This window comes from Tetrao urogallus, assembly GCF_951394365.1.
Source record: "Tetrao urogallus genome assembly, chromosome: 11".
In the NCBI taxonomy this organism is placed as follows: domain Eukaryota; kingdom Metazoa; phylum Chordata; class Aves; order Galliformes; family Phasianidae; genus Tetrao; species Tetrao urogallus.
The window spans coordinates 14787136-14931314 of NC_136824.1; the positions used below are offsets into that span (position 1 = coordinate 14787136).

At 38.7% G+C, this 144179-nt stretch overlaps 2 protein-coding genes across 2 annotated transcripts; both read right to left on the minus strand.

Annotated features, from left to right (window-relative positions):
• Positions 1-322: 322 nt before the first annotated feature.
• On the minus strand, positions 323-33933 carry MTMR10 (myotubularin related protein 10; the record flags this gene model as incomplete). Its single annotated transcript, XM_079541195.1, has 16 exons — positions 323-922; positions 1443-1625; positions 2484-2654; positions 2863-3032; positions 3942-4012; positions 4197-4266; positions 4374-4504; positions 5392-5480; positions 5629-5716; positions 6138-6321; positions 8709-8799; positions 16912-17054; positions 19320-19392; positions 20933-21069; positions 32615-32675; positions 33874-33933. The coding sequence occupies 16 exons, from the start codon at positions 33931-33933 to the stop codon at positions 323-325; spliced, it is 2322 nt and encodes a 773-aa protein (XP_079397321.1).
• A 9959-nt stretch (positions 33934-43892) lies between these two features.
• TRPM1 (transient receptor potential cation channel subfamily M member 1) lies at positions 43893-99989 on the minus strand (the record flags this gene model as incomplete). The annotated part of the gene is made up of 29 exons (XM_079541124.1): positions 43893-45171; positions 47040-47172; positions 48315-48514; positions 50647-50791; positions 52189-52209; positions 53857-54049; positions 54410-54661; positions 55260-55388; positions 56448-56579; positions 56902-57024; positions 58277-58505; positions 59060-59349; positions 61870-61899; positions 63055-63195; positions 64651-64701; positions 65174-65308; positions 66330-66503; positions 68510-68610; positions 69453-69525; positions 73967-74090; positions 76169-76343; positions 78889-79060; positions 79412-79536; positions 80186-80399; positions 81573-81768; positions 82555-82634; positions 98074-98151; positions 98619-98671; positions 99866-99989. 29 exons carry the CDS (start codon positions 99987-99989, stop codon positions 43893-43895), a joined length of 5172 nt encoding a protein of 1723 aa, XP_079397250.1.
• Between the last annotated feature and the right edge of the window lie 44190 nt (positions 99990-144179).

Sequence of the window (144179 nt, forward strand, 5' to 3'; positions counted from 1 at the left end):
CCCTCATTAACAACCACACCAAACCAGCAGTTAGCATCGGCGTTCATTAGAAATGCTCCATCTCATATAAAGAGTCGAACCCCCCAAACACAGAAAGAAGTAGGGACCAGAAGCCAGACAAGACATGGATGAGAACTACTGAGGACAAAATTGTGCGATTTGAAGCCTGACTCGCTTTGCTTTTAAATATTTGTGCAAAACTTACGTAATGTTTGTATATAAAAATTATTACAGCTTTCAAGGCTGCCTTTAGCAGTGTTAAATTAGAAAAGACAAAACAATATGCTATAGCCTCCCTGGATCTATAGGCCATCACATCATCTTAGTCTTCATTCGCAAGCGTCTCAGTGGATAGCCAGATTTTGGCACCACTCAAGAATTTGCTTAAAGGCGTTCCCAGAATGCTCCGTCTGCATAGGTTCCCTACAGGTGAAAATGGGAAAGAGGAGGAGAGAAAGTCTGGGGCCCCAGAGGTGTCGTTCAAACCATTTGCTCGGAAGTACATCCTGCCTTGATCCAGTTCTGAGCAGTTACCTTGCAAAGGAGAATTGCTTTTGCACTGTCGAAGGCTCCGGTTTAACATGTCTATTTCATCTGCCAGCAAAGAGACTTTATGGAAAGCAGCAATGAAGCCACCGTGATTAATCTGGGCCTCGGGAACCCAGCGGAAGTAGCACAGTTTCCAGAGTTTTATTTGTGTTCCAGAGATATGGGGCAGAATTACGCCGTGCAAATCAACAGGCTTTGCAAACCAGTCTCTGAAGTACTGTTCCATACTGTTACTCTGACTCTCTGTTTGCTGTAAGAAGTCTGGTTTCAGTTTCAGTATCAGAGAGTTTCTTCTTGGAAGGAACTCCTGCTCACTGATGATTCCATTTTTCAATGCTGGGGGGACACCTCGCAGTGTCGAGCTGTAGTTTTTCTGCAGAGAATAAATACTGGTCATTTTCCAGCTTTACCCTCACTGCAACAGCAGATTTCCCTGAGCAATTGCAGGTATTAAGCAGCTAAACCATGTGACCTTCAAACAGTTCTGCACTTCGGAGCCACTGCACGGCTCACAGACCAAATGGAGCCACTTGAGGCCTTCAGAAAGAAATACTTAGGTTTTCTAGGCTTAGCAAGACAACAAATGATTGTAGTAATCAGCACTCACAAATGACAACTCTGGGGAAAAGAAAGTGTGTCGCTGCTTTTCCACAGCTGGAATAATGCAGCTGCTGGCAGAGAGCTGAGGTGCATCAGGGAATGTCCTGGAACACAGGCACAGTCTTTACTTGTATTGAAAGCCCTGTGTGTACCTTTTCTTTAGGCCGTGGAGGTAAGAGAAGCCTTAGCACTCCTAGTGCTAAGTGACAGTGTAAAACATCACGTAACTGTACGTTTTTGACTTACAGTTAAGCACAAACAGTCCATTCACAAACAGAAGTCACCAGAGTTACCTTTGAGCGCTTGAAAGTTTTCACTGCTCCGTTCTGCACACATGGTGAGCTTTTCCCAATGTACAAAGGGTTGTGAAAGAGCAGGCGATCCCTGCTTGTAAACTGAAGAGACCAGTCCCAAACACAAGGAAATCTGAGGCCCTTCTCATCACCCAGCTGAATATTTTTGCTTATAGCAAATTCCTGCAAGAAGAAACATTTGGGCATATTACAAATCAAACATCTTCCACAAATCTGGACCATAGGAGTGTGTAATAACCAGGTAAGGAGGCATAGCTGAGAGGTGGCTGCAGATCAAACCAGTGCAGCAAGACAGCCTGCCGCTGGAACAAACAGCCATGCCCTGCTTTTCACTTACGCAGCAGAGATGCAGGACTAATGCTTACTTAGCAAAAAGCACTCCTCATAGTATGAAATCGTTCAATATTAAAACAATTCATATTCTGAGAATACACAAATGGTTTTTCAACGTTCTACTTCTTTGTGAGGTTGTTCCCTACAGCTTTAATGGGAAGCTGCCTAACAAAACTCACTCGTGCTTAATTTTTATCAGCCATCAAATATCATCTACAGAGTTCTCATAAAATCTAGTTTTCAAAAATAAATTCAAGTGCTCAGTTTCCTAAATATCTTGAAATAAGCATTCACTGTGCATTAATATTTTGCACTCGCACATCCTTTTCCAACTTTTTCTATTGTTTAAACAATTATGTCAGTGGACTTCAAAGTTTGCCTGAAATGTGAAATTCTATAATCGCCTGTCATTCTGCAATTCCAGACATAAATACACATTTCTTAGTGGAGCAGAAATAATCACGTACAATAGGAAAAAAAAAACTATGTAAAAAAGAAGAAATTCAGTAGACTTTCTTCCAGAACACTCTTACTGCCTTTGCAAAGCTCACCTGAAAGGACATTTGACCGTATTCACCCGGGGAGTATTTTGCACCAAACAAGAGTGCAACATTTTGGAAACATGAAGGAGCACCATTTGCTTTAGATGATGCAGCTGAAAATGGGCTGGAACACTTTAATACTCACAGTGCTTTCCTTTACTCGTTGATGAGGACAGTTGAAAAGGAAAGTGCCAAACAAGGAGATACGTGCACTGTCATACAGTATCGTCAAGTACATTTCAGAGAACTCAAAGGCTGCTGGGTACTGTTCTAGCAGCTGCCAAACACAGTCGAGAAACATCAAGAACAAAGGGGACTGGGAAGAGAAATGGAATTTAATTAGATCTCACATGGCAACTATTGATAAACAGCATTTCTCTACCCTGGATAGCAACTCATTTTCTCTGAAGTAAGTTTCATGAAATTGCATGAAAAGTATGGATGATATTTTTACTTTCAGACTTTTTTTGTGAGTAAATGTTTAAGGCAGTACAGTTATCAGATACAAATAAAGTCACTTTTACCTCTTTGTCAGATCTCTTTAAGTGGTTACACCTATCTAAAAACTGATATCCTGCCATGACCCATTCCTTCTGTATCAAGCTTTGAAATCCAACAATCGTTCGAAAGTAGGGATCCAGCATGACTTGAACGAGAGAAGCAACAAGACAGCTCAGGTCCCGTCCCTCTTCCTCTGTGAATCACACAGAATGTATGAAATACATGAGGTGCACATTCACACACACACATACAAAGTAATATCACAAAGGCAACTGGGCTTAGTTTTGAATTTCTTTTAAATTTAACATAATTTATAATTATAAAAATATATATCTTTACATTTATTTCGTGTTGTGGGTTTGTGCAGTTATTTCAGTTTCAAAAATAAGAGCTACCTTTTTTATTTTTAATTTGTTTTAACCAAGACTCATCCCATATTGATGGTTCCTGCTGCATATGCAGCTAGCAATGCATTCACAAAGAACCAAAGCATCCCAGGGAAAGCCTGGTACTTACAAAACATGCTGTGCAGGAGGGTAATCCTGTTGAGGGAAAGCTTTAACATGTATTCTACCCTGAAGCAGTTCTTACAAAGCTAATAAACCAAGGTTGACAAGCATGATACACGAGCCAAACATGTCTTGTAAAAATGACAGAAATTACAATGTTTCTGATCTAGAAAGCAGAAAGTTTTTCAGAGAGTTTTCTTCTAGAACGTCTGTTTGCACTGACATTGGTTGCTCTTGTGTAACTGAAGTGCCACGAGCTGGTAAATGAGCCCTCTGAATTACAGTGGTATTGCTTACACAAGGAATATTAGCCCAGCTTACACAGTACAAAAGTCCACCCTGCAGTTCTGATGCTACCGTATCGTTATCAGAGCAAAAACAAGAAGGCTCAAAGTGAAATTCCCCTTTGATTCTATGGACTACACTACAGTCCAGAAACATAATAAAATTATCTTCCATTCCAGGTCCTCAAATGCTTAAAATATTTAGAACTGATGTGTTTATCACTTATAAAGATTATAGTTTATTTTAAGAAATTGTGTTTGTGTACATTACACCATTCATGCTAAGAATTACAGGCGTGGCTGTATTACCTTGTAGAACTACAGAAACGTGCTTACACTCCATCATGTATACGAGCTCAGCAGAATGCTTAAGAAATGATCTAGACAGGGAAAGAAAGTGATATCGCAATTAACATTATAGTTTCACACTCTTAAAAAATATCAGTCCTACCTATATTTCCCTAATTTGTTAATTAAAATAGCAAATCCTTCAACCAATTCACTTCTTTCTTATACTGTGCAAGTCTTCCACATCTCAGGAGCCATGTTATTAATGATACAAACCTGATATACTCTAACCAGCGAGTATTTTCCAGTGAGGACAGCCACTTCTCTTCTGTTTCTTCAAAGGGCTCTGCAATAAGGAAAGCAGTAATGCTGCAGAACAACCATCTATTCTCTTATGTCTATTAGAATTGTAGTTCAAGGAAACGACCACCTCAGAAGGACAGCTCAGCTTACCATTAACACACAGCTGTTTGAGTTTGATGTGCGCAGCCTGGATTTCCTGGATGTTGGGAAGACACTTGTCCAGATCAGATTTGTAGACGTCACTTCTCAGGGGATGGCTTCGAGTTATTGCATTACAAATCCTTAAAGAAGTAAAAATAAAAAAAATTATTTAATTACTGGAGAGAGAGAGAGAGAGAGAGAGAGAGAGAGAGAGAGAGAGACAACTTATGAAACATGCCAAACTGCAAAACAGCAAAAACATGTAAAACACATGCTTTGTTAAAAAAGAAAGAACAAGTTCCAGTTTATCTTTAGGAGATACTTTGCTCCTGCTACAAAGCTGCTGGCTCAAATATTTTCGATACCTGAAGCTACAAAGCAAAAATGGAAGGGTTGAACTTTAAAACACTTTGGGTAAGTGAAAATCTGAGGCAGAGTTGCAGGTTAAACAAGCAGCTCTACGCAATGTTTCATTTTCCACCATTTTTAGTAAGACTTACCTGTGCCAAACAAACACAACATGCATCAAGTACATAAAGCCAGGAAATCTGACAGGATTTCAAAATGGAACTCAAAGCCCCAGCATAACACACGCAGTGCAACACCTAAAACAAGCGGCTGTGTGTATTGTGGCATTGCATCTAGAAAACAGTAAATGCTATAAAACAAATCACTTTTGCTGTGGTTCTCTGAAGCAGGTAAGAAATTCTACATAAACTAAGTTTTACTGCAGTATCACCAATACTGATCCAATCCTTCTAACAGTGAATTCTATTGGTTGGAAGACTGGCAATTAAAAAATACACAGCCATTAAACTCAATAAATTATTCGGTTTTCCAGCTGAACCGGACCTTGAACAGAACATGTGCCTGGACTATACTCAGAAGACCATTTCTCAAAAGATTTTGCACTGTAACATTAAGAAAAAATATGCTCTGCACTACAGAACGCTGCTGTACATTACACACCATTGCCACACACTTTATGCTGTATCTGGTTAAAGAATAACATCAACTAATTGTTTACCTTTGATCAATTCTTCTTTGTTGCAGCACATCCTTGATGTTGGCCATTCTTACAAGGGCACTCCCGTTGGGATGATTCCAGGACCATAACTAATAGACGAAAAACACAAAACAACAACAAAGCATGTTTGTGTTATTCTGTGTGCATTTTTTTTCTTAATGCTCTCTAAGCTATGTTAACTGGCATACATATCTTCTATTTAATGTTGCATAAATAAAGAATGAAGACTTTACTTACTGGCATTCGTCTCCCAATAAAAGAGTGGGAGTAGAGCTTAAGGTCTTGATCTGCTAAGGAAGAAGGGACCACAAAATATTCTGGAAGGCTTGGGAAACAAACACGATACAAAAAGTTACTTTTCCCTAAGTATTTTATCAGCTTTTCTTTTGTTGCAGTGCTGTCTTATCAGCTCTGTTCAACTTCTAAAGCATCAGACATTAATATCACAGGGCTAACTAGTTGTCATGTGCATCTCCTACATCTATGGCTCAGGTGCATTTGCTTACAAACATGCAAATTTCAGAGGCACAAGAGCATGAAAGAAATAGATGCCAGATTCAATACGTTCTGAAAATACAGCATTCCTACAAAGACAGCATCTGCAGGATCTTCCAGCTAAGGGCTCTCTGCAGGGAGCACACTGAAGGGTTAAATTAGAGTTGGGTGGGATTGAGACTTAGAGGAGAAAAGACAGCATAATTGCCTCATTTGCTTCTATGCTTACTTGCATTATAAGAAAAACTTACCAAGTAGATATCATATAACCTTCATTGACTGAACAAACTCTCCACTCTGATGCACCCGTCCTTTTGATTTCTCTATCCCAATCAGAGTAAGTTTCAAACAAAGGTGTCTGCTGACCACTGGCACTGCTGATGCCACCACCACTGCCTCCACCGCCTCCTGGGTCTACTCCATTCACCTTCTTTGCTAGGAAAAGAAAATTCATCAATGCACATTAAAAAAAAAAACATTTATCTTCCTAATTACAAGACAAATACCAGTACCAGCTTTACCTATCTTTGCATGAACACAGATCTGTGGCTCAATGACGGCTAAGATGCAAATGCATTTTTTTCCTGTGATGTCAACAGAGAAGTGACATAAAGCTGGTGTGTTGTGCTGCTTGCTAGAAAGCAGAACATGCTAATGGTCAGGAGCAGAGCTTATCTTCAGTGACAAGATGTCTCTCTTCAACATGCCGAAGTCACAGATGTTTTAGAAGCATCTAACCTTTACATGCTACCCTTTAATTAACTGTCTTCTGTATGAAGTAAAATACTTGGTACACAATTTCAACAGTTTTTCCTTACAAGTTACCATCTGTATTAATAAAAAGAAAAAAAACAAGTGAAGGCTAGGCTAAAAACTGTTTGATAATGTTTTTTAATTTTTAATTTTAATTTTTAAATATGTTACATATGTACATACACATATATATGCACACCTGACCCATCACTTTGTGGGTAGGGACCAAAATGATATGCCCTGCTACTATTACAGAAAATTCTCTTTGCTGGTCATTCTTTAGGTGCCAAGGATGCAGTCAGCTGTGTCAAAGGAGACTGCACTCTGTTCCTCAGTACTTGGTAAAGTTATTAAATGAAGGTGAAAGAAGTTGAGACTTTTCCACCAGGAAAACTCCTTGTAAGCATCGTAAAGATGGAAGGAACGATGTGAACTCTGCCCAAGCGAAGCAGAAGTCACTCTATTGCGATTTCAGTGACTGTATCTTCTACCTTCTGCTATCTATCAACTTGAGCACTCAGACTACTTTTTATAATTTCATTCTTTCAGAAGAAAACTACACAGAACTCAGGATGAAGGAGTTGTCCAAACGTACGCAGAGGAATGTTGTAATTACCAGGCGGTTCATGTTAGAATTTCACTGTTTAACAACTGTTAATTATCAAACATATTCTAGGATAAGACAACGTTCAGGTACACCAGGGCAACGCAGGCTCTTTATGTTCCCCTAGCAGCACAATGACAGCATTTCAAATCCCGCTGTACCAGGATTGCTGAGAGCAGTCACAGAACACAGCGCTGTAACGGTAGGAGCACAGCCACAGATCCATGCCACAAACCAACCAGGGGACACTTTAACATGTGGAGATCTTTCAGTTCATAACAGTAACAATCACCGCCAAGTATTTCAAGCTTTTTCCTCCAGCAACTACAACCAGTTTCTGCCATTCTGATCTGCTGCTTCATAGGAATAACGTATTTTACCCACCTCTTGTAATTGTTCCCCTATTTGTTTTTTCCCTATACTGCAAATCGAACTTTAAGAACAAAATTAAAGCAACTTTGTGGCAGACCACTATTTTGTTCATGCTCTGCTTTAACAGTTCATTGTCCCCTTTTCTGCACAATGACTTCCTCCCTAGTACCTCATTACACAACCTTAACAACCACCCAAGATTTACCAGGTAAGAAAATATGTCATTATGCGTGCAATATAATCACATGCACATTCATTCTTGTGCATGCACACGGCGGTCATGTAGGCACCTGCATGGAAAATGTCCATTTTTGTACAAATTTGAATGTCTGAGCCTACGATTCCACAGCATTCAAATTTTGTGACAGGCAGATCAGCGGTTTCTAATCTCAGCTGCTGAGCAAATGTTTCAGTACCACAGAACTACGCTGACGGTACTTCTGCTATTTGGAGGCTTGTAGTGCTAGAACTGATCGTTTTCAGCTGTGTATTGGCTGGGGAACACTAAGCAGTGACCGCACAGCATTACACTAGAAACCAAGTTCCAAAGGCATCTTTTTCAGGCTTACCTAACTGACAGGGTTCAGTTGGAGATTGGCCTTGAGCAGAGAGGGTGTGCTCCAACTCAGCAGGGGTGGTGGAGGTTTTGGGTGGGAAGAACTGCCTAGTAAGCCTCTAGGAAAGAAGGTATGGAGTCCCAAGCTGCACAAATCCTCCTGCAATACCACCAGAAGAGAAACTTATTCCCAAAAGAAGGGCAGCTGAATGAGCCTGCCTGATGGGAGATTAGCTAGGCACCTAGAGTACCAGTAAAGTCCCATATGCTGATAGGAGGACCAAAGTGTGAACTGGAAATATGAGTATTCATGCTGACATCGGTAGCTTTGTTTCACACAAGAAATATATTTCTTTTGATTTTGGTACTTAAAATCAATCATGGCAACTGACTTGCATCTGAGAGTAAGAGGTTGGCTGCAGGACAGGCCACTTTAATTACCCCGAGGAAGCCTCAAATGCTTTTTGCTGTTGTTTCTGGATAGAAGCCTTACTAAACTTACACATTGTAGAATAATGAAAATATTTTCATACATACCTGGGTTATGATATATTTCCCCAACATACTCGAATGCAAAGAGAAGCTGAAGATCCGTTGGCTGAGAATAATGAGCTATTGCAAGGCACACCTAGGATAGAAACAGTTATTAGTAATACTTATCTACATAGAATTTATTGCCCATGATTATGATAGCACTAACTTTGCAGAGCAAAAGCTAAAACCAGGCCTCAGGCCTACTTCCATACCGATTTGAAGGGAAAACAAGAGGTTGCTTGAAGACTTCTAGGACCTATGCTAATTTCACACTTTATTGTGTTTCAAAATTGTGAAAAGTACTGATGAATGTAAGTAAAAAGCAAATTATTTGGTAATAAAGAACAGCTTTTCTCCCTATGCCACCTGCAAATGAATAATTCACAGTGGGAGATGCTTTCTTGGTGTTTGTAGTTTACCAGTTGAATGAGTGGCTGAAGTTTCTCCACCAATCTCCAAACTCAGTAAAAACAGAATTTTCATGTTAGTCCTGTTTGTCAAGGGTGGGGGAACTGCAATTCTTCCCACTCCTCAGCTGTGAGAACTGAAGCAGGAGCCAACTGAAACATATCAACATGTCAGCCTCGCTAAATCTGGCCCAGCCCATATAACTTCAGACTCAGATGGCTCATTTTCATTCAAAAAGGAACCCGCCCAGCACTTCTAGCTGCCTGCAGGCTTCACAAGCTCCAACTCCATCTCTGACAATCCGATGCAGCAATCAGGTTTGACCAGGCTGAGTCACAGCCCCTGTTCTGGGAAGAGAAATTCATCAGAGATTTCAAATAAGAGGTGCATCCTCACAACTGCAGAGATCAACCTGAGGCACGAGGAGACTTGTCTAAGCTTTCACGTTCTTCCTAATAGCTCAGGACCGGCATATAAGCAATTTGGTTTCTCTCCAAACACATGGTCCTTTTTAGTAGAACTCGTCCTGTTAAAACTAAGAATGCAACAGACTGTTTAACATTAGATACTGGGTATCAAGCAGCCAAATTTTGCTATCTGTTGTTGCTTTACAGGTGGTAAAATCACCAATAAATAAAAGGACTTGAAAAAAAGTAATGCAAAAATTGAACTCAGGAAGAAAAAAAAACCTTTCAAGTACAGTTTTGTGCTGTTATTCTTTATATTTCAGGATTTGATTTTGAGCCTTTAGCTTTGCCTCCTTCCCTCAGGATTTGTTCATTCTACTAGAACGTACCTGCCTCACCTCTAAAGATAACAGGTTATAAAATACAAACTCTACAAATCTCTATGTTCAGATACAGAAACTCAATATGCTCAAATTTTTACTTAGGACAAAGATGCCGTGCAGTCTAAGTTCATACTATCACCACCTAAAACCTCGTGTCTCCTTTTGCTTCCTTCCTTTCAACTCTGTGACTTTTATACCTGGCACCACGGGCACCATTTATTCGCTGCTAAGCCGTCTCAGACATTAATTTTGAACAAGTTTCTGTGCTTCCAAGAAATTTTGTTCTGTTAGTGAAGAAAAGTTGTCTTATTCTGAAGCATATAAAAGAAAAATATTTATTATACCAACTGAAGGAATACTACTATTGGCAGCACTGTGCAATGGGAAAAGCATCCAGGCTCATTTGTGCAAAGTTCTGCATGGAAAAAGCTTCTGTACGTCTACTAGTTGGCATGCAACATGTAAGCAGCATTATGGAACCTTTGCTATGTTTTTGTATTGATGTTGGCTTTTGATGGGTACATTGCCTACAATTTATAAGGCCAGTAATGACTGCAGACTAACTACAGCTGAATTTTTTTCCCCACAGATTCGCCAACAAAAAAACTCCTATCAAGCTTTACAAGAACAGTTGTTTTGCCTTTTCTCCCCACCACTTTCAGTTTTATGACAGAGCTGCAGTACAAAACAGAGGACAGAACATTCCTGAGAAAGGAACAGTGGAAGTGTTACAGGGAAATGGACTAGCACAGCCACTTATTAGCCAATTTCCAGCATTTGGTAAAGCCATTAATAACTATCAAGAAGTAATCAGAAGCCTTGCACGTTTTAATACACCTTGTAAATTTAAAAAGCTGAAGAACTCTAATAAGGCAACAGCAATTCTGTAACATTGGCATTTTCTAACAGACTGCTTTTGCCCATCAGTAACAATGAAGCAAAATGGAAATCCGCATACATCTACATTCTAACTTCCATTGTTTTCATTAACTTTTCATTAGAGCAACTGCTGTTAGAGTCACTCACAATCTTCATTTACGGGCATGAAGGATGAAAGCCTTTTGCTACGCTGATCAGGTTTCAAAGGCTTGAAGATGAACTGAAAGGCATAAAAGGATTCCACTGTGCTGCCAAATAATACAACAGAAATACAGTAAAAACTATTTTTAAAGGCAGAATCTAAGAACTCTGTCTTTGAAAAAGAAAGCATGTGTGGTGTGTTAAGAGGGCTCAGCTGAGGGGAGATGAGCACCAAGATCTGCTGCACAGCAAACATGAGGCCATAGCTGTGCTCTTGAGCCCAGCTGCTAAAAAACTTTCCTTAGGTGTCCAGACAGTGCTCCAGATAGTGCGTGAGTGAAACAGCCCACCTGTGCATTACAGCTGAGGTTCAAAACCCCATTTCGGCTGCTTTAAATAAATAAAATTACTCAGCTCTCACTTTACATCTTAGAAAAAAAATGAGTAATATACACTAAGCAACATTAAAGACATGCTCATTTTCTTTCCCTTCCTAAGCTTGCATAGTAGTTTTATTGTCTGCAAGTTTCAAAGGACAAGTAAATTCCACAGATCTCAACAGATTATTACCATAAGCAGAAAGTTCTTAAATGGGAAGACAAACATGTTTTACAGGAAATGTTCTCATATCAAACTGAAAAATGTTTGGTATTTTTGCCAATTTAAAATTGTGTAAAGCTGAAGATATTTAGGCTCAGTCAAACAAGAGAATAGGCTGCCTGCTGGAAAGTTCATTTATTAAGAACAGTAAACACAATGGGTTTAATTATTTCACTGCACAAAGGCCATTTCCCCATGTCAGCGCCCTCTGCACAACCCCTTGCTGCACAAAATAAGCGATGCTTGCAGGGCAAGGCTTTCCTTCCTTAACAGAAGTTTTACCAGTAAGAGGAGCTTCAAAGCATCATCAATACTCTTTGGAAAAAAATTCTGAGCACTCACACTGAAGATGTGTTCTGGTAGCACAGTGCTGCATTTCACCTCTTTCCTTACAACAGACCGACCGATGAACCCATTGAAAGCACATTATTTCTCCTTACTACAGCAGTTCCCATTCCCAATAGACATCTGTAATGGAAACTCAAGCAACCAGGACTAGATCAAGTCCCACAGAAACACTTTCTGATTTTCCAGGCAGCAAGTCTTCTTGGAACAAGCAGCTTTCAGCTCAAAGACCCTCCAGCCCCAGCCGTCACGCACGTTCTCCTAGCTGCTAAATTACCCACTGCCTAACCCCAAGCACTGCTTTCTTCCCCTTCTGTAGGAGTTCCAGTAGCAGCAGTGCATTAATTTGGTTTGTATACAAGTACTCTACGTAAGAGGAAATAGTAAAACAACTTCAGAAGCTGAAATAATACATATCAGAACCCTCATTTGCACAAACACGTTTGAAGTCTCAGCACAGGTTAACCAAGCCTTCAGACATTAAATATTGTCAAATACTAAAATGCACTGCTGCTATGTTTAAACCACCAATAGATGAACTTACTTTGGGGGAAGAAAAAAAAAAAAAGCTTTCTTCATCTCTCCAAAAACCATAAGAACATAAAAGTTTTCTCATGTATTCCCAGTTTTCTCATGTATTCCCAGATTCAAGATATTACATTCCAGAATTAGTACAATTGGAAGATAATAGAGAAGTTTGGGGGGTGAAGGAGGAGGAAGACCTTAGGAAGGGTCAGGATGATTTGTTCAAAACTCTCGTCAGTTTCACATTATTCCTTGCAATCATTAGGAAAAAATGGCACCACTTCATCCCACATGTTATGGCATGTATGAAGGACAGCTGCCACTGCACGGGAAACAAGACTTGGGACAGTTTGCATTCTGTTTTGATCAAGCTTGTGTTTCTGAAACTCATCTCCTACATGTTTTGAAAAGTTTCCTAAAGGAAAAGAGTTGAGGGAGCTCTAGAAGAGAAAGGGAGTCCAAAAATGGATACGTACTTAGGAAACAGGAGATTACAGGGTGTGTGCCACTCTGGTACATGGCCAAGACTCATTTGTGTGGTAAGGCAGCACACTTTCTATCACAAAACAGACATAAAGCTTCAACTTCTTAAATATTTTTATATCTTAGTCTAGTGTCAGGTATTGCAGAGACTGGAAATCAGCAGGTCTTTCCAATTTGACCTGCTGTGATTTCTAAAATAAAATTATTCCTTTTCCTTTAAAGAAGGTGAAATGCTGCTGCTTCCACATTGCCTAACTTCAGACTTCCCCAACTTGCTTCCCCATCCTCCGCTTCCTCCCACACCCAGCTGGCTTTCCTTCCTGTGGAGATCCTACAGTTATTTTAGAGACAAAATGGAAACCAACTGCTACATGGTGAGGAATGCAAGGTTCCACCCCTCAGTCACTTCTTAACTCCTATTTCCCAAACATCCATGGATAAAAATAAGAAAGGAAATATTTACCTGACTGGTTAACGCTGCGGCAGTATTCCATTAGCACGAGTTGGCTGCAGCTAATGCTGGGCGTGTGTTTATTAAGGTACATCGAAGGAATGAGTTTTCATACTCCTCCATAATATCTAGCACCTTAATAAGTTAATTCATCTAAATCTGATGCGTTCTCCCACTTTATTTCTGCTTCAATTTGAGAAAGAAGAACTTGGGAAGATCTCCCAGCACTACCCTCATGCTTATTTACATGTATTTATGTCATTAAATAGATTGTCCATATCTGCTCTGACTGCTTTCAAATTTGGATCATTTCTTCCCCCATTTACTACCCCAATCAGAATACTCTTTATTCCAGTAAGCAGCCTAATTAGCAGGGGTTATTCTCCCTTATGTCCTGTTCTGCAGAGCTAGCTACTTCCTTAGAAACAGATTACAGTCTTTGTCAACACCGATTTATGTAACTGAATGCTGATGAGCATTTCCATTGCATTCCAGAAACTCTGCTTGAAGCAACTTAACCGTGAAAGTTACGGCCGATTCTCCTTGCAACCATTCCACACGTTTAAAGTTCACCTTTGAAGTAATAATTACCAAGTGTTTTACTTTCAAGCCATTACTGTACCCAATTAAGTTGAATGCACAAATACTCCCACAGTTTGAAGTGTATACTGCAGTAAGGAGGGTTTCATTTTGAACTTGTTTCATTTACACAACGATGCAGTCCTGTACTATAGGGATTTCACTTGGGTAGAAAGAAATCTCCCTGCCCTGATCCGGGTACCTGACAGCATTTCTGCCAAGTCTGCCAGAGGAAGCTATTTATGATTTATAGAGGCCTGGCATGCAGGTCTCCTGCTTTACAGAACAGAGATTGCAATACCAACTGTAACATCATCTTCTCTTCTGCTTATTTTAAAGCTATGAAATAGAAAAAGCTTTATAAAAAAACCAAAAACCTGCAAGTCAGAAATACTTCTGACATGATTATAATTAAATTGTAGCCTCCGCAACTGTGATTCTAACAGAAAAGCTGAGTTCTGCAGCTTCTTAATACCAGAAACCATAGGAAACATTCATATATCCCATATACAAAATTCTACATTCTTGGTTGGTTGTGGGGTTTTTTGTTTGCTTTTTTACACTCAGGATGTTTTCATATCTAGTTCCAAAATGAGCATGATCACATTTCAGAGAAAAAACAGTTGTGTCTAGCTCACAACTGCCAGTAGAGGGGAGAGCAGCTAATGGTCACCTAATGGAGACAGCCCTGTAGAGGAAGGGGTTCCAGAAGCCCATTTACAATGGTTCCAGGTTTTGGTGCTCCTTACAAAATTTAGGCACATACCACTATTTCCATGCACACAGCTATCAAATTTCCATGCACAAATAGCAGGATGTAAACATATATTAAGAGGTACTTCAGTCACACGGGGGGGTCTGACCACCTGTCCCTGACTGTTTTCAATCTTTAGGACAGCTTTGGTAACGTGTGCTGATCGAAAGGCAGGAACAGAAACCAGATAAAAATCTTTCAAGAACGTGGAGCTAGCATGCCATTTAAATGCCACAGAGAACAAAACAATTCCATCCCATATGCTACATAAGACCATTCTACTTGAGTTCACTGGAACATCTGAAGCAAAATCTTGATAGAGAAACCAGATCTAAGGACAACTTGCCTTCAGGCAATTATATTTGACTGTTAACAGAATAACATCGTTATGAAAATACTAGATTATGTTAACAGAAGTTTACCTCCCTTCAAGTAAAAGCGTGCTCCTGTACTGCACCCAAACATGAAAGCTGCAGTCACCTTCTGCAGGAGTCACAGCTGTAAGTTACATCTGTACACATTTCCTTCCACTCCTCTTTGTGATCACGGCCTGATACTTGTAAATGGGAACTGCCATGTTTTTAGTCACCACCACTACTATTCTTATAAACAGATTCAGATCCTTCTGCATCCCCAAAACTATTCTTCTTATCAGTAATCACACTGACCATGTAATTACAAACACATACAACAAATGTTTTTATAAAAAGGTTTTGCATTTTGCTCTTGCATAAGGAAATGCAGCACAAGAAGTGTTAATGAGATTCTGAGTTTGTGCTCTCCTTCCCCTCCTCCAGGCTAATTACTCCTCTTAACTGTGACAACCAATCAGAAAGAGTTGCTATAAAGATATTCCAGATAGACTGCTCCTGGGTGACTTCAGAGAAGCTGTAAAAGGGGAACTGACTGCTGAAAGACTGCCAGACATGAAAGGTTATGAACAGCAGACAGGCAGGAATGAAGAACACTAACGAGGAAGAACAGCATGGTTCACAACTAGGTTTCTGCTAATGGATCTCTGTAAGAGTAGAACATGGAGAAGTAACCGTATTGGGCATCATTCTGTCGATAAATGCAAACACACTTATGTCTGGGCAGATGGTACTGAGGATTTACAGGGTTAAGCTCAAACTTTATCCCACTGAGAAGGAGAACTCAACCTCTGAGCAAATTGGGTCATTCCTTACAAAAAGGCTGGCATGCCATGCCTGGCCACAAAGCAATGCAACAGAGGTGAAAAGAGCTGTAACTGCAACAGCTACGCCAGCATTCCACAGCAAGAAAGCTGGTGAGCCAGCATTATGTAGACTGCTCAGCTCTGAGTAGGAGAGACTTATCTGAGCCTTAACAGGTTAAACAATGTTGCAGGATGTTACCGAGACTAATGACAAGTGTTTAAATTGGGGAATACAATTTCTAGTAGTGTACAGAAAGATAATTCCACACCAGAAGGCATGCAGCTCTTAGCCAGGACAGCACTAACAAAGAACACACTTTTTCAAGAGCTCACAGAACTTGTTGTGTTAAACATACAAGAATTACATATAACATAACATTCTATGTTAACTGTTGAGTCCTGGTCTGACCCACTGATTGAGCACCTGTGGAAAGAACCTGGGAGCACAGGTGAAGGCAATTCAGCTTTGTGACTGGAAGGGGGGGGCCTGGCTGTACATCTCCTAGACCCCATTTAAGGGCTGACTGCCAGAGAGAAGAATCTCTGGTTGGAGATCCATCCCTCATGGAGTTTTTGCTGTGAGTTGATATCTACAGGCATGGGTGAGCACCTTTCTTTGTAACACCATTCCATCACACTTGTCCCTTTGTCACTACAGCTCCTGCATCACCATTTCACCACCATGATCTTCCTGACTGTTACAACAGTACACTCCACACACTAAAGTTTTTACTTTTGGAAAACCTAAGTATCAAACCCATACTGAAATGTAAACATCTGTTGCACAACTGCAACATGAAGGTTGTAAAATGTTCCTTCACCTGGTGAATTTAAGAAGTACAATATCAGATAAGAAATGCAGATTTATCTTACATGAAAAGAAAAACAGCAGATATGTCACATTACATTTCTTATCTAATCATTTTTACACTAAATCCAGATACTTTCCTGCAATATAATTAGGCTAATTTTCAAATTCTCCCTCTGTGCACTTCTATTAAAACAAAACATTACATGTAACACACACATGCTAGTTCTATCTACACAGCAAGGCTTCATAAAATGACATATTACCTTTTTTGCACTTTCAGGACCTGCTTCATCAAAACGAAATCTGACAATTCGAAAATCTTTGCAATAAATGATTAATTCAGTTGGATTAAATTTAAGTTTCTGGTTGGGACCAAGGACTTTCTGCTTCCTCTTGGTATCATTCACTGTAAAATAAAAGACAAAGTTATTGCACTGTGTTTTTTAAGCACACAAGAAAAGACTGGCTCAAGCAGATACAATAGCATTGCTACCAGAACTGCATTTCAAATACTCAGTTTAGGTAAAGCTTGTATATATGCTCTTGTTGAGGAATGTCCTTTCAAATAAGTGGCCGAATTACTGTTTCCCACACACCCATATTATTTTTATGGATCAACAACTTCACAAACATGGAATTAACATGCAGTACTTCAAAGAGCAATTTTGGTTCCCTGGCAGTTGATCACATATTCTGCAAGGACCTTCTGATGTACACTAATTAGCAGAGATGCTTTTTCCCTCTCCTTCCATTTGGATGTATAAAAAGAAGTGTCTGAGTTAAGACATAGATTAACTGCTTATTTCTGACATAAAACTAAATAATGTAAGCACAGTAATTTGGCAGGCTGCGTAGACATGCATAGACAGGATGTCTCTTAGACTGTGCAACTCACCTTCAAATGGAGGAACTAAAGTTTTTTAAAATAATAATCACTAAAGCCAAAGGGATTTTATTAGTGTTAACTGGGAAAACAGCAGCACACAGCTGCTGAATGATTAATTGCCACGGCTGGCTGTCACAGGTGTCTTCTGGATTAGGCTTCACTAATTCCAGGAAACAAAAAGCAGGATGGATCTACGCACCATGCTCTTTACTATCCTGAGAAAAGCATGAAGAGTTTATGGCTACACAAGGAGCTAACAACTACTAATAATACTAAACAGTGTTATCAGTAGCTTACTCTTACTATAATTGCAGTTACTTAGAGCGTATCAGGTGGACTAGCAGCTCTTTTCAAGAAAGTCTCTCGCATCTCACATGCTCTGCTTCTTTTCAGCTGCATCTTCCACTTCCCAACCCCTACGTGAAAATCTCAACCAGAAACTCAAAAGCCAAGGGATGTAACTGAAAAGAACAACTCCTACTGGCCACTGTATGTGTGTATATACACATACGCATATTTAGATATAAGTCAATCAAACAATATACCCTCAGCTATTCAAGCAACCTCTTCTGCAACTTCAGTCAAAGCTCTCTCAATTCTTGTTAAGAAAAGCTTATGCTTTACTGAATTTAGGTAAATCTGCACAATAGAAGAACAAAGACTCATTCCTTTAAATGTGCAACAAGAAATACTATTATTCCCCTCTAAAGAACTTCAAATTTTCATGGAAAAGCCAAACGAAGGGGTACAAGATAATTTCTATCATTCTTGTAATGAAACTGCCAATGTTAGGCTATTTGAAAGTTTACCCTGGGGAAAGATGAAGAAAAGAGTAATCTACAGCCTGTCAGACCTCAAGTTTCAAAATAAAATCTATCAGTAGTCTCCATCTGGGAGCCAAACACGCCATAGAATAGAGGACATAATTATTAGATCATTCAAAGATACTGGCTCTTTCCCCCTATTTAGCAGAACATATTACGTGAGTGTCTGCAACAGATGCTAAACAATAAGGCTGCAGCACTACTGTAACATAAGCATCTCTCCATAGAATGCAGTCATTAACAGATGTCTTCAGTTTTGAAACTGCTGCCTATTGAAAAAGGGCAGTAAGTGTGGCCAGCCCAAGACCATACAGAAGGCCAGCAGCATCTCTTCATTCAAAAACAGCATTTCTTCACAATGTTCCTTCTCAGGCACAAATTCATCTTTTCTTTGCAATTAAAAACTCCTTCTAGAGTGGAAATGGATTACTGAATGACTTCAGGCAACAAAAGCTTATCTACAAGCAATTATTTAAACTGCATACAGTCAAAAACAAGTATTTAGCAGCCCTAGCTGTAACAGCAATACAACAATTGATTACTTATGAAATTCTTCAGTTAAAAGATGGAAAATGTTCTTTTTAGCTTAGCCTATTGGATCCACGTGATCAAAAACTGCTTCTTCAAAATGAAGCATAGTTTTTTCTTCAGATTAAGATGACTACTGTCATTCGTAGATTTTGAGGACTGCTGGCTACTAACCTGGCTAAAAGTTAGACTATATTTACACAGAAGAAATTCACATGCTCAAAAACAAACAAAAAAAAACATCAAAATCTGTACTGCAGTAACAGGTGTGTATCACAGAACAAGTGCTGATCTGTTATTGTGCTAATGTTTAGTACCAATATTGGTGGGCCTTGAATTGGGTATTTGACAATGATTGTGCATAACCTAACCAGCAGTTAGCAGCTGTGAACTGACTAAGCACGATGACAGGCTTCAACTCTTTTAGACATACCTGTGACAATCTGCTCAATGCATGTCAGAGGAACATCATGTTCACCAAGAAGAAGATTTTTGTAATGGAATTTCTGAAACACATGAACTCATAGTCATCAATTGCAGCTCTGCAGTTCTCAAGCAGATACACAACTTCAAAGAAACAACAATAAAAAAAAAAATCAGGCACACCTAGACTTTCCTCACATGTACCACCCTTGGCTATTCACAAGCAACTGAAAATACTGAAACTAGCTTTCTCGTGTTGGGGAATGCATGCCAAACAGTTTGCAAGAGCCAGTGGAGTATGCAAAAAGCATCATGATTTGTATTTTTAGCCTTAAGATTTGCTGGCAAAAATTCAGTGTAATCTGAAGCATAAAGTTCATACATATATATTTTAAAAAAATAAACAGCTACTGTAGTTGACTATTACTCTATTATTGTAAATCATAAGAAAGCAAAAAATATGAACTCAGCTTTCATGAGGACAAACACAAAGCTTTATTTTCCTATAACAAATCGAACTAGAAGAGTTTAAATATTAAGAATTCCTCCTTGATGCTAGTACAAATTCCCCAGTACAGACGATTCTGAGCGTTCTGAGTTCACCTTCCTTACAGTACACTGCATGTGGCCACTTACTCCTTTCACATAAAGCAAAAGCAGTAAGAATCTCAGCCCTACTTGGTGAATAACCAGAGCAGGAAAATACAATTGAACAATAACAACCTTAAGTGCACTTACTTACCTCCAACACGCACATAAAACAGTGGCTATTCAATTGACACTTGCTTTTAGAGGAACAAGTAACATCATCTACTTTTGCTCCTTAGAACAAAGGCATAACCAGCCAAACGCCAATAAGATTTGCCAACTGCTTCATGACCAAAAACATATTTTTGTCATGCTGAAAATGTAACTTTTTGAAGTAGCTTTTCTCAAACACAGGGCTCCTGAGAAAGTGCCTGTGTACTTTTGGAGCTTTATACCTGCACAGTTAATGCAGCATTCCTTTGAAAACTGCAAAAGGAATACAAGACAACTCCACTGAAAATAACACACAGCTCACAATTTGGATTTCCAAACATCACTGTATGCTGTGCTGTTCAAAGAAAACCCATTAAGATTTTGAATTTCACACTCCTGCTCTGACAAAGGCTTGGTTTCCTTCTTTTTGCTGTTGCCTCAGCTAAGATGAAAACTTATTTCACAGTTACTTTGTCCTCCTTTCACTAATCCCAACAAAAGCTGAACACATTAAAGGTTTTGCTGATTGACACTTGTGTAAAAAAAGGAACATTCTCAGTTCTCCTCCTCAAGGAGGAACAAGTCTTTATATAATTCCTGCTTCACCTTTCATAAAACCACTTCTCCATGAAGCCTGAATAAACAGAATTAAATAGAGCAGGCTGTAATTCCACCCCAAACTTGCTCCGTTCTTATATTCTTGAGTCAGGAATGGAATAGCAAAGCATTCAGAACAGGACAGTTTAACCACATTGTTCAGCTTGCTTTATGTCAGAAGGGATCATAACTATATCAGCTATGAGACAGATTTTTTTCCCTAATAAAATCCATTTTATCTATTGCATTTGTTGTCATGATGAAGTGACAGAAGTAGTAACAAACCTGTAGTGGCATTGGGTCATCCGTAATAAAGGAAATCTTGAAGTTAGTGCAAACCAGTTTGCCCCACAGGTCATACTGACTTGTATCTGTTGCGATGCATTTTCTCACAAAATTGACTTCATTTACCACAATTTCACCTAAAACAGAGAAAGGGGAGGGAAAAATGTAGCCTACATAAATCTTGGTTTTAAGTTTGCAGTACCAAGAAACCCCCCTTTACTCCATTTCAAGACAGACACAGCTGCTGGGGAAACCTCGAGTTCAATTAACGCCCTCCGTGGGAACGAAAGCATACGCATACAAAAAGCACAGTCAAGAAACCTACCTTTCCAAACCAGGTAACACTGCTTAGTAGTTAAAAGCAAAGAACAAGCCCTTCCTTCTGTTCAGAGACTAAAGCCTGCAATTCCCCATTATTAAAAAGTCACTGTTGAAAGGACATTCTTCAAATGAAAGGCCCACATTCACATCATTCTGCTAGTACTCAATTTACAACTTGAAACTAGTTGGCTACAGTTAAGTATGACACTATTAGGAGCTTTGTAAATTCAGAAAATTATTCTACATGTAGCTTTGCATTTATAAACACACGTTCAGCTGCTTCCATAAAAGAAAAACTGGGAAACAAAACCAGTAAACACTGTTCTTCATTTCAAAGTTTCTACTGTGACCATCTAACGAAGGAGACTAACCACCTCATTTTGCAAAACAGAAGATACAAGCATCAGTTAAAAAACCTTCAACTTACCCAGGACAACCTCTGAAACAAAGAAGTTTACAGGCAAACATAAATGAGAATGACTTTTTTTACTGAAAAAAGTAACTTTCTGCACACAGTGCTACTTTTTAGTTCTACACCAGAGGTTTCTGAAAGCTAACTGGTAACTTCATTCTTCAGGAAGAAAACTTGCTCGCTTATTTCACTTCTATATAGGGCTATCACTTCTGTCATCAACCACTTCCTTCTACTGCTGCCTACTCCAAGCAGTGTAGTAATGGAAACATGTTCAAGGAAAGGGTAATTTCACATTAGCTGTAGAGGTCATTTTTTGTTTGGTTATTTGTGTTAAACAAAGAGTAAGGACTAAAGATCACTGAAGACTAACTTGCTGGGCGTATCATATCTGGACCAAGTTATCTAAGGTGCCACCTCAGAACGTCCTGTGCTTTGCAAGGAAACAGTCAGTTCTTTGGACAGCTAAACTGATGGCAGTAAGCAGTTACCAGTGTGCCCCATGAATACAGATACAGCTCTGAGTAAGTGTGCCATCCCTCTTCTGACAGAGAAGGGGTTACGGCACCTGAGTAACCATAAATTCAAAGATCTCTCCTCAGCATTTCCAGCACTTCGGCACCTGACTTTGGAACCTCGGCACCCTTCCCCAGTCTTGAATTCCAGTCTCTGTGCATGCTTCTCCTCCTAAGCCATTGTACAGTCCACAAATGAACAGCTGAAAAGAGTATCATAGTGGGAAGGCAAAGGAACAAACAGAGAAGGAATGCTCACCTGTATCCAAAGATTTACACTCATGATGAAAAGCTCTACAAAGGAAGGATCTCCAGAAAGAGATCCTTCCCCAGTGGCACTCAGCCCTTAAATGGAGTCCAGGAGTTCCACCCCTACCAGTAACACAGCTGAATTGCCCTCACCTGTGCTCCCAGGGCTGACCCAGTCCTTGCCTCAGGTGATCAATCACAGGTTCAGGCTGGGACTCAGCAGTTTCCATAGAGCCAATCAGCCACAGAGCTGTAACTCGCTCTCTTGTCCACAATATGGTTAGGCATCAGGCTGAAGGTCACTGAGAGCAGCAGCAATGGAGAACCTCCTTTTAGTTCAGCTGTCACACACAAAAGTCTCTTGCACTGACTGTGGCCCAGAGCTGGCAGAATTACAATTAGTGTTCTGGAGGGCTGTCACGTCCTTCCAGTTAGAAGATGTAAGGGGACAAGTCTCACAGACCTACAGTTATCATACTGGGGAACAGTCCTCCTTATGACAGAAGTAGGAAGACTTGGGAAGGTGCTCTAAGGACAGGCTGACGTGCTGAACCTTCAAAATATATTCTCAAATGTGGTTCAATATGCCTCCAAAATTTCAGGAAAGAGTCAATAGCAATTGAAAACAATATGCACCTCTTAAAATGAGGTACATAAAAATGTAGCAGCCTATTTCTAAGCACGGAAATTAAAATATTACAATACTTCTAGCAGAGCCTGGCCTGAAGCCTCTTAACGTCCTGCATTTTTTCCTAACAAGCTACTTGCTTAAGTAACTGCAAAAGCACAAACTGTGTATTTAAGCAATTCCTTCTCACTATTGGTGTTAATCTTCAGCTACTCAGTGCTGAGTTCTCTGCCTGCCAGGCTTCTTCCCTGCTCAGGTCAGTTCTTCCAAACCTAAATATTTACCCTTCTTTCCCCTCTCTCAAATACACTGGTATACCATTGCATTTCTAATTAAAAGATATGGAGAAAGAGAAAAAAAAAAGGCAACACAAGAAGAGAATGTCCAAGATAGGTATTTTCCATGAAATATTTTCTCCTATCTGTTATCAAGTGGAACATTTTCTTACTAGCACACACTCTTGCTCAAAGCACAATTACCAATTACAATTTACAATTACCAATTACAATTACTATTTCCAAGCTATTTTAGTACTTCACGCCTTTGCAAATCTCTTCAATTTGGAACAACTACAGTTTCAAATATGCCCAAAACATCTTTTTCTTCAGCAAAGCTGGTCCCTCTCACTTCCTTCCTCTGTTCCTCATAGTTACATAGCTACACTACAACATGGTCATATCAACCCTGTTTTAGTGCAGCTTCATTTATTCTTATTTCTTCCAACACAAATACATTCTGGATTGTTTGGCCTCACTTGGATCTTCTGTTTTGCACTCCAGTTTCTGTGCCTAGAGCAGAACTGTCTGTTTGGAACACAAGTGTTACAACACACAGCGTACGCATACCGATTTCCACTGAAGGATTCAAACATAACTGCAATAAAGCAGGAGAAGGTTTGCCACAGAAACACAGAATATATGCAGTTTTCAGAAGCCTCAGCAAGCCTGTTTAAATAGCAGGTTTGGAATTTCACGTGGACCCACCACTCATCCCTCCATTAGATGTCTGCAATGAGCAGTACAGGGTGCGAGCCTTCCAAACACAACACACGTTTAAGAAAGTTGCTAAACATAAGTAGTAACGTGTTGGTCTTGCACAATGAAACCTTCTTGTGCTTGTAGTTCAGTAGGTGATTTTGGTATGCGTCAACAACAGAGCTATTCAGAGATATTACGCTGCACATTTTTACAATGTAGCTGTTGCTTTTTTCCAGTAAACAGTCACAAGCTGTTCCAGACACGGAACAGCAGTCAATGCTCCATGTGACTGCAGCAGTCAAAGAACGATCTCGGGAGACAAGAGCAGTTTGTTTAAACTCTGACAGGAAACCAGAAGGAAAATCACAGGCTGCCACCCTTAAGTATAAAGCCTAATAATGATTAATAAAAATATTTCTACTCTGAATGCATGAATCACAAAAATAACAAGAGAGACTGAAAGATTTATCCAACAAACACCTTTCCTGGGAAATACAGCTTCAAAAACTGATCGACTTCAGAAAAATTCTGCTAAGCTTCCCAAAAGCACGCCCAATTTGACCTTCCCATATTTTAGATGTGAAGTGAATTCACGGCATACGTTGTACCTAATCAACCATGATGCACGACCCATTACAAACCAATGAAAACTCAGGAGCAAGCATGCAGGGAGGTAGGAGACAGCAGAGGCAAGACTGGCAGAGCTGAGATCAGCAGCACATCACAGCTGCAGGGCAACAGCTCCCTTTGCTCACCCACCCTGGGCCTAAGCTTGGTCCAGTATTCCTTGGTCAATAGCAATTACACCCAATTAAGGAAGCAGAAAAGCAGCCTTTGTAAAAGACAAAGCCTAAAAAGTTCACAACAGTAAAAGAGTTATTTCAACCTGTCATTTACCCATTAAAGATAAGCATTAATAAGCTCACTTGTATTTACAAAGATGCAAGTCTAAAACTGTTCCAAAATGATTGGCAAATAATTAACTTCAGTTTGAGCAGAAGTTTTCAAAAAGAAAAATGTCATTAATAAGCAACTGAAATCAGCAGCATTCTCCTCCTTTCAGCTGCCTTTTCTCCTGTAGCACACGGGATAGGTTTATTAGCATGCTCTCAGCATTCGGATGTAAATGCCCCTAATCCATCCCTACAAGGAACGGTCTGGTCGGTGTGCTCAACCCCTTACAAACTTCAAGAAAAGTATTTGCAAGCTCATAAAATAATCATTTTTCTAATTTTCACGAGTTCTTACGGTGAATTTAGGGATGAAGGTACGGCGAAGACAAAAAAGCTTCACAACAGGTATCAACCACTTTTTTCCTCTCTACTGTTTTCCAGTATTTTCACAATTACTTATGAAATAATCTACATCACTTAAGTTTCTGTGCACCTGCAGAATGCAAAGTAAAAATAAAAGTACAGCTCAGTACTGCGACTACTGGGGAGCAGAACATAACCTCATTGTTGTCTATCTGCATTCATTTCAAATAGGAGGACCTCACTTTTCTGTCAAAAAAACCTTGCTCGCCACTCACAGGAGAGGAGTGTTTTTAATGCACAGCACCAAAAGAGCTTGCTTTGTCAACGTGATTTAGAAAAATTGTTATTAAAATATCATATATGAATACTATAGTTTTTCTTGTGTGCTAACAAAAAGTCGAGCACAGCAAGCTTCTTCAAATTTCAGAAACAGCGAGGAAAAATGTAGCAAAAACAAAGATTGCTTGGTGAAAGTCTTCAAAAAAGAACTATTCCATCCCTGGAGCTGCTCAGGAAATGTCTCAATGCAATACTGAGGGACACGGTTTAGTGGGGAAATGTTGCTGGTAGGTGGATGGTTGGTCTGGATGGTCTTGGAGGTCTCCAGCCTTCCTGATTCCATGATTTTATTCTTCTAAGGTTCACAACTGCAGGAGTAGAAAGGGCATCTGCGTAATAGCAGCTGTGAGCCTTACCAATGAAACTGACCATAAGAGGAATCTGTATGCACACCCCATTGGACAGGCAGTGCAGGACGTGGGAACATAAAGCAGCCACTCAGCAGTTCAAGTGACCAGAAGAGAATATCCATCCATTACTAGGAACGCTCCATTAGTGACCAGACCCAGAGCAAACTGCTGCAGCAGCTCAAAAATCCAATGACACTTACAGAATTGCTTTAATCCAGCATAAACCTGTAACACAGCTCACATTCACTCCCAGCTCAACCCTTGTGCTGGCACTGCCATTTGTGAGACTTGCTGACTGCAGAGAACTGATCCAGCTGAAAATTCTAACTACGCATTTTTCTTCCTTTTTTTGTCAGTCCTGATTTTAACTGAAATAGCTCTGATCTGGTTTGTGCTACAGGAGCACTGAACAAGTGTCAGCACGAAGCTGTTAACAGGAACACACCTGTGATTGTGCAAATCAAATAATAAACTGCTCTTCTTGGCATCAGTATGGATTTTTAGGCTGAACTGAAACAATCCTACCAACAAAAAACATAAAAGGTTTAGCACTGAGTTGGTCCCAGTTCCATAACACAGTAGGGAAGCTGGCGAAGAAGGAAAGTGTTTTGTGTTTTGCATATTTTTAGTCTGGCTACATAAACTACAGATCCCCAAACCCTGTCGTTGTTTACACATACTGTAACCCATAACAATTTGAGATAATTGCAGTTCTCATCCTGTTACTTTATCACAGTGTCACCAACAGAAGAGGCTGTTGTGAACCTGTAAAATACTTATGGGACGAACATAAATTACTCAGGGTTGGCTTAAGAATAAGTAGGTCAATAGAGACATGTACACTTCTTGAGAATTAGTCTGCTGAAAACTTCTTTTACTGGAAATAAATACAACTGCTGCAAGTCCAAAAAGCAGCTGTTTGGTCAGCTGATAACCCGAAGCCTTCAGTAACATTTTATTCCCTTTCTGGCCCCTATGACATGTGGCACTAATGGACTTCTCTGTAGGATGTGCAAGGAGAAACATTAAAATATTCTATTTTAAAGCACATCTGGACAGTTTCCTTACTGCGCTACAGCTAAGCAAATATGAAATAATCTTTGTACATATTACAAACACTTAAAACATATTACTAGTCAGAAACCTTAATAAATACATGCTATGTATTCACAAAGAAAGCAGAACAAACTGACTCCCCGCAGTACAATCCACTCATAAGGCAGTATTTGGAATTTAGATTCTACTTGCAGACTGCTTCGGTACGATGCCATGCCATAAGAAATAAAAAAAGCCTAAACAAAACCAAGACAGCAGTTAACTGAACCCAAAGCATGGGTTTACTGAGTCCAGCAAACAAACTTAAGAACTATAACTGCAGAGTGCATTTAAAATACACTTACTGTAAGTGATACCTCAATCGCTCTAAATATAAGTAAAATGCTTGGTTTGTTTTTAAACTTCTTGCATGTGAAAGAGAAGTTTTCTGAAAGCTGCTGGTTCTGTTTTCAAGTCTAGAATTATTTAAATAATTTACTTTAATTAAAGACTCACATCAGGAAAAAGCCCCCAACTCTGCAACGTCTTCATCAGCTGCACGAGCAAGAGAGCCTTGGTTAAAAAACAAGTGCTGGAAATGGCCATCAACAGTTGAGTATGCTTTGGAAACGATCAGTGCTGGGGTTCATACAAGTTCAGTTGAGCTCTCAGCATCAATTGGCCTTCTCTGTTCACCACCCACAAATGAATAGATGTAATATATCAAGCAATACGTGTCTGAACATCAACAATTTGTCCATGAACATAATGGGAAAGGCACTGGCAGTAACAGCATTATGACTTGCACTCTATGGCTCAAACAATCCCAGTTTCCTCTCAGAGGTGTTAAAACAAAGAGATTACTTCTAGTACACAAATCTCTGGGGTACACACTAAGCTCAGTGACTCGGACTCCATTTCTTGCCTCACTGTCACAGTGCTGGCAGCTGTATCACATCACAACACCATCACTGCTCTCAACTCTGGGATGCCACAAACCAAACGAAAATGCCAAGAAAGGCACAGCAGCTCAAAGCAGTCACGAAGGAATGAATGTACCTGGTGTACTACATGCCATGGTGAGTCACCAGAATGTACTTTCCCCCTCCTATCACAAGATGTGTTGCAGTTGTTCTGGAATACGATTCAACATTTTAAGGATTTGCAAAGCAGAGAAAAAGTAGAAAAAGAGCTGGGAGCTAAATCAAAGGAGAATCACACACTTCTAAAAGATTAAAGCTTTCCATGATAGTCTTAAAAGATCCCACAATTAAACCTCTGTAGTCAGCTGCTGATCAAAGGGCATACAGATACAGAACCAATAAGGAGGAAACCAAAACAAAAGAGAAGGTGAAGCCAATCAGACTGGTATTTACTACATAAAAAAAATGCATATACATTGGTGAAAATCTTGAACAAGCAATTACACCTCAGCCAGAACACAGCACAGGAAAACATTCAGAGGAAATCATGTGTGAGACAAGGAGGTGATCCAAGACATCTTGCATGGCTTCACCAAGGGCAAATCGTGCCTGACCAATCTAGTGGCCTTCTGTGATGGAGAGGTAGCACTGATGGACTAAGGAAGGGCAACTAATGTCACCCACCTGGACTTGTGCAAGGCCACTGATTTGACCCTGCACCACATCCCTATCTCTAAATTGGAGTGATTAGGATTTGAAGGGTGGGCTGATGGACAAGGAGTTGGTTGGAAGGTCACAGCCAGAGGGCTGTGGTCAATGGATCCATGTCCAGGTGTCTTGAGACTGGTGCTCTTCAACATCTTTATCGATGACACGGACAGATCAAGCATACCCTCAGTGGGTTTGCTGATGACACCATCAAAGAAAAAGGAAAATCCTGCTAGGAGAATTAAATATGAAAACAGTCTCTGCAACACCTCACTTTGAGCTACTCTGAAATGAAAACACCATGCCACGCACTGAAGTAAACAGAGAAGGCAGAAGAAGCAGACTGACACTGACTTCTGCATCTGACCATGAAATATGGCACAAGAGACTGTGAGTAACTGTTCTGCCTGTAATTCAAAGCCAGTAATACCTTAATGTGAGCAGGTCAAATGATCAATATATGATACACTAAGTCAGTTCATTTCTGTAATGTTACTGTATAAGCTTTTAAAAACAATGACAACTATTTCTAGCTGGTGTGTAAAGCCTTACAGATAGCAAATATTACCTTAATGTATTAACAGATTTGCACACAGAGCACTACTTCAAAATAATTACTACAAGTGGGTATTAAGATTCAGGAGGGACAATCCTTTTCTCATTCTTAATCGGATGTTCCAGAAGCTAGGTGATCTCCTGCAGAGCAGCTTGTGAGGACCTTTATGCCTGATCATGCCCACAGCACAGGGATACTGGACTGGTCCTTCAGCCATCCATGTATTGCCCTTCTCCGTACAGCTTTTCATTAAAATCACACAAATATACACTGCAATATATTCCAGCAAAGTTGCACAATTTTGTTTGAATGCTTTGGTTGATGTCTCAAAAATGCTAGACACTGATGTGGAAAATAGGCTACAGTTTATTACCAGAACAAAAACACACCCTCAAGCTTCAGCTAAGTATCAATAACGATGGCTGTATCACACTCTGAACTCTCCCCAGAGCACTCAAGTAATTACTTACTACCTGGGCAAGTCACTTTTATGAGCTTGTAGCAGGCTACTTGCCACTCCTCTATTTTCCCTCTCGGATAGCTAAGAAACCAAGCTATGCAAATAAAGCAGAAAAATAAGTGGAACTGTTGCACAGGTCAACTCTTTTAGTAAATCAAGCAAAAGAGTTTTGATCAGAGAACAAGACTAGTAGAATGGCATTATAGAAAGAAAAAAATACATTTCTTTAACTTCTAAAATGTTATAAAGTGTTTCGGAGTGAAGTCATACCGAATTCTATAAAATCCCTTGCTTTTTACCACAGCTGTATCAGTGTTGCCACTAACTACCAATGTTTTCACTTGTTTGAAAAAAAAAAAAAAAAAAAAAAAAAGCCATGTTGCTTTTGTAAAAGCCACACCTTCCTCAGGGCAGGCCGCCCCACAAGAATATAGGCTTTTGTTCCAAAAGCTGAAGACATCCATCTATTGCTCTACGAACCCAAGGGAAAATTGAAAACGAGTTATACAGGTTCAAAGTTGATGCCAATATAAATTCCAACATTTATTTCTGTTATTGGTTTTCTTTTTCGAAATAAAAGCCTCTTCGTTTTGTAACTTGACTCATCATATTTCCACGCCTGGAACTCCCTTTCCTAACCTCCACTGCATAAAAATACAAGTTAGAGAGTAGGCTATTGAATTAGCTATAGCCCTTCTTTTGAATTTCAGTAAATTACTATATCAAAATCATTATATTTTAGGAACCTGATATTCAATGCAGCTACATGCAGTTTTTGAGGATTGCTAAAGTGATTAATTAACAGCTTGTGCTGATATTTATTTTCAGAGTAACTCCTTAAAAAGCCAGCCAATTAAAGGAGCATAACCAACATTCAGCCGCTCAGGTTTGACTGTTTTTAACAGCAAAAGCAATTTCACTCAACTGTTAAAGACAGGATATTAGGAATCCTATACTCAAACTGTATTTGCAGGGGAGTACAAGTCAGCTTTAATGCAATTAAATGCGCTGGAACTTGGCCAGAAACTTATGACAAATCCAAAAGCCAGTCTGCCCAACAGTACAATGCGTACTTGTTTATACACTTTTCTTCTGCACCATTTGATGACAAAAACAAAAAAGTGCACTCAGGCTTCTGCTTAAATGAAACTCTTCCTGTTTAAAGTTAACTCATCTTAAATAAGTCACTTCTAAGCTTCACCACGCCCTTGTACAGACCAAAAGGTTTAGCCAGAACTGTAGCTGTATGGAGCCCTGAATTTTATTACGGAATAATTCAAAATAGCATCTCAGAATGATACAGAGATAGAAGTTTTAATTCCATGGTCTGAGTCCCACTCTTCCAATCGCCTGCTATACTAACAAAGGCAACTTACCACAAGTGTCCCACAAGCAATCAAACGCTGATTTCACAGACAAGGGAAATGAGAAATGTTGCAAACGTGGGATAAACAAAAGCCAGCTGGGAAAAAACAAACCCCCTCAGCATCAGCTGAAGTTAACTTCAGAGTTTCACAAGGGAAGAATTGGCCACACAGCAAAAAAGTTACTGCGAACGAGCTGTTTTCTATAGCTGCTCACACAAGCCCACAGCAAAGGCAAGAGGTGTTACATTTTGAGAACAGCAATTTCTTACTGCCTTGCATTTACTGTGTAACATCTCAGAGAATAACATGCAGTCACTTCCTCGTGAGTCAAAGGCCTTGGATGAATAACAACTAAGCAGCAAGATGCCAAGTGTTAAACAGAAGTTTAGCAAGCATAGAAACGCAACTATGTCAAACACCAAGCAGTCCTAGCAACATATCTTAGGGCACTTCTATTATTTTTCTTCATTAAAGAGTTTCAGTGAGCTGATATTTACTCTATCACCTGAATGTCTTCTACCAGGTTTTGGCCTCTTCAGGGGCCTCACCAGACCATACCACAAAGCAATTAGTACACTTCACGAACAACAGTTCAAAACAAAGCAGTAAGGGAAATAATTTTCAATAGCAACTTTTTAATTCTTTTAATTCTTTTTTAATTCTATTGACTATCTTGAAAGTTACCACCTTTATCAGATTAGACAACTTGATCGCAATAGGTTCCACATCATGTGTGTAAATTCACCTTTGGTAACATACTCTAAACACTAAGAAAAACCCTTTATGCAGTTCTGTTTTGACTGTTTTAACTTAAACATTACACTGAGAAACAACAAGATTTTGAGTTGGCCAAGCATACTGCTGTGATTAACGTAATCATGAGAACAGGTGACTCTTCTTCTCCTATCTGAAAAAGGCTTCAGGAAATCCTCATCGATCAAACTGCCATTTACCAAGCATTATTTCTCATTTAAAATGTGGAAGAGCAAACCCCTTAGATTTTTGCAACTATGAACAGTACTGAAACATTGCTTTTCTGATTCACATATTAATTCACCAGATCCAAAATCATGTAACAGTTGGATATCAAGAGTAAGTGAATAAAGATGGTATCAGAAGTCTTCTACAAGTCAATCATGCCTACTCAGAGGAAGTTCTAGACATACTTTCCTTTAAACAAAGGAAGACCACAGAACATGCTTTAGCAGTGCGTACTGCATGCCTTGAAAGTCTGACTACCTAAAAAATCCTGATTACTGGAAGATTCTTCTGGAAAGAGTCACAAAAGTAACAAAATTCGCAACAGTTCCATATGTCATACTTGCAGTAAAACAAAGACATTACTCTACACCCCAGCAAAATTCCATAAGTGTTTGTTAAGCATTTCAGCTTTAGGTAAACAGGTTAGACAGCTCCCTACAGACTACAGTGACAGCAGATTTCCCTATTGAGTTTTATTCCTTTGAGGTGCATGCTACAATTAAAATAGGGGAAAAAATTTACACATTACCAATTCTATTAAAAGAAACAGAAGTCATCAATATATCTCTATTGAGATATCTGTCAAATTCCTGGTTTATGCCTACCTGGCAAAAGTACTGGTTCCAGTTTTTTAATCCTGGGTTCTGAAGTTATATGGTCTTCACTCTGGGGAAGGAAAAAAAAAAGGGGGGGGAAGTTTAAAAAAAAAAAAATCACAATTTTGCAACAAGATACAAGTTTATTTGCGCAAAGGAGAAAGTTCTTCTTTGAACTCAGAGCTTATTTTTAAAAGAGAGTCTCTAATCATAGTAACAGCTTTCTGTAATGCTATCAACAGGCTGCAGACGTGCAGCTCCATACTAAAAGGATGTTATAATACTTTAAGTGCTAACTTTTTACTAACCACGTAACTCAGGACACAGTAAGTCAGAAGATAATAAAAACCACAAAAGCTTGAGTCCTACAACAAGCTCCATACAGACACAGGCATTCAGATTCGCACAAAACTCCCTGCTGGCTTTTGATGTGAGTGACTTTCTTGGCCTAGGAAGAATTCCCTAAAACCAAGCCTAGAACATATCTACCTGCATTTTAGTTCCAAATTTTAACAATAAAAACCCTTGTGTAAGAAGATGGGAACCCTCAGCACAATAAGCTCAGTGCTCACTCACCTCTCCTATACTGAAAGTGGTACCGACACCTTCCAGGACCAACAGTCCCAGAACTACACAACCCCGGTGCTTCACTTTTACTAAGTTTCTCTGAAAAAGCAAAGCCGAATCCACCTGCCAATTGTGCTGCTACAGCCAGGCTGCCCAGCTCTCTGCAGATACATCTTTATCTCTACGGATAAAGAAATGACTGTCAATGCCATAGCGCTCTCTCAGCTCACACAAGAAATCCCAGCAGTTTTACTGTGATTTTCTTCTTCGTGCCACCAGCCAAACGTTGCAAGTGAAACAAACGATGGCCACAGTGAAAGGAACCGCTCTCACCGCGGGTGGGTTTCTGCAGGTGAGGCCGCTGCCGCCCAGCACAAAGGCACGCCGCTTAGCTCGGGAGCCAGCTGTCCCAGGAGCTGGAGCACTGCTCCAAGCTGAGAGCCTCGCACGGGTGGGTTTAACGGACACGAAGCCATGCTCGTGGCCAAACTGGACTCATCTCCACACACCGCCGTGAGCTTTTGTTCCTCCACGCACGGGGACCCCCCGGGGCCAGCAGGTGCCGCTCCCCAAGGCCAGGCTCGGGGCGGGCAGCTCGGAGCAGCGCCTCAGGGCCGGGAGGGAGGCGGCCCGGGAGGGAGGGCAGCGCCGGCGGCGGCCCCGGGTAAGAGCAGGGCGGAACGGGGATGAGAAACTGTTACCTGAGGCAGCGGCAGAAGGTACGACTTGAAGGTGGGTTTGGGAGGCTTGAGAGAAAACATCGTGGCTACCGCCGGGAATCCCGGAGGGCTGGCAGGCGGGGAGGAGCCGGCGGGTAGGGCCGCGCCGTGCCGAGCCGAGGAGGCCCCGTCCCGCGGGGGCTGGGTGCCGACAGCCGCCGGCGGAGGCCCGGCGCCCCGCAGCCACCCGGGGCGGCGCGTTCCGTCACGCGGCGGCGGCCTCGGCGGGCGGCGGCGTAGGCGGCCCCCGCGTGCCCCCCTTCCCCAAGGGAGGAGTCAGCGGCCTGGGCGGGCCCGGCCTGGGGCTGCCCCCAGCCCTCATGGAGCCCCCCGCGGCTCCTCCGCCTCCCCGCGGCGCAGCCTTCCCGAGCGGGGCCCGGCGGCTCCCTACGGCCGGCGGCGGGCGGGCAACGGCGGGCGGCAAGCAGAGGCGAGCTGCGCCGGGGCGGCCATCTTGGGCAGAGGGGGCGGGGAGCGGCCTTCCTACGGCGGCGCGCAGGGGCCGGGCGGCCAAGGGCGGGAGGGGCCGCTACACCGCGACGGGGCGGCTGCCGGAGTCGGGCCTGGAGTGGGGCGGCGGGCGGTCGGAACCGAACGGAACCGAACGGAACCGAACGGAACCGAACGGAACCGAACGGAACCGAACGGAACCGAACGGAACCGTCGGTCTCGGCTCGCTGTCCGCTGACCGGGCAGTCCCCATGAGCCCCGCTGGTGGGAGCTGACGGCGCTTCTTAGGAAGCTACTTTTTTGATCGTTGTAGAATGGCTTAGTTTCGAAAGAGACCTTAATGGTCGTCGAGTTATAGGTTACAATAAAGTACGTCAACTCATTTTCTTTGTGGAATCGCAATCGTCACAAGATGATTGGCATCTTCTAAGCAGCGGAGCGTGCCAGCAGCTTTCATTTTGTGTTCTCAGGGGGCCGTGCGGCCCTTCACTCCTTAAACCATTCACATTCACGAGCGCCCTGCCTGCTCCCGGTGCGAGGATCGCTCCCTCGACCCGCCGTGCCCCTCAGCGCCCTGCTGTCACCCTGCCATGGGGAGCTCCCATGTCCCTCCGGCACAGCCGGGAGCCTGGCGTGTGTTGGCTGCATCACCAACTGGTGAAAAAATAAGAGGTAGATGGGGGTGCTCACCTGTGTGTGTGCACCAGCTCTTGTAACAGGTAAAGCAGCTGAAATAATTTCTGAATTGTTCCTCAGTGAGTAAATCAGGAATTTGGAAACGAACGGGTACTATGCTCTCTCACAGCTCTCGTGTTCTGTAACAGAAAGTTGTGCAAATTGCAGATGTCACGAGCTGACTGCCATGGGCTAGAGAAGGGCCGACGTTTGCATTCAAGGTGAGGGCCCCATACACTATAACACAACAGATAAGGGGCAGAAATAGCAGTGATATTGTTACCCACTTCCTGCAGTAGAATGCTGTTATTTCTGACCAGAAAGAAAGTAGCTGTTGGTTACAAAATCTTCCCCATTTCCTCCCTCACCCACCAGCGTGTGCTTCCAGATGAGTGAAGGGGAATTTGCTTGCAAAGCCTCCCATGGGCACAGCCTGGTCTCTGGGCAAGCACTGAGAGCCTGCATCTGTCCCTGCCTGTCATGAGAGGAAAGAGACACAAAAGGCAAGGTTTGGAGGCACGATATTAAAATGTAGACAAAAGAAGAGGATTTTGATGCTTGGAAGCTGTGAAACATCTCTGCATAAGGCCTGCAAAGGGAGGCTTTTATTGTAACCCAGGGTTGTCTCAGATAATTAGCTTTAAAATCTAACTCCAGCATGAATAAACTAATGCTACCAAGTTCATAGCCAAGTTGTGGCTATGGAACGTTAAGCACATCTTGGTGCTGCCCTGGGTTGCTGCCACAGGCACCTTTTGCTCATCACATTAAACATGTGAACAGCTGGAGAGAGCAGGTGCACATCTTCAACCACAGAATTCCCTTCAGTGAGGTGCACCTGCTGGTGCTGCCCTGCTGCCAGTGTGCTGGAATGAAGGAGCTGGGGATCTGTGGGCTGGCTGTGAGCTAGGCATAGGTCACGGCAAGGCTCGTGGGATAGGGCCATGAGCAGGAGGCCAGGACTTGCCAAAATAATCATCAGTACAGTATGTGGGCACTGTAGCCTCACTTGATTGAAAATGGTGGGTGTTGGGTTTGTTTGTTTGTATGTTTTTGCTGTTTTTCTCTTAACAGCTCACATTTAAGACATCAGTAAAGGCCTGCTGCAGTATAATAGTAATTTAACATCACCACAACATAAAGACAGTAAAGAATTAGAAGACTCCAAGAGAACAGAAATATTTTTAGGCCCAAAATTACACATGCAACGCCCAGCATCTACCACAAGATCAAGGTCTTCCCTTGCTGCAGTTAACAGGAAACACATCATACAGTGTTATGTGTTCAGTGAACAAACAGACTTTAGGGCACCATCCAGATGCCCTGACTAAAATGCAAAGACCCACCAATGGGAAGAGGTTTGCTTGAACAGTGAGGAGGGGAATGAACCACCAACACCTGCCTAGGCTGAGGAAGGAAATGTGTGCATACATTTAGAACTGTGCAGCAGCTCAGGGCAGAACACCAGCAAAGACCTCCACAACCATATACTATGCTTGGACTTTCAGGCAGAGAAGATGAACACAAACATATCCAGGACTTTTTTAGAACAAGTGCAGCTGTTTGCCCAAGGGTCCCACCTGTACAAAATTAGTGGACAATTCCCTTCATTTACTTTTACATGTAAGGTTTATATTTTATGTTGAAAAATCATTGTCTAAGTGTCACTGTGTAATGTGTGTGATGTTGGGCTCTGCTCCTTTCCGTTTTAGATGCATTGTGCTACAGAATCTGCTAGAATCTACTATCAATAATGAGTGCCTGACAGTGCCGTGAGTGCAAGCCATAGCTCCCCTCCTGCTGGTGACTGATCCCCTTTCATAAGCTAAATCCCTTGGATGTTTGATAAGTGAGAAACCCTGCAGGGACTTGTCCTCATCTTTATTCTTGTAAGTTTTTTATTATTCAGAACACTGTTGAAAGAAAATTAAAATCAGGAAAAGGGTAGGAGAAAGCAAGGGGGAGAGGAGGGGAGAAACAGTCCAAATCAGCTGGGCTTAAAAATTACGTATAACAAATTTGCCAGTATGATTAAACCTGTCAATTATTATTATCAAATTAGAATTACAAGATCATCCCTGCATGCCTTAGATGCCTTCTAAGAAGTGGCTGTAAAGGCAGTTTTACTTGAGGGAATGAGCATTTCAAAGAAGGACTGGACTGACATTCGAATGGCAGTGCTGTTCTGAAAATGCGTAAACTCAGTAAAGTTCTCTGTAAACATAAGATCACAAGATTTGTGAGGGTTATTGTTGGAACTGGTCACAAGTTGTCACTGGAAGAGTTTTATGCTAGTGGGAGGAGAATGCTGATTTTACAGAAGTGAGTATTTTGGAGGAGCAAGTTAATTCTGTCTCAACTTGTGGTAGAATACAAGCAGACAGAGCAGTTAGGAGGTAAGAGAGGCAGAGCCAAACACAGCAGACAGGCAAGGCAGGTAGGGCAGGGCACGTGAGGCAGGCAGGCAGGACAGACAGGGAAGTCCACTGAATCCCCTGACTACCACCTTTTGGCAATGCACTCAACTGTCTGCCCACCTCCAACCATTCTGTCTTGCCTCACTTGCTCACTGTTTTCAAACAGTTCTGAAAATAGTTTCTGAAAATAGTTTCATCTTATCAAAGCAGTCCTGAAAGAAAGGAGGGAAGCTACCTAGGGAACAAAGTCAGTGGATCTGAAAAGGATTCAACTGTCCATTTTTATTTCAACAGTTTTTTTTTAATGGCACTTTTGACACAGTGCAGTTATTTTCATTGCTAAAACATTAAGTTAACTCCCATATGCTAGATTGGCCAGGACCCTTACACTTTTCCACTGTCATGACCACCCCAGACCAGCTTGGCCAGCTTTCCTGGTGGTATCAGACCCCACATGCTGAGTGCCAGTTTTGTGAAGCCTCATATACAGTGCAAATTACTTGTAACAGTGAGATATCTAGGATATTTATCTGCTTACCTATGGCTGTGGTGTGTAACTTGCTGTATTAACTGCACATCAGTTCAGGTATCTTCTTGAAAATTCTGGTAAAACCTCACAAATGAGCTCTGTGGTTAGAGAACCACTTTGGTTTATGCAATGCTGGAGGTCTAGGGTTAAATAAGAACAGCCTTTCATAACGATCCTTTTTGATCTCAGCAGATTATGGAATGTCTTTCATTAGACATGTTCAAGAACAGGTTAGACCACCATCTGCCACTGATGCTATCATGGCAGTACTGAACTCACTTCATTGTTGATGATCTGTCTCTTCCAGGCCTGTATTTCTGTGGTAACTTAAGGGTTTCATAGCATAATGAAGAATAGTTCAACTATTGATTTGCACTCCAGGACACATGGATGCACATGTTGTGTGATTTCTGAGCTTAGCAATGTGGCCAGAGCTACAGCAAATATGTGGCAAGTCTGCAAAATCAGGGATTCACTGATGAAAGTTTGTTGTATATTCAATTGAAAACATTGCAGTTTATTGCTTCACCTGGACATCTCCCTACTTGTTCACTCAATAGTCTGCACATTCGGTGTGTCATAACTTCGAGTCAGAAATGTGGGACTTTTGCTGGAGACTTGTGAGGACAACAGCCTTACAGGTCCATATTAACTCCTGTGGAAAATAACCATTATGTCTTAATTTAACTTTATTAAGTCTAAAAAATCTCTTTTCTGGGTGTCTTTGATGAAGATTCAACAGAAGAATTTGTTAAACGTTATTTACACAAAGCAGCAACCTTGATACTCTTGGCCAGGATATGCAAAATATATAAAAACTATGCAAAGGTTTTAGTTTCTTGAAGGAGGGAAAAAAGGAACACACAGGAGGAAAAAAAAGAAACACAAAAAAATCCCACTACTTTTAAAGGCATATCTGTAAAGTGGAGGTAGTATTCTCAAATGTGGGCGTTTAATGATGTTGAACTTTGCTGTATCGTATAAAGGTACTTTTCTTGTTAATCACTATGTATGTATTACTTGCCTGGAGTTATTTGGAGCTATTAATTGGTACAACGTTCCACCTTGGCTTGCACTATTTAACATAGGTAATGTGGTAATGTGATAATGACTCTCAGATTAACAGTGTTTCTAAACTAGAGCCCAATTTTAATTCACAGTAATGTTTGAAGTCTATCAGTCTGATGAGGCAATAACTTGCTAAGCACAGCAATCCAGTTAGTACAAAAAAAGAGAAATGCTGACGTCTAGAATCAGGGAGGATGAAGTGCTGCATTTTTGTAGAGGTTTTAGTGCTGTGGAGACAAAGGAGGAGCAGGAAGATGGGATGATGCAATTCCTTTAGCACCAAGCTCCTAACCGCTTTGGCTGAACAAATGCAAACACTAATTTATTTAAAGCCTGTTACGAAGACTTACCTTACGGAAAGATGCAGGACATCAACCATAAAGTACCATTATGCACTATCAAGTTTTGTTTCTGTGGATTAGGCTCGAAGTTGAAAGAAGTAAAAGACATGCAATTTAAGGGAATTATTCTAAAGTCTGCAGTTTGTCAGCATGGAATCCAAACTCCTGGTGCCTGTTGGTTTTTGATTGCCCAACCTCTCTGGGTCTGACACTGGAAGAAATGAGCATTCAATAGCCCAGTCAAGCTGAGGCTTAGCTTTACATCTGTTTGCCCTTCTGCTTGATGCTGGATCTCATTATTAAGATCAACAAGTTGAAATATCAGCTCAGGTGACCGCTGCATGCAGTAGAGCATTCATCAGCAGTGGCTGTAGGGAGAGGAAAGCACTTTCTGGTGTAAGGTAGCCTCACAGCTCAATTCATAGAGCACCGTCTGTCAGTGACAGGCCACAAGCATTCTGCTGTCTTTGCAAGGCCTGAGTCTTGTCAGGATTGCTTTATCTGAACTTGTCTCAACCTGCCTGGAGCTGTGCCTTGGCTTGTTCATCTGTGAAAGCAATTTTTAGAATGAGTAGAAATTTCAGGCATAACATGGACTTACAGGCCAGTGAAGAGAACACTGTTCAGTCTGTTAGCAAATATAAAATGCTCCTACAAAGGCAAACGAAGAGTGAGGGAAAAGACACCATCAACGTCACAGACACCCTAGTAAAGATGGGCTGTCAGAGTACTGACAGCTGGCAATATTTCCTTTCTACTCTCATTGCCAGAAACCCTTAGACCCTGAAGATCAGTGCAAATGCAAGGAAAACATCTACGAAAAAGGGGCAGATAGTAGGAAGCATGTGTATGTATGACTTTTACCTTACTGATACATTCTTTTCTCTCCTTTCATCTCTCCTCTCCTTTATTCTTGCTTCTCCTTTTCCCCCATAACAACTAGATCTAGACTAATAACAATTAATACATCAGACTGTTAAAATTCCCATTACACTAACAATAATTTCATGATTTTGCATATAAGGAATGCCTTCTTTTTGCTTATCACGTGTTTTGGAGTATAACATGAATCCAATTAGCAGTGTGCAGAAGTCATAAGCTGACAATGATGTTACCAGATAGAACCCCAGCAATGTGTCCAGGTACCTCTGCCATGACAAATGTTCAGCAGCAACTTTGTGAATTTACTGTCCAGAGCACCCATTACAGATCCTGTGGATCTTGCACATCTAATGAAACAGTTCTTTCGACATCCTTACTGTCTTGTTTTCAGACAAGGCCTCACAGATACTTAAAAAAAAACAACATAGGAAAGACAAACATACATCTCACCAAGCCTAGAACATAGGAAAGGGTCCAAAGAAGCCATCTGGAGAGACCACGTTAGGGAGAATCCAACGGTTCTTTGAATTCATTACTAAATGATATGGCAAATTGACTCTTTTGGTTCTCTGGTATCTAAATCCAGCATTTCAAACGGAAAGGGTGACTTTGCAGTAGGATAGGGCTTGCAAGGCCAAGTCAAAATATTCCCAGAGTGATGCAATGCAAAATGAAATAATTAGAATCAGGTGGTATAGTTAAGAACCTGCCTACATTGCTATTAGTTAATGTGTTTGAAAATTTGCTTTCAGGGAAGAGGGATACGTCAGTACTGCAAGATACTGCACAGTGAATTCACTTAAATTACCTCAGTGACACAGACACAGAATGCACCCTCTTTGAGCTTGACCTGGTTCAGTTTAGGTTAATTACATAATAATCATTAAAAAAATATATATACATAAGTAAAATTCATTATGACACCACTGTGGAGTCATCCTTAGTAGTGGGAGGGATTTGTCTTCTTAAAAGGCAGTGTTAAATGTGTCTCTTCAGAAATACAAATTCTGTGCTTGCAACCTTTCACAAAGTGTTCAAGAAAGGATGGGCAGGCAAAAGTGTTAACCATTATTCTGTTTAGTGTGCTCCAAATCTAGCATCAGCCTTGTGTGCACATATAGAGCCATATTTAAATCTGTCTGACATAACTCTGCCAACATCAATGTAGTCACTTCACATTTATTGGCAAGGAGGTTACCATTACAGTTCATGCAGTGCACCAGCACAGGAAACATCTGAGCCTGTATAGAGAATGTGATGGAAAATTACTGGCAAGTGGTAAAAAAGAAACTGAAAACATTCAGCCCATTTGCTGCATAAGAAGAAACAGTAAGTGTTTTTATATCCTTCAGTGGTCAGTTTGTGCATTGAATTAATTCCTTATCTTTCTAAGATGACTTCTTTATAAATGTTTTGTACAGGAGAAGAAAATAAATACAACGGTAAAATGTTGTTTGAAAACTACATGCCACTTAGAAACTTTGTAATGCAAATGCTAAAAAATGTCTGGTCAAACAAAGCATGATTTAATGCAGATTTTATAAACACAATGTAACAAAAGGCATGCAACACACTATTGCGGTCCACAATGCACTCTGCTTGTTTAGCAAAGTGCTGAATGGCTGCATCCCTTTGTGTTTGTTGATGAATTAGTTCCTGGTGAGCGTGCAGGCAGACAATAAAAAGGCATTGATAAATTGGAGGATATATTAACCATGCATACAAAATTGCTGTGTAGTTGCATAGAAAGGTAACACAAAAGTAAACATGGAAGTGAAACAATTTCAAATGTCATTCTGTTTATATAAAATGTCACATTCCCTAAACTTGAATAAAAAAAGAAGCCCTCATGAAAAACAAATGTCAACACTGTTCTGATAACAGTGAAACCAGTAAACATGCTCATAAGATCAAGCTGGCAAAGATGTATGGTAACAATGACTGACCTTTCCGAAATGTCCAGGCAGTCACTGTGATCAAGCAGCATGGTAGCAATACTTCAAAAGTCGTTATGGATGGAGTATGAAAACATAATGCAAATAATAAAAATCTGATGCCATCAATGCAGTTTTAAAGTCTTACATCAGTCTCTGTATTCCAGTGTGCTATAAGAAGCATTAGTATTGAAACGAACATAATGAGGAGCTGATGGGGGGGAAAAAGAAATTCTGTCTTTTCAAAATAGTGTATAAATGAGTGCTGTTACTGAGTTAAGTGTAAACTTTTGACCGGTGTTCTGTGAACAAGTAACACAGTTTTAACTTATTTTCTTTCTTTTTTGTTAAATGGTATGCTTTCCCTTCACAGACAGGGGCTGGATATTTAGGAAAACAGAATTCCTAAAACATAACAAAGAATGAGGCAAATGAAAAATCACACTACTAGGAAGGAAATTACCCAAACCTAGCATATGGAATGCTGCTGCTGAGTCAAGTGTTCTGGCTAATTGTAACTAGAGATGTGCATTTCCAGTCTTGGTTGCTGAGTGATGGAAAATACTTGCTCTGTAGAGAGGGCTTTTCCATTTGAAATTTCTTTTTGAAACTGACTCAAGGAAATACATGGAATTCCTCTTCTCATCTATAGAATTTATTTTTTTGTTCAGATTGACTCACAGAAACTCTTGTTCCTTGTGCATTGTCATAATGAAATTGCAGAATTAAAAATCAGTTTGTCAAGTAGATTTACTTCAAATGCAGATTGGCTGTGTTCTGATCTCACCCAATCAAAACACATTTCCTGTTTGTTTTTTTCTTTTGCAGGCAAAACAGTTTCCTTCTCTACATGGGATTCTGTTGTTACTGTTTATATAAAACACTAATGCAGACCTTGGATTCATATTATTAAAATCAATCTACACTTTAAATACTGAAAATCTCTCTACACGTTTTGAAACAACAATCACTGTTTTTCAACAGTTTAAGGCTGCCAGAATGCTCTGGGGCAGAGACAGATATGATCCTGAAAGCAGATTATGTCAGCCAAGTTCAAGGACAGGTCAAGAATATGTGTATGCATAGCATTCCAAGTCAGGTTTTTCCAAACATAACTGTATTTTTCCACTCAGAAGTATTCTATTGGGTAGAAGCTGCTGCGTTCTGCCTTTCTGAAAGTACTGCCCAAGAAGCATGCATGAAACAAGAAGTGAAATAGGACTACATAGTTATTCCACGCATTCAACAATTTTGTTTTGATATGAAAACATAATGGCCACAAAGAAACCAGCTGTGTGAGGATAAAAATGATGGCTGGTTAAAAATTAGTGCAGTTTAAGTAGTCTTCTGATAAAGAAGAAAAAATATTTTCTAATTTATTAAATGATTGTATTGTCCTTTCAAGAGCTTTTATGAAGACTCTATCAGTAAATGAGTTTACAAGGGAAGTGGAACAAAGAAAGATCAATACTGTCAGCATCTGCAGAGCAGCCTGCTTTTATATCTGCCCCTGAGCGAGTATCTCCCTTTCACTTGACCTGGCAAGGATGTATTTAAGAGCAGAACATGTACCTAATAAGTTTAAAATGAAGAGAAACAAATGTATGCAACATTATTCTGTATAAATTAGTTAAAAAATCCTTCTTTTTTTCAATTAGCCGCACTACTTTTTTGATGGTCAATCAAACAGGGGCCATAAGCCATTTCAACACTCAGTTTCTGTGGACGCATTTTCTTGCCTAGCTTTCTGTTCTTCTGTTGCACTGCCAAATGCTACTACTAAGTTAGTTACACTAGTGGCATGTCCTGGTCTGTTTAATTTGTCCTTTATAGACTTGGCTTTCCGAGAATGGCTGTGCAAACTCTTTGATCGTACTGATGGGAACCCAGAAGTCCTTTCTGGCTTTACTGATAACAAGTTCTCTGTCTGAGTTTTGACAGCAGCAGGCATAGAGGCGTAAGAGGCACTAATACCTGCTTCACCAACATCACTGTCATCATCTGTGTCCATTTGTAATTGTTTCTGTTCTGCTTGCCTCTCTGCTTCAGAGATAATACCCGGGTATTCCGGAGGACGTTCTTGAGAAAGTTGCTGCTCAACTTCGTATTTCCACTCTGTAGCCCACTGCTCAATTGTTGAAGGGCACACCTGATCCATGATGGTACTATATTCTGTTGTCCAGTTGTTCACCCCTCCAACCAGCTTCCCACCCTGTGCAAATATAAAGCTCCTTGACTTCATCATAGTAGTTTGACAAGCACTGAATGTTTCAGGAGGAAAATAGCGCATTGCTTTAGATTTGTCCAACGGATAAGAGATGGTTGCCTCTAACTTGGTACGTTCTACTTTCAGCTGAGTGTTCTGAAAATCTGATCTTGGTACCGATTGTCTGTTCATAACAACATCCATCTGGTTTAAACTTTGAGGAGCCATTTCATCCTTCTTGAAAATTCCTTGGTTTTCATCCCCTAAACCACCTGAGCCAGAATGGGGACTGGAAATATTCTGTGCAATGTCTAATGCAGATCTACTGCAATCTGCTGGGGTCACTGCATTAGCACTAGAGGTATAATGGAGACTGGTATGGTGCTCTGGAACCAGCATCCTTGGGTCTGCTCCATCTTCTTTTGTACCAACAGATTGAGCTTTTTTACGTGATCCTATGGCTGGTGACATTGGAGCTGTGCTGTCATCATATGCTAACTCATCGCCACCAACATGATATCTGTACATGCTGTAGCCATCCGAGCTGTTGACACTGCTTTGCCTTAGGAGATACGCAGCATCACATTCAGATGAAGCCCGTGAACGTGTATACGTTAGCTCAGATTTGTCAACACCTGCCAGCTTCTCAAGAGCATTCACCATCCGACCAGATAGTTCTTCTAACTGAGAGAGTCGAAGGTCAACTGTTTGAAGAGAAGCTTTCATGAAATGTTCTCTTTCATTCACTTCTTCTAGCCTCATTGACATATTTTCAACTCTGTTGGATATAAAAGAGGAAGCATAAAACACACAGTGGGGTGGTGCAGTAACCCATTATAGACACCAGCTACTGATTTCTTCTTATGGCAGAAATCTGTGCTATGTATAACTCATTACTTGTTCCTGTTTGTAGCACAGTGCTTGTGCATTTACTTTTTACCTGTGCTTTCCTCACACTATATTGGAGGGCTATTGGAGGGCACTTTGCCTTTATTTACATGCCAGGACAGTACAAGAGTTGCAGCCCTTTGTTAGAGCCTACTATTAAATTCCTCTCTGAGTGTGCCACCTGCTTCACATTCAGTTATCCTCTTTCACTGTAAAGCACCAATTAATAATACGGAAAATACTTCTAAAGGCATGTTCACAGGATGACTTAAAATAGCATCAAGGCATGTTGTAAAACAGGTTTTGTGGCTGTATGAAGAGAACACACGCTACTGTTTACAGAATTACTTTATGTCTTGAAATACCTTCCAATTAAGGATCAGAGCAAAGGGGAGCAGAATTTATTTTCTTTTCCTTTATTTATTTTATCATTTAGTTCGTAATGGACTTGATGGTACTAGAAGAATGCATATAAAAGCCAGGCATTAGGATGTGACTTAGAGAACATACAGTACTAAATCAACTGTGGAAATTAAATTAACATTCTTTCGCTCTCGCACACAAAAGATGATGAAGCATTTGGAGCAAGAAGCCATGAGAATTATGCAAATCTGGTTTGTGGCTACAAGATCATAGTGAATCAGTGAGGCTTACCAACCTTGCTTTATTCTCTCATACAATACCTAGGATTTTGACAAATTACCATAGATAGTGTAATAGAAATGAGTTGATGACACATAGCAGATTTCATTTACTTCTCTGTTCTCAAACTCCACATATAATATTGCAAGATGTTTACTGCTTCCCTTCAACAGACAGATATTTATCTGTTAGGGAATTGAATGGCTTATGGAACAACCTCATTAGAAATGTTGAAAGGAAGTGAGATACATACATAGAGAGTGGTTCATAATTAAAGAAGAATACTGCAAGGAAGATTAAGGCAAAAATGTTTAAACTATCTACCATTTCCATTATAGGTATAGGAGAATTATAGGAGAATTATTCATCATTTCAAGGAGGTGATAAGAGACCTCATCCCCTGAGTTACTCAGAGCTACTACCAGAATAGGCAGAGCCTTTGGGAACAGGTCTGCCAAATGATATGACACAAAGGTGCTGCTGCCATTGTAACTATTTGATTTCACATCAATATGCAAACATTACCTAGTCCTCAGAATAGGATTATCCTTCATTATTTGCACTTGACTATTCCCTGTCTTTTAGATGAGGAAGTCCACACAGAAAAGCTCAATGCCTTGTTCAAATCTTCTAAGAGACTATCTGGCAGAGGATCAAATTTGGCTGTTCTGAATGCTGGAATGTAGTTTGAATCATAGGTATCAGTGAAGAACTCCCAGTACTTTTGTTATTAAGCTCCACCATGTTTATTACAATTGAATGAGCTGCTGGAATCTGAACATGTACTGTTTTGCTCAAGCAGATAAACAGCATAACTGTGATCTTAGCTGGGTGAGAGGGAAAAAATAACTCTGAACAAAAATGTTCTTACACCGAAGATACCCGAACCAGCAGCCTTAGTGGTATGCCATCAGGAGCAACAAAAAGCTTGATTTTGTGAGAGATGCATCTGCACTGACATTTACCTGGGATTAAGATTCTGAAATAGTGGTGGTTTTCTTAAAGGTCTGAAGCCATTTGCACTTTAGGTGAACTTTGCTTATAATGAGGGACAAAAAAGCAATATATTGTTCCAGACATGGTCGGGTTTTTTGTTTGTTTGTTTTAAATAGGTACCTTTCAGAGGTAACTCTGATGCGTTCATCATTAGATGATTGCTGCTCATCCTCTTTTTCCTGAAAGTATTCTTCTACACACTGCTCTTCAAACTCGTACAGCTTTTTTAGCTCTTCATCATTTAGAAATAACTCTGTGAAACAGAAGAAAAAAATACTAATTTTCTTTTCCTGAAAATCTGTCAGTCAATTTAAATCCAATGTAGTGGGCTATTTCAGACAGATGGATACTGCAGGTTCCACTCCTGCACTAACTGAATAGATGATTTTGTAGATATGAAATGAGTACTTAGCCAAAATGGCCATGGCTCTGAAAGCAGTGTGATGCATTGTGACTATAATCTTCTTCTATGACCATCCACAGTATGCTATATTTTCTCACAGACCTTTGAACTGTTTAATAGTAGTGCTACATTTTGAACAAACTGAGCAGATTTTACTGGGTAAGACAATCTTTGCCAGCTTGATTGTTCCTTAATTCAAATATTGCTCATAAAGCATGCCAGTTACAGACAAAAGATAATCCGATGTAACAGTTTCCCAGACATTCTTTGGATAAGACATTCAAAAAGTTAAAATTGAGTAAAGAAAATCCAAGGGAAACATAAGCTCTTAGGAACATTTTATCCTTGTCTTGGATTAGTCTCTTTTTATTTGTAGGAACTGTTATATTTACATTTCTTTCCTCAGTTTTTTTTCCCTTTTTTAAAACCAAAAGCATATTGTGCAAACATATAATTAATTACAAGGCGTATTTCCTGTGAAATGCAGAATTATAGGAGTAATTGTGAGCATCTGATTATCTCAGTGAGGTACATAATGAAAAAACAATAATTGCAGAGAATGTTCGCAGTAGAATGCTCACATCCTCACAGTTCTGTGAAATGACAGATAAGTCTGTAATATGGAGAAATGAAAGTGGTGCTACAAAGATTGCTCACAATCACAAGGTTGAATGTATAGATGACATTTGAAACTGTGGCCTTTTCTTTTCAGGTTCCTATTTGCCTCCTACGGTGTATGAACTTTACAAGCACTTGTTGAAAATGGATTAAGTGGATGCCATGTCATTATTGAAAAGAAAGTGTTCATTAGCAGCACAGCATCACATACACCTAAGGAAGAGGTCAATAGCTGTTATAAAATTTGTCCCATGCTTCCTCTGCAAATACATCAGACCATAAACGTGAAGGAAATTAATACTTGTCATTGGAATAGCTACTCCTTTCTGCTATCATGTGCAAAAAGCTCTATTCAGAGACGATTCACTGCATACTCAGCCCCCTGTCACGCTCATCCTGGTCTCCTTCACGCTTCTTGCAGCGACAGCAGACTCGCTTGATGATTATGTAGAGGTGGCTGAAGATAATCATTGGTGGTGGGAGGACAGGTCTGTCATGGAATGTCATGATCAGCTGGTACCGCTGGAACTTCCAGACTTGGTTGGATATTGATTTTACTTCAAAGAAGGTATTGCTGAAAGAGAACAGGTGTCATTTCCATTAGGCCTCCAAGTTTACTTAACATTTAACAAGAAGTACATTGAAAAAAGAAGAAACTAAATAGCAAAATGAGGCCACACAACTTGCTTGGTTCAGCTCTTCGTTGAGGCAGCTGAACTTGCTGAAGATTAAGCTAAACTCATTATTTTACTGCTCCTTTTGAAGGCAGCATAGCAGGTGCTCTGCGTCCCTTATGCACCACCCAAAAGAGTCCTCGTCATTTTCTTCTACCATATAAAGCATTTTAGCTGTCAGTTAAGACAAACGTGCACAATTTATGAGTCAGCTAACTAGCATTTTGGAGCTTGGTTATAAAGTACTTCTATTAATATATACTCATATTTGATATCATACAAAGTATTAAATCCATGAAAGATATTTTCCACTCTAAACCCAGAAGAGTCACATCTTTTTCTTTTAACATGTTAATCAGCTTGACCTATACAAAACACTTCTCAAGTTTTTAAACAAAATGCCCTAAATTTAAACTTTGTTCATTTAGACTTCTAATTTGAAAATATTGCATATTCTTTTAAAAGGAGTTGTTTGTGGGAGTTACAGTTTCATCATTTCTACATCAGAATGAGTTTTACTATAAAGACAACCTATTAGCAATTCAGTGAATAGGAAGGAATAGAGAACTGCATCCAATCCAGAGACAACAATATTCAATGTTACAAAATGCAAACTAAGAAAATTTGGAAGTTCTGTCTTAGATGATGTTTTTCAAGCTATTTTAAAATATGCTAGGACAGTTCTCTTCTATGATGATACTGACACTTCCTCTTCTTTTCTTTTCTATTTCTTTTCTAACTTTCTGTGCTTTGGAATATTCACAAAACCAGACATGACATTTCTTCAAAAATGGAGAATTCTTGATTGCACAAAGCACTCCATTTCTTTTGGCTAAGAATATGAGATTACTTACACTGATAAATGACAATCTGACTTCATTCTGTGTCTCCTGCACAGCAAGAATTCCCCAGCTACAACTCGCCCCCCTGCAACTGTGCTAGGATAGCAGGAGTTAACAGTATGACCTACTTCTCAAACTGCTGATTCCTTCCTCTCTTCAGCCAATAATAGTTACCATTGTAAGATGCTTCCCCTTCCCCCTAGCAATGTGACTGGCATTTGGGTACTTTAAAATTCATGACCTTTTAAGCTAAATACATCAAATGAAAGACAGGCTTTGTGAGCTGTAGCTTTCTGGGCACAAAATGAACTATTTTTGTGGTTGTGATGCCCATTACCTATGCCAGCAAGCCCTGCAACGCTGCATATTTATGGGAATCAAAATGGAATCACCTGCTTTTCTCAATAGGTGTTTTGGGAAAATTTTACTAGCAAAGAGATGTATTAATTTTTCCTATTTGTATTTTCCAGTACCTAGGTCATTATAGGAAATGCATGTGGCATAACTGTTGCATTTAACTGTTGGCAGAAAGTACAAGCAGTAGAAATGCATTTAGGTTTACTCCAGAAAATTCTAAGCATGGATTTATGGAATGATGTTATGAATTTGCACAGTTGCACGTTGGTTGCACTGCCATAAATGCAGCCACAGATTTTGGTAAAATGTACCTATCTTTTCTCTTGGTTCCAGGTAATATACACTCCTTTCCTGGGAGATATAGGAACTCTGCAAGGCTTTCATTTCTTTTTCTCTAAATTAGAAGCAAAGTAAGAAGAAAAAAAAAGGAAAAGAAGCAGATGATGCATGGATGCAGCGGAAATGTCTCTTATTTTTTATGTTCAGATTTTCATTCTGCAGATCTACGGTAGAATCGTGTTTGCCAGTGGTTGCAAGAATTCTATCACATATATAGGTTTAGTGGATTCAGTTTCATCTTTACAAAACAATCTTGAAGCCTGTCAGTAACCATTAGACCCTAATTGTAAGTACTCATTCTCTCATCCACATCACTGCAAATCTATACCAAATTTTCTTCTGCTCTTTCAGAGTGTATAGACCATTCCAAAATATTTACTAGTCATGTTCATAGAGAAATTTTGAGTGTGAATGCAAAGTATTGCAAAATTAGTTGATAGACTCTCATCGAAACTTTATCTTGACAATAAGAAATTAGTGCATGATTTACATACTTGAAGACTGCAATCAGCAGGTTTACCAGCAGAATATTTGCTACCAAGAGGTAACAAGCCATAATAGCGGGAGTGAGCCAGGCCCCTGGTATGCATGGAGGGAGACGTTTACCATCCTCATCGTAAAGATTGTCTCCACAAGGAGCTGAAGAAAAGAGAGGAAAGGTATTTACATTTCCTGACACTTGAGAACAGACTCACTTACTGATGACGCACATGTAAAGTCTACCAAACCAAATAAATTTTGTCAGTTTATTTCCACTGAAGAGTATGTATAATTTCTAGTCCAAATTCTGCTTCTAATAACACCATGCAAAAATAATTTCACGTAATAGTGAATGGTTACATGGCTTGAGACTTAGTGCACAATGTATCTTCCTCTTCAAATTGACAAGGCTTTTTTTTTTCCATAGTGACATTGTAGGACAAGATCTTGATGTGCACATGTATAATTTCATACCAGCATTTTAAAAACATCTCCGACTAAACTTGCGTGCGTATCTTTTCAAATGCATAAATGGATTTATTTTGTGGTTCAAGATTGCTGAATGTGTATCAGGCCTTCATCAGAGCTCTGAGTGTTTAAGTAGGCCCTAACTACCCTAAACAGCTTCTCCTGAGGTCTACACCTACACGCCATACACATATCTAACCTTGCCCAAGCTGCATCAGGTGTGCAGGTATCAGATTTTTCTCATGGATGGACTTTGGACCTATACTTGTCTCCTGGATAAAACCTTTTGTTTCAGCCCTGTCTTCTCTCACTGCAACCTGAACTCCCTACCTAGGCCCTGGATTATTACTTGCCTCGTCTTGTTAGCAATTAGCAGCAGCCATCTCTGAGAGACCGGGTCGCCCTGGGTCTGGCATTGCTCACCCTGGGTCCCTGCTCTCTCTTACCTTAGGGCCAGCCCTGCTCCTGTTGCTTCCTGGCAGATCAGAGCTGCAAATCTGCCCTGAATACCGAGTACTGCTACACAGACAGAAATTGTTTATGATTAAAAAAACCTTTATTTTTTCACTTGAAAAAAGTCATGAAGTTGTATGCAGTTATTAACTTGTTCTTGAGTAGAAAACCTCAGTTTCTCATCTTTTTATGCCCACTTTCTTTATTATTCACAATCATAATTTTATCTTAAGAAGTGTATTAAAGGGAAGTCAAATGAATCATAATGTTACTCATGTGGACCAATGAAAGTAATGCTAAAAAGCCACCAATACAATACCTGGATAATCGGAAGGAATTATTTATAACATGACAATCATGCATGATAATTTTTAAAAATGATTACCTTACTGGCAATCCACTAGAAACAAATCATAGCAATCACATAAGCTTGACTAAAACTTTTGATGTGCAACATGTATTACAACAGTTTTCCCCTTCTTTTCAGATGAAACTATTTTGGTAGCAAAACAACTCACACATGAATATCAGATGAACCCTATAATTAAAATGTCTAGTGAAGATCTAGCATCTAGTGAAAAGATTAATGAACACATTCAGCTAAATGAGATAATCAGCTCCCCAGATAGACTTACGATTGATTTCCATGGCATAGACTGAATTGCAGCATTCCAATGGAAGAAATGAAAAAGGAAGCAAGGAGAGAAAGAAAACAATAGAATAATATAGGGGGAAAAAAAAAAAAGAAAAAAAAAAACAACAAAGAAGATGATTGAAAATATAGTTTTGCTGCCAAGAAAGTATAAAAAACTCAAATGTCAAAACAGTAGAGACATATATTTAGAAAGAATGTCTATGTTAAAACTGCATGTATATTGTAATTTCCTTTTCATTTTGTGTTCCCCAAATGTTACACATGGCAGCAAATTCATGACATTAAAATAAACCACAAAATGCTGATGGCAGATGATCATTTAAACACACAAAATATTTCAGGCAACTAAACAAAATTGATAGTTACCACAAACACAAAACAACTCAAAGTTACCACATGAAATCATTGTTTCAGCTACTAAGGAAACATTTCTCACTTTTATTATTATTATTGTTATTTTAAGGACCATCTTAGCTTTGAGTTCATTAGCTGTTTCTGTTGAATAGCTAAGTTTCCATTAATAGTCATGAAACTGATGTCATTACAGTACAATATCGCTAAAGCTCATTTAGATGGCAATATAGATACTTGCTCCCCAGCCCCTAAACAGTGACTGTAAAAAGAATCACAGCATTCGAAGACACTCAACTCAGAATATGTTGCTGTTGAATAACACTAACTTGTTGATCATGGACATCTTCTGAATGGAGTGAATCAGACTGAAGGCAGCATTAGGAAAAGCATTACCAGCAAGTGGAGGGAGGTGGTTAGTCCCCTCTGTCTACCTTGGTGAAACCACATTCATACTAGCATATGGACATTACAAAGAATGTAGAGAATATCCTGTGTACACTGTTCAGAATATAAGCAGCTCATTGAAACAGTGCTGGAATAGCAGCTTGTATGTTTCAGATAAAGTGCAAGGTGCATTATGCACACTAAAGAAGGCCACCTGCATGTCTGAGTGTACAAATTTCAAACACTAACACAAAACTATCAGTAACATGACAGTGGCAGTGTCCATCTCTTCAAAAACAGACCTTTTTTTTCTTTTTAAACTGTGCAGCTTTTGTACATAAAATGCTATTTCCACAGCTGAAGCTAATCAAGCTGATTATTTATTTATTTATTTATTCTCTTCCACAGAGAAACGTGATTGATTTGTGAAACTGAAACATTTCTGGAAAAATTGGTACATGTACCCATGCTAATATAATTGTGGACTCTCATTGCTTGTGCTACCAGTTGGAGTTGAAAAACCATGTTACCTATTTATCATATCTGTTTTTGGCTCCTGTGCAAGGTATTCATTTTTTTTCATTTTAGGTGGGAAATGTTTCTTAGTGAAATATTAGTTCAAGAGAAAGTTTAAGAAAGATCTCTGCTTATTTCTGCAAGTAAACAGAACATTTAATACTGTTGCCCACCAGATAGGCAAATATTCCAGACTATATCACATTCAGTGTGAACTGAACTGGAATTTTTGGTTAGAGGCAGGACATGCATGTGGGAAATAAAAAATTCATTAGTCTCTGGAGTCTGTCACAAGAAAACCCTCAGATGGACAAAAACACTCTAATTCCAAATTAAAAGCAAACATTAATTTGGGTCTGATCATCTGCCTCATAAACAGGAAACAGAATCTTACTATGAATTCTACTCTTACGGTCTATCTGGTCTGCGAACACCTCTCCATAGATCATCCAGTAGGGCATATAGAAGATGTTCCGAGCTAGTCTCCAAGAAGGCTCCTCATCTGGGTGCAGGATTGCTTGGCGTGCTACTCCAAAACTCATCAGAACCACAAGCATGATGACCACAAAGTAGAGCATGTCAATCATCTGCACAAAGAGACCATACAGATGTTCCTATCATCACCAGTCAGTACAGTGACATCAATGTATCTGTTTGCCAAAGTGCTGTAAAATGAGCAAGAAAAGTATCACACATTTTCCTGGATAATTTTCCTGATGTTGATCTTCAAATTTAACTACTGCTCATGAGATAAAAATACATAAAAAGGCAAAAAGAAGTCATTTAAAGAAATAAAGGTTCTGTATTTTTATAAAAGACTTAACATGGTAAAAAAAAAATTGTTATCCCTATTCTCTTTTCTATCAAGTGCACTTTGCTCTGCTTTCAGCACAGAGTTTTTCTGTGGTGATAAGGAGGTGGCAGTCTTTGCTGTATAATTTACTAACCATCTTTCCAATCATCATGACGTAAGGTCCCAGATATTTGTTCACACCGAAGATATCTAGTACTCTAATGTACCAGAAAATTATATCTACACAGTAAATTACTCTTCCATAACCCATGTAAGGCTGGTTCTGTAGGCGAAGAACTGCTCCTATCATAAATACTGAAATAGCCACCAGATCAGTAATATTCCAGTATTCCTGGAGCCAAACTTTCACTTTTTGACTCAGCTTTCCAGGCTCTGACATGAGAATCTGAAATAAAAATTAAGAAAGACATAATGAAGAAAAATGTGAAATAACATTTCTGAAGTCATTAAAAAAAAAAAAAAAAAAAAATCAATCAATCTTGTCACGTTCTTCTCTGTCATTAGAGACCACCCCTATTTGAAGCAAAATTTGCCTTATTCTGAAGAGAATCCTCCAGAGGGCTACAAAGACAACTAGAGGTGTGGAGGATCTCCCTTATGAGGAAAGGCTGAGATATCTGGAACTGTTTATGCCAGAGAAGAGAAGACAGAGAAGATCTTATCAACACTTAAATATCTAAAGGGCAGGAGACAAGTGCATTGGGCCAGACCATTTTCAGTGGTGCCCAGAAAGAGAAGGGGCAATGGGCACAAACTGGAACACAAGAAGTTCCATTTGAACATGAGAAAAAGTCTTTAATTTGGGGGTTACAGAGCACTGGAAAAAGCTGCCCAGAGAGGTGGTGAAGTCTCCTCTGGAGATATTCAAAACTCACATGGACTATTCCCTGTGAAACCTACTGTAGGGATCCTGCTTTAGCAAAGGTGTTGGACTGGATAATTCTTTTCAAGGACTAAGAGATGTAAGTATGACTATACTTTACCTCTCTGACTTTCTCTAAAGCCAATGTCACAATGTAGGAGATGACAATCCATTCCTGGACAGATGGCCACCGTTCCATCCGCACCAGGATGATATAGTTAAATAGCATCAAGTAACCCAGGTATGATATCTATAAAAAAGAAATCCTTTATAGACTTTTGTGACATCCACATGAACGCATAGGCTATGCATGACAGTTTCAGGTGCTGAAGGCCTACTTGTGAAAGGAAAAAGTTTTTCTTCTCTGAAGAAAGCATGCTTACTGCAATGCTCTTGCTACTACAGCTGGCATACAAACTGGTAGAGGCCATGAGCCTCCAGCAGCGTGGTATGATTCAGGCAGCTGCCTATTTGTTGAAATAAGCAGTACAATGCCAAAACATTCTAAATCGGGCCCCTTTTCCCTGGGGCATTGTTTATATACTCCAATGTAATTTCTTTACTCCATGAAATCGTGTTTAATACTTTCATTTGAAATTCAGTAGGAATTTATATTTTGAATTATTATCACTGACTTCAGAAAAATAGATAATTATTCAGTGTGCTAAAACAAAAGAACCCATACATAATACAATGACATACAAGATACCGCAAGTGCTAACTTAGCATAAAATGAAAACAGTATCTTTCATGTAGGGCACACACAAAATTCAGCAGTAGCAAGAATATTTAGTTTTTATTAAAATGGAAATATTTCTTGATGTGCTAAAAAGAAAACGAGATGATTGCAGTTCAGATTGGCTTTAATTACTTCAACAGGAGAAAAGAATTTATTAAGCCTTAGGGACCTAAGGCTAAGTGCTTCCATCAAGATTGTATTTGACAGAGTGAATGGCAAGCACTGATACTGCAGCATTGTTTGTTGGGTCCTACAGTATATTTAAAAGCAGAACAGGATCCAAAGCCTTTAGAAAGCAAGAGGATCTAAACTAGCTTGGAGTAAGTGACTGAACCGTGCAGCCTCCTTTAAAGTGTGTTAGAGCTTTAGGAGCTGACAGCATAAGCTACAGTTATTTGTTCTATTTCACTCTATTTTTCTCTAAATAAAGAGAGTGCTTTACTCATCAGATTCCATGAAAATCACTGTTATTTTTGTTTTATGTGGTTATTATTTTTACATCGCTATTAAAACTTTAACTTTCATAGGCATGAGAAAAGTGATCGCTATCAGTTTAATCACCAGACTTACTGTGTAGAACCAAAATTTGACAATAGGAGCATTATAGAATTCATAGATCTTTGTTCCAATTGGAAGGCTGTTTTGCTTTTTATTTGCATTCTCTTCATCCCCTTTCCGGGAACCTGTGTCCACGTTTGCATCCTAGAAGACCACAGTTGTCAGTTTACACCAATACACACATCAAAAACAGTAGCTTTTCTCATTTATAATATCAACCACTAATTACCAAATGCTTCCTCTGAGCAACAGACCTCCTGTTGACTTTTTAAAAATACAAAAACTATGAACTATAGTAAATCTGCAAATATGCAGATAATTTGCATGCCCTGGGAATCCAACCTATATACTCTTTGCAGAACCAGTTGACATTTTATCCAAAATGACCCACAGCACAGAGAAACTTAGGAAACTCAGCACTCTTACAACCGGGAGTTACAACCTCCTGATAAACTCCAGTACTGACCACATTTTCCTCCTCCTTTTCTTTGCCTTCTTCATTTTCTCGTGATGTCTGGTATGAATAATCATCGTAACTGCGAAACTCTAGGAAAAGGATGGTTGGAGGGAAGAGAATCCCCATTATAACCTGTTCAATAAGAAAGAATTCAACTCAGACTGCAATATTTATTTAAAAACTAATAGATTTCATAAAAAGGCAAATCTGATAACCAATTTTTTCTTTTGCATAGCATTCAAGATACTCTCCTATCTCCAAACCTACAAAAACAACGTAGGTAGTAGTAGTAGTTTAGAAGCATAATCAATAACCTGTCAATTGAAAGACTCCATTTTCATGAATCCACTGCACGTAAGAAATTGTGCTCCAGAATTAGAGTTGACCAGAGAAATGAAACAGTAGCAGTTGACAAAACGTTTCAGGTTTCTTACTGGACTTCACAGTTACTTTAGTCAACTGCTGTAATCATAGTTTTTAAAGTTAAAAAAACTTGTGAAAGTATAAGGAGCTGTGCAGATAGCACCCAGAGAGTTCTACTATATGAGAACAGAGATATAAAAACACAGGCATAAGTACAGAAAAAGAGTTAAAGAAGAGAGGAATGCAGGTAACAAAAGTAGAACATCGGCAGATGATAGCACTGTCATGGTAGGTCTTTACAAGGATGACAGCAGCTACCTTATAGAACAAAGAAGAGTATATTCACATACAAAGTCTCACACACAACAAACACTGCTCTGCTTCCATAACAGTGGCTCACTCATATTTGTATTTTGTGACAGCCTTCTCATATTACTCTTTTCTAAATTTTTTCTGCAGATCCACTGATCAGGAAATACAAAAATCAGTACAAGGTGCAAAGTAATTGAATCACAGAAGAGAATAAAAATCACACGATTTCACACATCGTGATTTCACACATTTCATTCTTATCAAAACTGAATCTTAATTTTGGTCTTCTGGAGCAATATTAAGCAACACTCAGAAGAATCTGTCCAAGTACAGATTCTTTTCTCTCTAACCCCACTGTGTATATCCATAGAGATGATACTTTTGCTTCTACTAATTAATTTTTAATTAGTTTCATGTTTTTAGTGAACAGATTTTATCATTCATTGAAAGCTACAACTTTGCTTTCAGATCCAATCATATTAAGCTTTTCATAGATCTTTTTCATACTCCATTTTCCTTTGTCCTGGTATGTTGTTCCTTAGACTTCCTGAGCTTGGAAAAAAAAAAAAAAAAAAGGGAGATTCAAAACAGAAAACGTTCTTAAAGCACCTTTAATTAATAAGCCATTTTTTCTATGCATACACTATATATAATATAGCATTAAGTGCAACAAAGTGTGTCTTTGAAAGCAAATGCAGAACAGAAATACCTTAAGGCCTGGGTTTTTTCGCATACGTAGTCGCCCCATCCACATATCTGTTAAGAGCATCTGGCTGCACGTGTGAGCAATGAAGTCCCTGTGTTTAGCTGCCACAGCCAGCTTCAGGCAGGTAGAATTACTCCAGTTTTTTAGTTCGTAGGTCAGTAGTTTCATGGCAATCTGCTCATCGTGTTTGTAGGACTGATCCAAGAGTTCAACAGCTAGCTGGCCAAAATCTCTGTAACATGCAAGATAAGTCTGGTGAAGTTTGATTTGGAAATCTGTGTTTGCTTACAGTTGGGATTTTCGTTCCGTTCATATGGGGTTATGTTTTTCTGTACACAAGGACAAGAGCAGTAGAATCTCAGGCTTGATTTGGGATAGTTTAGAAAAGTTCCAAACAAATTTGGAACTAGAGAGAATTAGCTTAGACCAAACGACATCTTACGACCAGTTTACCTAGATCATCAGATGGCCCTTAATTCATATGAGCACACCCTCAAAATAACATCGTGAAGTAAAACTAGCTAGTTTTATAGAGAGAAAAGGTGAAGAAAGAATATGCACTGCCAGAAAAACACAACACAAATCTTCTTGCTAGCATTACCTTTAGACTCTGAGCCAAAAGTTTGGTTTGTTTACTGTTGATAAACAGGCTCCAGACTGCATTCTTTAAACCTGCAGTCTGGAAATTAACTGTACTCTACTAAAAATCAAGCTTCTCAGCAGGTCAGACCATTTCCTGTGTCAGGTAGACACGTACTCTGTACTCTGTACTCTGTAACTACTAACTTTGAGTTGTTGTCCAGATCTTGAGAGATGTCATCCACCAGTTCACTTTCAGAAGACTCATGTGCCATAGATTTGTACAGCTTACAAGCAACAAGTGCTTTGGCCATAGTTTCCTCCCCTCGTTGCCAAAGGAAGAGTGCCATCTTTTGCCTTTTCATCAGCACGGCCCATAACATCAGTTCATGAAATGGATACTGAAAGCGGCTCACTTCTGGGTCGTCCACATCAATATCAATCTCTTCCTCCTTTTTCTTCTTCTTCTTCTTTCCTTTCGTAGGAGGCTCATCATCCTGGGAAGAAAACAAGAAAAATTCTTAATACCAATCTTTATCACCTGATTTGATGACACCATGGACTAAATGCATATCGAGAGGTTATGATATTAATAGTTACGCCTTTTTTGTTGCTTGCTTTTATGCCAGTGGAAATAAAAATATGACAAACATGTGACCAAGCATACTTAACACAGGTTAATGTTTTATTCAGAGAACCATTTTTTACAGACTTAATTAGAAGTTACTTCTCCTAGATACGTACAGTAGAACTTTATTGTTCTGAAGCCTTCACTTCACACTGCATTGCAAGCGGATCTCTACTGCATGTGTAATTGCATCAGTGGAGTGATAAGGAATTAGTATTTAATGAATGCTTCTGCAGTGCAAATGGAGCTTTACCAAACCTGAACTCACTCTACAGGTTCTACTCTTAAGTTTTTATTTGATATATCTGTATCCATTCTTGAAGAATAGTTCTGCATATCTTACAGGTATCAAAGCAGTATTCAGACTGACATGCAGGTAGAGAGAGTGGTTAACATGCAAAGGGAAAAAGGCAGGCAGACAGCATTCTTAAGAACAACAAGATACTTAAGGGAGTGTTCACCTTTGAATAAGCAATCTCCTCTTATGTATGCTGTGCAAACAGAAGGTAAAGTATCCTGTTTCTTAAAGGGATAGAGAGGATGGGCCATTACTACAGGAACCAACATGGGAGTAACTGAAGGGAAGTACTGACAATGAAGCAGGATCCTGAAGGGAGAAAAACCATGATTGGGTAAATAAGGGTTTAAATTATGTAGGAAGAACATTGCATTTATAGGTGTAGAGAGAGAGCTTATCACCATTGTAGGCCTTGATTCTGATCTCAGAAGAGGACTGCAATTAAATCCCATCCTACAGAACTAGATGATCTTAAAGATCCCTTCCAACCCAAACCATTCTTCAATTCTACAATTCTATGGATCAGTTTTTGTTCATATAAGTAATCTCAGCCTAATAGTCTCAGCACTGTTTTATTACAACAAACAAACCCAAATTTAGGCTTCAGCCTTACTCCTCTGGTTTCCGAACAAAACTCTTCAGCTCAACATTTAAATAAGCGTTTCTCTTTCAGCATTTCTAAGAACTGCAAATGTTGACCTCTATTTCTTACAAAAAATTTAGGGGGTCCTAAACTGCATGCAAGTGAATAAAGTGAAGAAGAACAGAACATAAAATCTCAAATGAAGGGCCAAAAATCAGGTCCTCCCCACACTAGGAATATCAAGTCAAAAGGAAACCCTGGGTGGGAAGGACAAAGTACTAATGAGTCTAAACTTCCTGTTTTAAAGCTTTTAACTCTGGAACCGAAAAACAAAAAAATGGAGATGCATCAAATTACTGACCTCTTCAACAACAGAAAAATTGATTTTTCATTTCAACTTTTCTTCCTCTTGGAAGAAGGGAGTAAGCTACACCCACTATCAAATGGAGAAAGTGCTTCCATTTGTGCCATATACAGTATTGCCCACTGGAAGAAACAGGAAAAATCAAAATGTGCCTTTAGGGAAGCACTAAGTAGCCTACTTGTGATCAATACTAATCAAACAGGTCTGCATTACTGAGGTGCTGAGCTTTTGACTTTCATCTGTCTGACAATAGGAAGTTGATCACAGAGATTAAATACAGCTTGGACTTTGTAGGGAAGAAAACTGCTTATCTGCTTGGGGAAATAGAGGCTTTTGTGTGCAGGTAGAGTACATATTGAAGGTAACACAAGCAGTATGTACATACATTCAGTTCAAACGCTATGAAAGCATTAATATATGCTTTATGTGCTCTATACTTCATAGAGAAAAGTCCCTGGACTCTTTATGCAAGTACCCTCCCACTGTATATTAATACATTTTTCAGAAAAAATAAAAGCATCTGCCTCGGTGATGAGCTTTGAGGCATCATCTCAGACTTGATCTTGATCAATTCAAAATTTCTACAGGCACACAGGTAATTGAGGCAGGGTTTTGGTTCAGTTCCATCTCATATTTGCAAAGCACAGTGCCATCACTGCTAGCAAAGACCTTTTTTTAGTGGAAAAGAGCATTTAACATGCTACAACACAACACACAACATTATTTTTGTTTTACTCCACTTAAATGTTGTCTCTATGATAAAACCTCATTTGTGTATTAATTATTACTTCGTGGTTAAAGGAGATTTGCCTACACATAGTACTGCTGGGAAATACTCTTCCTTCAATATCACCAATGTTCACGTTTGAATTGTTTAATCTACAGTACATTCCAGCAAATAACATGTTATTATATAATAGTGCTGAAAACTGCCTACGGATTACTAAGCAAAGCTTTAAGCAGCTCTGAGGACCATACCAACAAAAAAAAGTCAGAAATACTTCATAGGCTGCTTGCAAAACAGCTCCTCTCTAGCTGCAATTTACTTTAAGCCACAGCAACGCTGAAGAAGCTAAGAGCAAGAGCACAATTGTACCAAGAAACACACTGATAAAACCAGTATTTTACAATAAAACCAACTTACCTCCATCCCTAGTAGTTTAAGAGCTTTTGGCTAAATATTAAAATAGAAAAGAAAATTAGTTAGGAGGGAAAATTCAAAGAGTAAAAAATGCAAAGGAAAAACACATTTTGATTAAACTTACTATTCTAAATAACTGTATCAATAATGGTACAATTAACTAATCTTCTCCTTAATTGTATTTGCTGAAAGACAATGGGTTAGAAATTTTTTTTCCATCCTGCACTCAGTTGAAATCTTTTGATTAAGTTGGAAGAGTTAAATGAGAATAGAAGTCATTAAATTTTCACAAAAAGTAAAAAATAAAAATGATGCTTCTGAACAGAAACAGGGTAAATGTACTCATGGGAAACATGAAAAAAAAAGAGAAATACAACACATCTTCAAATCTTTTCCATAAAAATATTTCCTCTGTTCTATAATGGAATCTCTGATTTACATTTTCCATAAAAGGCTTAATTGTATGGTCAATTAGATAGTACTATATATATACATATATATACATACATATATATACACACATACAGTATTCTAACTACAGAATAGATTACTTTGGGGTTTGAGTAGCCTTCTGATCATTTGAAGCAGTTGCTTTTTGTAAGCAAGCTTCACTTGATCTTCAAAAACCCACAATTCAAACAAAAAAAAATAGTGTAAGTTACTGAAGAGAATTATTCTAATTGCATAGAATAAAATGTTTAACAAGGGTCCATGCTTGATATTCTCATAATTGGTCTATGGCTCTGAAATGTTTACTGAGATTGCAGTGGTTTCTGTAGAATAAGGCTTATGCTCATAGCAGTTCCTTATAGGGACTTACTTAATTATTTGGAAAACAAACCTGATGTGACCAATAGAATTTACAGTTCAAGTTATAACATCAAGCTACAACTTAAAGAAGGAAGAAGTAAATACACAGGCAAGGCGGTTAGAAATACTTGGATAGTAAACTACTTAAATAGAAGGCAGTTCACCTCCAGATCAAAGTATTTACCATCTGCTGGCTGCTTCTATTAACTAAAGTGTTTTATGGGATCCTTACATAACTGTACTACTAGAAGTTCAACATCAGTCTTACAGCATTTCTTTAGCATTGGACGTGTAGTATTTCACAATCATGAAGGAACAGAGTACTGGTTGTTTTTACCATCAGCATGATGGCCACATCCAGAATTAACTCATTCTTACCCTCTTTGGTCCAAATAAATTATTATAAAGAGTCCGAAAACTTTTTCTAGTATAGTTGCAGCGATAAGCTCCACCCATGAGATATTCAAGTACAAGACCAATATCTATTAGGCTGATATGATAATCTGGTGGAAGATTGCCCTACCAAGAGCAAGGAAACAAACAAAAGAACAAAATAAGAATTTAGAATAAGAAAAAATAACATACATGAAATTTATATTGGTGCAGCAGTAATATTTATAGATACTTGTCTCAGTCTCTGATTATTTATACAAAATTAATGAGAACCAATTCAAATGATAAATGTTTGGGGGACAGATTGAATTTTTGGAAGTATTTATAATTGAGGACAATTTTTCATTTGTAATTTACTTGTACATTGTATCAGTATCAATACATGTCCCAGTTGTTTGCAAGAGCTATATTGGTGAAGTCAATCTTTATGTGACTCTTTATATTGACCATTATTAATCCAACATAAAAGTATGATTTGCTTAATTTCATAATGAAGATCAGACACACTCTACAATTTATAAAAATTTGCATTTTGCCACAATATTACCTACAGAGTTAAGAATACAATTCAGATAATGATTTAGATTTATACGTAGCCCAGAATTAAAGAGAAAAGCCTATAAATTCCACAATCACATGTAAGAGCTAGATAGTTGCATTAACTCTTCTAGAAACATAAGCTGAAAACTGCTTTGTTGTTTGAGCTATATCCTACAACAGGAACTCATTCTACAACACCACTGAGCAGTAGCTACAATGAAAGAACTATATCCTAAGCAAACACATCACCTCCATGTTAACCCAACTGAATCCCCGAGACTGCCGCTGAATGAGTGAGCCATGAAAATGCAATGAAGAGACAGACAGAAAGCAGAATGCAGAAAAGCATTAGTGACAATCAAAAAGACAAACACCAAATGAGGTAAGTTTAACTGTGTAGTATGTCAATACGAATTATGCATCAACTCAGTACTGCATTGATTCCCACATTTAAATCTCCATGGATAAATGGGAGTTTCCTTTCCAAAAAAAAAAAAAAAAAAAAAAAAAAAAAAAAAAGGAAGACTATTCCTTGTAGTTAAATTTTATGAAATAAAAGCTCCAAAACCTCAATGAGAGTAAATATATAACCCTGTCATAGATAATGAACTAATGAGCATGTAGTGGAAACAAACAACATATTTAGGATTTGTAGCACTGAGACAAGACAGTTTTTCCCAAGTAAAAGTAGGATTGCTCGGGAGCAAACTAAAAAACATGCAATGCAACATACAAAAGGGAAGAAATTCTTTGCTGGGGAGTGCAGCTTCTACTAAACCTAGCAGGTCTTTCAGTCCTCCTTTGTAGTACTCAATTTGGAGTCTACTGTGAAGAAGAAATAATATCTAAATCTTAAATAATACACTACTAGCAGCTTTTCAACTACAAAAATTAGACTGATATCATTATTTACCTCAAGTGAAAAGTCATTTGACTTTCCTGTTTTTAATAGCTATCATCTAATTTCACTCATGCTGTGCTTGCTTTTATTGTTGACTCATACTATTAGTGCAATAATGCAAATGCAGCTTTTAAGCTTACCTTTTTCACATCTCTGACTAGCAAATGCAGTGTATTTGGAGGACCCAATCTCTGAAACAAAAATTATTTACTGTCCATTAGAGCTTCAACAATTCATATTTCACACAAACAAAAATGACACTTACAAATTCAAAAATGTAAGAATTTAAGGCATCTATGTGCCATTACGTTCTACAGGATTGAAAATAAGGAACTAGGCTACAGTGACATGCATAGTGTTAATCAAGAGTTGCATAGTCCTTTTCTTATAGCCCTTTATGTGGTAGTTCAGGAGCCTTGATTCAAGTCACAGCTGCTGCAAGCCTAGTCATCAGGAATGTGCATATGTAGGGAAACATCAGGACATTCGTATGATAGCAGTGGCTCCCTCTAATGCTATTCACCTTCTATTTACCTTTAAGGCTCAAAGCTTTTTAGAAACCAAATCATTTCAGAAGCATATATCAGAAGGAAGAGAAGAAAAAGGTCATTCCTATACAGTAGAAAAGATATCACAGGGCATTTTTTACTTCTACTCACTCACAGTATTATAAAGTTCTTCCAGTCGAGGAATAGTGAGGAAATGTTGCATGTTAACTCCATTCTCAATGAGTAGTTTAACAAAGTCCACTCGATCCAGAACCAGTGCATCCAGCATAGCCTGCTCCAGCGAATTCACCTGAATCACAGAACAGAGAACGTGAGATCACACAAGCACAGAAGATGTGTCTGACCAACAACCATTACTATTTTCATTACTTTAGAGATGCCCAGTTTCCAAATATGCTGATGATGACTACTCATTCATTAAGGATCACTTCCCTGTCTTTCACCAACTCACCTATTGGTTTTCAAAAATGTTGGTCACAAAGTCTAATGGATCATCTCTTAGTATTGTCTAAAGGGTTAGAATGCAGTGATAAAGGTGGAAAGGCCTTGAGCAGCAGCCCTTTTGATGCATGATCCCGATTTCAGACAAGAAAACACCAATCTACTGCAAATGGAAGGTGAAACACATAGACACATAGACAAGGTGAAGCTTAAGTTTTCTTCACTTGATAAATATTTTTATAGAGGGAGGACGAAGATGTTCACTAGCGTGCTTATTGTGTTCTGATAAACGTAGGCAAAAAGAGGCAGCAGATAGGCACTGACTTGTACTGTTGTGGTACAGCTGCATGTAGTGCATGTAGGATGAGAAACATTCCTGGCTCAAAGACTGAACAGCAGCACTCCTGCAGAATTCTAATGTCAATCCTCTGGAAATGTGCAAATGAGCATTCTGTAGAGTGAAAATGCATGTTTCCCTCGCTCTTTGTTTTCAAGGATGGCTTAATCACTTTGGTTGAGTGATCTGAAAGCAGTTAACTCCTGCACAGAAAATGGATTTGTTGAATGGAATATAAAAGTGAGACTGGAAACTACTAAAACCCTACAAGGAATTAAAAGTGAGATTATCTAAAATCTCCTTTCATATGGATACAGGTATAGATATCTCTCTTATAGATGGTAGAATACCATTTGCACCATTTTGCAAGACATTTAAAAACTAGTACTGTCTGGATAATTCAGTCTCCCGTACAGTTTCATAGAAGGGTAAAGCCCACCTTTGCAAACTAATAGATAGGCATACAGAGAGAGGGGGAAAAAAAAAAGCAAACAAACTTTTCAACAGTTTATTACAAGTACATTCACCTCACCCAGTTCAAGAGTTCAAGCTTCCTTGGATCTGTTTCTTCTTCTGGCTCTTCTTTTACTTTTCCTCCTTTTTTCTTCCCCTTTCCTTTCGCTCTGGCTGCTTTAGTCTGAACTGCTGGAGATTTCCTTTCCTTCTCAGGGGCTGTACCATCACTAGCTGTAAGGCTTCCTAAAGGCTTAATTTAATAATGCACAAGTATTAGAAATCTACGTAATTGTACTACCACTATTTTATGAATACACTGCTATTGAACTTGTTTTTCAGTCACCACTTCGCACATGCAATCCACTTAAAATTACCATTTCCTTAGGTATATGAAACTTTTTGGTTTACTCATTTAAAAAAACAAAAACAAAAACTCCAAGCTGTTATCTCTAATAGAATCAATAACACTGAAAGTAAAGTAGTGAAGTAGGCAGCCTGTGGTGGGATTCAACATAGAGGCTTTCTCTCCCGAAATTCAGTGCAAGAGGTCTGGGAAAAGACACTGCTTGATTATGTGACCCTTCAGCTTCTTTTCTCTCAGGAAAAGTTACAGCTGTCAAAAAAAAAAACCAAAAACAATAGCAACAAGCAGGACAAAGTGTTTAACAAGGATCTTGCATAATGCCAAATTGCATCTATACTGCAGAAGCAGAAAGAAGAAGAAAAGAGGGCTCCTGACTAGTTAATTTAGGCTCTGCAGACAATATTTATGTTTATAGCTCTTCAGGCATATCTAGACTCTTCTGACTCCTTCCCCTTCTAAGCTATCTACCCAAAACAGGAAAGCACACGTGCAAGTATCTTGACATTCCTTGTCTGTGCTATGGAGGCTTAAATTACACCAGCTAACACTTAGGTTATATAACCCCCATGTGCAGCTTACAACCATCTGTGCGCTGCCCAGAAAACTAGAGAACAAAGCCTGCTATATTTTTTGTTTGTTTTTAATGTTTAACAAGGCTTGTTTTCTCTTTTTTTCTCCACCTTAAAAAAATCTTCTCTTTCTGGCCATCATGAAACATTTGTAAGCCTGGGCAAAACTGCATCTGTCAATTCACAGAACATAAGGGCTGAATCCTCCTGACCAAAAAACATTCTTCATGGATTAGAAATGACAGTGTATCACAATTAGCTGACAGCGGATCCACAGATTGTTGCAGAGAATGATTATGAAATAGGAGAGACAGTAGATGCCAGTTGCCAGGTGGTACATCTGAATTCAAGTGCAATGCTAGGGAGACTGGGACATTCATTTCAACAAAATCTTTTATACAAATAATATTTTATAATATTTAGGATCATTTAATTCTTTCCTTGTGAGCATTCCAATGATCTTTGAAAACATTACTATAAGTAAAGGAATAAAGCAATATCTGCAGCACCATTCATTAGAATTTTAATTACACAGGCTTCTAAATGAAATAAATCTTAGCATTACATAAAGCACATATATGAATAGTGTTCATTTTATGGTATAGTTTCAGGAAAGACGTCTAACTTTAAAAAAATAAGAATCCTTGGAATCAACTTTATCTAGTTCAGGCTGGTTTCTTCATAACACCATGGTAATTCAACACCAGATGGTTCAAACAGTAAAGCAAAAAGCATCAATACAGAGAAATAGAAGTGGCTTAAATAGAGTATTTTAGTTATACTGATAAACAAAGGCACCACAGTGATTCACCATTGATTTGAAACAGTGTAGCACCACATTCTAAAATTTTGAGAAGGAAAATTTCACTGCAGAAAACAAAAGCTTTACTAAAGAACTGTTTCTAAGTTCACTTTGCACAGCACTACCAGAGGAGTTTTCAGCAGCAGTTTCCTTTGGTTGTCTACATTTTTGCTCCATTAATCCCAACTGACATTTTCAAAGCTATAAAGGAAGCAAGTTATGCAATTACTTCAAAATATCTCCATGAAATTCAGCCTTGAACAGGTAGTTGGAGACTTCAGCAACTACTAGCATGTGTCAAAGAGATAAAGAGCAAAGTTGCTTTCCTTTTTTCAGAATTAAGTTTTTGCAAGTGGCAGCCTAAGTAAATTTCAAAACAAACAGGTCGTTCTTAATTAATGAAATGCCCTCCATCAGCTCATCATAAACAATAATTCAATAATATTCCTCCTGCCAACAAAATCCAAGGAGTTAATATTTGACAACTTATTTTCCATTTTTAGCAAATAACATGGTCTTACTGGCCAGTGGTGTCCAAAGACAAATATTTGGCTGCGTGCAATGTCTACACGGTTCCAGGCTAAAGCCAAGCTGAGCTGGTCTGGAGCAGATGCATTGGTACCTGAACAGAAACACATGCCAATATTTGGTATTTCATGCATGATGAAACATCACAGAACAACCTTCTGCAATTCCCTTTCCCAAGAATTAAAAGCCAGCAAGCTTATTATCACAAGAATAATTCTACTACAAAGTGGTGCATGCACCAAACCAATTTCCAGCATCTTCCATTTGACCTCATAATCCTAATTTCAAAAGGATTAAGCAGACTGTCTCTCTATTTCCCTTAGAGCTCCCAGATTGACTTTATATTCTGTAGCTAAAGATAGACATAAAACTGTTCTAAAAGGCTCCTTCGCACAGCTCCCTTGGCTGATGCTGTAGATATGAGCACAATAATTCCTCTCTTAATCTCTTACTTAGCATTAGGGACTCCAGCGTTCTCATACTGAGCCTGCTATCAACTATAAATATTCAGACAGAAAACAGATGTTGTTCCAGCAAACATAACACTCTCCAAATAAACTGAGAACTGATCCTAAGTTTTGCCCTAAGGCTTAAAGAATACAATCTGAGGCCTGGAAAAAGCCAGTCTTCTAATCTTCCTGCCATTTCTTCTATCTTTATTAACATGTGCAAAGACTGCGATAAAATGTGCTGAAATATCAGGATAGCTGTTGGCAGCATTTCCATTCCAGGCTCTCAGGTGAGGAAAGCGACACAAAAATTTCAGTCTAGATTTTACACTTTGAGCTGATCGGAGTTGCAATCAAGTATTTTCAAGTTAGTACTTTGAATAAAAGAAAATAAACCAAAAATTTAAATATTTAGTGTGAACTTCAGGCAGTGCGTAGACTTGACCTTTTAGGAATCACAGTATACATCCTTCCTTGCAAAACCCACCTTTGAGGAGAGCAGTTAGGATAGACATCTCAATGTCCTGTTGCCCTTCAGACCCCATACGGAACACGGTGATCTAAAAGACAGCATTAAACCAAAACACAGAATTGCCATACATGAAAGATGGACACTAAATTACAGATAGGAAAAAAATAAAAATAAAGATAAAAATAAAAATAAAAATAAAAATAAAAATGAAGATTAAAAATAGAAGTAAAAATAAAAATAAAAATAGAGCAGAATGGTAAAGGTTTATTTTCTAAGGCTTAAAATTTTTCAAAACGTCCAGTTCCACTATTTTTTTCTTTTTGAAATTACAATTTCACAAAAACTCCGATTTATACTTTTTCAGAAGACTTATCCTAACTAACCCCTACACAGTTAAATATGATAAACTTGCTGAAATTCTTCACCAAATCCCAGAATTTTCACGAACAGAGACAAAACTGTCATGGCAAACTGATGATTTTCTCATATTTTGCAGTAATAAGAGAAATGCCAACTTGGAAAAAGGAAACACTGAGAACTGCAATTCCTGCAAAGCTTAGCCATTAAAGGAGCTACATATTAAACAATGAGTAATATTCAAAAGTGTAGTCTATATTAATGATATTCTTTCTGAATAGAGATTAAAAAAACAACAATCTTTCACTTTCTAAAAACATCTCTGCATAGTAGATGTCAGCATTGAGTAGTGGGAATGGCAATTTTTTCAATATTTTGAATAGATTTTACTTCTATACAAAGATAAATGTTTGCCACAAGACATGAAAGAATTAAAGGAAAAGTTGTATTACAGAACAAGAAAGCAGACAAAATTATAATCAAATGCAGTTTGTAAGCCTGCTTAGGTTGGGCAGTCAGCATTTGAATTTTGCTGTGATAGTCATTTTTAAATCTGAAGCAGTTTGGCTAAGGCAGCAGTCAGTTCTTTTTTCTCTATTAATTCTTCTAGAGAGGCTGACTTATAATCAACTTATTGTAGTTACAATCAACATGACTTCTGATGAAAGCAAAGTACAGAATTCATCTTGGCACTATAGGCACATAAATGCATCAATAGTACATTCATATTACTGGAATCATAGAATCATATAATGGTTTGGGTTGGAAGAGACCTTAGATGCTATCTTGTTCCAGCCCCACTGCTATGGGTAAGGACACCTCCCACTAGACCAAGCTGCTCACAGCGTTGTCCAGTCTGGCCTTCAGTGGCCCCCCATGGAGGGGGCATCCTGGCAACCTCTCTGGGCAACCTGTTCCAGTGTCTCACCACTCTCACAGTAAAGAATTTATTCCTAATATCTAGTCTAAATCTGCCCTCTTCCAGATTAAAACCATTTCCTAAAAAGTCCCTCCCCAGCCTTCCTGTAGGCTCCTTTCAGGTACTGGAAAGCTGCTATAAGGTTCCCCTGGAGCTTTCTCTAGAAAAGACTTCATATAATAATAAGCTGAGTATGCTACTTTATGCAGAAGTAAAATACAAACAGACGGGTATCTATTTGACTGCAACACAGAGTTGCAATATTAGAAAATACAGCGTTTGTTGAATTTTGTTCCAAGTAGCATTGGCAGATGGATGAGTCCCTAGAGAATTTAGTTCTGACAAAAGTATTTAAATATATGCAGCAAAATTGAAATCTGGCCTTTATGACCTCAAGAACTAAGTAGTATCAGAATATGACTGAAATAAAAAAACAGAGATAAAACTCAAAATAGTCCTTCTCTTCCTGCAGGAATCCCCCAGTGCTGAAGGGAATAAAACATCAGATTTAATGAACAATGGTGAGAAGAACATCAGAGAGAATATGGGAAAGAAGAAAGCACAATTAGGAGAACAGACTGCTATTATATTGTACAGGACATGAAAAACAACTGGTGAACGCTTAAATATTGTTATCTTGAAAGCTATAGATACATAAGCAAGTATTCCTTGGCAGCTAAGATGAACATTATGTAGAAAAGCTGGAAGCATGAGCCAATACCAAGCATAATCTCAGGAGAAGGGCAGCTTTTTGGAGAATGTGGAGAATATGAAACTAACAGAAACACTGCAAGGAACTTAGTGAGTGCCTCACACAGATGTCCATGCTCCAATCCTATCTCAGTTATCTTAGGACTCCTTCCTGAAAGGGGTCAGAAATGGCTTTATAGATAAATCCTCAGAATCACTGGGCATATTCTTTCATGCATTTTTTTGACTCAGCCAAAATCTCCTAGCGACACTAATTAGTACAGGCTTTATGCATGAAAAGGTAGGCTCCTAATGGTAAGCCTACAGATAATACATTGGCATCATATCTTAAGAAGTGATTTGACTTACTGTTTGAAAATTTTCAAAACAATTTTAGTGTCCATATTTCCAAAGCAGAAGAAATAAAAGATAGCAAACATCATTAAGCTTCTTCACAACTTAAATGTTCTTTATATTTCAAAATACTTGCTTGTTGCCTTTTTATTTATATGGGAATTAAAGTGTTGAGCAATAGATCTGCACATCTCAGAGAATCAGATTACATCCAGAGGAGATGATTACATAGATTTCTGGAGGATGCGTACACTTTTCTTGACTGGGGCACCAGGCATGATTCTAATCGGATAGAAGTTATTTCCTAAATTTCAATCACTTAATTGCTCAAGAAAAATGTAAAAATATTGCCTGGTTGGAACTTTCATCACTGTGGAGCTGCCCATATGAAATGAGGACCAGCATAAAGCCTGATGTACCAATTTTGGGAAGTTTCTTTGTATTATGATGAGAATCATAGCGCGAAGTTTAGCACCAGCTGATGCCTTATGCAGTATCGTCATGTTAAGTAACAAGCTGTTGTGGTTTAACCCAGCAGGTGGCTGAGCACCACAAAGTCAATTACTCACTCCTCCCCCTTCCCAGTGAGGTGTAGGAGAATATCAGGAAAAAAAAGTAGAACATGTGGTTGAGATAAAACTATTTACTAAGATAGAGACAAGGAAAAGGATGATAGTTAGGACTATCCATAGACATATGAATGTACATAACAGGTAATGGACAAGCAATTGCTTACCACCCCCTGACCAATGTCCATCTGGCCCCCCTGAGCAGCAGAAGAGAAAAAGATCAACTGCCACCCCCTTCAAAAATCCTGTATGACGCCAGATGGTATGGAATGTCCCTTTGGACAATTTAATTCAGCTGTTCTAATTCTGTTCCCTCCCAACTCCTTGGGCCTTTGCTGAGAATGGCCTTGGCTCCGTACCACACTGCTCAGCAGCAACTATAAACATCAGTGTGTTACCAATGTTGTTTTCCTCCTAGAACCAAACACATAGCATCATACCAGACACTCCAAAAAAACTATTCCATCCTAGCTGAAATTAAGATACAAGCAAATACTGCACAGAAAATACTGTTTTTTCTTCCCTCCATATATCTTTGGTTAATATAGCAGGATTTACAGTTTTTCACTGAACAATTAAACAATTACTTCTATCAAACAGAACTATACTCCCCAGTGAAAAGAGTATGTGCTGTAAGGAATACTGTTTACTGTTTATTTAAAATTCTAAGGAGGAAGTTACGGATCGTTTATTGTGTACTGTATTAAGCTTGGGAAGAAATTAGATAATGATTTGCCTCTAAGCTGACCAGAGGCAGAAAATGTGCACTCTGCAGAAGGAAAATACACTTAGTATTGAGGGAGTATGAAACATAATTTTCCTAAGAAATTAAAAAACTTTCTTTTCTCAGCTTCAGGGTTAAAATGTTCTCTTTACCAATGCCTGTGTTACAGCCATCACTTCCCTAGTGATAGAATTAGGCAACCCAAAGAATCATGGTCTGAGGAGAAAGATGTGCTAATTCTCTTGCTTCTATCTATAGAAATATGCAACTTAAGCAAAAAAATATAAAAATGTCAGCTCTATCTGTTCCAGTTGTAATTTGAAAACCATATAAAAATGTATTAAATTGTTTGTGTGCTATTAAAAAGCAGTTGCTTAAGACAAAAGAATGAAATGGAATTCTATCAAAACTCACAGGAAATATCATATTTACAAAAATTCACCAGGACAATTAGTCAGAAGAAACCACTCAAAAACTGCACAGGTACAGTGAACACAATTTCAAGACTTCTTTCTCAACAGACATGAATGCTGAAGATTTTCTTTTCCTGAGCACACTTTTTTCTGCAGCTGAGTTATGGTAGACAGGCATTAATCATATTGAGTGGCACAGTGCATAGAACAGTCCTGTTGTAAATCAGGATCATGCACAACTGGGATCATCAAGAACTTGGTGTCTTGTAGAAAAAGACTCTCTATCTTCTTACACAGGAGAAGAATCTGAAGCTGGTTTTAGAGGCTTTCCAGAAGACAAAATCTCTATTTCTAGGAGTCTAGGTTTATGAATGCATCATTATGTATACTTATGGGTCTTAAGAAAGAAAAAAAAAAAGTTGAACTGTAACCCTGGGCTTCAAAGTACTTGCAAAAGTCTGTTCATAGCAATTATCTTCATGAAATACTTTTAGGACACTTACAAGTTCCTTTTTTTTCATGCATTCCATCAGAATGATAAACAGCTGATGAGCTTGACTCCTGCTGTAATTGAAGGTTTTCTGGATAGTTACTAGAAGCTGGTCCCTGAGAGATTCACTTATTATCCTAAATGATAAAGGAGACACAAAACAAGACGTTGTTGGAATTAATATATATGTAAGGAAAGTCTGCTGCTTGAGAAACATAATTTTTCATGCACCAGAACAGTGATTTTATTCAAAAATAAATAAAAACACACAACATTTTCGCATTCAATATGGAAAGGTTGTGAAGTTTACAAAGTAATAACAGTAATCAGGAGATTTGTACCCAGACTGGCTCTTGTGCATCTCAGCCCTTCAATAAAGATTTAAAAACTGGCAAGGACTTTCAACTATTCTTTTGCCCTGGAATGGAATCTCTATACTACAGGATGGCTCTTATTTTTTCTGTGAATGTGTATATATACTCTTGTTAAGTTCAGCCTCCAGAATTTCAGTAGTACTACTTACTGGATATGCATCTTTGCCTCTAAATGTTGCAAGGTTCTTTGCATGTAATCAAAAACCCTAAAATATTTCACACTACCAGTATGTCACCTTGGTTATCTTTTACCTCTTCAACAGAATTTAGTTGCTGGACCATATGAAACCTCAAAATACACACTGGAGAAACACAAAAACCAAAGATGACCTAAGAAAAAATGAGATTGAAAACACTTCAGTGAAGATAAGAAACGTCTGATCTCTCAAAGCAGCCTGAAACAGAGGCCATCCATTTTGACTGTTTTCCTAATAAAATGCATGTATTTTCAGGTAGCAGCAAACATTACCAGCAGACAATCAAATCAGTGAGACAGCTGAGCTTGCCAAGTGCAGTAAAATCCAAAGTTCATTGTGAGAAAATTATTCTTTGTAATCTGACAGCAGGGATGCCAGAAGTTTCTCACTACAGACCTGTGTTACCAGGTGAACACATTTATCTCATCAGCATTATTGGAAAGGAAAACTGGACAGTGTAACATGCGCACTGGGGAAGAGAGTCATGCAGCAAGCAGATATCAAACAGATTGATCCTTATAAGCTCCTTCAGTTTCTGTGTGCTGATAAAGAGGGATGGATGAGAAAGAAAGAAAAGAAAGTTTGATCTAATCTAAGGAGGCTTGTTCAGTGCAAAGAAAGACGTCACATCATAAATTCTATTGGCAGCATTAAAGCTGTACTATATGTAAACCCAAAAATCCAGCATCAGAGCTGCTTTCCCACTTCAAGCACATAACATCTGCACTGTTTGAGAATAACAGTTATTTAATTCAATTTAAGCTCCAACTTCAGCCATGGAAACAAACTATTTCTTCAGTGAAAAGAGGGTGTGATGTAGCCTAATGAAAACCATACACATTCTTCCTGATTCTGTATTAACAATCGGTATGGAGAAGACGTTGTTTGATTGGGAGGAGCAGCATTTGAAATAGAAAATGCACTACTCTGCTTCCATTTGGAGTATCTATCAGGAGAGATCGTATACTCTGCAGAGAAGATGAGCTTTATTCTATATGTTTTGTACCTTTGAACAAATTGCACTCTCTACCAACAGAAACAGAAGACAACCAACTGTAAAAATCACAAATTCCACAAAAAAGGGTTCATTTGGGCAGTGAAGCAGAATGCTTCAGACAAATATTTGGCTCTGGTCATGGCAGCACTGCTCTGAAGAAATATCAAAGACACAAGAAAAAGCAAAAGAAGAAAGCCTGACATTTATTCAACCTGGCACTCTTGGAGCACGAATGTCATTCATAGAGCACATTAGATGCAGGCAGTACATATTCTGCAAATACACGAACTATTAAAACTCAGCTCTGACCTGAGAAAAGGAGTAATTCTGGGAACCACTTGTTCCTTACTTCTAAAGCATCCAACTCAGCATCAAGTATCATGCAACAAACTTTGATGGATCTTATATGACAGTGCGCTGCACTGAGACCAAGCTTATGTCAATAGGCTGTCAAATACATTTGAAGTAGTAACAATTACTACTCATTAACACCAAGGAAAAGATGAAACAGGCAACAAAATCTGACAGCAGAATACCTCTGTTAGGAACATTTTGTATCTGAGCTTTTTTTCCAGGAAAATGAGGCGTAATCCCTCATCGTCTCCCCTGAGCAAGACACAGCTTTAGTGAAAGTCTCATAGTCTTACCCTCCTTCTTCTGAATACTTGTGTGCAAATGACAGAATATCAGATGCTCGTCCACTACCATCACAAATCACTACAGGGAGAGGAGGTTCTTCTCGTAGGCACTCCAAAACAATGGAGATAACATTGGGACCACCTTCCACAATAAGCCCAACTACAGGAACACCCTGTCCCAGCCCTGAAAAAAAAATAGAAGAGCAGAAACAAAAAAGAAGTGTAATTGAAACTGAGCTTAAGAGGTTGATATGTTATGAAGGGATGCAATTTTCTGTGTTACAGCATCACTTAAAACCAGGACAGTTAGGAAAAATTATGATTATTTCACAGCCAGTGCCAAGGAAGGTGTCTGTATACTGTTTCAAAGTCTCAGATAGAAAACAGCAAGTCTCTTTTCAGTTATGATGTGGTTTAATCCACAGTAGGAAGCTGTGCTCCACATATCTGTTGGCTTGCTTCTCTGCCACAGTGGGATGGGGAAAGAATTGGGGAAAAAAAAGAAAACTTGGGAAAAAAAAAAAGAAGAGAATACAAAAACTGATACACAACACAACTGAATTGCTCACCACCAGACAAAGGGTGAACTGTTCGTAATCTCTTGCAGTAGACACCATGCACAGACAAACCAGCTGAACACGATCCTACTATCACTTCATTATCTCCACTGTTACTCGAATGGCTCCCTGCTGCTGTGTCTTTGATGTTTTAACTGTTCCTTGGTTCCCTACAGGAAGTCTTCAATAAGGTGACATATGCCTATGCTTTCTCCTAAGATAGAAGTATGAATTTGGTGTCTTTATCATGAGGCTGAGATGGCTGGCCGATGGAAGAGACGACAGCTGAGCATCCCTTTGCTGTCCCTGCCTCACTGTGATCTCCAGGCATAGGATGACAAAGGGAAGCCCACAGGTCACACAATCTCAGTAGTCTCAGTCACAATGGGGAAATGAAGGACAAAACATTACCTGAAAGCTGACCAATCCCCCCACTATAAGCATTTGAATTCAATTCTTAATCTGTAAAATGACCAGCATTCCATAAGTAAGATGCACTTTTTTTTGTACAGTTGACTTCATGTTTTCATTCCTCTCTGAAGAATGGGAACAGCATGGATAGTAACAGCAAAAGCTTCCTGACATCCTCCTGTCAGCATACCCCAGCTCTGATATGGAGTAGTCACAGAGCATTGGCTGGCCTCTGTGTCCATGAAATCCTCAGTGACTACTACTGAAATTTCCAGAAGAGGCGCTAGTGCTCGAGTGCTTGAAGTGATTAAAAACAAACAGAACAACTCTCTGTACATTTTTACTAGTAAATGTACTGCAAAGCTTTACAGAATTCAAATATCCTATACGTATTCCCAACTTTGCCCCTCGTGTGAAAAATCTCTTACTTAAATCAGAACAAATATCCCCAGCCCAAAGTGGTATCAAAGGAAATAACACAAAACATCTTGCCTCTGGGCCCTGACTTCCTTATCTTCCAAGCCAGTGCTCTCTTTAATAATGTTACAACACTCCCAGCACTTCTGCAGAAGACAAAGATGTTAAAAGCATAGCCATGTTAGCCGTCTCAAACATCTGTCTGGGGGCAACAGTGTGTGATAGTGTCTCCATGCTCAAAGGCAAGAGGCCTAGTTTTGGTGAGTTCACTTTCTTCAGCTAACTGGAGGTTAAAAAGAGTATTTGAAGACTTTCCAGAACGCTTAGATATCTTTTGGCAGATCTCTACATGTATCTTTAGTCTTACCCAGCACTCTATTTCATTCTTCTGCTCTGTAAAGATAACTTAAACCCTATTGGAAACTTTTGTACAGTACAATGCAATTAGTATCTTGAAAGCTTTGTTTTTCTTATTTTTATAGGCCTACACAGCTTCTGAAGGCATTTCTCATAAATCAGAAGGAGAGCTGGTAGAACTGATGCCTATTTGCCTGCAACTTTTAATTCAAGCATGGAATCTAAGACTGATAAATTTCTCTTTATCATTTCTGGTTTACTTTAACTTGCTAGAAAGCCATCATTACTAGCATTTCTTATTTACTTCATCTCTAATTTTTTCACTAAAAAATGTCATTTTAAATGCATTTTTCTTAAATAATGATGAAAACAAATCTAGAAAACTGTTTTAGAGAGGACGTTAACTGACATAAATTTTAAAACTACATGAAACTCAAAATATAAAACCACCAATGTGAAAAGTAAAAATGCCGAGCTATGTCGGGAAGATCACATAATTTTAAATGCAATATTTCAAATGAAACCAATCCATATAAAAGAAAAAAAAACAAAAACCTTTTGTAACAACACCTGGAATCAGAAGCCACAGAGATACAGAGGATTCCCATAAGTGGGATGTGCAGAAAATCATCTCATTCTGTGTGTTTGCTGATGCTTAAGAATTCTTTCCAGAAATGCATAAATATTTTATATTTTCCTTTCTTTAAATTCTTACTGCTTTGAACCTTCATCTCACTATTATTTTTTAATCTTTTCATCCTCCTTTTATGTCATTTTCTTTCACTTTTCTGGCTTTTCTATGATGTTAGATGTGGGCTCTTCCATCACTATGTGTATGTCTAGCTTAGTCTCACAGTCCTGATCAAACTCCTGCTAGGAAGAGTGGTAGAAACACTTAATTTCAATACCATGAAGTATTTCTAGCCTCTCTACCTTCCTTTCCCTTCCCTTAATGTGCTATGTTTACAACTTGCCCAATGTACTTACGTGTATTAATTTTCTGGAGAGAAATGTGTTTTTCCAACTGACGTCGTAACTTCACTTCAGCTCCATATTTACCTAGAGTACCATTGTCTGCCAGAATGAAGTGGGTGTGGGAACTGTTGAGCACAGAAAGCTTGCTTAGAGGGTTTGACATTGTTTGGTAAACACGTGTTACCTGTCAAAAGATTAGGTGCACCGGGGTTAGAACTATGAAATAAACATGAAAATCCTCCAGTGTTCAACAAAAGCACACACCTTATGAGGAAACAAATCAACCAGATGTTTATAATTGAAAACATAGGAGAATTAGAAAAAAACTTGTCTTTATACTCAAAACTCGAACTTTTCACAGCACTGTTTTCATTGGAGGATAATAGTCGTGTTTGTACATTCTTTTACATTTTCACCTATTCTCATTGATGTACAGCCCTTTACAGTGCTTTAGAAACTGTGAAAATTAATACTCCGAATAGATGAGCTGCCTATTTCATTACTTTAATTACATGTTAATTCCTTAAAGACTTACATCTTTTCCTATCAGATCTTCCTTGTTTTCTACAATGCCCCATGGTGCAATTCCTATGGCACAGATTCGTCCTCTGGATTTTGAAGAATGGTCTTTCAAGGCATCTCCCACATGACGAATGACACCTATAGATAAATCTCACTGAATTAAATCTTGTCCCTCTTGAGAGAGATTACCAAACATTGAATTTTTCCTCTTCTCACTGAGATCCCTGTTTTTCTGGGCTGCATTCACTACGTAAACTGGTATCTATTTAAAATAGAGCATGCAATGCAGACAAACCCATGCTTGTATTTTGCAATTGCATGTAAACCTGAGTGGCTTGTTTTTTTCATATCCTTATTCTGAATTCACTCATGTCTTGGACAGACTTACCCAGTTACTTAATTACACAGCATTCTTTGAAGATCTATTGTATAATCAATATTAACACAAAATGAATTTTAAAAAATAACACCTGAAAAACCCCCAACAGTGAGAGGCTAATCAACCACTGAAAAAAATGTACCATATCTGGTGGTAGATTCCTTGCTACTAAAATCAAAGACAATAACCTTTTTCAGAGGAAACACTGTGTAATGCAAATCAACACTGACACAGGAATATTTTACTGTCTGGGCTGGGTAGATTAATGAAAATCATTACAGTTCTATTTTTTTAGTCTAGTGGCTAATAATTCATTCATGAAGACTTAAATCTTACGCCTTTGGGAAAGAATAGTAACTGCAAATCAGTGAATTCTCAGGTAAACTAGAAGTGCTGGTAATTGTTTACCTGTACTAACACCTCCAGTGAAAATCCAGGCTCCGGTGGTCATGGCAGCCTTTATCAGACCTTTTCCAAATACTTGTTTCAGCTTCGGCTGCATTTCAAAGTTCTGGAGGCCTCCATGGACAGAGATTAAGAGTTTGGGCAATTCTAGTTGCCAGTCTTTCACCATGAGATGCAGCAGAGAATCTGGTTTGGTGTCATATGACACACGGATATACTGAAAAGATCAATGCATGATATTATCTCTCTATTCTGTAAATTGTCCATTGACTAAGCACAGAATGATTATATTAAACCCCCAATTTCTAAAGAAGAATTTTACAAATTTTAATCAATTTAAGGTTAATTTTATCTGCTCTTTAGTAGAAATAGGTTGAAATGCTTTGCTATTGGGAATTTACTGGCAAGAGATGAATTTAAAAGAACTGCTTTCTTCTCCCTTCCTTCAAAACTGACTATGAGCAAGCTCTTATAACAGACCTACAGTGTTAGAGGCTAGCTGTTCTAAATGACTGGAAGTTGCTTTTTTATCTTTCCTAAAATCTTGGTTTGACTGCTAGAGACCCAGTGATCATTATGAGAAATAAGAGGCCTATGTTATGGTTATCCCATTCACTGTGGATATAAGTATTCGATATCTGAAAGAACAGTTTCTACTACTCACAGTTCAATTCTGCCTTTGTGATACCTTTTCAACTACTACTCTATGAAACAAAACCACGGAACAAACTAGTGCCTATTTCTGCTTTAAAAACAAACCAATCAGCGCTAACAAAAATCAAGCCCTCCTATATATTTTAGACAAGTTTTTGCAGTGAGTTGTTTCAACTGGCAGTCTTGGCAGAGAGATATGGAAGCAAATATAGAGAATAAATAATCCAGGTCTGAATCTGAGTGGCAAGACAGAAAGAGATTTTTTGCGGAAACTTGAATGCTGTTACTTCCACTGCTCAGAAAATTTAAAGGTCCGTTTTCCAGCTCCAAGAAGCTTCCGTCTTTCAGGAAAGCTAGACTCATGTCTATTTCTATTAGATGTTGAACCTTAAAAAAAATGTATTTCCAGCCTGGGTTATTTGGCCCACAGTCTAACAAGCGTAGTACAGACAGAATCACCGGCACTATATGACCTCCCAGATGATATTTACTAACAGTAACTTTAGTGAAGCTGTTTCTTCAAGATATTTTAAGGTGCTTTCTAGGTAGGTATTATTTTTTTGTTCTCACTTCTCTCTTGCTTATTCTTTTTCATCATCCTGTCTACATCTTTCTTAAGAATTGAAGAGAATTCCTTTGGTTTCAACAAACTGTGTATTGTGCAAGCTGAAATCTTGGCAAGTTTCTATTGATCTAGCATATGAAATGAGTGTCACAGAGCTGGCTATGGCCTTACCATGGCCTTATTTGAATGTCCTCCTCCCTGGAATTCAAGATTTCCATAGGCATCAGTTGGGTACGTTTGGGTGTGTTTGCTGATGGACCACTTCTCTGGCTGAGCTTCCACTTGCTTTGTTTCTTCTCCATTTTTATTAGCTGTTGTACTTGGAGGAGGTGGAATATGCTGGTTAATGAGCTGGCCACAGCAGCACCTAAAAGTTAAAATTTTAAGTAAAATTGAATACGGTATCTTCAGTATCATTTTGTGATTAAAAAAAAAATCATATATGTGATATTCAGCTGACCATGCTGACCATGTGACCATTCAGCTACATGGATCACAGAAACATCTCTAGGTCATATCTGTCACATTTATGTACACACAAATGCCAGATTTACTAGCCTGCAAGTGTTTCTTTACAAGCAAGGACTATACATTTCACTTCACTTGTATAATAATCAGGATGGAATTTCTATGCTAAAAGACAGGAGAAGAGTGCAGAACAGGAGCAGTGACTCTGTTTCATGCTCAGAGGGGACAGCTAGCATGGAACAAACAGTTACATTGTCCAAACATCTTAGACTGCAAGCTCACATAGCAGCACTTATTGTTTGAACTAAGAAATCCATTCCTCCTTGCATAGTATTGCTATTGGTGATGCTGTCATCCAAACCTGTGAAGAACAGTATCATTTACATCACAACACACAATAGCACGTTCTTGCTTTCAAAATTCAGTATGACATTAAACTCTCATTTGCAATACTAAGAACTAACAGCTCACTGCCCCTCCTGCACAACTTTATAATCTCTGTATGCTACATCCCACAGCTCCATACAGACTAGGGTGAAATTATGCCTTGCGCTTTTGTTGTCTATCAATCTCACCTTAAGGGCAACAAGTAAACTTGGTCCCACTTTCACCTGTCTAAACACAAATATAGTCCAGTTTCATCGTTATTAACTTTTCAGTCAAAGGCAAAAATTTCAAATGTTACCTGCTAATGTCTTTGTTGTTGGCAATTACATAAATGCATTCTCTTTTTGAAAAGGTCTTCTCTATCCAAGCCTTCTGACCCTTAAAGAGAGAAAAAAAATAAAAGGAAAAATAATTAAATATTCCTGCAACAAATACAGTAACATTTCCATTCTATTTTTAAATACAAGCATTGAATTCAGTAAATCAGCTCTAAACACAACATACATCTACCCAAGAAGCAAGTAGGTGATGTAAGTTTTCTATGACTTGGATAAAATTCAAACCTTGAACGTGTGTAAAAATCTCTAAACCCAAACATATTCACTTGATGGCACAAAGGTATCCAAAGCTCTTCCAAAAATGCAGTTGCTCCTTTCTAATTTAGTAATTAGTAAACGGACTCAAAGTAGTACAGAAATAATACAGCCAAGCTGTGACATAAAAAAATTGACAGCATTTAACCCAAATAATAATTTAGTAATATTATTGTACAAAGAAATTGGTTCCCAAAATCTTTCTCTAATTTGATTAATAGTCTCTTATTTTCCTCTTTAAAATAAAGTTCTAGTTATTCCTAAAGTCATTCCTAACTCAGCAATAGCATATGTCTGGGGAGTAAGAAAGTGAATGAACATTTGACAGAAAAAAATACAAACTCTGCAGCTACGGTGACAACTGTGACACAAAATGAGGAAAACAATCTTGAAGACAAAATAAAATTTCCAATTTTGGTATGTTTGTAAATTAGATTAAATTAGACCAATCTCACAACCATTTAAAAAGCATGAAGTGTAGGCAGCCTAGAACAGAACCTGTGCAATGAATCTGTGCAATGAGGCTAGAAAGCCTACAGCAGAACTGCAGTCCAGTTAGGCCTGGGAATGCTGAAGGCTGCGGGTTTAGAAATGGCTGCAGGCCAGTTTCCCATACTTTTGGGCTTGTCCACCCATCATCAGTAAGGCAAAGTACCATTATGACTGGCATACTAAACGAATGTCATAAAGAAAACTCAAAAGGAACTTTTAAACTAAAAAGGTTATTAAATTAAAAATGTTAAAGCACTCATAATTTTATGATGTGAATAGACTTGCCTTGCTGCTTCTGAGTTTGAATTAAGGAACTAGTATTAATGCATTTTTCAAGTAGTAAGCAAAAGCCACGTGTTTTAGTTTCCCCTACGGAAATGAAATTTTTGCAGAGACAAAACACTAAAAATGACATGAACTTTCAGCGCTTCGTCATTAAAAAAATGGGACTTCCATAGAAAAGTAGTAAAATCCTCACCTAATTTCCTGAATAAAGTGAATGGCAGATTTCTGTTAGAAGAAAGCTCTGACAGTCTGTCTGCTAATAGCTTAGAAAGCAGAGTAGCCCCCTAAGTGCTGCACAGCCTACAGCATGATGAATAAACGAATCCCAAACCACAAAGCCTCCAAACCCACTGCCCTTTTACCATTACATTCAGTGGTGTTGGTGTTACACGTGCTTTTGCGTACCATACTAACTTACAGAATGTTAAGGTTATAAAACAAGCTTAACAGGATCCTTATACAATTGGTCACATCCACTTTTTTTTTTTTATTTGCCTTGTTAAATAAGAGCCTGGTTTTTTTTGTCTGAATAAATTTTTGCATTGGTGTGCAAATCATTGATCAATTGACAGAAATGCCCAAATCAGTTTACAGGGTGGGTTGCATTCTCCACTACACAGCTGGCAACAGATGCTTCACATTTAACTCTTCTGTAGAGAACACTGGAGAATCTAAGCTATGATATCAGAACAACTTGGATTTTCACACCATGTCATTGATTATTGCTTTACCTCGTAGCTTGCCAAAGAACAGATTTTTCTATTTCGTGTACTTCACATAAAAATAACTACTTAGCTGCTGAATTAAATCATAGATTTAATATTTGTGTTTGGACAGAAGCTTTTGCATCTTGGTATCTAAAATGAAAATATTATATTTTCACACCTAAAAACCCCGCTAGAGTTCAGTCACTATAGGAACTACAGTTGGACAACAGATTATGCTCCACTGGTTTATTTTTTCAGTGCTAACGAGAGGAAGGCAAAAGCAGGCATTACAGATCACGAGAAATAAAAACTCAGCACATTCAGTCAGCCTTTGAAGTTTCACTGCTTTTGTCTGCTTAATCTGCTTAACCAAAGCTTGATTATAATCCTGTGCAAATACTTGAGCAGATATTCAGTGTCAGAAAACGGGTAATTTCCCCACTTGTTTGATACAGATTCTGTACATGCCTATGTCTGGATTGAAATGAGAAAAAATGCAAGGATGTACACTGTCCCTTATGAGTTTTTAAAAAATTAAGCACTTTTTAAAAGCCTTGGAATGGATGGGTTCTGAAAGAACTCTGGCTGATCAGCTACAGTTTTTAGACTAGTTTTTAGAAACAGGAGTGTTGGGTTGCAAGAGAAATAAATGCTACTAGCAAGATAGAGGCAACCAAAAACACTGCAGGTTTTCCACAGACCTGTGAGAAACAACTTAAAATAACAGCAAGACCCCAACTTGCTGATAGTAATCAAGTTCAATCCTATTTATTATTGCAAATTCCGGATGTACTTATCAGCACCTGATCTTGGAAAAATCACGCTTTAGATGCTCAATAACGTTTGTTCTCTTCTATGAAAAATGACTACAGGTCTCCTAAGTTATAATCAAAACCAAATCAAACCACTTCAAATTCTTGCTTGTCATGGATTTTTTTTGGTCCCAAAAGCACTGAAAGAGAGCTTTCAGAGAAGACTGTTAGTTTGTACATAAGTTAACTATTGAGTTAACAAAACTAAGATTCAAAAGAATATCTCCTTTAGAGCATGAGCATTAATAAACACAAGAATTAGTTCTACAAAGATCAGTTGTTCCTGTAATATCATAAGTGAACTCCACTGTTTGCTGGTAAGTGAAAAAATGTTGAGGGGAAGGAGGGCAGAGATGAAGGTTACAGTGTCATTGGAGCACATTCAAAACCCAAACTCAACCAGACCTAAAAGCAGTGTGATCAGACCTCTCAACTGTAACGTTCTCCAAAAAATGATGCTCCATGCAATATGGACCTGCTTTTGCTGGACAGGCTGGCAAGCCTGGCAGGCTGGGCACAGGATGGGATCAAGCTTTGCCCCTGTTGTGCAGTCAGACAGCATTCATTGTAGGACATCTCTTTGGCACCTGAGGCCCTTCTGTAAGAGCAAATGCTCCCAGCTGCTGTGCTCCGGTGAAGCTCTGTCATGCTGGGCACAGCTGGCCCACAAACAGCAGCACCTGGTGCACAGAGCCATGGATAGATGCAATGAGGGAGGAGACAAGAGGCCAAAAAAGCGTTAGGTGAAAAACAGGCTAAAGTAAACACAGAATAATATAAAAATGGAGTTGGCTGGGCAGCAGTTTATTTTGATGAGAAAGAAAGAAATAACCGGAAGTGGAATGAAATTCAGACTGTGAACATGTGTGGTGTAAGCACAAGTCCATTTATTGTGTGAATAAGTCTGCAGACTTCTATAAATACCATTCAGGTAATCAAATTCCACTGCTGTTATCTGAGGGGGAAAAAAAACACACAACAACTCTGCCCAATAATCAATTAGGAAAAAAGAAATCACTGTATCAGCAGAATCTCTATTGTCTGGAACTTAAAAATCAATACTAGAGGTATTTCTACTTTGAGCTGCTTTGAATGACAACTTCCCAATTATACTGTCTAATAGCAGGTCCTTTTCAGAGGGTCATAAATGGGACATCTGGAAGCACCAGTGTACATGCTGTGTCACGGTACACAGCTTCTCAGCTTTAGAGCAGAGTCATGTCTGGCCAGCAGTTCTTGTGCTTTTTCTCATTTACAAGCATTGAAGCACCATCCCTAGATAAGTACTTCTCTAGTTTTGCTTTCTTCCAGAAATAAGCACCTTCATTTTTCTGCAGCTGAAGAACCTGCAAGTGGCTATATGTGAGGTGCATTTCCAAACGAGCTATCCTTTTACCTCAAATCCACTACAGATATCTGTGGATCTCTTCTACATATCCAGTTTGCACAGGTTCATGCTGAATTTGCAATAGACTCTGCTTTCCAAGACTGGTGGGGTTAGTCCCCTTTACTACTCCAATGCTCACTGGGATGCTACTGAGAATGTGAAATATTAAATAATATTTGCAACAAGGAGGATCTCCTATGTTGTTTGCTAATAAGCATCAAAAAGGGAATAAAGGTAGTTATAAAATTCCTTCAAATGAAAGTCTTTTTCATCAAAACAATTCTTGTTCTCATCCCAAGAGAAGTTTCATATGATTCAAACTGACCCTGTGTTCTTCCAGCAAGATAACCAGGGAACCATTTGGTCCGTGAACGAAGCAAACAACACAGGCAAGATGGCAGTGCCAGTTAGCAATACTGTTACCACAGAAAAAACCTGTCATCTGAATTATCTCAAACTCAGCCAGAAATCACTCCTGCTGATGATGTGGGAGCCAATAAACAGTGTTTCATGCCTTCATTATGCTTTGTGTTCTGGACTGGCTGGTGAGGCAGGCAGCAAGCATCTGCCAAAACAATAGGAATCATTTCCTGTCCACTTGAATTAGTTTGTGGATACAGGATACAGAAAGGAAATAATAGGCTCTCCTTTCCCAAATTTACGCAATCCTACCACATCTTGTGGAGATTCTGCTTTCTCAGAAGCTATGGAAAAGTGAGCAATGACTGTAGCCTCAACACCACAGCAGAGCTGGCTTGCTCTGCCATGGTTGTGTACATCCAGCTCTGGCACACAGTCTGTGAAGGCGCATTAGTAAACTGTGCTGGCTGAGCCCGGATGCCCAACATAAAAGCACAGAAAGCTGCTTGGGTACAGCTCAGCATCAATGTAAGGACACAGCTGGCACAGCGAAAACAAAGCAACTCAACAACCATTTGGAGAACAGAGCTGAAAAACCAGTCTATTCTAATCTGAAATAGAGAAATGCTATTATCGAAGAATATTTCTATGCTTCAATATCCTCAAATCTCACTTTGTGAAACCGATCAACACTCATGAAATCATAAATATAACAAAATACTTCCCTCATTACAATACTAAGCCAATGAATAGTTCTAACTAAAGCTGTCCACTTACTTAAGTCTCCAGTTTATTTGTGGCTTAGAAAATTGTGGCAGTAGAAGTTAATTATACACGCCATCAAAGACTAACTTGCACTTTGTTATGCAGATGCAAAAACCATGGACTTGAACTCAAATTACAACTCAATCTGATAGCAATCTGGGCCATTTCTGTCCACATTATTAAGCATTGGAGCTTTTGAGCTATTTTTGAGCAAAAATTATTTAAAATGTTTTGTTAGGTTAAGAGGTTAAAAATGTAAGCACTCCCTTGTTGTAAGAGGTACAAGTTACAAATTCCGAGATAACTACCATAAAACTTCTGATAAGCCAGTTAATAGTGATGATTTGTCATGAGTGATACAATGGTACAGCTTGAAACCTTATTATTTTTCTCTACGAAATACTGGAAATCATGAGTAGAAATACGCATTTTGTGAAATACTGCATCTGTGACGAGTTTGTTCTTAAGTGCACAGTTCTAATTGCTTTAAGTGCACAGCACACAAAACGTGTACACTTGGATAATTTATTATATTCACATTTTCAAGATATGGTAAAAGAAAGCCATTGCTTAAGGTTAACAGCTAAACAAGTGAACAAAATATTTTAAAATTACTGTGAAGTAAAAATTCTATAATCACAATATAATACAATATATACATATCCCAGAAGTCCCTAAAATCTGGAGATAATAAATATTTACTTATCTTTTTTACTTTTTGTGACTACAGATACTCTTCTTTCAAATATATATATTTCTAAAGTAATAGATAATCAGTTCAGCCTTTAGGAAATTATCATCATTTTGTAGTACATACAGTTTTCCTGAAAGCAAGATTCTTCAGGTAGAATTCTGTTAAACAGTTTGAGCTGTTGAAAAATTGCAACTTGCTGTGGGTAATTTTACACTCAGTAAAGCAATTACTTTCTGAGTGTCAGCTAATACGTAAGCTTTAGAAAATATGCCACAGTGCAATCAGCCACATTCTGTACCCTGCTGCTTTCTGTCATTTTCAAAAAAGAATGTATTTCCAGGTCATTTAACTTTTGGGCTGCAGGGTTTGTACAGAAATATTCTTTTTAATCTTTTAGAAATCACTATGGAAGAATTGGAATTCAAGAATTAAATTACTCCCTAGAGAGAATAACTAAGTATGTTTAAAATACTCTTTGTATTAAATAGAACTAAGAGTTGCCAACATTCACTGGGAACCTTCTGAAAGTGTGAGTGCTCTAGGAGAGAAAAAAATCACAAAGGGCAAAAGAGAAATGGGAGACTTCAAGTGAGTTTATAGTTGTCCATAGATAAGAATAGCTTTCAGAAAACTGGGTCTATTTTCTCTTCAGCCCTTACCCCCTGTACAAAACCCCTGAATCCATGAGTGGAAAAAAGTAGTAGATACCCTGGAACCTAAAACTATCTCCAGACATGTTTCACGTAGTGTTTTTCTCTAAACAGAAAGGAGACCTGAACTGTCTTCAGCAGAGCATATTACAACCCAGAAAACAGCGCAGAAGATGCTCTGCCTTTAATGACATGAAGTATTGTTCAATGTTCAACTATTATGCATAACTTAGCAACGTATTTGACTTTAAATTGTTAGCTGCAATGTACCACTTGAATTAAACTGAAACTACTATAAAATTTCAGACTTGATTATGGATGTATTTATTATCTTCCATAAATATATCTTAGAATTTTGAAGTTGATGTCTAAAATTTTCTAAAAAGATTCCTACATTTTAAATGCTCTGAGGGAGAAACTTGATAAACTTATATGCACCTACGTGTCGTTATGTCACAAATGTATTTCGAATGGTGTCAAGAAATACGTAATGAGGCCAAAAAGTAGTTTCTTAGCATGGGTCATATTGGTATCAAATGCAGAGTGAAGTGTCCATGATATGCAGGGTTAAATTTGACTCTCTGCTCCTGAGGTAAGGAAAAAATACGGAGTCCACAGCACATGAATGGAGAAGAAGATTTTTAAGGGCTGAATTAGGGGCATTATGGGACACTCACATGGGCAGGAGTTCTGTAGTTGCTTCTTGCCCCATAAGGGAATACAAGGATAGGTCCTCTTGAAGTAACTGTTACCCTGAGATGTCTATCCACAAATCCCCAAGTGTGCTTCAGCCGAATGACTGAATTGCTGGAGGAGTGGATGGAGCACTATCCTACAGAGTTGTGATTTGAAGAGTTGGGGGTAACAAGTGTCAAAAGCTCCTTGGCTCCCCTTCAGCTGAACAACTGGTATGTGAATACCCAGGGACAGCATGTAGGTTGAATTTTGGTGAGGGAGCACTCAGAGACTTTTGATCTTTGAGCCCAATATGCTTTAGAGTAAAACAGCACTGCTTCAAATGACAGCTGCATTGTTGATACAAATGTGATGGGGTTGCTGTTGTTACAGATCTTTCACAGGTAAAACCTCTTTACTGAGAACCCTTGCTGGTGTGGGAAAAAACACCACAAATAATGCCCTACTCTGTTCCAAAATTTCAATAATACCTGACCTAACACTGGCCCATGATAAACCAAATTAGAAACAAATGCTCACAGAAAGAGGTTTGCTTATCAGAAGGCTTGTCACCAACAGTGAGTTCTAGAGAGCATTACTGACAAATTTTGATATCTAAAGAACACTGAAAAAACACTAAAGAACAAAACAAAGACTCAACCTTTAAAACAAATAAACCAGAAATCCACCTCTTTTTCTGCAGAGTAGCATTCAAAGCAACACAATATGTAACATTTCCACTCAATCTCACTTTCTCAGCATTTCTACTTATTATAGTCATACTTGAGTAATTTTCTACTTCTGAAATGCTTTGAAAAACCTAATTTTGAGCTTGAAAATTCATTTTGTCTTCTTGCAATTAGTGCTTTGAGTTCCATGCCTTTCAAAACAAAGAGTGAGAAATCTAGGAAGTAGTCTAATCAAAGTACTACTATTTCAACTAAATTATTTTTCTCCAATCAAACGTAAGTTACCTAAACATTTCTTCAGCATAATTGCAAATTATGCATATTGATGCTAAAGGAGTTAGCAAAGCTGAAGATGATCAGGAACGAAACAAACAAAAAATATTTAAAATGTTGTCCTACCTGCTTGTCATTGGAAGTGTTTCAGAGTTTGGAAAGATTATTTATATCTAGAATAAATAAAATGCATTAACTCCGAGCTTCTGTCCCATTTATTGTTCAGACTTCTCATTCATCTTATTGGTAGGACTTCCTGTCTCTCTGAAGTTCATGAGAATTCCCAAGAAGATGGGTTTCCACCACTTTAAGAAGAGAATCTCATATGATAAGCATGTGAGCCGCTTCTTTGTTCAAACCAATCCCATGACTCCCTTTGAAGGTAATCCTTTAGAAGTCTCATGACCCATCTCCCTGCCCAGAGGGTATTTTCATCTCATGGTGGAACAAGGCACAACAAATCTACTTTGATAGTGCCCAAATCTCCAATTTGTTAAACCTCCTTTCCTCTCTTCAAACAGTGGATATACTCACTGTAAAAACGCCAACACTGCAGAAAGGCTAGAGCAGGAACCAAAACTTTTAATTTGAAGTAACCCCTCCCTTCTGCTAAAATATCAATGTAATTTGCATAATTGAGACAATTGGACATAATAGTCCTTTCAGGGGTCCTCATTAGATGTACGGCTCTACATTCTTTGAAAAGAAGAAAAAAGGAGGTCATACAGCATTAATTATATCTAATCCTCTTTGGAACAATTTGAAGTTAGGCAAAACGCTGTACTAAAACAGCCAAAGTTGTAAATAAGCCATTCATTTTGTAACTTTACATATCACATGCATTTTCATACTCTGCTGCTTTTGCCGATTTAATGAATTCCTTCGCTATGAAGGGCTTCTGCACCTTTTCTGCACTCATACTTTAGAACTACCAATATAGCAAAGGACAATAATGAGTTACAGATAGTTACTAATTTTGATCAAACTTTCAAAAATCTACCTTGCTGTGCTGGGTGCCAACAATGAAACATTTAAGGATCACAGCTAGGAATTAGATTATTTAGAGGTTAATGATAGTAAATAAATAAACAAATTTTAACTCCTTGCTTCTGCTGCAACATGCTTTCAATCAAGAAGTCTGCTATACTGACCTTATTTCATTGTTCCCATGCCTGTTTGCCACCGCAAAAGCCATATGTCCATTTGTGCTTAACAGAGAAATATTTTAAAGGCATAATCTCAACTTCTGACTCGCCCTAAGCGCCAAAGCATGCAACTGAAATAGCTGTATTTTAGAACTAGACCTTGGTCTTCCTAAAGAGACAAAAGCTCCTTCAGGCTGCAGGAAGGAAGTGATAGGAGTATAAAAGAATTAGACAAACATATGGAAAACTACAGCGTAAAATGAATTTTGGATTTCATTTCTGTCTGAGGAAACACTTTAAGAAAGCAACAGGCACTAACAAGAGTATGAACTCAAAGAAAGCAAGCACAGAAGTCTGTGTGGGGTACAGCACTCCGTAAATATTGGAAGTACAGAGTATTTCACTACTTAGAGAATTTTCTGCTTAAAGCCTTCATACCAAGTTCACTAAATATAACAGATGACTATCAGTGTTGTTCAGTAGACAACATAACAGGGCATATCACAACTGTACTCCACTGTTGCATAAGTTTTCCTATGGTTTCACAATCAACTTGTCAGTTCTGACCTCTGAAATCACATCAGGCTTAAGTTCCTGTTGTTCCAAAATCTGCCTGTAATCCTGTTCAGGCGATGGGGGAGGCTCACCACCTCACCACTCTCAAAATCTCAGCACTGAAATGGAGAGTATATGTTGAAGTCAACAGACGTTTCTTTTTCCAGTGAAAATCACATTTCAGACTTAGCGACCTTTATGGATGCCTCCTCTATCTGGAACACGTTGTCCTCTTTGAGACAGAAAAGGTTGATACACTGAGAGGCAGGAAGAATTATTACCAGAAACATCTAAGGCAGAAAATCTATTTTAAAATGTTAATTGAGCACTTGAATCACAACTGAAACTGGAATATGGACTATGCAGTGTGGTTCTCCTTGGAAAGACTTTATGGAAGAATGTGAGCTGTATCTGTATGTAACTGCGTTTGGAAGACAAAACACAGTTTAAGAATCAATACTGAAAATACCACATCTGTGTCGTTCATTTCTTAGCTCAAACTGAAATAACAAATACACACATAGAAAGAACAATATTTAAAAAGTTGAAGTGCAACTATCACTGAACCTTCCCTCAATGTACATGGGATCGTTTTACAGTACTGTAAACTGCTCTGGCACCTCAGCTTAAGTAACACGACTGACAACTTGACAAAAGAAAAAAAAATGCAGATTTTAAGCATGATCAAAGGTTACTGACCTCAAAGATATCATTTACAGACAGTATTTTCCTCACTTACAAACAAAAATTTTGTTTTGAGACACAGATTTTATATTGGATGTTTTTAACAAAGTTGAAGCTTGACAGGATGCCTACAGTCTAATGAAAATATTCTGAATAGTATTTCAAATAACACAAGATATGACTATATACATCCACATATAGCATAATAATAGTGCAATAACTGATTTGTTTCTGGTGTGTGTATGTGTGGGAAACAGTCACGTAGAAGCAAAGAAATTGAACTTACATGAAGTGTGTATTAAATAAAGCACAATTGAGTTGGCTAAAAACCTCATAAACATGCACTTTTAGTGCAAAGAGTAAGCCTATGAAATGCCTATGATCAAATTCTCTGTGACAAGAAGAAGAAACCACTGACTTTTAATTTCAAGTATATAATTCTGTCAACTTCAGCTGAAGTGCTCATTCAGAGTTCAAAGGAATAATACACGAGTGAAAAAATGACGTTCTCAGAGAAAATGCCACTACACAAAAGACAGTTTTCATGGATGCCTGCACTCATACCATGGGAAGGCTCTCAGCACTTGGAGTTTGTTTTGTGACATGGCTTGATATAAATGCACTGTGAAGGAAAGGGATAAAGATATGCATCTCTTTGCTGTCCTCACTGTGACTGTCTCAGAAAAAAGTTCCCTTGGTTACCAGTAGCACTGGGTAACCACGTGTTTGGATGGAGCAAGTAGGAATGATGAACAAATTGATTAATCTTCCAAAAGCAACACATTCTGTATTGTTACAACTGATGTAAGTCTAGATCTATCAGAGTAATCAGTTACACTTATGTGTGAATAATTGAGAACTTAGTAAATGTAACAATACAATTAGGCTGGAAGATTTGATAGCTCACACACTTTATGTAACCAATAGCATTGCCATACATGAAGACAGATGAACTGTAGCACAAAGAATCCTCTCTGTTTTTTCATCGCTGTATTGGAACTTAAAGCAGTAACCAGTATTTCACAGAATGCGACACTACCAAAATACTAAAACTTGTGGTGAGTATTAATACAAACATCACATACACAGATGTCAGAATAGATGAGAAATAGCATGACAGCAATCTGCCCAAGAGGAAACGTAAGCTTTGTCCATCAGTCTGGGATGGATAAAGATGAAAGGATAGACTGCTCATGACAAGCTTGTTCACATGAAAACGAAATAGGATTGTTTATTCATAACCTTCCTGATAGTACTGCTCTGTAGCAGTAAAATCATCACCATTCATTGCTCTGACTGGTGACAAAATTAATCCTGCAAAGCAGTAGGCACATATGAAAAGACAAAATCAACTACGTAATTGCAGATCTCTTCATTATTCAAAAATTTAATCATTTTTTAAAAGTGAATGACCCAAGAGATTCTGATTCAATAGATACCACCTGATGCCACTGCCAAATCTGTAACTGGACTGTAAGTGGACTGTTTGGAAAACTCAAAGGCAAAAAAAATAGATGTGTACCTTGGTGTCTGGGGCTTAGATTGGTCCTGCGTGCAGGACTGAATTGTTAAACTAGACTCAAAGTATCTCTAACTACACTCTCACTATACTTTCAGGGAGGCAATGGATAGTATTTGGTCAAAAGTTTTCAAGTGGAATCAATCAACAGTGTAATCCATGAGAAAAGGCTTATTCCAATAAAGATACTGGTTTTGAAATGCACTAAGTCCTATACAAAAAGGGTGTGGATATGCAAAGGAATTACCTGCTTAGTCTGAAATACAGGCTATCATCCCCAGCAAATTTGTTATGATCTTGAGTCAGACCTGACAAAACCACAAAGTGCAGAGGCAATAAAAAGCATTCCCCTTACTCTCTCTTTCATAGAAGTTCTCAATCTGCATTCCACTGAAAACACAGAGTTCCTTTTAAAAAAGAATATATTGCCTTTTACGCTGGGAATGAGTGCTTTTCTATGGACAGAATTGTAAAATAATTTTGACAGCTTTCTTCCTACTTTCAAATATTACCACTGCACTTTTTCTCCAAATGACACAGGTGTATAAATTACCAAAAAACATCCTTCTGTATTGCCCAGGTTCAACTCTGAACTCATCTGTAGCACTCCTCTAGAGCTTGTCAAGTACTCAGAATTGGAAAGAATATCTTTAAAGAAGAACAGAAGAAAACTGACACAGCTTATATTATCTGTTGATAATTCAACATCTGCTGCAGCCTGTGAGAAGCAGGAGGGAAATGGGTTATTTTTGGCAGAAATTCACTGGTAAGTGTTGTTGTAATTGGGTAACCTGTTGTAAGCATGACTTATGGAAACACTTCTAAATTTTGCATTGCAACAGTGAACACTACAGATGTTTCACAGTCCTCCCTCTCTCCTTTATTTTTGCATGTGTTTGAAGGAGTTTTATACAGCAAAAATAGCATCAAATTTTACTTAAGTACAACTGACATCAAAGGCAAGCTGTAACAATGAGAAAAGTGCTGATGACCCAGGGCAAGAGCAGACCAGTACCAATTCCACGTCAGCCCTACCACCTCGTGCTGATCGCTTGAGCTCCTCTCCCACCTAGACTACTCACACCCAACCTTTAACATGAAGGCATTTGCTTAACTCTTGATTCTGAGACTGCTTAGGCACAATTTACAGCGATAAATAGCCCCTCTGATTTCCTGGAAACAGTACTGTACACAGAAAGCTGTCCAAGTCAATGAGACTGAAATTCAGTATGCATACTTAGCACACATCTAGAGTTTTAAAATGGTGCAAAGTGTTCTCTACAATAAATAGGATGAGTATTCTGTGTTCACCTGAAAAGTTTAAGGCACAGACATGGATTATCCAACTTTGTCTTACACAGTAAATCACTATTTACCTGCTCATTAAAAAATGTGTGAAGTCAGTCCTATTCCCAAGCCTGTTTGTAGGTGTTCTGAATTCATGTAATATTTGAATAGAAATCTATTGTTATAAATGGGGGCCCCTGCTGATCAGTCTAAGGATTGAGATAAATTAAAACCCCAGAAAGTTGCTGAAGCAGTATGAGGCACTGCAGCTTTCAGCTTTGTCAAACTTGTTATGTTCCTCGCACTAATTAAAACATAAATGCAAGCAAGCAGTAAATACACTTCAGAGAGATTCCAAAGTTAATAATTCTTCTAAGAATTACTAGAGAAAAAAAAATCTCATATCGTATTTACTTCTTTAGCTGCATAACAGCTAAAACACAATTTAGGAATTTTCTCCCCAGTATATTTTGTTTTGAATTTTTGCACAAATAAAGAACATACAGAAAGTACAGAACAGACACAATAAAAAACACACTGCTAACAACAGCATGGTAGTGACTGAACAAAAGCAAATGTTTCTGACTAGATGCTCCTTTTCACCATATGCCATGAGACACATGTGAACAAATAATCCTAACTTGCACTAACATTTAGATAAAAGAAACACAGGGCTTACAGTGCCATAATTTCACCTTGAAAAGTTGTAGAATTTGAAAACTCATCATGAAAATGTATACAAGGGATGTTCTATTTCTGTATTCAAGCTAATATTACAGAGCTCTTTCTGACAGAGGGAAACCCACATTTCAAAAACGGCAGCCCCCAAATTTCCTTTTGGAAAGAGTGCAATTTAATGCACTTGGTGATTCCATCCAGCATCAAAAGGTAGCAAAGCACATCAAGATGGGGCCCTGGAAGCACAAAACACTTATGTCTACATAAGGATCAGTTAGAATGGAAATTCAAAACTTACCAATTAAGCAGCAGCATCTGAGAATAATTGCAAAGTTCTCCAAGTAACACTGCCTTGGTCTGCAGAAAATCAGCTCGCAGGTTTTGCTGCAAATTATTTACAAATGAGAGAGCCCACGCAACTGAGATTTGTTGGAATGTATCTCTCATTTCACTAATACTGTTAGGATACAACTGAGGTTTATTTTTACATTCTTGCATGATAACTCTGTAACATTGCAGCACCTGCGGATAGATTCATCTACTGTATAGGTGCCATACAATAGTTATTTTCTTGACAGGCATAAATCAAAATTTTAACTGGAATAACAAAAGAGTGATACAGAAACTGGCCTGCCTTACAGTCAAGGTATAGGCTTAGACCTGTAAAGCATCTCTCTCTAATGTCAGAGATGATTTTTTGATAGCAGAAACAGTAGGTGCACTCTCCTGCTCCAGGCCTCTTAGCTCAATGACAAAAAATAGTGATTTTCAGATTTGTGACAACCTGTCACTGGCTGCTGCTTAGCAGGCATATTTCTGAGTTTAGAAGAAATGGTGGCTAGCAAGTGTTCTTAAACAGCAGAAATTACACGGAGTATTTTAGCTTTCAGAAAAGATATTCATTATGATAAGGGACAAATTTATCAAAAGAAAAATTGCCGTGAACTGGCACAGAGAGAAGAAGGGCACCATCTGTTTTCTCACACAGATGCCAGAAAAATTAATATCAAGCCATGAAGCTTAAATATTCTGCTGTAAAACTAAACCGATAAACATAGTCTTAATAAAACAGAAGAAAAAACGTTTACACCCAGGGCTGTGTATTTGGATTCTGAGTGAGTTTCACTCAAACCGGAACAACTTTTATAAAGAGGAGGCTGTTATCCAACTCTAATTTTTTTAAGGATCATTTACTACCTTAAATTGATATTGAACAAATGAGTATTTTGCTATAAATCAAATTACTCTCAAAGGAAGATTTTTTTCTACATAGTTGAAATGTTTCTCTTTGTGAAAGAAAAAGAAAGTGATTTTAAAGTGCAGACTTTTTCCACTTATTGTCTTAGTGCTACTGACACATCTGCTACAGGACTGTGCTTTTACAACTTGTCTAGCATGTGAGGGAAGTTCGTTACTACAGCTTTAGAATACAGCAGAAGTTCTGAAATTTGAAATGGATTTAAAAGAAATAAACAGTGTTGCTAACGATAGCTCTGTAACATTCATTATATTGAAAGACTTAACCATATCTCTGTAGAGGTGCCCATGCTGACCCTTATACTCTCACCTGGAAATACTGTAAAGGCTCCAGAGCCCCTCCAAAAAGGTCTAGTGCCTTTCTGGACCCAGTGTGAGGATATGAACACTAAAAACATGGAAGCACAAAATACACAACCAAAACTATCAATCTCCACTTCCAGTCATTCACTGGTATTGAAACTGAAAACTTGCTAAGATAAGGTGTTTTTTTTTCCAGTTTGTAAAGAGCAAAGCATAAAGAAGCACCTTAGATATATGAATTAAAGTACATGTGCAATATATTATACACAACTTTTAAAAACATACGAAAACTTCTGGTCACATAGCTGTAACAATCAAATCTCTGCTGCTTTCATGTAGTAGACTGGAATCTGGGGCTTTATCTTCTTTCCAAGATCTATGCTGTAATAATCCTACTGGAATGTACGGCATGTATCAACCCTCATAGTCTGCCTTATAAGAGTGAATGCTCCTCATTTTTCACCAAAGCTATATCACAACAAGTTACACTTATAAAACTGCAATGCTGTGGTTAATCAAGTTATTTGGAGCACATTTCTGTCACATAATTACCTTCTTTGGCTGGAAATCATGGACATTCCTGCTAGACGGCTTTTTAAAATCTCCTTGAAAAGTAAAGAAGGAAAAACCCTAATGTTGATCTAATCTTTCTGGTACCTGAGCCTGCATAGAACTCATCTCTTCACCAATAAGACATGGGTTATCTTTTACTGAAAGTTATTCAAAAGTTCTGTATTGAGTTCTGGCTAGACTTGACAAATACAGGTTGTCTTGAGTGAGCAAGAGAGGTTTCTTAGCTTGCAACTATGAGAAACAAAAAGGATGTGAAATGTACTTCTATACATCCCGCTGCATTTCTCTCAACATCCTTTGAAGAGCCTGTAACTGCTTTCCTAGCTTGCCTGGTATTAAGACTGGCTTGGGAGATGCAGGTTGGTGTCCCTTTTTATCTTGAATCTTCCACTAGCCCTAAACTATTCCATGCAGTTATATTAAAACTGTGCCAAAAGTTGTGGGGTTTTTTGTTTTTTTTTGTTTTTTTGTTTTGTTTTGTTTTTTGTTTTTTGTTTGTTTGTTTGTTTTTTAATTAAAAAAGCTTCTCAGGAGACATTAAAAAGAATCAGTGTAGGTAATTTATTGGATTTATTGGATTTGACCACTGGACGTTCCCATGAAAGACTAAGTAAGATGATTTGCCTTTTAGTTCAAAACCTCAAGCTAAGCTGGATGCACTCAGGACATATTCTCAGCACTGTCAAATGCTGAATGTGCAGTTCCACAAAGCTCTGACTACTACAGAATTACAGCTCGCCGCCATAAAGCATTAGCATGAGATTATACTTTTTCCTCACATGGCTGTCAGTTGAGAAAGGCACAGGGGAAGGAAAACAGTATTATAAACAGCATTCTAAAACAAATATGACATAGAAAATAGATGTATGTTGTTTAAAACACTGACAGCAACCTTCATTTTATTTTAGAACAGTACTATTTCAGATCTATCAGTGAAAAAACTCATGCACAACAGCATGGGTTTGTTTTGACAGGGAAAAAGAAAAATAAAACATTCAGAATTTTGCTGTATTGTTGTTGTTGTTTTTTTAACTGTAAAATGAAACATGCTTGATTTAATTACATGCTGTAGGTGTCCTCAAAAAGGAGCGGTGTATGAGAAATGTTTTTAAGTGCTGAAATGCAAGACTTCATAAGGCAGAAGTAGAACCCAAAGCCATAAGCAAAAGTTGTTGAAAGAGCATTGTAATTTAATATGCTATGCTACACAACTAAATTACAAATACTGGACATCTCCTTCAGTTTATCAACACGGAATGTTGGGATTCGAAACTTCTCAGGATCTTTGCCTGTGAATGGCTTTAAACATCCAAGCCATGATGTGCTTCTCTGGCATTTTCCATTCTGCATGCGGTTTACTTTCAAAGACTGCCAGAGTTCCTAGATTGCATTGATGTAGTTGGCAAGAGGAGTACAAGTGAACTGTGGAGTGAAGAATCAGTTGAATATGAAACTACATTTGCTATCAAAGTGTACTCTTTCCTGATTTCTACAGGGAAATCTGACAGATCAAATTGACAGTATCAAAACGAGCAACATACTGTAATCAATTATCTGCCTATTGGTTTACATAGTAATTGCCCTTTAGGGAGTTACCAAGAAAACCTTCTAAGAAATCCACATTTTTGTGACAGTAAAAATACTTATAAACCAGTATGAAGTAAAATATACAATTAAGCACTGTTATTCTGAATTTCTTTTGGAAGTTGATATCAGTTTCCTTTCAGAAAAAAAAAAAAAAAAAAAAAAAAAAGTTCTATTTTCTGATGAAGATAGATAATTTATAAACTGTAGTTTACAATATAGTATTTTCTTGTGAATTCGAAGACCAAAAAGCAAGAGAATCAAATGTTAACTGCAGGGAAGGCCACTCTGCATGCTAAGCTCTGATATGGAACATTCAGACAGGATAACCAAGCAGATGATAATCACACCACTTTGACAAATTTTCACATACCGTTTCCAGGAGAGCTTACAACGCTTTCCAGTTGCTTGCCAGCCACTCATATTTGGGGCCTGTTATCACTGTAGGGCTCACAGTTGTCCAAGGGTTCAACATTTCTGCATGCATGCCTCCTCACGTTGCTCATCTCATTATATTTTAGCTTTTTTTTTTTCCCCAAAAAACTCAAAGAGTTTATTTCGAGAGTATTTTACATTCTTTTCTTTAGATGCCATTCCATTTACGTTCAAAACATAAACTGAAAGAGTAGCCGAGTCCTGCAAGTCAAACTCCAACACCCCTGTCTGAAACTAACTGTTTTTGAAAAATAATAATAAAGGAGATTTTTTGCTAAATAATAAATTAAAATAGTCATCATGCTTCTCTATTAAAGGTGTTAATTATGTTGAATGTTTCCCAAGATACAAGGTAGCTGCCAGTCATTACCTAAACCTACATCGAATCAGTTTGCATATAATCCAGAACAGCTCAAGACCTATTTGCAGCAGGGTTCATCTACCTTTTGTTGATCACAATCTCAAATACCTGCAGACAGAAAGATTAGCTCTCTGTCCCAGAGATGAGCTCTAAGGCCGCTACAGCAGACTGACTTAGTGGGATTTTCCCTGTGAGAATCGTTTTCCCTCAGGTTTCCTGAGCAGTAAGATGCAGCCTCAAAGACTGGTATCTAGCCTGACAATGAGTCTTCCTTTTACATTTGAAGTTGTGACATTAACATATAAGAGAGAAAAATCAATCCAGATAAACAGAAAATTGATCCCTATCTGAGAAGATGTAGGACATGTTTTTTGATAGAAGCTATGTGCAAGAATCTGAATAAAAATGCATCTGTTTCCAGTCCTGCAGAGCTTATCAAGCTCATGCTCACACCTTGCTTCTTAGTGAAAGAGATGAAGGATTCGCGTCTTCTAACAAAAGCGCATTCTTTAAACAGGTTTCTCTAAAAGGATTTAAAAGCTTAGATGCAACTCACTTTGAAAATAGAATCATTAGAAGTACAATCTAGCTGTGTAGTCATATACCATACACTGTAACTGTAAGCCTTGTAACGATCCACGTTTCAAAAACACGCTACTGCGTGCCATCTTCTTGCAAAGATCATTAGCACTTTAGACATAGTCTAGGGAACTAGACTCCTTAAACATGAAAAAGCATGAGCGAAGGGGAGGCAGAGAAGAAGAGAAAAAGATGAAGGATTTATTCAGAGAAGGACATTAAAAAAGAAGAAAAAAAAGTGCCAAAACCACTTGGCAGGAGGAAGATACCAGCTGTACCTCACTAATCTATGGCTGATCCTCAGAGAGAATCACAAATCCACTCAATCAGCAAGCTGAATGCCATTTTACTCACAAGAATTGAGAACAAAATGGAATCAAATAAATAGTCATATTGCTGGTTATTAAAAACTTTGCTTGTACCTGATAAAAACGAAGAGGTCTTAAGACATACCTCAGCTACAGAAAATGAAAAAGTAAAAACAGAGAAAGTAAATATAGGAATTTTCAGAAAAATATTCATTATTACAGCCTCATTTCTCTATGACGTAGACATGCTGTACTGGACTCAAGTATTGCACTTTGGAACTATTTCATGACAGCTAAGAGCTGAACATGTCACTAAGAAATATCCAGAGGTATTTACTTCCATTCATTGACAGAATGAAATAATCTGAACTGTCTGTGCTATGCCTGTACCTGCTGAGAGCTACAGCACCGCTCTGGAAAGCACGTGGGGGAATTCTGCTGTGTGTTTTGTGGGATCCACACATTTACCACTTCCCTATAACTCCTACTCATCTTTGTCTGAATTATACTGTATTCTTAAAATCCTTGGATTTGGCATAGCTTTTGCTCAGTACAACTCTGGCAAACAAAATCCTAAGCAGTCTAAAGGCCAATCTCATCATTATTTGTTTTGCTACTGAGCTTTTATAATCAACTCATCTCTAGTACTAATCAAAAGTAAATTTCCTACTATAAATGAGTATAGCAGTAAAGGAGAATCCAGAAATCATTAAATAGAACAATCTTCCTTTAGTTCAGAGTTACATTAGATACTAGATTTAATTCCTTTTCCTTATGGTTATGACTCTTTGACTGATACTGATATGAATGCTGGTCAGCACCAGAGGGGCAAAACAAAAGAGAAAAAAAAGCCTATAAAATTTTCACTTCTCAGGTTCTCATTCACAGGGATGAGAAATAGTTCTGTGATGAATGCTTGATTGAAAATTAATTGTGGCAATTTAAAGATAGAGCTTATTTAATAATTAATATATAGGATCTACACTGGACTGTTCACTGAAGATTTACTATGAGGTACACTCAGAAAAGTGTTCATGATCCTCATTGTATAATTAAAGGGCAAATTTTATGTTAATGGAGAAAAATATCTTCCTTATCATATTTGTCTTGTGCAACAATTAAGCCTTATTTTGCCTCTGTCCTACAGAAAACGTTACTTTCAGGATAAAACTTCATAGAGAGGCACATTCTATTTAACATAGCTCTATCTAGTGGTTGATTAACACAAGTGCATCTAATTAGAGAAAACCAAATCATGAGTTCGATGAATACCAACAAAACCTTAGGAAGGTGGCACTTGTATTCCAATCTAGACACCTTGTGTAAACCTGAAAATACGTCAGGAAAGGTTGTACTGCTAGCCAAATGCTACCTTTACATACACAGTTGAGTGTGATTCCATGCAATGCTCTCCTTGCAATTAACTCTTTTTCCGAAGTGATTTGTAGGAACAAGGGCTCCCAATTCTTATTCATGTAAGGTTCCTAAATATTGACATGAGAGCTAATATTGCTGGCATTGAGATTAGGTCATTCTGATTACCAAAAGTTTCAGCTGTAAACTACGTATCAAAGGCATCCTCCCCGATCCATCCGTCACCAGCATCTCACAGGCTCTACAGAAGTCCTCTTCAGGAGCTAGAGGCCAGATGGGCTGGGAAATTGCAACAACTGCTTTCATTCAAGTACCCCATTAGTGCCCTTCTGTGTTTCCATTAATAATGCTTCCCCAGAGGAAAAGGTTCTGTTACAGAAAACAGAGATAACATGACTCTCCGTCAGTGCTAGGAAAAATAGCTTCTGAACATTGCAACTGAAAGTAAAACTGACATTCAGCTGGTAACTTAGGAAAACACACCAACCTTCCACTTTTAAAGCCCTCTGTTCAAACCTAGGTCTGACAATTACAATGACCAAACTTCAAAACAAGTACAGAGAATTCTCAATCTTGGATGGATATTAGTTTTGGGTAAAGAGAGCTTACTCAAACATTAAAAAAACTTATTCAAAACTAATAAGCCCCAGCTGGCTTCTGTACTTGCAGCTACACTGTAGAACAACTGGTACAGGACGTTGAGATACTAAAAGGCAACAATGTAATTTCATCATATTACTTCTGGTCCAGACAATCATTACTTTAAGACTTGCTGGCATGAGGAGCCAACTCTGTGTTGGAGAAAATTACATTTCTCACTCCCTAGACAGCGCTGTCAATACGGTGGATAACAGCTCTCTGGTCTGACCGAGTAAGGCTGCTCTTAGCTATCATGCCTTACCTCTGGATTTATTAGGGCATCTACTAGAAAAGGCTCATAAGCAGTATGCCTGATTCCTACCCGGATTTTTGATTGCCAGTTTTATGGAGATGAATTTGCTCATAATTGGAAAAGATTTGGGAGAACTGAACTTCAATAGAACGTAGGCCAATTACCAAGTGATAAAGATGTAACTTCAAAACAGCATGCACTCTTCTATGAGCACTGGCCCAGTTAATCATGCGCTGATTAATGTTTTCAAAAAGCTTTGAAATTTACCTTTTGCTCACCAGTTCCATACGCATCAAGTTTTTGTTTTCCTATAACATAATAGTAAAATCTCTACCAAAAACATAGCAACAGATGTAGATATTTACTAGATAATGTGAACATCAAGGCAAAAACCTAAAGCATTAATCTTGACCTGTGAATTAATGTACAACACATTAATAAATGAATTAATGAATACAGGTAATAACTTACTGCTTACATATGCTATGAATAGTTTTGAGTACTTTGCATAAGAAACGAGAGGATGAGCCACTGAACAAATATTGTAATAAACATTTGTAATACATGACCTGTGAAAGAAAAATTGTCAAGGGGCAGAAATAAAAATCAGCCAGAAAACCTAGAAAAGTTAAAAAAAGAACATTTCACTTTTAAATTTCTGTTCTGTTAAAAGAAAGTTACAAATAATGCATTTATTAGAGCTTAGTAACCACTGTTTGCTTTCTGCTGGTAGAGGCTTAAGCCATACAGCTATTAATCACATGAAAGCAGATATTAAGGAATATTAATCCATACCAGCTGTTACATCTTCTACTGTGCTATTATTAGATTAATCTTTATACAACAAGGCTGCCTTTTCATGTCATTTCCAAGAGGACATCATACAAGCTGATGCTGTTTCACAACACATCTGCAGAAAGAGGGTAGAAGAAAGGAGGAGATGGTGAAATTACCTTCATTTTTATCCTTCAAATCTGAGGCACTTATGTTAAGAAAAGATGCTCCCTATCACAGTAGTCAACTGATTAGTTAGCTTTTGTTGTGACTGTAAAAAACACTTTTCCAATTTGTAATTTACTTCAGAAGAAAACGACATCCACTGATAATAAGTGCTCTCTCACGGAAAGTCCAAGGCCAAGTAATTTCCTTTCTCTTGCAGCAGGGAATGAACCAGTTAAAAACAGCTAACATGGTCTAGTTGACGGAGCATGTGAGGATTATTTAGGATTGTAACAGAATTTTAACAAAACACAATCAACACTGAACATAATATTTTCCAATGCAATATAACAACCCTGTTAGGTGAGCCAAGATTTTAGGGGAGGAATTGTTTGCACTGATGGATACGTTTCACAGCCAAATGCTTCTGCAGATTCTATAGAAAGTCCCATTGAATCAAATGTCAGTGGAATGTTATTATAATCACAGCAAGTATTACTCTGCACAGAAATAGTTAGATTACTGGCAGAAAAGGCCAGAACTATCCTTTGAAGAGTACAAAATCATCATTAAAAATAAGCTTCTGATCAGTTTCTTGAGTTTTGGAAGCGACTGTACTAGCTACCCTTGGGAAATCAGTTGACATTGTCACAAAAAACTTTACGTCCTCTATACCTGCAGTCTCCTCATATTGTTAAATGTGAAGTTCATTCAGCTTCCTCACTATTATGTTACATCTGTACATCAGGGAACCTTTGTTTCTCACTCTCTTGGACTGCAGTTAAGTCTTAGAGAACATACATGTGCTAGCTTTATAGCACAACCTAAGTGGTGAAGGAAGAATCTCATTAGTCTGGGGTTGCATGATTCACTGTTCTCCCACTCTTCCTTGCAAATTTGCACATTGCCTCCTTTGCAGCCACTGCTTTCACTCTCTCCTGAAATTTGCAAGTTCTCAGTGGCTTTCTTTTCCTCATTCTGCCTATACCTCACCTGGGGAGCCTGATCTGCCCAGCTGCTCAGCTGCCTCCATGCTTCACAAACCTGCCTGTATCTTTGACAGTATGGCACATACAATTTTCTTTCACAGACTCCGCTACTTGTTCTAACACTCTCCACCCTCATCTTTATTTGCTGATGAACATTAGTTTTCACTCCTTGTTGCTTTTACTCCTCCCAAAGGAAAGGTTCCTTAAAATGTGATTATTTCACTTTTCTCTTCTTGTCACTTGCCAGCACAAGCCAGCTTTCTTATTTTGCCCTGCTGCTGACTATCTGCAGGATTCTTCCTATCTCTAAAACAGATGGGCTAACCTGACAGTGACACTTCCATGCTTCATGTCAAGAATCTTCTTGTTAACAACTAGCAAAAGGAAAGAGAAGATAGAGGTATTCACAGCACAAAAGATTATCCACATATTAGGCAGCTGGGCAACTGGGGCAAAAAACAAGCCTCTAAGCAGTTCATCTCATTGATAATTTTTAATTAAATGAAGAGGACAGGTTTCATCTTTTTATTTTGTTTCGTTTGGCCCACAGCTAGATCATAGAATCATAGAATCACAAGGTTGGAAACGACCTATAAGATCATCCAGTCCTCCTCATCACCATTGCCACCACAAGCACTAAACCACATCACGCAGCACGTCGTCCAGACGTCTCTTGAAGGCTGCCAGGGACGGCGACTCCACCACCTGGGCAGCCACTGCAGTGCCTGACCACTCGCTGAGAGAAAAAGTTCCTCTTTATGCCTAATCTAAACCTCCTCTGGTACAACTTGTGGCCATTTCCGTGTGTCCTGCTCGTTGCCTGGGAGAAGAAGCCAAATCCCTCTTCACCACAACCTCCCTTCAGGAAGTTGTAGATCTTCAATCATAAAGGATAAAGCATGAGAATAATCAGCTGTTTTTACTGCCAAGTTGGTCAGACAGTTACCTGGTTTCATAAAAGATTGCAACCTATGTAAAATCTCCCATTTGGCCTTTATACATCTCTGCTCCAAAGGTTGCTGCAGTGAATCCTCGAGTTATATACATTATGAATGTACTTAAGATTCTCATTTGTATTCTTCTCTATCTTGCACATGAGCAAATTATTTTGGCTGGAAAGCCTCAGTTTATCTATTGGAAAATTAAAATCTATTTAAAATTTTGGACAGTATTTATTCAATTTTCTGGAAAGCTTGTAAAACATAAAAACAGGATTAAAATGTGCCCTTGCACCTTCTCACCTTGTGGAAGAATGTTCTTTTGCATGTTGTGTTATAGGAAAAAATGACACTCTCTTCTCCCTTTTCCGTGCTGATGTTTGGAGATTTTGCTTTTCACTGTTTTTCTAGCACATGTATTTTGGCTTTCTCTTTTTATCCTGTTGGATGGCCACAGCTTAATTTAGCTGAAGTTTCCATTTTTCAAAATGAGAAAGAGTATCTTTATTGCAGGCACATATATCAAGGAAAAAAAGAAAAGAAAAAAAAAAAAAAAATCGATGTTTAGCAACCCTGGAGAGAGTCTGCATGAGCAAACTACCACCACAGATTAGTTAAATGGAGGCTCGAATGGGAGATACATGACCAGAAGAACCACTCACTAGCTCCCCAGGAGAAAAACGCTACTTTTATCCAGCTCCAGCTTTTCCCTTGGTGTATACCAAGGAAGCTGCAATAGAAACTGCAATCCACATGCAACTGAAAATATTTCTGCAAAGTGGACAAGAGACATAGGATAGAACAGGAAGCAGAGGGAAAGCGAGTTGCCCAATTTTACAGAGTTGAGTGGATGGCAAAGCTAGTAACAAAACTGAGTTTAAGCTGCTGATTCTGGTCTACAATCTGTCTCTTTTTCAATGCTCTCCCTCACTGCTCCAATACTCCGTTGTTTATGTTTTTCATCTGAGTAGTAAGGATTGACTAAATTACAAGAATCTTCATCCCTTTTGGTACATGCTGCAAATGCAGAGAAAGAAATTAAAAAAAAAAAACAAAAAACAAAAAAACCGCAAAAACCAGAAAAGTCCTATTTGTGAAAACAATGATTGTTTAAACTAACCAGGAGAACAGTAATCACCATAACCTATGTCATTACAAGGTCAATTAACCTACAGTCACTACAAGATACACAAACTGATGCTGTTTTTCTGCAAATCCCTTTCTCTTTACCTACACTGTTTCTAGATAAAACCAAGGGTAATCACCTAGGGCAGGATATCACTTCACACTCTATCTCTCCTGGTACTTTAAATCCCCTCTCCATCTCAGAAGCATTCTTAAATAACTTCTGGCTGCTCTTTACATTTTGAAGTCAGAAAGCTTTGCAGCACATGAGCATTTGTTTCACTTTTTAATCGGGTAGACATGACAGTCTACTTCTATAAAACTACATTCAAAACAAGCAATAACTCTTGAGCTATTCTGCTTTGATTTTCTCTAGTCAGAACTAAGGCTTATTTGCAGGTTTTCAGTGACAGGGCTCAGGGGGAGATGCACTGGCAAAAGGTGAAGTGTGAACCAAGCTCTACAGCAGGACTGGTGTTCTAATCAGAATTGGAGTACTTTCTGCTGGGAAGCTGTCAGCGAAGCACGCTTGTGTAGAAGTACATGAATCCTACAGTTGCCAGCGAGGCATATAAACAGCTAGTCAGAGTACCACAAATTGCTAAAAATCAGACATCATTGACAGGGAAATTCTGACATCCAGTACATGCCATGTGTCTTCTGGGGGAGGATTCTGTTCTTTCCACTAGTTTCATCAATATCAATTATTCATGTTCAAAGTCCAGCATTAGGGAATATTTCAAACAAATCATTCCTTAAAATTGACTCTATTCATGTGCAGTATGAAAAAGGAAAAGCTCTCCAACTGTTCCCTTGTCAGCTTCATGGCTTTTTCCTAACGCTTTGGGATCCTGGTACTAAATTCTTACTTTCACTGCCATGGCTAGTAAAACAGAGTCCAGAAATGCTTCTTATTTGCCCTGCAATTACAGTTTGCCAACCTACATTGGCTCAGCAATTTTATTGTCTCTAAAAAACTCTCTCCTGGCCCTAGCCACTTGTAGCAGGCTAATAACATACTGTTCTTCAGAGATGCATTTCTGTATACATTATTCACAAGCTGTTCAAATTTTAAAGGGGGGTGAGAAGTGTTAGATATGAAAATGATTGTTATGTTAAGTGCTAGACCCCAAACCTACCATTACACTTGCAGTTCTTAATACATGATCTTATCCCGCTGGACAGTCTGCATTTGCCAGAAATTCTGGGGTTTACATGGTAGTTAGCCAGGCATACCAGTGTAAAGTGTCCAGCAAAATCTATGACATTCTTACTGCTGGAAGACAAACAGTAGCTGTACATAGGCAGTGTTTTGGATAGAAGTACACGAAGTTTTAACACCTAATGCAGTGCAAGAAGTGTTATCTCTGATTCCATGCTGACAGCCTGTCCTGAACAGCAAGCTTCCATGCCTTTGCAGTAACCTTTCCTTCATGCTACGGATCACATATTTCTTGCCGTATGCACACACCATCTGCTCCTGCAGATCGTCTGCAGTACATTGACTTGTGGAGAAGTTGCTTACTGCAGTATCACATGCCTAGCCACACTGTGACTCGTATCTGCAGAACACAGATTCAGCTCCTTGCGAACAATTCCAGGCAACAAATAAGAGATTCCTAAAACCTGTACCTTAAAGTCTTAGAAGGACAGCAGGTTCCTAGCAGAACTGTATTTCAAACTGGATAAATCCTTCACAGTACTGATATTCTTCCTTTGTACTGTGTGTCACAGCAAAACAAAAGCTCTATAATTCCCTTGGCCAATTGTGTATCCTGGTTAGAGGGTTAAAGGATTTATTTCCAACTCCTGCTGAGATCAGCTGGCACTGATCTCACTTCCTCTAACATCCTCTATTACAGACTGTTTCTTGTAATGCACTCATCCAATTTGTTGTAGAACACTGAGACACCAAATCAACTCTAAACTGATCCATTGTTGATTCAGCAACATGGTTCAGTAAAAGAGCCAGGAGATTCCTCCTTCTAAGACAACGCAAACTGCCTTCTCACCTCCATCAGTCATCTGACTCCCTAAACTGAAATAAAAACAACACAGCAATTATCTCCCGAGCCAATGAGGCAGTGGCTAAAATGTGTGTGGAAGGAGAACTTCTTAGTCGCAGCAGAAGTTCTGGGGAAAAAAAGAGGTCTGAAATACTGTAAGGGAATGCTTGTGAAAATGATGACACTGTTGTCATGTGATCTATATCATCATAACTGTAATATTAAACAGTTGCATACAACAATTCCAAGTAAACCCATTAACTAAATTTTATAAACAATCAGAAGGTATGGTAATTTGAAGGAAATCACAGTTTCTTTATAAAGAGTTCAGGAACAGAATGTAAATTCATCCTATTGATCTTTTTTTTTCCAACTGGAAGTTAAATATTAACATAAGCAAGAAAACAAAGCATGGATGTAAGATTAACATGTGCAACTAATTTCAAGGGATTTATATTAACTAATCTACAAAACATATGACAGATTATTTGTCTTAGTCTGAAGGTCTAAGAACCCTCCCCTCTTTGTAGTTCACAAAAGCTTTTCTTGTAATTCTCTGGGTAATACTGTCATACCTTTAAAATAGGAATAACAGCAATTATACTATTTTCTAAGCTGAGTTTTTAAACATACGAAATTAAATATACGAATATATAACGTTATTAGACACAGCATTTAAAATTGAAAAGAAAAAAAATCCTATAATTGTGTTCAGACTTTTTTTTCCCTTGCACTGCAGTTGATAGCTGGGAAGAGGATAACCATGAAAGCAATAAAGCAACTAAAAATACGTTAGTGTCTCTATAAAAGCTTATATCTGAGCATCTGGAAATCTTGTACTAAGTTGATCCTAAAACAGATAGCTGCAGAGAATTTACAAGCATACAAAAATTAAATGCAAACAGAAATAACAAGCAGAGCTGCTGCCATAAAATGTTTCTCTATTCAGAAGAACAGAAAATGAATCGTTGTAGGTACATATTGTCAACAGCTTTGATCACTGAGGTACAGAATAATGCCTTTCATGGCAGAGCAAGCAGCGACCACGAAGCAGGCACTTCTGCAAAACTGCTCAATAACGCCATCTTCCTCTGGAGCACTGCCATCGAAATCAGGGGAACACGTGGGAAAGCTAAGCAGAGTAGAGATGGACATTTTGATTACTCTTGCTATTCAGCCCTATTGCAGTAAAAATGGCATCAAAATCATGCACCAGGGCCACACTGTTACACACTCATCAGGAAAACATCCACTCGTGTTCAAAGGGAAAAACAGGTGAAATTGTCATTACAAATCTGTATGTTTAGCCACATTGTATAGATATAACTATTTCCTCTCTGAGTTTTCTCTGATGGATCCAAAAAGCACTAAATCCCTGTAAAACACACACATTCCAGACTAGTTTCATTCCTTGTTGTCAGCTATACCATTAGCAAAACTTCACATTCACTGCAAAATGTTCTCCCTGAGCACAAAAGCACCCAAATTTCCATATACAACATAGTTGTTCCCAGAGATGATGGCTTCCACTTGCATGTATGCTGACAGTGCAAAATTAATCTCAGAGCCAACAGACATTACTTCTCAGAAGAATCATTCCCAGCCTGTTATACAACAACAACAAAAAAAATCCATTATCAACTATAAATAATGGTGTTTTTTTTTTCCTCACAGAAGTTGCTTGTTTTCCTTCTGGAAATGAGCATGAAGGAAAACAGAATCACAGAATCTCAGAATGGTTTAGGTTGGAAGGGACCTTTAAGATCATCCAGTTCCAACCTCTCTGCTATAGGCAGGGACATCTCCCTCTAGCCCAGCTGCTCACAGTCCTACCCAGCCTGGCCTTGAATGCTTCCAGGGAAGGGGGCATCCACAACCTCTCTGGGCAACCTGTTCTGGTGTCTCACCACCCTCACAGTAAGGAATTTCTTCCTGATATCTTGTCTAAAGAAACAACAAAAGAATTAGAAAGACTGTAACAAATAAGACATGAAGGGAATTTGCAGCTTTTGAAAAATGACTTAAAAAAACCCACGCATATCTAGCCTTATTATGAAAAATAAGAACTGCACGGTGTTCCTTCTGTCCTTCCTTGTCTAGCCTTACCCGTAGGAGTAAAGGGACAAGATTAAGCAATTTTCATGTTGGTTTTTCATTCTGACTTTATTCCATTCAGGAAACAATAGTCTATGTTCTTGGCAGATAGACTTGTGAACATGAAAAAAGATGACTGCACCTGGAGCACTATGCATGCATTATGGACTTTCTACTATATGACCTGTGACAATGAATAAAGAAAAGAACATTTTAAAAAAAGAGATTCCAGTCTTTCATTTTCTTTATAATTGTTCCTTTTTATTACTCAATGAAGTTAACAGCCTGAGAACTACTGTTAATGTCTGAAGTTGGCAAAGCAAGCAGTATACAGTTGTTCATGAGAATGGAAATGTCTTGGAGGACAGCCTGTTTTTTCAGTCTTTACACAGCCACTAGATATCTGAAGAAGTAATGGTGCAAGTAATGCAACTCTTTAGCTAAGTATTGGCTGACACTGTAACCTCCACTGTGCTTTTACGCTTATCAGCAGAGAAAAAAAAAATGAACCCACTGGAAATGCTTAGAGCTTTTTCTGCGTCTTTTAAGTGTGCTGGGGGCCTGGGAACAAGGAAACATAAGGATTCAACTGAAATACTAATTCTTTTTCTAGCACTCAGCATCTGTAATATGGCCTATATTATGGACGTTACATGCAAAAGGATGACAGTCTCTTCAGCAGACTGAAGAGATATGGTCCTAGTTATTTTATAAAGACCGTTACAGCGATTTTATCCCTACTCATCACTTACTGTTCATCTTGTGATGCCCATGACCATCAATCTCTGCTGAAAAAGTCTCCACAGACCAGACATAGCTATTTTTGCAATAATAGAATAGCCAATGTTTCATATTGTATAGAAGAATTTGTTTTCAACATTTTTACGGATAATTAGTTGCTAGTGTCAGTAACATTCCTCCCAGGATGCTGCCAGACATTTCCTTCCCTCAATTTTACTCTTTCAAACTTACTTTCACCTTCCTAATTAGAATCTGTCACGTTAACATCATGATGATCAACAGAAATTAAAGGCAAGGGGTCTGGAGGGGTTAGAAGAGAAGATAAATCTATTTCTCATTATTTGAATGGAGTCAATTTGAGAAAGGTCAGTTGAAATGCAATTTACATAATCCTGAGTTAAAGTTAAGTCTACATTTGTTCCAAATGAATCCATCATTCCACGGTCAAAAGATATATTCAAAATCCCTTCACAGCTAAAATCTGAGTGGTTCGTTGGTTACCAAAAAGCCTCAATATTCTTTTACAACCAGTAAGCTTATGACAAGAACAGAGCGAAAGTACATATTATAAAGCATTCATCTGTCTTTTTCCTTCCTTGACTTTTTTATTCATATACTGCAAAGCGCACGATCCAACCACAAACTGTTTTTGGTATAGTCTATCTGCTGCAGATGTTCAGTGAATCACATCAAAACCCTTTTATACACCCTATCAGATTTCTCATTGATTGCATCTAAACTTAGCGTAAGCAGCAAATACCAGAAATTAAAATACTTTTTTGCCTGGGAATAATTAGGCTGCTCCTATTTGGTGATATTTATCACAAAGATCCTTAACGCAGCGTGCACTTGTGAATGAACTCCCATAGTAAGGATAAGATCCATTGTCAGAACCAAAGCAGTGAACACGACAAATACCTTTGGAACTTAAAAAAAAAAAAAAAAAAAACAACAAAAAAAAAAACAGCACAGAAGGAAAGAAAATCATTCTCATTTAAAGTGACACCAGCTATTAAAAAAAACCAAAGGGAAAACAAACAGTGTGTCTCCAGCTGCTTCCCTCACCTTGTGCTATTTGGGTAATTGCAGGCTTACCTTTTGTGATCCAGATGTTGAGCCCTTAAATGAAGTGCGTTTGAAGGAGCTGCTCATCCTCCGTAAGGAACCTGTGAACTTTCCTCCTCTTCCCTTCATAGTCCCCTGGCCCTTACCCTCCATAAGGAACCTAGTACCCCACCACCATAGAAAACTCTGATTTTAGTCATACAGTCTGAGCGGTCTTTTTCAAGACCAACAATCATTAAGTTACATCTTAAATAAAAAGAGTCGCGGATGCATAAAACAAATTCAAAGACAAGAAATGAGACTCCTGTTCTGACACGCACCCTATCACAAATGTTACCAGCCACTAGACAAGTAGAAAAACAAGGCAATGTACCGCTGTCCCCCTCCCTCTTCTCTCTACCGTCTCTATAATCAGGCTTAATGCACGCAGCTTCTGCAAGCTATGGTTTTTAATGGACAGAGATTTAATAAATGGTGATTGAAGGTAAATCTACTTTAGAAGCAGCAGCCCAAAAGGTTTTTATTTGTGCAAAGTGCAGAGCAGTCAGATGGAAATTATTTTGGTATCAGTAGAAAGGCACATGAAAAGAGCAGATGGTCCTCAGCAGACTATAGGTTACAGGCTTTGTGCGATGCTAAAGGGTAACTGCTGACAGAGAGTGTGCCTACAGTAGATCTAAGGTTTTAAAAGAAAGCAACCCATAAGATCACAAGTTAGATTTTAGACAATTAGATCGTATGGACTGTGACAAACAAGATGTGCCGTGTATTATATTTGTATCATATGTACAGATTTCTATGAATAGCTCCATTCATATATTTAGTACTATTATGTCTGAATATGCAGAGTGAAAGCAAAAGGAGGTAGTTATTAAAGAATAAACAAGAAATGAGAATGAGGCAAGGTGCTTTAAAAGACCAGTGGAATTATTATCAACTAGTATTTATCTAATTGACTCCAAAAGGACTTGTTTTCTCAAAGTAAGGAATCTGTGAGAGAGTTTGCTTTAAAGAAGGACATGGACAACAGCACAGAGAATCAAGAGGGACATTTCAGAAATATACACATGGAATGCTAATCTGCCTGGTTGTGTCTGTAAGGAAATATCAATAACACAAAGGAGTTGCACAATCCTACTGTTCATTTACTTAGGGTTTTCAGCTTCAACCACTATGTACCTCTGCAAAGATGGTGTGGGTGCCAGGCACACTGCTTCCACACTTAGCAGCAAAGCATTGCAATTACTTTCTAGTCTTCTACACTGTTATCACTGAGGAATTCCATTTACACCAGAACTTGATTTATCCAATCCTGCATTTTTCATCCACAAAAGTTTACTTTTGATTACTACATTCTGAATCATATTCTCAGATTGTGGTTAAATGTCACAGCAGTGAGTCCGATCAGCTGTAAGAGGTTTCATGAGCTGACAATACATCCTCCTGATCTAGCATCTTATTTGCTAATTATAAATAAAACTGAAAAGTATTCACATAATAGCTATGCTTGAAGTCATATTAAGGAGAGCACTTTTGTTTTGTAATGTAGTTTAAACAAAAGGGCATTGACTATGAAGCTGTCAAGGAGTAAAAAAAAAAAAATAATTCAAAACTCTTTTAGCTCTTTTGCAAAATTTTCAAAATTTTTTTAATTTTTTTAATTTTTGGCACTACACATGCCCAGATGCAATGAATGAAGCTGAGGTGCATCCTTGTCCCTGTTAGTGATGCTACCTTGCAAACTGGCATCATATTCCAGCAGCACAATTTCCTGAACTGATACTGGACTGCATTACTCAGGAGATGACAGATGGCATTTTGCTAAAAGACAAAAATGAGCACATGCTGACTGAAGATTAAATGATTCTTACTTAGCAATTCTCATGCAGCAATCTGAATCTTGCTGCACAAGAATTCCATTTTCTCTAGGGTCCAGAACTTCAGCTGGCTTAAACACAAAGGTTGCCCAGCAAACACTGAACACAGAAAAGAGATTTTGGGGCTTTTAAAAACTTTATTTTATTTAAATAGAATTAGTCCTTAGACATTTTGCATAGAAATAGTAAAAAGATCTGTCCTGAGATAGGCAACGTCTGTCATGCTCTAATGTACAAGAATGTGATCGCAGTGCTGTAGCATGAGGACTGTGCTCCTTTCTGTTTTTCTCACTTGGAAAAACAAAAGATGAAGCAGTTGGAGCAATTCATTTCAGTTCTGTAAGTGGGTATGCCAGCTTCACTGTAAGTTTATCTTCAACTCCCATCTTCAGAGAGCTGCCAGCTCTCAAATAAACAATCCTGCTATAACCAGGAGCAGGTAGCTACCTACAGATGCCTAGAATGAAACAAAAGAAAACCAAAACTATTGGATAGGAAAAAGGAAGATGAAGCTGATTTTCGTAACCAATTTCTTTCATTTCTCAGCTTCTCTTCATTTTGTCTTTACTTTCACATGTTCCATTTTAAGAAAACTCTCAACACTGAAGTTAAAATCCACAGGGCCATTTTTGCCACAGGAAGACATCATGGGTGTCAAAATCGCTTTTAAGCCTTTTACTTAATCAGTTGGTGTTCTTCCATTTTCTCTCAGAATGTAGAAATTCAGAATATGATTCCCTTCTCCAGGATACAATGTAAAATGCGAATAACAAATTCATTCACTTTTTTGTCTTGGATCTGCAATTCTAGGACTTTTTTTCCAAAGCTCCCTGTACACCCTTTTTAATATATTTTAAGGATTATGCTGGATTTTCACAAGTCATCAGCAGCAGGAGACCTTCCAAGAGCCTGGTGAAAGCCCATCAACAGTCAATGAAACAGAAGCTGCTAAATACTAACCCCAGCTGAAAAATCAGGCAACTAAGTTTTGCTGATGTTCTCGCACCCGCTGTGCTTATTTAACACTGTGGGGGTGGATCCCACTTTGCTAAAGGAATGGAAACATGCACCACGCTGGCATTTTCATCAGCTCTCATGATTTAGAAGCACAAGTTTAATCGATTTTCCAAAACAGCTTGTAGTTTTAGGACTGGTCTCACGTTAGCAATCCCTCTAAACAAACACTGTTGCTGAAGGTTCCTGTTTCTCCTTGGAGTTTTCCACTTCATCAGTTGAGCTGATTTAACAGCTTGCGTGGTCTAAATCAGATCTGTATAATGATCTGGTTTAAATTAGCACTGGAGGAGGAAAGAGTGGTAATCTCTTGGAACAGGATGTGGCTGGCAATGGATGAGAATCTGGCACAGCAGAGAAGAGAAAGACCTTTACACTGGTTCTGTATCTAAACAACCTGTGACATGAAAGTACACGCCTGTCAATCACCTTCAGTATATCGGGAAAAAAAAAACACCAAATCAATTGGCAAATAAATTATGAAAAACCCAAAACTATGAATACCCATAAAAGAGCAACTAAAGTGCACAAATAATCTCACTGTTAGCAAGATACTTCAATTTCAAAGTCTGTGACCAAAGTATCTGGAGAAGCATCCCAACAAGCAAATCAATTTTCTACTTCATCAGGAGTTTTCCTGCAGGAGGACATGTGTGCCAAGGTAGTCTAAAATCACTGTGGTGCTGCAAACTACCCATTATTAAAGACATTCAAATCTTCAGAAACCCACCTGCTTTTCAGTTACCGGCAGGATAAACCTGCTACTCTCCCATTCTGAAAATAAATGGAAACATCAAAATGACTGTCCAAGAATATTTAATCCTATGAATCCCATTTATATACTCCCTATGAGTAGGCTGGCTTCACAGCCAGTTCATTATTTTACATATTTTTTACTTTCAAAAATCCAGCCTCTTCCAATTTTTTTTTTCTTTTCAGTTTCTCCTCATTATATTATGCATAAAAAGCTGCAGGGAAACTTCTTACAGTTTCTCTGCAGTAGAAGATGGAAGGTCCATTTGAAATAAGATGAAGCAGAAATTGAAGAACATTCTATCATCAATTTAAAGGAAAGAAGCAAGAAACTCATCTGATCAATCCATTTGATTTCCAAATCAGACATTTTGCCACAGTAAATTAACTTTTGAAAAACGAAAAAGAGAACAAAACTAGGTACTAGCACACCTTGTTCTGGAGCCTTGAGCACTTCAAACAGTGACAATCTTTATAATGTTTGAAAGAACATCGTTGTTTAGTTACGCAAGCTTCTCAGTGGTCCAATAAACAGCATTATCCTACTTTTCTCATTTCCTCAGACTGTAACATTTTTTCAGCCTTCTCCATTCCCAACATTTACATATTGCGATTCACTGACTGGGAGTCACATAGATCAAAGAAGTAGTGCATTACTTTTATGTACTAAAACCAGAAAGCCATGAACTGCTAGGTCTCATTATTAGCCAAAAGAAGCAAAACGTCCTGCTGCAAAACCACAGTCCATTATAAAATCTACTGCATTTAGAAAAAAAACACACTTCTCTGGATTATTTTTTTTTAACTAAAATTTTTTGTTTACTAAAAATGAAATAAATAGGCTTTAAATTTTTCTTTTTTGTTCTTTTGAATGCTTCTGCACTTGTGCTATAGCTACTTTTCTGTCTTATCTAATACATAAAGAATGAGGGAAGAAAGGGAGGGATACAGAGAAATAGAGAATCTATTAACTAAACACAGCACTGTCCAACAGAAATGCAGAACAGTCGGGGTGATGCTCCACAGCATAGTACAGTGACTTAATACCAAACTACAGAGAAAGATGTACATAGAAAGAGCTCCAGATGATGAGAGAGACACTAGGGGATGAAAAAAAAAACCCCACAACCTTGAATAATTGATTATTATCATACAGCTCTACTACTACAACTATTGTCATTCAGTTTCAAAATCTCTGTCTTTCTTTCTGGTCAGTTGATGACATTAGGTTCAGAATTATAAAACCAGTTTTTTCACACTATAGGCAGGCCTATTATTTCTCATCTTAATGTTAACCTGAATAAGACTTAAATAAGGAGTAAGTTTGCAGAGTCCAGGGATGGAGGGGAACTTGCAACCAAACCAGACAAACAAAAAATTCCAAAGTTATACAACACTAAATGCAATAGACAAAATACAGAAATTCTGAATTTTCATGTTATGAAGATACTTAAGAAATTCATGAAATTATAGTGTTTTTCCTTGGAAGCATGATGGTTTGCTAGCCAAAGTGCACTTATTATTTGAAAAAAAACAAACAAAAAAACCCCATAATTTTGCAACACAGAGCTTGGCATCTTTCTTAGCTCTGAATAACTGCAACTGAAATAAGGTACACGTAGAAAGTTTTACATCAAGTTCTGTAAAAATCATATGTAGCTTCCTGTGCAGAACAAAACTCACAGTGAGAACACCATGTCTTCAATTCCCTTCAAGAGTTCACACAGCCCAGTTTTATACTAATGTACCTGTTTTCTCTCATTTGTAGGTATCAACCATTACACATTTCAACCGCTCTTCTTTGGTTTCTATCCCTGAAATGAAGTATAGACAGAATACTGTTCAGCAGTTACCTACCATCAGAATGAGTACACTGAAGGTTGCTGGGGACTGGTATCTGCTGGGTGAAGAAAAGTTGATGTCTTTTTTCTGTAAACTACATATCTTCAAAACAATGCCATTGTAACCTAGGCAAAAAAAAGATATATATATTTGGACTTTAAATGTCACTTAATTAAACAACAAAATTCAGACAACTGACATGTAACATCTTATTTCTGTTTTCAAAAAGGTGGAAACCAGACAGTGGATTCCTTCCCTACTGCATCATGTTCAATTTCCAATCCAAATGACAGAGCTGGTGGCACACATATAATCACCTTGGGGGTGCTCTGAGGAATCACTTGTCACATCCTGGCAGTCTGTGACTGGTTAGGTCTTCCAGCTGGGGAAAGAAAAATGCATTTGTTGTCTTTTGGTTTTTTTAAACACATGTGGCTACATAGATAATTAAAAGAAGATTTTTTATGCAAATTAGACTTTACAGCTGTGAAGAGACAACTGAGCGACACTAAAACAAAATAAGCAAAGCCCTACAGGAAAAGAAAATAAAGACAGCAGCGATCTAGTTTGAATGCTGAGTTCAGATGCCAGGTTACTAGAGATTAAATGTAAATGTTCTGCAGAGTTCACAAATTATTTTGTGGGCAGAGGATGGGAAAAAGGAAATTTGAATTTTTTTTCCATATTTATTTATTTCTTTAATATGTGTATGAAAAATTACAAGTACCAGGAGAGTGAAAACAATCTCTGTCTACACAATGCATCTACACACAGTGCTTGGTTCTACTGGCTTGTGCCCTCGGCACTGAACTAGTACCAAGCTTTCTATCAGTTGGCACAGTGAGTACTTGGCTACTAGCTGCTCTTCCAAATTTAAAATGCGACATCAAGTGTGCAGTTCAAATAAGAAAACAGTGCTAAATAATCCCTCACAGAAACACATCTGTGGCTTACAAGAATGCTGTCATTTTGTCCCTTTCCTCAAAACTTTTCTAAAGATCTCAGTGCTGATATTTGGAGGCTTATTTAAACACAGTTACTGTTAAACATTTCCTTCTGGATAAAGTAACACCTTTTATCTGAAGCCTACTTTACTCATCAGTTCTCCAACCAGTGACATAGGTAAAGCATTTCCACATAGAAATGAGGAATGGAGACAGATCCTCATTAAAATCAATTGGTGTTAGTTACAGGGCAAATACTGGAAACTTAAGGTTTGGGATTTAATGCAAGTACTAATAGAACTAAACCCAGACCCAGTTAGTTTCTTACAAACTTGAGAATACAGTAGAACTGGTTGAACTGACTGCCAAAAAGAAATGGGTTTATGATGCAATATGCAGATATAATCCTGTACAAAAAAAATTCATTTCCTATAAAAGTAGCATTTCTGGTGAAACTACTGGGGTTCAGTTTTGTGAGGAAAACAGGAATGTTTCCAAAAAAAGTTTCAATAAACACAGAATTCTCTGGGGAGGAAAAAAAAAAAAAAAAAAAAAAAATTGTAATTAAGAACAATAATTCTGTAGTAACTTGCAAAATCAGTGATTTAAAACTCATGTAGGTGAGCTATAAGTAAATAGTTCACAGACTCTCAGTCATTACAGGAAGCAAAGCAGTTTACTATTTGTGTTGTGTTCAAAGCCCATTTTAACATGCTACTAAACTGTTCATAACAGGAGCTGATGGAAAGAGATGAAAAATGTCACCATATCTTGAACAGCAACCTGATGTGAATAATCACATAACAGGACTTAAAAGTGGAAATGACTGGAATGTTATAAATAGGAGTAAAAAAAGCTCCTTCTCCTGCATGTATAATTTACCTCTGAAACTGATTAATTCATGACTGTATCTGTCCAGTTCCTCTGAAACGAGCATGGGCAGTTTTTCTCCTACATATGAGACAAGGTTTAAGCATTCTATACATTATCATAGTCACTTAAATTCTGTAATAAAAATGGAATGATAGCCCTTTTATTGTAACAACAAACAGGAGCTAGATGGAAGCACCAGGAATCCATTGTGGGTGCGAGCTGTGGTCCTATATCCGAGGCTCAAAAAGACTGATTTCAAAAGCAGAATTGTTGAACATGGTGGCTTCCATTATAAAAGTTACATACTGTATAAACACAGGCAGCAGTCAGTTTCAGCATCACAATCTTAAAACCAAACGGAGTTTTTATACAGATTTAAATGAGCATTGGATTTCATGACAATAACCTTAAGATTTTTCTATTGCATTTTAGCTGAGCAAAAAATTGTCATCATGTAAGTATCCAGTATGCCACTTTTTGCAATGCCATACTGGAGTTTCAAACAAAGCTAGTTAGATATACTCACAATGTTTCATTGTCCACCAGCAACCAAAATAAAGACTGACAGAATCTCTCTTACTCACTTAGTAACAGAGGACTTGAAAAGACAGCGAAGGAGAGAGATGGAAAAATCAAACCAGAGAAAAAAATTTAAACATAAGTAAGTTTTGAAGTTGTATCATCAGATATCAGTCCACAAAACTCCACTGATTTCAGGATTGAGTGAAAGAACCCATAAACCTGGAAACAAATGCTGACTTCTGCTCCCCATCTCAAGACAACACCTACAACAGGTAACAGAAGTCCATTCCTTACCCTGGGAAACAAGACAGAACTAAGCAACAGGAGAGCTGGAAACCCGCTTACTTGCAACATGTTAAACAGTGAAACAAGGCCATCTACTGTACTCCACCTGAAAGTTCCAGAAATTAAGGAAGAAAATATTGGATGGTAATTTAATTGCTCCCAATTCTGCTTTGGGAAAGTTTTGCCTTCCATTAGACACTAGGCTATCAGTTCTCTTATTCATAGAATTATGTTTCATTGTGAAATGCCAAACAAATATTTAGACGTACCACATCCACTTGGTATATTCAATAATGAGTACTTTTTAACTCCACCTGGCTAACTTGCAACTTCTGTCTCACCAGAAACATTTTTTTTTCCTTTTTTTTTTGTTTGTTTGTTTTTGCTTTTAAAGCATCATGAGCTCCATCTGGTGGATATTCTGTAGAACACATTTTCTGGAATGTGAAGCACTGTGTTTTCTAATACTATTTTGTTTTTCCTCCTTCGGGAAATATAAGAATTAAGAAGTCTAACATTTAACATTGAATTAAATTAGCCTTTTACATTATATTAGCTTGATAAAAAGGTTACAGATCTGCTGAAATGCCCATCTTTGTTTGAAAGACAAAGAAACAAAAAAACCCAAACCATACGCTTCTAAGGAAAGGAATTTAATTGTTTCATGACTTTTCCTAAACCATAATGTACTGGTATCACACACAATCATGTCGACACTGACTGTGAAAACAGCTTTTCAAATGAGAAAATTAAATATATAGATAACATAAATTTGATCTAAGTAATGTCAATTGTTATTAGAGAAGTCCTGGAGGAATAAGCAATATTTTTTTTATATAAAGAGAATGAGAATATGAAATGCAGATCAGCCGCAAGTCAGAATTCAACATAAAACACAGCTGTAAATATCTGATTCTGCCCCTCTCATCCTGGCTGTGATATCCTGTGGGGTCAACATGCAAGTTTCTCCATTGGAATAAAGGAAGCAAACATTTAAATCTCTGTAAATACTCTTAACTCCCTGATATTTGTAAAATCACTTGGAGTCCTTGGACATATGGAAGTATGTTATCTGTGTGCAAAATACTTGCACAAACAGTCCTTACATTTTCACAAGAGCATTCTCATCTGAATTGACAATTCCACGAGTTCTTCATAGTAACGAGTTTTAGAATGTTGATAAATTTGATATCAAGTGCTTTGCCAACATTATTGAAGCTTACTAAAATAAAAAGATGGTGTTGGCTGGGAATGTCATCTCCCCAACTGCTAACAGCGCTCACTTACGAGGGTCAGTAGTTCAGAGTTCGCATATTGGCAGGGTTAAGAACAAAGGAAGATGAATATAAATCCAATAGAATGCAGGAGCGGGATCAGTCCTATCTCTAGAACTGAAAGGCCTGTTTACTGCTAAATTTACTTGTCTCAGATGATAGTTAGGTAACACAGCTCTGTAATCTCTCACACATCAGTAAGTAATGAATCAGCATCTCCTAGATGGTCTCTCAACGAGAGCTTAGCACCTCCTGTTGGATTGCTGATCCTCATTTATTCTCATTGCTTAGCTCACTGAGGCCTGTGACAGTACACCAAGTTTTAGCTTCACTGGATGAATTGATTGCAATTCTGTGCTCTGTGTTGACAGAAATTTTTTAGAAAAAGAAATGTGCTTCAAAGTAGTGGAATGTAATTGAATTAACGAAGATACTAAGAAGCCAATTAGTAGAAAAATCCATTACACTCATCTGTCTACTGAACACTAGATATTAAATGTGATTGTGCTGACAATCTCTATAGAAGAACAGAACAAAACCCTTGATCTTTTGTCTTGATTTCCCGGGGACAGCTGAAGGCAGACAATATCATACATTCCCACAGACACCTTACCCTCTTATCAGCTCATTAGAAAATTAGATTCCGCTCACGCTCAAAGGTGAGAGGTGCCGTTGATCACTGGAAACAAAAAGCTTCTAATCAGCTATAGATCACTACCAGCAAGACCTAAACATAACAGCTACCAGCCTGCCATGCTGTCTTACACTAAGAACCAAATGGAAACCAGCTGCAGTAGACACACAACCCAGCCCTCAGTCTAGCAGCCATTTCCCACCTTTCCAAGTTCCTTCAGTTATATGTTACCTGTTTCCACTAGGAACACTTATCACAATAATGTGGCCAACTCATGTTACACAAATCTCCAGAAATCTGACAGATGATGGCGGAATTTCTTTGCTACTTCCTACATTTTAATGTTACATTGATAAAGGGATAACATAACGGGGAAGAGGTTTCTGTCTTTCTTTTTATATTACCCTTTAATTGTCCATCTCCTTACATTTTTGTGGTTGGGATTGTTTCTCCTTCTCCTGACCACAAAGTCTCAGAGACAAGGGTAAAGAAAAAAAAAAAAAACTACAAACCACCCAGGTCAAATGAGCAAAACTAGACAATCAAACACTAGTAAAATCCCACCTGACCTTGCAGTAATAGGATCACATCAAGATTAGTCTATGTCATAGATTAAGCCCTCAGATGTAAACTAATCTTTCTCCAGTCAGCTAGGACTGTATATTTACTCACTAACCTGGGAAAAACTCCCACGTGCAAAACTTGTATCTGTTGAACAGGCCATCCATGGCTACATCAGCAACTGGTGCATTTTCTGCTGCACACTGAATTGACCTGAAAGTGGCTTCATAAAGCAAGAGCTCTACAAGCAGGTTTCTAAACTACACTGCATACATTCATGGGAAAAAAAAAATATAAATATAAATATAAATATAAATATATATATATATATAAATATAACATATATATATATTTATTATATAATATATAATATATAATATAATAATATTATTATTGTATTTTATATGTATTTAGTGTAACAGTGTTCTGCTGTCTTTTATATATATATTTTTAATTTTTTTATTTTATATATATTTTTTAATTAAAAATAATTATATTTATATATATTTATTTTATAAATATATATAAAAATATATTTATATATATATATAAAAGACAGCAGAACACTGTTACACTAAAGACTCTTACAGACTCTTTGAGTTCACCTTCTGTCTGAGCAAAGCAGTGCAGACAGCTTCCAGAAGAGAGAAATTCTGCATGTCAGCACAAAGATGCTTTGCTGGCGGTGGGACATCCTCCCTTTGGCTGGCAGAGAAATACTGTGCTCAGACTGCAAGCAACTGGAAGCTCTAAACTGGGGCAACTCTGAGAAGGAACAGCATACTCACTGTGCTTCACTGCACATGAATACAGCAGCTGGTGACTCTGCTTAACTGCAAATGTAACTAGTTTATTGCTCTCCTCCTGGTAGTCTCTTTGCACCGCAGTCACCAGATCACCACACTACAAAATGGGTCCCTGCTCAGTATCATCAAACTACTTCTTTCCCAGTCAGTGCTTCTGACCATCTGCATCTGGGGAATCAAGTACATCCGGGAACATTTTCTTCCCCATAAAAATGTCCTTTTTAGTGCATTCTTTCCCAGGAGTGTCTGCATGTCTCTGGGAGCTGCCCATTCCACCATCTCAGGTAAGTCACTACCTTCTCTCCTTCTTCTCTAATTAATTGAAAAGTATTAATGTTTTAATCAAAACATCAGCATCTGACTGAAAAGTGGAAGAGGGAAATTTAAGACAGAAATATACGTATATTAATGTTTCCTCACATGCCTGCAGGTTTTTACTAACAAAAATGATCACAGCCCAGTCTCTCCAGATTATAAGTCTAACAGATATACCTGTGGAAACACACTAACCAAGGTGCTGAGTTGACAACAGTGATAATGTTTTATTGAAAACATACTGCAAGAGGCACCGAAAGGAGAACGTGCAAACCTCTGCAAAGGCACCACTGCAAAAGCGCCAGAAGAGGTCCCTGCATGGGAAAGTAACTGATCCTCCCTGGGCCACCACACTTCTGCTTCCTCCTTAACTTAACAAGCTGATCTACTCAATTCTTAAAGAGCTCTTGATCAAGAAGAGATAAAGCATGAAAGTGAAAAAGAATACATTCAGTTCGTGTTTGCACACATACAAACACACATCTAGTCAATAAATTCCTTCTTACTGATCTACTCAAAACACTTTTCATCACCTGTCTGAGAAATTTCATATGCAACAGGACAATAGAAGTGCACTGAAAAAAAGTCTTCAATATTCTAGAATCAGAATTTTCAGAGCAAATTTTAAGTAAAGAAGTCCAATTCTAGTTTGAATTCTATTTTCATCTAGAAGATGAAGAAAATACCAGAAGAAATTTTAGATCACCAAGATGTACTGTGTTCTGTGCTATGCAACAGAACACATTACTTCTTTCTTTTTCCTTAGCAACTACTGGCAGCTGTCTTGGCCCAATCCTACAGAACTTACAAGTGTGGAATTCCCCAGGTCACATTTACCAGAGCTCACAAACAAAAGCACTTCATGTTTTAGGACTTAGAGAAGAGTTAAGCATAGACTGGCATTATGCCAGTCCCCAGCAGTAGGCTGAATTCCACCTTTAATGAAGCTGGCATGAACAAGGCTTTTCCAGAACCAGATTGGGCCTATTGTCAGATTACAAACCGTTGTTATAGTGATTCATTGCAGCTAATTCTCAGCATATGTGCACTTTAACAGGAGAATTAGAATTGACAAAAGGACAAAGTAATGCAGTTATGACATGGTTGTCAACTGTAACAACCACATTATGATTGATCCAGTCTAAGGATTCCATTTAGCTCTTTGATTGCACTTAAATAGATCATCTCTTGTACTGTGTTTGATTAGTACCTTGTTCAACAGGGTCCACATCCAAGCCTTCTGGGATCATGCCAACAATTATTACAGTGGTGCTATCATAAAGTGAAATTGTGGTTTTGTTGTTATTGTTCTTTTTTTAAATGAAATTAACTTGCAAATTCAGTGGACATTACTATCTGACTTCCCACAAGATTTTGCTGAAAATATTGGTATTAAAAGGAAAAAACATATTTAAGGCAGTAATCATATTTTTGACTCCATAAACAAGAGTCAAGCTCCCTAATGAAACCCAGGAAACTCAACACCAAAGGCGTACTTTATCAGGACGTATCTAGTTAAAATTGCAAATGAAAAAGATCCCAAACTGAAACACACTGAAATGGAAACATTACTCATCAGTATTTTTGCAGTTATAAATTGGCCTTTGATTGATGGAAGAGGTTTTCAACTGCCTGTGACGGAAGCCTGACAACCAGATTGAAGTGGGAACAAGACTGAAAGCAAGCACTCGTAGCTCTGAGCATGTACACATGCAATTACTCCTGATGACTGCACTCCTGACTGACTCCATTTGCAGATACCTATCCCAGAGATGAGTGACTCTTTTGACCTTTGCTTAACCCTCATTGTACCCCAGCTGTCCATGCAGATGGGTTGTTGCTAGAACTATGTTCGCCCACATCTTACTTTCGCGCTTTTGATTTTATACGTGACTATCCGAGGAAAGGGTGAATGCACATAACAATATTCTTCAAATTGGTGTTATTATCAGAAAACTGTATATCAACCGAGAAATTAACAAGAGGCTACAAGTAGAAAGAAGATTTGAAGACTTCCCCTTCAGCTCACATGAAATTAATAGCTAGTGCTATAGAGAGAATGTCTGAGCTGTATTAGTTAGAACACATTAATTCCCAGCAAAAAGTCTTCACAGTTGAAGCAGATGCAACCACAATAGACTGAGGTTTTATTGCTGCCACTGATCTGTTCAATTTCCATGCATGCTGACAAGTATGAAGCTGGCAAGGCCATTCACTTCCTGACTGCTGCTCACTGAGTTATGCAAAGCTTCCAACTTCTCACACCTCAGGAGCACCAATGAGGTGCAGGCTCCTTCTCATCCTTGAGGCATTCAAAGCCTACTAGCAGCTAAGCCAGCTGCCAAGCTCCAGTTCAGCAGCAACATAACCAACACACATTCAAGGGAATCTATTGTGTGGGTATCATTTGGCTTTCCGTTACATGCTCATTTTATATTGTGACAATCTATTCCTTCAATCTATTCAACTAAAATGACATTCAAGATATTTGTCCTGACGTAAGTATGACTAACTTTCCTTTTTCTTTGTTTAGGACAGGAAGTCCCTTAGAATTTCTAGGGATGAGTTAGAAGGATCATTGCTAATATTTATTTATTTATTTATTTATTAAGTGGCCAGAATAGGGAAAGTTTGCATTTTTAAGAAAAGCTGTTTTGCTACTAATCATTTTAAGCAGCTGAGTGACATTTAAATCCCTGTTTACTGTGAGATACTGGAACAATAAAAGATTTTAGATGAAACTTTTAGAAAATAAAGAGTTTGAAATCTGGAGATTGGCAGTGATGTGATCTGTATCACCTTCAGCAATTTGCCCTGCTGAGACATTTCCAAGCACAAACTGACCCCCAAACCTCATAATGAACACACTGGAGAATTTCAGAGTTCTTCTCTGTTTCAAAATTATTTGACTACAGAATCTCAGTGTGGCTGATAAAGTGAGATGAACTGCAGGTGTTATGAAATGTATTCCTTTGGTTCAGGTCAATGAAGACTGAAGAGATCAACGCAACAGCTCAATAGAGCGAACACCAGGTCGATGCAGTTAGTCCATTTCAAATCTTGTAGCATATAGCAAAACATATATCGAAAGATACATACACTGCTCCCTCAAGCATATTTTGGATACTAAAAATTCATCTTCATTATTCATTTTAAAACCCTGAAAAAGAGTACCTCTCTTCTTCTAATAAATTTTAAAAATACAGAGAATGCCTTTATTAAGCTAATGAATTCCAGGAAAGTAACATGTTACTGAATTAAAAGAATACCTCTAATTTAAACTGCTTAAGATGAATTCAAGTTCAAGTTTCTGAAGATATACTGAAGAGTGCTTAGCATTCTATCACTTAGATAAAAAACAGGTAGTGCTCAGCTCACTTAAATGAAGAATGAGCGCATTTAGTATCCCACTTCACAAAAGACCTTTGAGTCAAGCAAACGGTTACTGAAACAACAGTGGAAGAGAGTATCACATTTCTTTTCTCGGTGGTGTACAACCTGTTCATTTTGCCTTACTGTTTTCCTTAAAATAGAAAAACGAGAAGCACCTACCTTGACAGACTTGGAGAAAGTGCCATTGCTTGTGCTGCTTGCTAGCGATGTCAAGATAACGTTTAATTCAAAAGCAAAGTCTTCTCCATAGCTCTTAGAATGCAGAGTTCTTTTAGCCCTGTAAAGGATGTTCAAACGACTACTCAGGGTATTAGAAAAGGCTAATTCTTAATTCCTTCTACTAAGCTTACTTGCTGCTATGGACTACTACAGGCTTTATTCCTATTAGAGACTTACTGGTTGCCCAAGGTGACGGTGTTGTGTCACAGGTAAGTAAGAAAGCAATAAAGCAAAGGGTTTCTAAAACTCTAGCTTTGAGTAAAAAGATTAAATGATTGTGTTTGCAGACTTTTAAGCCTAAAATAATGCATAGCTGTGCTTTACTTTTCTAGCACTGGCTAACTCACAATAACATCACACTCTGTTTGCATTTACATGCCACAATTTGTCATTCAAAGAATCAACGGCAATCTAAAAGATTAGAGAAGGCTGATACTAACCCTCATATAGTAGCAATTATAAAAAGGGAAGAAGGTCAAGCCATGTCAGAAAAAGGAACATGCTCATGCTCGTTTTTAGATTTTGGGTGTAGGCCAGTAAGTCTTTTCTAATCACTCGACTTAGAACTTAAAACCAGGCTGATTACTAAACAATAGAACAAATACTAAGAGGGGTCAACGCCTGTAACTTCCACCTGCTTCAGGAACAAGAACAATGGTATCTGTTGGAGATATTTTGGTTTGTCTTTCTTGCTAGTTGGAAAAGAAACAAATGTCTAGCAACATAACTGTAATCACAATCACAACTATGGCTAAACAGCAAAAAATGTCATTATTTACCAAGGCATTTCCCAAAGCATATTTGAGCACAGACATGGAATTTAATGGTATTCTGGCAACAAAGTCATTTGAATTTCTGCAAGGGTTCTGAGGTATTTTAAATATGTTTTGACAAATATTTAAAGAGAGCATTTTAGGTTTAGTTGTATGTTCACTAAGCTGAAATACATTATTTAAACAAACTATGTTGAGACATTTGGTATCAGATAAAGTTGACTTACCTGGGCTCACCCAAGCTGCTCCTTCTCCTCTGGGGAGTTGCAATTGTCTGTCTGCCTATTTTCCTTGGTTGTGCTTAGCATCTCACAAAATATAGTTTCTCATATGGTTGAACTGACAAGATGCTTTCTCAAAGTCACAAAACCACAACGTGACACAGTGTGACATGACTTCCCCATGAATCTAGTTCTGGAGAGCAGGTATGTAGAAAGTTCTTCATTCCATGTCAAACTTCACTACAGCTCTGAACTTCCACAAAACAATTTCTTGAACTGATTGTTTACAGTGCTTCACATTTCTGCATCTGCCTGTTTGGGGATCATAATGCTGCCAGTTGGTCCAAGTCTTCACAGTTCTCTGGTTTCTTTCCCTCATCTCTCTGTAATAGACTGATAGGTTTCTAATTCCATTTCCTGGTATATGGTTCAGACAGACTGTTTTTTATACGTAATGAGATTTTAGTCCCTCTCTCGTGCTTTTGTAATACTTGATTACAAATGGAAATCATAATTAAAATATTCCAGCTAGCCATAATTGCATCACCGACTCAGGAAATAATTCTATTTAGGAAACGTTTCTCTTTAACTTCAGAAACCTGCTGTTACTACATCTTCCATAAAATTAAAAGAACATGAGACATCCCTACAGTAAAACCTGTAATTTGCAATCAACTACCATCAGGTAGTCCACAGCATTAACTATTTACTCTTAGATGTTCTAACTACCAGATGGTGCAGCAATTCTATGTATTGAGGCTAATCTTCACATATTCCCCTGGTAGCTGTATTCCCTATGGTTTCATTAAAGAATATGCTTACGTGACGGAGAATCTCAGAATCATGAAATTTTTCAGAACCTTCTTTCCAGTCATTCCAAGAATTTGTGCAACCATGGCAGAAGAGAGAGCAAGGAAAGCAAATATTTTCTCATCTTAGTCACTGTTTCCATGGCTTCTCAATTTGTTCTGTCTGGTTTTAGAACACTGAAACGCTCTCAGATATAGAGACAGCTGTGTCACAACAGCAGCAAAGGCCCTTTTCAGTGGGAAGTACCACCACTCCCATGAAACACACTGCTTGTTTCTTTTCCCCAAAACGATGTCCCACAATGACTTGGTTAAAAACATGAACTTTCTTAAATGTATCAAGCATCTGAGGCAGAAAAATCACATTCTTAACTGTAGGTATGTGACTACTCGAAGAAAATAATCTGTGCAAGACACAATACCCAATAAGAAGCTTCCTTGTAAATTTATTTTTACCTTTTCAGTGAAAAGGAGATGAATTTAGGGGACAGTAGAACTTTAATAAGTGTAATAAGACAGTTGAAAGTCCTCAAAGTCCAGCAGGTGTGGCTCGGTCATCAGCCATTGAGTTGTTGCCTGGAATGCATGAATAACACATGTTCTAAAAGTCTGAAATTATCCTCCATGGTCTGCTACTTCAGAAGCAACCCTTTTGTTTCTGTATCTGGGAAACCATTTAGAGTTTTATGCATAATTCATTAACTTTGTATTAATCAGACTGAGATAAACTATCTTCAAGGTCTCATTTCCTATACACCAGCACATGACAAAGTAAAAGCCAACATTATATGGATGTGTTCTCTTGTAAATTTGATTGGTTTGGGTTGTTCTCGGCATCCCAAAACAACTAGAAAAGCCGTAAATGAATGCAACTCCAAATCATTAGTCTTTACACTTATGCATTCTGGGGACGGATGTTCCCATCTCTTTTCTCACGGTTTCCATGACACGCATGGAGTGCTTCAGTTTCAGACGTGTTTGTTCCGTGTGAGTCCAGCCAAGCTTCACTGTATCGTTCACATCATCAGGGTCCAGCAGATGGAGCCAGCAAGACACTTGTTTGGCTTAGACGCAAGGGAAAGAAGCGTTAGGCGGAGTCATTAGACCTTATCACTATTTACTTACCAGTGCTAAGAAACTAGCTGATAATAGCTTATCTTGCGCAAATCAAATATTCTACCAACACTTGCTTTCGCCAGAGCAAAATACAAAGTAGCTTCTTCTCCACTCTCCTTTCAAAATAAGCTTTCAAAATCAGAACACTTCTTGTCAGCACCCCGGAACAAGACTCAAAGAAGAAAAAAATATTATGGGAGAACTCTGGGGGATCCTTGCAGAATGTGACAAAGCTTCGACCGTTAGAATTTGCAGAGAATGTGCTGCTTCATCTCCATTTCCCTGGCTGTATCCTAGCTACATTAATCACTTACATAGGATGCTGGTTAATAGTACAGTATGTTTCAAAGCAACGGTAGTATCACCTAAACTGGTCTTCCACAGAGCCTTTATTAAAGATCACACACTGGAAGAAAAAAAAAAAAAAAAAAAAAAAAAAAAAAAAAAAAGCGCCTGCTGCAACACTGGCTTTTAAAGTGAATCTCTGCAAATGGGAGCTACGAGCCTTAAAAAAATAAAAAATTTCCCCTTCCCTAACACAAATAGAATTAAGACTGTATAATAGGTTGAAACAGATAATGTGACCTAAAAAGATTAGTTTCTATCTCCCCATGCAGGTCTGACTGTAGCTCTGTTCTTCACACAGTTGAGTCTTATTCCCCTCTTTGATCTATTAGGTCATGCACCTAGCCAGCAACTGCCAGAGTGCAATTGTACTAACGACGGCTGGAGGGTGCAGAGCAAGGATACATACTGCACAGCCAACTGACCACATTATTTGACTCAGTAACTCTATTTGATACATATGGACAAAGGCAGATGATAAATTTGTTTTTCTCAGAATCAGATGGTTAAAGAAATTCCTGGAGATTTTGTTTAGAATCACTTTTAAATGCAATGTTTTGGTAACTGTAATTTTAATATAAGCAGATTTTTATCAGCTGGTGGAAGAATCACTACACTAACTGAAACAAGAGCAATATAATTCTTATCAGTTGAAGCAGAGGTTTTGTAGATTCATCTATTTGAACTGTATGCTGTAAGGCAGTCACAATGTAAGAGTAACTGAGGTAGCAAAATCTAGACTCTTACAAATGAGGAAAGCAGGTAAATATTTTTGAGAACAGGTCCCTTGTCCAACAAAATTACCCAAACAAGAATCATGGCTATCTTCACTGTCTCTTCACGGGGCCTGAGACAAAGAAAACTGCTGAAGTCAGAATAACAACATCATCAGTATCTCGTTAGAAAATTGGACTTAAAGGTGTAGTAAGAGACTCATAGAAGTATTAATATTATTACATTAGCTCCTGGAAAATACATAAGTAGATCTATAGCTACCATAAAAAGAAGTCTGCTTCACTGCTATTGTAAGTAGTACCCAAAACGAGCATTAAATAATACTGAAGTAAAGCAAAGCTAAGGAATTCAAGATTTTGGTTGAGGATTTGCTTTTAACTAGTTCTACTAAAAACATGTATTCTAAAAAATTATCTTCGTTGCTTGTTTCAGTTAGTGTTCACAGATGCAAGCAGTGTTCAGGCACTGCTCGGGATGCTGGATTAAAAGGCAAGTCAGATTAACTCAGGTTAAAGATCCCTAGGTCCTCAAACTTCTCCCAGAGCATCTGCCAATTCCCAGTAAAGCATTTGGAATGTTCCCATCCCCTTCCTATACCTGCAACCTTGCCCTCCCCCCAGCTATTCTTTCTCCTTACCAGAAGGGAAAGCAGGTGCTTCACTGCATTTGAACAGTTGGAGAAAGAAACAGGCAATTCCTAAGCCAAGAGCGTATCTATAAGAAAACCTTACGGCATAACCATATGAACTTATTTCTGAAACCCAGGCCTACCTTTTACTCAGCTAGCCCATGGACTGGCTGTACTGCTTTGTGCTTTTGTTCTTAAGCTTGTGTAGGGAAGAATTTTTAAGTCACTGCATTGCTCATGTGCAGGAACAGCTTGGCTCCTATCTGCTGTAAACAGACGGTGCTGCGGTCTGTGCTGGATCCGGGTGTTCCAAGCAGAAGGCTGTCAGAGCATGTAGAGTTCCTAACACCTCCACTGAGGCCCCTGTTAGAGCCCAGGCTGAGAGATACACTGCAGAGAGCTATTATCTTTTCTAAGAAACATTAGAAATAAAATTTGGGGCGTCCTCCTGGAAAGGGTCTTCCCAAGGGACAGATTCCAAGTGCCTACCCTTTTATGTTGCCAACAGAGCACGGAGGGACCGCACTTCAAACGAAAGTTCATCTCAGGCATTTTCAACTATATTTGTGTTTTTGCAGGCAATGTACTGAGGTGGGACTGAGATGTCTGCAAGAGGTTTGCTGGACCTGGGCAATGACTTTGTCCTTTTTGCAAAGCTTCAGGAGTTATTTGAACAGCAACAGGGTGGCTCCTTCTGCAGTGAGGCAATACAAGAAACATGGAAACATGGGAACATGGAAACACACTAAAGGCATTATTTGCTCCTCTTCCTCCCGAGAGGATCCCTCCCAATCACCCTGTATGCCATCACTGCAGGGCAGTTTTACCTTCTGTCCTGAGCACAGTTCAGCATTGCAAACAAGTCATATGGGACGTACGTGGCAGTACTCATCTTAATTCCCTCTAGCATACTGTTTGTAACTGTGCTCAATAGTAAGAGAATAAAGTAAAGAGGAAAAAATAGCTCCAACTCCTACACATTAATCAGTTTTCAGATTTCCACAGAGCATCTGTTCTGACACCTCCAGAGGGTTTTATCTATGCTAGGAACTAATTAAAGTTATGAGGAAAGATTCTTACCCATACCTTAGCACATTTACCGAAGATAAGGGGGCCTGAAAATCCTCTGAAGACACACTGAGAGCAACATGCTGGCCATTTCCCAGGATCCCAGGGACAGTTCAGGTCTAAGAGGCGTGCCAGGAAGAGGACATGGGGCACAACACTGATGGCTTGTCATACACAAGATACTGTCTACATCCTTTAAATCTCCTCAGATTCAGAAGCTGTCTGGAATCAGAAAAGCAGAAAAAATAGGGAAATCATCATCCCCCTGTTAGGCTGCATGTTTTGCTCTGCTTCTTACAGCTGTCACTATATGACCAAACCTGGTTTTCTAAAAAACACAACTATCAACTAAAAGGCAGACTGATACTTATAACAGAGAGAAACAAAAAAAAACACTAGCAGTTGGATTCCCAAGCTGACACCTTTGCTCAATAGTGCTAAGCAGAAGCTATTGTAATAAAAAAAATGCACAGTGATTATTACTGGAATTACTAAAAATAGAGTCAGAAGGAAAAAAAAGGCACCCTCATTTGAAGTAGTTATTTTCTCTGCTTAATGATATTAGCTACAAAACCATCAGTTGGAGTTTAAATGGGACATTATCAATGCTGGCAGACCCACAGGCAAAGGAAACAGACTTCTGCATCTCTTTCTATAGAGCTCATAACCCAGAAATGAACAGATGATTACACTGTACTAGATCTGCTTCTCCTGATCTCACTCTGATGTCTCGGGTCCAAAAGCAATATTTCCTTAATTCAAATTCCTGAAACAGCAGCCTACTTTCCACACTTACATTCAGAACTAAAAATCTGGAATAAACACAAAAATATTGCACAGCAGGTGTACAGACCAAGATCATTTTTCCTGCTAAGATAGGTGGAGCTTTGTGTTTTAATTGTGCCGTTAAGAAATTAACATGACTCATCGCCTCTCCTTTTTCCTGCCTTTCTAATGGCCTTGTACTGTACAAACAGGGGTGTGTTTGAAGGAGGGGGGGGAGGTAGTAGAACGAAACTTAAAAAGGTACTGATGTACATGGTAACGTTTCTGATCTTGATTTAGAGCAACAACACCAAGCAGTTACATTGTTAACAATGGCAGTAAGAGAGAAAATCCACGACAGTAATGAACCACAGGGAACCTAAACTATGAGCTGAACAAAAAGCACCCAAACTAATCTTTTCTGATGTTGGCACTTCAGCAGTTACCTGATAGCCAAGGCAGAATAATAATAAGCCAAAATAATAATAAGCCAAAAGAAATCTCTTAGGAGAGGGAGGCGGGAAGGGAATGCAAGTTGTCTTTGTGGAATGTTATCAGATGAGAATTCAAATTCCAGTCTCTACTGAGGCTGCTCCTGGAATGCACAAAACACTGGGTGCATTCCCTTCATACACACATCCATTTTGTGTTTTATCTTTCCATGCAGTGCTGCTTAAAGGTTTATAGGCTTCTCAGCAATCTTGGTATATGGTCATTGTCCAAATTTGCACTGCTCAGCCTCAGATGAAGAAGAAGCCATTTCACCCAGGAGCAAGAAATCTGAAGGTCCACACTGGAACTTCAAGGGATGATCCTGAGGTTTAGTTCATATCCTGCCCACCAAAGGCTTCTCGAACACGCTAACAAAGAATGCTTAACAAAACTTTAGTGGTCAGCAGTGGGACAGCATGAGACCTGACAAAGCTCTCGTTTCATTTTCAGTTTATAATTTGGCCTATGCTGTTAAAATCAACTGTTAATACTCATCACCTCTCTTATCACTGATGGCAGTTGTTATCCAGTGCACTTACCTGTCATAAACAATAGAATACTTTTTGCAGGTTTTGAAGCATAAGTGAGGGAAGAGGGCAGTTTTCTTCCCAAGGTAGTTCCTTAGAAAATGTAATCTGAACCCCACAGACAAGAAAGGCCTGTAGAGAGGACAAACACATCTCTTCAGCACAGGAGTGCTCCACAGTTCACATCAGATTTAGATAAACAAACTTCCAACAAACAAACAAGCTATGCACTCATTGTGGAAAATACAAAATATCGCTGAGTGATAATTAGTCACAGAATCTCAGAATACCCCGAGTTGGAAGGGATCCACAAGGATCATTGAGTCCAATTCCCCTGAAGTCCTGGACATTTTACAGAGTAATCAAATGCAGTGTAAGCTTTAAGGACAACATTTTTAAGCTTCTTTCCATCAGTTCTATAGAATGGACTGAAGACTCAAATCAGATGCCAGTCACTGCCTCTTTACAGTTAATTCCTGCCAAAGACAACAGCAAACTTCCAAGACATGCATAAAAGGAGAATTGGAGCTGGATTTGTTGAAGAACTTTTTGAACAGATGTTTTACAATGTAGACAATGCTTCAGAAAACACCACTGCGCACCTAATTCTCATTTCCGCTGCTGAAGATGAGTGAGATTTACAATTCTGAAAACTTCACTAAACACCATCTGAATTTCTGGGAGCTTAAACAGCACTGAAAATATCCATTCACGTGGCATTCATCCTCTACAGGAGCAAGAGAACTTCAACAACTCCATTGGGAGCTAAGGTATGTTAAGGTCTTTTGTTGTGAGCAGGGAATCTCATATTCACTTTCATCATTTATTTTTCTTAAAAGTGTCAACAAAACTGCTCATATTTTTCTTAAACAACCCTGTTATTTAAGAAGCTCCTTATTAAACCTCAAGCTTTACAAGCTCATAGATGTGAAATCTTTTTTGTCACAGCCTGCAAGTCTGATTCTCCACTTTTACATTACCTGATTACCCCTTCCTTTCCCGCTGAAGACGGTACAAGTTTTTTCTGTTGCTTTGGATCAGATCTTTGCAAAAATACAAGACCTCACTTTAAGAAAAATGAATCCTGATCTACGTTAACAAAAGTGAAAGAAGAATACAGACTACAATTGGATCTAAATAAAGAATAGAGATTTCACCAAGTATGAAAAAGGAGCTTTAGCAATACTCACATCTACACCTATTATCAGCATGTCTTACAGCTATATTGTTCAGTGCAGTGACGAATGTCAGGCACATCTGTTCATGATTTAAAACCAGTGTAATTGACAACATTCTATTACTCTGCTTCTCACTAATATTTAAATGCATGTAACCTCCACTTCCCTTAATTAAAGCAGCATAGAGAAAATTAACTCACAGATGAAATAGCACACTTCAAGTCAGGGTAAGATTACACGGTTGCAAAACCACTTGATCACAGATGTGACCCAATCCAATTACTGCCTCAGCTACACTAAAAACAAAAACCAACCCACAGTATGAGGCCAAGCTTTCCAAACTTATGCAATTAGTTTTATAAAAGAAAAAGATTATGAGAAAAAAATGTACTATCTACTATGCAAAACCTATTTATCCTATGCAAACTATCGTCTACCCAGGCAAAACAGGTTAAATGCTAACAGGGAATTTTAATGTATTCCCTTCTGTGGTAATAGGCATGTTTGAAAAAGCAGTCTAACACAGATATTTAACTACCTCCAGGCTGGGATTAAAAGTGAAAGGACACATGGCTCTCTTACTCTCATCAGTGAATTTTCAACCTCAATAGTTTTCTCTCAGCTATAAACTTCTCTCTTTGTTGCTGTTGTTGTTCATTTGTTTTTAAACTTTTCATATCTATGAAGAAATTTTGAGGTCGCTAAAGCTTCTACATCATAAGCTTCAAACGTAATGTGAATGTAAATTGATAAGTAAATATTTGAAGTGAAAAACCCATGTAACATCTGATGAGGAAAAATGATTTTTTTTTTTTTGTATGCTCCCATCCAATCCAGTGAGGCTACTTGGTTGAATAAGGATCAGTATGACAGAAAAGTCTGAGTGATGATCATCCTTTAGATTGTCTGCTATTTGGAGTGTGAAACTTGTCTAAGTGACATCTAGATGTTTTGATATTATGGAAAGTCAAATGGTCCAAAAGCAAAATATACAAAGTGAGTCCAAGAACAAAAGGTGAGAGCTTCTGCATTTGAAAGTGCAAAGCACCAAAAAAAATAGGCCTTTTCTGAAGGGTCACAATTTTTGTACTGTGTTTACACTGCGAGCACACTTTATTAAGTGCTTTGGTGTGATGGCAGGATAGGTACTTCTCATTCACATCCTGTTGCACAGCTAGATTGTATGTGAGTGACGATCCCACAGAGTTACCCACACAAACAGGCCAGTCCTCACGCAAGGCTCTGACGCCGTTGAGTCAGCAGACAAACCTAAGAGACCAGAGTTCTGTCTGTCAGCCAAAATGTTGTGACTGTGCAGGAAGTATCCCAAACTTCCCTTGCAGTGTGGCTCCAAGAGACAGCTGTAATAAGCCCTAAAGAACAATGTGCTGTAAATAGTGAGCAAAAAGCAGGGGAAAGCAGAAGATGCGTCCTCTTCAGCAGCCTCTCATGGTATATGATATTTAGAGTGCCTAAGTAAAACATGCTGTTGAACTCAGAGGCAGAATGTGGGTATGTAAAGAGCTTATAGATCTAACAGTCATCCAGCACAGATATTTGCACTGTAACCTGAGGTTGACCTAAGCAGCTAATCTCTTTTTTTACATTCAGGACCATGATTTTGTATTTCAGTTTTGCAACAGACAGACAACAAACTTCAGACTATAACTCCCTATGCTTCAAGACGTCAGCAGAGAAATCCTCTCTGGCAGCCTCCTGAGATGATTAGTCTCAGTACAGCAACTGATGCCACACAGCAAATGAAGGTCTGTGGACACATGAACCTAGATTTTATTAGGTTCAGCTGTGTTCAATTTGTTAACTATTCACAGAAAAGATGGCGCTCCAGAACATGTATACTCAAGAAAGGCTATACTCAAGAAAGGTTTTCATGACTTCCTCACTTATCCTGTTCATTTAAAGATGTAAGACACTTAACCTTCTCACCAGTTTCAAACAACATTGATCTTTTCATTTGTCCTCAGAACAAATGTACTTTTGTGCGCGTGTGGCTTGAGAGACCTTTATTTATCAGAACAAATCCCATCACAAGATACCGTTTGTCCATGATTATTTAATATGCTGTGGCAGAAGCCCATACTGTAATGCAATGGGTATTTACTAGAGGACACCTTTGAAAAATAACATAATGCCAGAGCCTCATGAGATTCATAAGGTATTTGCAGAGCAAATCACCCCTCCAAAGAGCAAAGGGCAAAAGCATTACTAATGTGCACTTGAGACTCCTGTTCTAAGGCTGTGGTTTGAAGTGCTGAGGGCGTTCCTGCACTTAAGAGATTACTTTTGCTCTCTTCACCTCAGATGCCCCCGAGGTAAACTCTCCCTGCCACTGGCTGATTTGTTATACATTAAAGGAGCTGGGAGATGGTAGCAATGCATTTGTTCTGAAAAGCAAGAAAATCCGCTAATACCTGGTCAAGTTATAAATGGAATGTCTCAAGGACACTCCCAACTCCAACTCAGTGACTCACATTCATTTGCTGTAACACGGCTTTGTTGGCACGGGCTATAAAACAACAGGCCCTATTTTCAATGTACGTCATTCCCTGGGCTGTTGCTGATCAGAGATAGCAGCGGTGCTGGGAGCAGCTGGATGGCAAAGTGTGTGCAGCCATGCTGCAGGGTGCAGGAAGGGGGAAGCTGATAGACATGGCGGAAGCAATCTGCTGCTGTTTGGATGAAAACCATAGGAGAGAAGCAAAATCAAATACATCCAAAATGGACACACACCCTACACACGGCAGCTGCAAGAATTGCTTAGGAGACAGGCAACGTGAAAGCCACTGGGGAGAGTGGTGGTGTTGCCACACTGTAACAGAACTTGAAACAAAGAAAGTCATTTTGTAACAACTAACGGGAGAATTTCTCATTGTACAGAAATAAAAGGCAAACAGATATTAATTCAAGTTCCAGGGAACAGGCGAAGGGCTGAAATACACACTCCAGGGCTTCTAAAGGAAGTCAAGAAAAGAGGAGTTGCACGTTCCCTTCCTCTGCAATGTCTTTCTCCGGCTAGGCTCACGCAAGAAACTCAAGCACACGGCTCCCATCCAGCACAGCCTCTCTTTTTCCCTTGATGCCAGGGACACGCAAGTGTGTCACGCTGTTACACGGTCCTTCCAGGGAGACAAAGGCTTTTCACTGCTTTCACAAAGTACGGTTTGTGCGCGGTAAACGATCCCCCTCAGTGGAAGGAAAGCGCTCCATTCCTTTCCTCTCAGCTCAGAGCGGGGGCAGGCCGCTGCCAGAACACACGTCGGCGTTCTCGCACGTCTCCCATTCAGCACTCAGAAGGGGGGACCGCCATCGCCGCGGGAGCAGGTGGCGGAGCGGTGCCAGGGCTCAGACGCACGCAGGCCCGCCCGGCCCCGCAACCCACGCGCGGCCACCGCCCGTCGCGAGGAGAGGGCGGGACTCGGCGCAGCGCCCGCCGCGGCCACGCGCGTCCCCGTGGGCGGGGGCCGCGGAGCCGCGCATCGCGTGTTAGGGGCGCCCCGCCCGCGGCCCGCTATAAATAGCGCGCTGGCGGCTGCGGGCCGGCCGCGCGGGGCACCCGAGGACAACGGCGGCGCCCGCTTAAAAGGGCAACGGCGCCGCCACGCTGGTGGGGCCCGCCGCCAGCTCCCGCGGGGAAGCGGTTCCGGCTCCCTCCACCAGGCTCAGCGCCACCGAAGCGGGTAGTAGCGGGCTCGGCCGGGCCCAGGCTGTGCACAACCCTCCGAGAGCAGAGGCCGGGCTGCGGGCGCTCCGCCTGCGGGGGGAGCGTCTCCCAGACCCCCCAGCCCTGCATGCTCTGTCGTGTGCGTAGTCGGCCCCAGTCCCGCCCGGCAAAGCAGGACAGACTGGAAATGGAAATCAAGTGCACCCAAATTAGCGTTTCAAAGTCAGACGCTATTAGCGGCCAAAACATGAGAAGCAGTGAAACAATGCCCCGCCATCCCTACAGCTGAAAATGTGGGATAGCAGGGCACAAGCAGACAGCCCAAGTAGGCGCTAGGAGGCATTTCCCATCTGTCCTCTTTCACGTTGCTGCTGCCAGAAATGGGAAGGTAGCCGGAGACCAAGAAATGGAAGTTTCTCCGGCTGCCTTTTCTATACAAGTACTTCTGCCAGAACTCACGAGGAGCCACCCCTCACCACCACTGAGCACCCCGAGGGCATCAGCCCCAGAAATGGAATCAGCCAAAGAAATTTCCATTTGACATTGTGTTAGTTTTGTCAGGAAGAATGTGGATGGGGTGAAGAGCTTGCCCTCTCACGTACCTTCACAGTAATTAAGAAGCAACATTTTGACACGACCTGCTGATGGCTGCCCTTTCCCTGTGCTCTGGCCCAGCTATGTGGACAAGCCAAAACAAGAAAGTCCACTAGCTGGTGGTTTTGGTTTTTTTTTTTTTTTTTTTTTTTTTTAAATAATTATTATTTACTTTGTTTTGTTTTCTGTTTTTGTTGTTGCTGTTTAAACTATAGGTAGAGCAAAATGCTTTGTTCTGACCAACTCCTCACTGGATATTGCCTCTCATAATACCTAACATTCTATCATCTTTTTCCACCATGTCCTTGGATGCTGCCTTCACTGTTTCAGGGGACTTTACACACTTAGCACAAACCCTCATTTTGATGGATCAAACCCTTATCTCAACATGAGCCAATACCCACCTCAGATTCATGCTTACAGAAGCAGGTACGATGCTTCTCTTCCCCCCAGCCCTCGCAAGAGCACTCGCCAGAATACCCTGAGAGCAGACAACATAGTTGAGTAACCCTGTTTATCACATGATTGTTTTCTGACGAGTTTGGAACATTTAGTAAACCAGCACTGGAACCAATACCGTTGATCTCCCAGTTTTCTGTACCAGGTGGCACATACACCTGAGCTGGAATTCTCTACATGCAGTTTTTGAATGAGTGTGAACCTTCCTTTCTCAGGTATAGAGTGATACCCAGAGGGCCAGGACAGCAGAGACAGCAGTTGATCTGTATAGGCCTCTACAAAGAAGAGATTGAGTAGGGTCTGTTTGGAGACACGCACACTTCATTTGAAATTATCTGAACCCGTTGTTTCTCTTGTAATTATAAAAAGCTGCTTACTCTGGCCAACATTCTTTTTAAGAGGTCTTTGCCAAGTTATGAACAATGCCTCATCAAAACACAGGGTTGTGCAGAGCGTGTAAACATAAGCCATAAAGGTTAAGCTGGTATTCTTTCCAGCCTCAGACCACCCTTGTTTTCTTAGAGATGTTTCGAGAGGAACATCTAATTCAATTAATATGATTTTCTCATTTCTGAAATCACTTGTGTGCATACTTTTCAGATGCATCACCAAAGTTTAATTTCCAACATGCATGCTGAAAATAATGCACCAAAGTTCACAGTGTGAAGTTAGATGCAGATCAATTATGTATTCCTGGTGAACAAAGCAGTGAATAGGCCGACTACTGAGAGAGGAAGTTTAAAACAAGACAGAAAACAATACAAGCAACTTTGTTCAAGCAAGCTAAGAGAGAAACTAACCTCCCAACTCTGGGCTAACACGATATTTTTGCCTACTAAACTTACTCATGCACATATGAATGGAGAGTGCTAACAGAAAAGGAGAGAGAATCCTTAAAGAGGAAAAAAAAAGAAAAGGTTCAGCTCTGCATTCCAAAGTGGGGCTAGAGGAGAACTGCAGCAGTAGGACTGCTGCACTACTTGTGCCTGAGGACACTACCCTGCATAGTTCGTTGTTGGCAAAACTTTCTGGGTTAATGTAAAGACAACAAATAGAATCCTAAGTCATTCAGCTTGGCTGTACTTACACCACTGTGCCAGAATGCTCCTGCTGGGAGACTACGCTATACTCCATGTTGAAGCTGGAACATCTCATCCGCACGTCTCTGGTACAGTCCTAACCACACGAACACAAGATGGGATACATTTGGGACTGCTCTTCCCAGAGCTTTTGATGCAGCCCCAGAAAGCAGGCCACATACACTACACATACACTTGCAGCTCTCAGATCTCTCCTAGGAAGGATATTGCATGCAATAACACCTCTCTGCCTTACGTTTTCTGGCCTAAAAATGCTCCCACATGGTCCGAAAGCAAAGTGCGCAGCGCTCAGAGGAAGCAGCATTG